Source organism: Pteronotus mesoamericanus, unplaced genomic scaffold (genome assembly GCF_021234165.1).
Source record: "Pteronotus mesoamericanus isolate MK-2021 breed Mesoamerican mustached bat unplaced genomic scaffold, CSHL_Meso_final contig_68, whole genome shotgun sequence".
NCBI classification, from domain to species: domain Eukaryota; kingdom Metazoa; phylum Chordata; class Mammalia; order Chiroptera; family Mormoopidae; genus Pteronotus; species Pteronotus mesoamericanus.
In genome coordinates, this window is record NW_026555234.1 from 302,792 (window position 1) to 439,522 (window position 136,731).

A 136,731-nucleotide genomic window follows, 5' to 3' on the forward strand; every position below is an offset into this window, starting at 1 on the left:
GCCGGGGCGGGGCGCGCGGCGGGCTCGGCGCTCGCTCCGGGAGAGTTGACAAAGCCCCGCAGGGAAGGACGCCTCGCGGCGCGCCGCCCCGGGCCCCTCGCCCCGCCGCCCCGGGACCCCGGCGCCGGCCCCCGACCCCTAGACGCGACCTCGCTGCCCACCCCGCCCCAGACTCCGGCCCCGGCCCGAGCCGCCCGCGCCCAGGTAGCGCCGCGCCGTCCCGAGGCCGGGCCCGGGGGCGCGGGGCGGCGGGGTGCGGCGCCCGGGGCGGCGATGACCGCCCAGCGCGCCCCGCGGGCCCGGCCCTGAGCCCCACCGCCCGCGAGCCCCGCCGAGGTGAGCCACTCCGCGCTCGCCCGCGGCCCCGGGGGACGACTGGGGCGCCGAGTGGGAGGGCTGGGGTCCGGGGTCCCGGGCGCAGGCCGGGAGGGTCAGGGTCCCTGATCCGCGGGGCCGCCGCCGGGCACTGGCACGCGCCGTCGCTGCTCCCGCCCGCTCCAGGGTCCTGCGCGCCCCGCCCCCCCGGCACCCCACGTGGGCCCCCCCCTAGCGCAAATTTGTCCGCTAATGGCGCAGGCGATTATCTGCGGGGCCGCCGGTGTTGTGTGTCCCGCGGGCAGGCCCGAGTTACAAGCGCCAGGAATCCAGACGGTGCTTAGAGAGGGGGCGGCGGGGAGGCGGTAATTAGTGTAAACCCTTTGTCTGCTTTGATACCCACGGTCTCCCCGCCGCCGCTTCCTCCGCCCGGAGCACCGGCCTGCACCCGACCCCCGCGGCCCAGGGCCCTAGGCCGGAGGGTGGCGCCCCCCACCCTGCGCGCCAGTGACCACCCCCCCTCCCCAAACTCCCAGGTCCGGACAGGCCGAGATGACGCCGAGCCCCGCGTTGCTGCTGCTGCTGCTGCTGCCGCCGCTGTTGCTGGGGGCCCTCCCGCCGGCCGCCGCCGCCCGAGGTGAGTCCTGGCGCCCAGCCCAGCGCCCCGGCCTCCGCCAGCACCGCCCCTTTCCCTCCGGCCCTCAACTCTGCCCCAGTGCCCGCCTGGCGCGTGCCTGCGCCCCGCCCCTGCCGGCTCGTGCTCGTGGCCCCTCACCTGCAGGCCCCAGCTCACCCCCGGGGCGCCCTTAGCTCACCTTTGGGGTTCCCCCATTTTATCCAAAGGGTACCCCCAGCTTACCCCCAGCTCAGACAGGGCCCCCATTGCCCATGGGGCACTCCTCACTCCCCCATTGAACCCTCAGCTCACCCACAGGGTCCTCTCTCACCCCTTGGGCACCCTGGCTCACCTGCAGGAAACTTCTTACTCTCAGGGCACCCCCAGCTCAGCCGTGAGGCCTCACAGCTGCTGGCAGGGTGGGCTTGGGCCCGTGTTCCCCAGAGGACATATGTGCACATGAGCACCCGCAGTTGAGCGTGGCCGGTCACCTTGGATTCTTGGGGGGTGGGCTGTTTGGCTTCCGGGCACCTAGTTAAGTCCCTGGGGACCTGCGGAGATTCCCCCCGCCCATGGTGGCCAGGGCGCAGTGTGGGGATGGTGGGGACGTCCTCGGTGCCTGGGATTCAAGACCCAGCCCGGTGCCTGGGCCTGCCCACACTCAGGCACAGAGCCCCCAGCTCCCGGGGGTGCCGTGCTATGTGGGGAACGGGGCCTGTTTCAAGGCAGACCCTGAGGGCTCCCTCCTTCAGGGCGGCACTGTGCTGCCGGCCTGCGCCCTCCCGGAGGCCGGGCACACGCTCACACACCCGGGGTCCCAGTGGGCGGCCCCTGAGGGGCACCTGCCCCGGCCCCTGCCCCAGCCAGCGAGGGCATCCTCCGCTGACGCGTAATGCGTGATGCCTACCCACTGACTTGCCCGCCATGGTCTGTGCTGGCCTCCCCTCGACTAGGCGGGACCTGTGGCCAGGCCGGCCCTTTGGGTGTGTTGGCCACTCAGGATCGTCCCTGCCCCGTCCGCCAGTCTTGTGAGGCTTTGAACCCCTCCCCTGCCGCCCAGCGGGCGCACCGAGCCCTACGCGGCCTTATATGGCCACGTTCGGGTGTTGGGTGGCGGGCGGCGGCCCAGGTGGGCCTCATGCCACGGTACCCCCCCTCCCCGCCCGCCCAGCCGGGCACTGGCCGGCTGGCTTGAGGGTGGGGGCCGCCCAGCCGTGGCTGGGCAGGGCAGCGTCCTGGGCACTGTGGGCACTCGGGTCGTGCTCAGCAAGGCCCCCTGGCAGCCGATGGGGACAGACCCGGATTCTTCTTTTATCTGCTTGGGTTCCCCCACCCCCACACCTGCCTGCGCCCAGCCACTCGGCCAGAGGGGCTCTGGAGGCTGCTGCCCTGGCCTGGTCGCTGGCTGGAGCCCGAGGCGGAGTGGGAGCGGCCGTGGGCCGCAGACGGCGGTGGGCAGCGGGCTTGCGTCGGCGCCAAGGGATCCCAGCGGGGCCGCGCCCTGCCCTGTGCCCCTCAGCCTCGGCCTCGGGGCTGCGCCTGGTCTGCAGCCCGCTCTCTGTGTGCAGCGGGGAGCTGGGGGCCGCTGTCCAAGGGCAGGGCCTCTGTGGTTTCGGGTGGGGGTGGGGGCGGGGGCGCTCCTCCTGAGCCGTGCTGGCGTCTCCCCTGGCCTGGACGTGAGGCTCTTCCCGATTCCCGGGTGAGCGGCCGGCGTGGACGCCTCTAGTTCTGCAAACCAGTGTGGAGCGCGTTGGGGGTTTTCTGCAGGCCGCCTTCCCGGGCGCCTCTACTTCTGGAGCGGGGGCATCTCTGGAGTCGGATCATGTTTTTAAAGTTCCCCTTTTCCCAAAGTTTCGCAATCGCGGTGGGTCTGTCTTCCACTGTTTTTCCAAAGCCGGGGGAAGGCAGAGAGTGGCTTTCTCTCTGTCCGTTTCATTTCTCGCCGTGGGAGCCTGCGAGGTTCAGAACGACACGCTTTCCGCAAGCAGCTTCGGGAGACGTCGTTCTGGGGGTTTCTGAGCAGGGCCGCACCTGAACCTCTCCTGGGATGGCGGCACAGGGGAGCGGTCCCCGAGCGGCCAGCCCTCCAGGCCGCGCTCGGTGGACGCAGCACTGACCCCCGGACGCCGGGTGCCGGCCGGCACGCGGTGCCCCCGCCCCAGGGGGAGGGCGGGCTTGGGGCCTTCCGGGCCTGCAGCGTGTGCAATTCAGCGGGGAGACGTGTGGCCGCCAGGACGCATGTGCGTCGGAGGGCCACGGCCACAGCCGCCAGCCAGGCTGCGGGGATCCCCCACCTGCCCCCCAGGCCCCACGGGGCGGCGGCAGCCAGAGGGTGGCGAGGCTGAGGTGGACGAGCAGGAGCCAGGCCCAGGCGCTGCCGGGTGGGGTGCGGGCCGGCCGCCTCGCATACTCGGGCCCACTCCTGGAAGGGGGAATAAATCACTGTCCCCTCCAGGGGGAGGAGGGAGCCGCGAACAAAGTCTCCTTTGGCTGGGCCTGGAAACACAGCCTCCTTCTCCATTGTGCGGGAATCAATGGGCCTCCGGCTCCCGCCAGGCGCTGCAGCCCCAACCAGGGAAACGCTGGTTTCCCCCGGCCGCGGCCCCCGTCAGTGGCCTGCCCCGGGCGGGCTCCGGCCCTGCTGACCATCCGGGGAAGGCGGGCCGGGACCCTGCACGCTCACCGCTGCCTGCCCGCCTGCCCCCCGGGGCGTCCTCGTTGGGCTCGCTCTGTGCCTCACCTGGTGTGTCCTGGTGGCAGCCCCGGAGGCCAGATCGGAGCGTGGAGGGCGGGGTGCCCCGGTCGCTGTCCCCCAACTCCACAGCCTCCCTCTCCAGGGCCATGACCCTGTGCCCATCACCCGCTCTTCCCAGTGGTGGCCGCGGGGCTCCCGGTCGAGCCCGGGGGTGTCCAGGGGGCTGCTGTCTGGGCCCTGCCCTCGGCCTATGGGCTGGGGGTGCTGCCGGCTGGGGGAGGGGAGCGGCATGGGCATCACGGGGCCGGGCCAGGGCTGGAAGGAGGGAAGGCCTTCCAGGTGGGCGCCTCCGGGCAGAGGGCCAGCGCCCCGTGGTCAGAGCGAACGTCTGGAGACACGGGTGCCTTGGGGTGGCTGGGCTGGGGACTGAGTGGGGACAGGCCAGGGCTGGGCTGAGAGGCTGGCTGGCTGCAGAGTTCAGGGGGGCTGCCGGCATGGCGTGGGGAGCTTTTCTACCTGTGCCCAGCCCTGTCCCCAGGAAGGAGCCCTCACTCTGCCCCTCCACCCCTGGTGGCTGAGGGCCGGCCTGAAGGCGGGCAGGTCTGGGCCCTGTGAACCCTCACCCTTGCCCTTGCAGGCCGCCCCTCTGGGAGAACCTGCGGGGCTGGGGCTTCCAGGAGCTGTCCCCTAAGCGTGGTGGCAGGGAGGGTGCTCCAGCGCCAGGGCTGCCGGAGCCCCAGGCTTCCCATCCTGGCAGGAAACAATTGCTTTTCTTCCGGCCTGGCAAGTGTAACCCGGGAGAGATCGAGTGGCTGAGGAGTGAACGTGGGGCCTGGGGCCGAGCCTGGCAGACATGCTCCTCGCCCAGGCCCGGGGCCTCGGCTGTCTCTGCCCTCCCGCTGTGCCTGCCCCATTCTGGGGGCGCCGTGATGGGGGCCTGACCTCCAGGTGAGCGGCGTTTGTGCGCGGCAGGGTGCAGGGGCAGCCTGGCGTCCGGCCGCCGCTCCTGGGCGGGCGCTGCCCTGGCCACTGTCAGCTGCCGGCAGTTCATGAGGGGCCCCCAGGGCAGGGCCGCCGTCAGGGTGATGGCACCCTGTGCCCCCGGGACTGCAAGGAGGAGGGTCCGAGCGGCCAGGGCCCCCGAGGACTCCAGGGAAGGGAGCAGCGATCCGCTTGCCCGGGGCCCTGCTGGGCAGTGTGGGGAGGCCGGACGCTTCAGCCAGCTTTCTCGTGCGGCAGGTCAGGCTGTCCCTTGGCCGCGCCCAGAATGGCCCTGTTTCTGGGGCAACCACCTGTCCTGCGGGTCCTACCAGTTCCACCACAGATCCTGTGGGCGCAGCCCCCGAGGGCCGCCCTGGGCTGCCCGGCGGCTGGGAGCCTGAGTGAGTGGGAGAGCGCGCGGGAGCGTGTGCCGCTCCGGCTCAGCACCCGGACAGCCCCGGGCCTCGCCAGCGCAGCCCTGAGCTGGCGCCCCCTCACAGCGGCGCAGGGGCCCAGGTCCCCTGCCCCCCACCTCAGCGCGGCTTCCCGGCCCCCATCAGGGACAGCCCCCGTGCTGTGTCCACGTGTCCACGCCTGCGGGCCCCCCGGGAGGGGCGGGACTGGGCGGGGCTCCTGGACGGTGCCTGCAGCCCACAGCCGGGCCCGGAGCGGCTGGGGAGTTCCTCCCACACCGACATTTTGGGGGCTTTGCAGGGCTGGCTGGGGGCAGAGGTGGCCCCGATGGGCTGGTGGCCCCTACACGCTCTCACTCCCACCTGTGTCTGCGCCACCGGGGGTGGGCGTCACCGGCTGGGGGCGGGCGCGGGGCGAGGCCGGACAGCGGTGCACCGGCCGCCCCTGCTGGGCTGGAGCAGGGCGGGGCCTGACCCCGCCGTCCTGAAGGGGGCTCAGGGCCGGCAGGTCAGAGCCCACAGACTGCCTCAGGCCGTGGGGAGAAGCCCGGCCGATACCCCAGGGCCAGGCCCCTGACAGACAGACGGACGGACGGACAGACAGACGGCGGGGGGGGGCGCGGTGGTCAGGAAGGTCACAGGCGGTTGGCAGAGCCGAGGCCCTGGGGTCCGTGCGTGGACGGTGCGGAGCCAGGGCCCGTGCAGGCGGCACAGGTCCCGTCCCCACCCCCTCGTGGGTCACCTCCCCGGGTGCCCACCACCCTGCTCTCCACCGCCGCCCTGCGCCCACTGGGTGAGGGGACAGCTGCCGGGGGACAGAGCGTTCTTGTGTCACCAAACCAGGAGGGTGACGTCAGGGAGTGGGCCTGGGGTCGCAGGCGCCCGGAGGTGGGTCGTGTCCCTCAGTGGGGGGTCTGCGTCCCCTGCTGGGGAGCAGCGTCTGGCGACGGAGCAGGGCAGCCTGTGTCTCTGAGGGGCCACCGTGTGTCTGGGGGACACCTTTGCGTCCAGGGGACAGCGCCAGGGGAATGGTCAGCAGGGCAGGGCCCATGGGACACCTGAGCTCCGGGGCAGCTGGGAGCCTGGCCGTGCAGGCTGGGTGTGGGGCCTCCAGTCGCTGCGCGCCGGCCCCCGCCCCCGATCCTGGCCTGCTGTCACCGCTGGGGAGGAGGAAGGAGAGAGGAGAGGGGGCGGACTCCCTCCCTGCCCCCGCCTGAGGGCTCCGCCCCGACCTGGGGGGAGACCCGGCCCCACTCACCCCCGTGTCCACCGCACCGTGTGGCCCTTGTGGCCGGCCTGTGCCCGAGCATCCCAGGGCCGAGGCTCCGGTGTGTGCAGGGCTGGGGCTTCCTGGAGGAGGTGCTCACAGGGAGGGGCTGGGGCTGGGGGGAAGAACCCCGGAGGAGGCCAAGGCCCCCCCCCCCCAGGCCCTGCCTGGGAGCTGTTGGGCTTGCCTCCCGGGCACGCCTCCGCATACCCTTGCCTCAGTTTCCCCACGGTGAGAAGGCTGGGCACCCTGTCTGGGTGGCACCATGCGAGCCTGTGTTTCCCAGGCTGAACACGGAGCTGCAGCAGTCATGCCGAGGGCCAGCATTCCCAGGAATCTGTGGGAAGGGGGGCTTCCCTCCCGTGAGCTTGCCGGGGTCTCTGCCGAGGCGGGTGTGGGGCTGCGGGGGGCCCAGCCCAGCCTTGGGTCCGGCGTGGGGCGGTCTGGCCTCTGGGCCGGGGGAAGGGGCTGTTTGCTTTAGGATAAGCCTGGCTCCAGCCTGCCCGTCCCCCAGCGCGTGCACCGGCTGCCCCGGGCCCCGCTTCCGGCCGTCTGGCAGGCCCTGGGCTCTGCCCCGCAGGACGCGGACGGAGGCACATCACAACCTCTCGGTCGGAACAAGTCCGCTGCTGTTGCCCGAGAGACACCCCCACTGCTCAAGCTCTGCTGCCGGGGGCGGGGGGGCGCGGCGGGGCTTGAGGTGACCCCTAGCCCGGGCAGGTCAGGCCTCTCTCTGCCACTGAGCAGCCTGTGGGGGACGGAGGCGGCGGGCGCTTGCTCCATCGGGCCCTCCGCCCGCCCAGGCCAGACCTCCCAGGCGGGCACTGTGACCTCTCCCTGCGCCCGCTGAGCAGTTGCCTGGCTCTGCCTGTGCCCAGGTGGCAGCAGAGGCCCAGGGCACTGGGCGGGGGCGGGGGGCTCTCTTTGTCCTGCAGCCGGAGGCCCTGTGAATGGTGGAATTTCAGACAGTGACAGGTGGCAGGCAGGGTCTGCCTGGGAACGGAGCTGGGACCTCGTCCGTGGACCCTGCAGCCCCTCCCACTCAAGCTGGGTGGGGGCCGGGGTGGGGGCCGCAGACCGTTCAGTAATGAGGGGGAGGCGGGTCTCAGGGCCCTGCCACCTCTGCGATCCCTGTCCCTTCCGGGGGCAGGGTGGGGCGGGAGCTGGTGAGCTGGGGGCTGGCGGGAGCACGTGGTGCCAGCCCGGGAGCACGTGGTGGGGGGGCCCAAGCAGAGGCCGGAGGCGAGTGCCCCTGGGCGGGCGAGTGCGCGGGCGGGGCCGGGAGGGGCCCCCAGCCTGGGAACCAGAGACCCTGAACCCTGGGCTGCCAGCTCCCTGCCTTTACGTGGGGACGGCGCCCAGCCCCCTTCGGCGCCCCCAGAGAGGAGTGGGGGGCTCGGTGCGCCGGCAGGGCCTCTGCGTCGGGGGTGGCGACGCGTGCAGAGCTGCTGCGGGAGTGTCTGTCGGGCCCACAGAAGCACGCGTGGCCCTGGTTGCGGAGGCCTCGGCGTAACCAGCTGGTAATTGCATGTTGAAGAAATACTAGCTGGTTATTAAAAACACATGCGGCCCGCAGGCCCCGTTCGACAGCATCTGGGAGCCGCCGCCGCCTCCGGGAACGTCGAGAGGCCGGACCGGCTCTGCCCTCCCAGCCGCTTGGGGCCGTGCGGGGTGGGGGCAGGCGGGGCCCCGCGGCCCGGACGGCCGCACCCCTGGGGAGGGGGCTGGGTGCCCGAGGCCGCCTCGCGGGGTCCGGGGTGCGGTGGGCAGGGTGGCTGTCAGGTTGTTGGCCAGGAGACAGCCTGTCCTTCCCGACACCTGCGTGTCCTTCCCAGCCAGGCGCCCAGTGTCCCCCGGCCTCGTCGCCCCGCTGTCCCTGCACGCGACCCCAGAGGCTCCAAGGCGGGGCCCGGGCCACGGGGCAGGAGCCGGTGCTCTCCCAGGGCGAGGGGCGCCGCGGCCTCGCCTGCAGCGCGTGTGTCTCCCTCAGTGGACGGGGCCCTGTCCCTGGGGCCATGGGCCAGCTGCCCCCCAACCCCCGGGCGAGGCTGTGTGTCGGGCGGTTGGCCGCAGGGCGGCGCTTGTCCAGGCAGATGGGGTCCCCGCACACAGACGTGGGCCCTGGGTACCCCGGACGCGGGTACCACGCGGGAGCCACCGGACGGTCATGTGCGCGTGCGCCCACAGACGCCCGGGTGTGTGCGTGGGGGCCCGTGAGGGGTGCCCTGCTCTCCGCGGACGTGCGTCCCGGCGAGCTCCTCCGGCCAAGTTTGATTCTGGCTCCTGCGCAATGGCACGTAGTGGGTGCTCAGCGGCCGCGGCTCGCCCGCAGTGGGCCCAGGCGGGTGCGGCCCGTGGCCGGGGAGAGGGCCCCAGTGCTTCCGGCCCCACTGCGTGTGCTGGGCAGGGGCACTGCGGTGGAGTCCTGAGTGGGGACCCTCAGGGACAGCCCCTTCCCAGGCCCCTGGGACTCCAGCGTCACCCTGAGCAGCTCTGACCTGCCTGCAGGCCCCCCGAGGATGGCGGACAAGGTGGTCCCTCGGCAGGTGGCCCGGCTGGGCCGCACCATTCGGCTGCAGTGCCCCGTGGAGGGGGACCCGCCGCCGCTGACCATGTGGACTAAGGACGGCCGCACGATCCACGGCGGCTGGAGCCGGTTCCGCGTGCTGCCCCAGGGGCTGCGGGTGAAGGAGGTGGAGCGGGAGGACGCGGGGGCCTACGTGTGCAAGGCCACCAACGGCTTCGGCAGCCTCAGCGTCAACTACACCCTCATCGTGACGGGTGAGTGCCGCCGGGCAGCGCACCTGCTGGGGCCGGCCTTGCCTGGGGTCCCACCGGCCTGGGCCGGGCCCCGGCAGCCTGTTGCCTCCAGGGTGGTGTCCAGCCACCTCTGTCCTCAGCCCCTCAGGGACCCTTTCCGCCCAGTCGCTGCTGCCCTGGAGGCCGGGGCGGCCGGGGCAGCAGGCACGGGCAGGGGGGCCAGAGTGGTCGTCCCACTGAAGGGCGTGCTGGGCAGGCTGGTGGCGCTGCTGCTGGCGGTGACTTTGAGGCTCAGGTTTCGGAGTTCAGAGGGGCCGCCGGGAAGCCAAGGACCTTCTGTCCTCTTCTGCCTCTGGGGCCTGGGCTTGGGGCCGGGGCGGCGTCCCTGGGGACACACCCTGCCCCGGCCGGGAGGGCCCTGGCACCCGGCCCACCCCACGTGCCCCTGCGTGGGTCCCTGGGGGAGGGGCGCTGGGGGCGGGTCTCTCCAGGGTGGGTCCCTCAGGGCTCCTCCACCTGGCCCCACCGCAAGGCAGGAGCCCGGGCTGCGCCCCCCACGGCGGGGTCCTGGGCGGCAGGGGGGGCCCTGAGGCAGCCTGGCCTGGTCCTGGGCTCGGGGAGGCGCGGCTGTCCCGGGGAGGGGGCATTCCTCAGCAGCCCCACCCCCGCGGGGGTTGTGGAATGGGACCGCGGCGGGTGCCCCGCACTGTCCCCTCGTGGGGGGGAGACGGGGCGGTATGCGGCCGTGTCACTTCACCCGGCCCTCGGCCCCTTGATCTGGGCTAGGGTTACCGCAGCTGCCGCAGGCCTGCCCCTCCCCCCCGCCTGCAGACCCCCCGGAGCCAGGGTGGGGGGCCCGCGCTCAGTCCTGCCCCCCCGGCCTGTCGGGGTCACCTGCACCCTGGGAGTGGGCCGGGCGGGCTGTGCCCAGCTGTCTCAGGGCCTCTGGGGTGGGGGGGGGTGCCCACGGCCCCCACTGGGCTTTCCAGGGCTTGCTTGGCCCGGCCAGATGCCAGGGCCTGGGAATCAGCCCAGACCTGGGGCGGGGGCTGCGGGGACCCAACTCAGGCCCTCCCCTCTGCAGAGGACACCAGCCCAGCCAGGGAGAGCCCGGGGCACGAGGGCCCCTCCGGGGGCCAGGAGGAGCCGGCCAGCAAGCAGTGGGGTGAGTGGGGCGACAGCGCTGTCCCCGGGGGCGGGCCCCCGCCTGCGCCCTGCTGACCTCTCTGCCGCCCGCCTGCAGCACGGCCCCGCTTCACGCAGCCCTCCAAGATGCGGCGCCGGGTGATCGCGCGGCCTGTGGGCAGCTCCGTGCGGCTCAAGTGCGTGGCCAGCGGGCACCCGCGGCCCGACATCATGTGGATGAAGGACGACCAGGCCTTGACGCGCCCGGAGGCCAGCGAGCACAGGAAGAGGTGGACGCTGAGCCTGAAGAACCTGCGCCCCGAGGACAGCGGCAAGTACACGTGCCGGGTGTCGAACCGCGCCGGCGCCATCAACGCGACCTACAAGGTGGACGTGATCCGTGAGTGCCGGGCCGGGGGCGGGGGCCGGGGGGGCCGGGGGGGCCCGAGGGGCCGGGGACACGCCCACACGCCGCTCCCCCCACAGAGCGGACGCGCTCCAAGCCCGTGCTCACGGGCACGCACCCCGTGAACACCACGGTGGACTTCGGGGGCACGACGTCCTTCCAGTGCAAAGTGCGCAGCGACGTGAAGCCCGTGATCCAGTGGCTGAAGCGCGTGGAGTACGGCTCCGAGGGCCGCTACAACTCCACCATCGACGTGGGCGGCCAGAAGTTCGTGGTGCTGCCCACGGGCGACGTGTGGTCGCGGCCCGACGGCTCCTACCTCAACAAGCTGCTCGTCACGCGCGCCCGGCAGGACGACGCCGGCATGTACATCTGCCTGGGTGCCAACACCATGGGCTACAGCTTCCGCAGCGCCTTCCTCACCGTGCTGCCAGGTGCCCGCCCGCCTCCCGCCGCCCGCGCGCCCGCGCGCCCGCGCGCCGGGCCCTCACACCCTGCCCCTTGTTCTCGCCCGCAGATCCCAAGCCGCCGGGGCCCCCTGTGCACCCCTCGTCTCCGGCCTCCAGCCTGCCCTGGCCCGTGGTCATCGGCATCCCGGCCGGCGCCGTCTTCCTCCTGGGCACCGTGCTCCTGTGGCTCTGCCAGGCCAAGAAGCAGCCGTGCGCGCCTGCCCCGGCGCCCCCGGGGCCTGCGCACCGCACGCCTGTGGCCGCTCGCGACCGAGGCGGGGACAAGGACCTGCCCGTGCCCCCCGGCCTCGGCACCGCCGCCAGCATGGGGCTGTGTGAGGAGCTCGGGGCCCCTGCAGCCCCCCAGCACCTGCTGGGCCCGGGCTCAGCCACTGGCCCCAAGCTTTACCCCAAGCTCTACACAGACGTGCACACACACACTCACACGCACTCACACACGCACTCACACGTGGAGGGCAAGGTCCACCAGCACCAGCACATCCACTACCAGTGCTAGGTGGTGCCGCTCTCGCGGCTCCGGGCGCCACGGGGTGCGCACCTGGTGGCCAGGCCGGGCGGGCAGGCCGGGCGGGCAGGCCGGGGGCAGAGGGCCGTGGCGGGGGCGCCCCCGGGGAAGGGCACGGCCAGCCTCCGGGGCACCCTGTGCGAGGCACACATGCTCCTGGACGCGCGCACGTGCGACACACCTCCCCACACGGACGTGCTCTGGACACATACACGCAGGCACGCCGATGCTCAGGCCGCCCGATGAGGGGAGCCCTCAGCCTGCGAGGAGGGTTTCCCGGGGGCACGGGCACCGCCCCCACCTGGCAGGAGATCTGAGAGGCACCCCGGCTTTGCAAACCAAAAACCCCCTGCCCCTGCCCTCCGCCCGCCCGCCCGCCCGCCCCTGCCCAGGCCTCGGCAGGTGGGCGGCTATTTTTGCCACCACCTGTCCTGGGTGTCCAGGAGTCCACCCGCCCCCTGGGCCGGGCGTTGGGCACAGCAGCCTCAGGCCCCGTCCCGAGAGGCGGGAGCCCGGCTGGGAGTGACTCTGGTCACACTGGCCTCCCGCTGCCAGAGACAAGGGGGCCTTGATATTTATATTTAAGAAATTAAGATAATATTAATGATGAAAGGGGGCTGGCCTTTCCGGGCCCAGGGCCCGCCTGGCCTCTTAGCCGTGCTGGGCGTCCACCTCGGGGCCGGGCGCCCACGGCCCCCGCCCCAGGCGGCCCAGACCTCTGTAATTTTATATAGAGTTTGAGCTGAAGCTTCGTATATTTAATTTATTTTGTTAAACAAGACAATGTGCATCCTTTTCCTCTAATCTAGTGTTGCTGCTTGTGTGTGCGCCTGTGCGTGCGGGCCTGTGTCTGCACGTCTGTGTGTGTGCTCGTGGGCCTGCGGCCTAGGCTTCAGACCAGCGACAGGAGGCCCTCAGAGCCCCACTGAGGGGCCTGGGGTCCCCAGGGCTCGGTGCCGATCCCCTGCCCAGGGGCACCGCCCTGGGCACCTGCATGCGCCTGGCTGCCGGGGGTCCGGGCGCCGGCCGATCGGTCCTGCGCACACCCTTCTGCACGGTGCGCCCGGGACGCTTGGTGCGCCTGCCCCACGCAGCTGGGCGGCCTTGGAGGGCCGGGGCTGCTCGGGCCCTGCTGCCTGGCACCGGCCCCCGGCCAGCAGGGCGCCCCTGAAGGGCCTAGGCACGGCCCCGGCGGGGCACCAGCGGTCTCGCCCTCCAGGTGGGGAGAGGGAGGCTCCAGCTCGCTTGGCCAGCCCTCGAGGCCGGGCCTTCCTCGGGCCCGGGGTGCGGGGCCTCTTCGGAAAAGGCACTAGGACAACCCGTGCGGTGTCAGCAGAGCCACCTGTGTGAGGCGCGCGGCACCCCCCGAGCCCGAGTCTGGCGGGAGGGGGCGGGCCTGGGCTTCCCCAGACAAGGACAGGCTCTGCCAGGCCTCACAAGGTCAGGGCCTCGGCCGCCCCCCGCACCCTCACGCTGGACCGGCCCCTGTCCTGCCTCCGAGGGCCGGGTCTCCGGTCCCCCACCCCCGGGGCCGCCCGGCCGTGCAGGATGGGCTCCCTTGTCCTTTTCAACATCGTCCCGCCCCCTGGAGGCCCTGCTTGAGTGCTCCTGGCTGCGGGGAGCGGCCGCCTGTGGCAGGTGCAGCGGGAGACCTGGGCACTGGCTGCCTGGCGGCGGGGGGGGGGCCGGGGGGGCCGTGGCTGCTCACAGCTGGCGACACCAATGGGCTCCCCGGACGGCAGGCTGGGGGGTCCTGGTTGGGTTTCCGTCTCAGGGGGGCCTTGGGCTGTGGAGAGGCCTCTGTCCAGTGGCGGGGAGGCCTGGGCGGTGGCCACCTGCCACCTTCGGGTCAGGGAGCAAAGCAGGGCAGGCGCCCCGGAGGGCACAGCCCCGGAACCTCCTGATGGGGACCGAGACCCCAGGCTTTGTGTCTGTGCCTTTCTTGACCCCTGGAGCTCGTGGGGGTTGGGGGCTGCATCATCCTCAACCCCGGGGAAGCCTTCCGTGGGCAAGACAGGCCCCTCCGGCCCTCACTAGGCTGTTCTGCCATCAGGGTGGCCAGGCCCCGGCCCGCAGGCCACACCCCGGGGCTCAGAGCCCCGCCGTCCTGCTCTCCGCACAGCCTCCTCGGCCCCTACCTGGAGGGGTCAGCCCTCCTTGCTCCCTGCAGTCCCGGTCCCCAGCTGTAACCCCGCCCCCCGTCCTGGGCTGCCTGCCCCTCGATGCAGCCATGACCCCTGTGGACCCCAAGGCCCACGTGGACGCCCCCGACCTCGGCTCCTGTCCCCTCCACGTTGCAGAGGTGCCTGCGAGCCGTCCTGCACCCGCACCCCCAGGGCAGACTCTCCCTTCTTTGCACCCCCATATGCGGGGTGAGGGGAGCAGCCCACCGGGTGACGCGGGTCCTTTCCCTGGGGGGAGGCGGGGAGACGGTGTCCCTGAGCGGGTGCAAAGTCCGCCCTGACAGGTGATTGTTGACTGGTTCGCCAGCTGACCCCGACCGGCGGGTGGCTCCCTGCCAACCGCCACCCTGTCCCGCCCCACCCCTTTAGGCACCCCGTCCCCCTCGGGACTCCCGGGCTGAGCACAGAGGGACTGGCCAGGTTCAGGAACGCAGGCGGGGGGCCCGGGGTGGCGGCGGGGCCACAGGGAGCGGGGCGGGCAGGCGGGAGGCGCTGTGGCCAGGCCACGCCCCCCGCAGGCTCCGTGGGGCCGGGCCTGGGCTGCCCGGCCCCGGGGTAGACTAACACTGAGGCCAGGCCCCCGAGCGCCCTCGGCCACGGGCAGAAAGGCCCGCGACCGCCACCAGCCCAACGGGGTTCCCCGGCAGGAACACAGACGCCAGGATCCCCAGCTCTGTGGCGTGTCCTGGGGGCTGGCCCTGCCCCAGGGGCCCCCCGCCTGCAAGTGAATGGGGGGGTCAGCTGTGTCCTCAGGGTGACCCTCAGGCCCGGCCAGTCTGGGCCATTTCGGGAGACTCCGGATGTCCTTGGTGGGTGCAGGGTGCCCGGTGGGTGGCGTGCCGGGAGGGCGCGGCCCCAGGTGCCGAGCCAGCCAGCCTCTTCCCTCTGATCTGTCCTGCGCACGATAAGCCGGTCCCCTTGAAGTCCGGCAAACTTGAAAGGCCGCCCAGGCTCTGACACCCGAGGGTGTGACTGCCCCCTGCTGCTGCCCAGCCTTCCTGGCTTCAAAGGGGTGTCGGCCGGCCGGCCAGCAGCTGTCCTGGACGGGGGGGCCCGAGGCTGATGCCAGGGACAGGGCAGTGCGACCAGAGGCCAAGGATGAGGGGCACGTGGGGCAACCCCACCCCGACGGACCTTGTGTTGGGGGGCTTGGCAGGAGATCAGAGCCTTGTCCTGGGGCCGGGCCAGGGGCCTGAACCGGGCCTTTGGTGGACACCGACTTGGCCGGGACCCAGGGCACGAGGTCAAGGACTCCTGGGTGCTGCTGGGCGGGGGGCCCGCAAGGACCTGGGCCTGCGGCCGGGGCTGGATGGAGGGCGCCGCCAGGCAACACGCCCCGAGCCAGGGCGCCAGGGCACGGGACTGCGGGCTGGGTGCTGCGAGGCGGGGACCCCCTGCGTGGCCCCGGGGCTGGGGCGCGGGGAAGCAGCCCTGCCCCGTGCCGGGCCGCAGCAGGGTCCGTGTGAGAAGTTTCTGGCGGCTGGGAATGCAGGGCACCCCACGAGCCATCTCTGCTGGGCAGGGGCCACGCGGCTGCTCACCCCACAGAGGCGCTGGGGCCCAGGGCGAGGGCGGGCTCCCTCGGGGCCCCGTGCCGACCTGGCCCTGCGTCTGGCCCGCGTGGTCAGCCCCCAGGCCTGGCCGGGCTCAGGGCCTTCACAGGACAGGCTGGGTGGGCACTGGGATGGGGTGGGGGGAGCTGGGGGCTCGGGGCTCTCCCGGGAGGAGGAAGGTTCGCTGAGGGGGCGGCTCCTGCCCGGGGCTGAGCTGAGCCCTGACAGACGCCGAGCCCAGGGCCCCTGTGACGCGGCAGCAGCCGGGCAGGACCCGGGAGGCTGGCGGAGGGCCCATGCGTGCCCAGGCCCCGCGGCCCCACTGTGCGCAGAGCCCGTTCGAAGCACGCGTGGTCACGGCCTGGCGCGGCTTGGTCCTGAAGTCAGGCTTCCAGCCTGGGCCGCAGCCCGTCTGCCAGCCCTTCCCTGGCCGCACAGCCAGCCCACCGCCCAGCCTGGGACTGACCCCATCAGCAGCTCTGCCCGCCAGCACTGACCGCCCAACCCTGCCTGAGCCCTGGCCCGTCCTCACCTTGAGTCCGGCCCCGAAGGCTGGCGCCTCCCCGGCCCCCGTGGCCCTGATGTGGGACTGCTGCTGTCGGTGCCGGGGGTCGGCCCCCCTTGGGCCGCACGCCTCTGTGTCCAGAGGCGGGAGCTCAGCCAGGGCCCCACCTGGGGGCAGCCGGGGGTGGCTCTGCCTGACACTCAGGGGCTTCTCCTGTGGACGCCAGCGGGGGGCCCGCGAGGACTTTCTCTGGCCTCACAGACCTGGTCAGCCTGGGGTCCCTCCCGGGGGCTCAGGAGCCCACCCCGCGTGTGCCCCGCTGGGCAGCACTCTGACGCTGCCGTCGTCACCGGCGTGCCCTGGGGAAGCGGCCGGCGCCGGCCCCGGCCCCAGCCGGGTGCTGCGTCGACCGCTCGGCCCTGGGCACCTCAGGCGGTCGGGGCGCGGGGCGGGCGGGGCTGTGCCAGCACAGATCCCGTGTCCGCTCGGGGCTGGGTGACGCCCTGGGTCAGGGGGCCCTCGGCACCCGTCTGCTCCCCCCGGCACAGGCTGCTTTCTTTTGGGGACCTTGACTTTGGCGTCTGTCTGGGGTGAGGAGGCAGCGTGGGAGTGTCAGGCCAGTGGCCAGCACAGGGGCCCGGGTCCTCCTGGGCTGTGGCCCCACGGCAGGGGTCATAGGTCGCAGGCTGAGCGCACACACCACCCTCCCTCCCGGTCCCCCGGGGCCCCGTCACCTGTCCCAAGGCCTCTCTTCTGGGCCCAGCGGCCTGAGGCCGCCCCAGGGGCTGCGGGGAACCACACCCGAGGGACCCACCCGCCGCCCCGCAGCCATGCTCTGGGGAGGGGTGCGGCTGGCTCACGGGGCGGGTGGGGGACCCAGGGGACGGCACCTCAGGCTGGGGCCGGGGGCCCTCGCCCGGTTGGTGCCTGAGCCCAGGGCCGGCCGGGGACGGATGGACGGCCTGCAGCAGCCCCAGGTGAGGGCGCTGCGGGGGCCCGAGGACCCCCAGGCGGCTGCCAATCCCGCCCCTGCCCTGCCGCAGCCGTGGGCATCTGGTCCAGGGCCGGCGGGGGGTGACAGCTGCCAACAGCTGGCTGGGGCGGCGGGCGCCAGCCTTACCCTGTGCTGGGGGGCCTGGCTGGGCCCAGGGTCCTGGGCGTGCCCGCGGGCAGGACAGCCCCGGGGAGTGGGCAAGAGGCAGGGCTGCCCCGGCCCCGGGCTCGGGCTGAGGACTCCAGGAGGCTCCATCTGCCCCTGGGGTTCCCACGGAGAGGGCGAGGGCGGTGGAGACCGGACAAGCGGGGGCAGGAGGCCGGGTATTGGCTGGAACGCAGCGTCTGCCCTGCTGGGGGGCAGCACAGCTGGGCTTCGGCAGGAGGGCCCTGTGAGGGGAACGGGGTGCACGGTGAGGGGTGGGGGCAGCGGGTCCCCCCAGACCCCGACCTTCCTGGAAAGCCGCCCGTCCCCAGGGAGAGCGCTTTCCCCGGGAACGCTGACCCCAGTATCACCTCCGCGGCCGTTTCAGGAAGGCCCCCGGGCTGGGCGGCCCGGCCGGACGCCTCCCCTCAGCCACGCCCTGGGACAGTCTGGGTGGGTTCATACGCCCAGGACCTCAGGGCCACCTCGCTGTAGGCAGGACCGAGTGAGCGAGGGGCAGCCCGCGCGGGGGAGCCACGGACCCCTGCCCCGGTGGCAGCCGGCCTGCGAGGCGGGCGTGGGCGCCAGCTCCCACGAGGACTGCCCGTGTGGCCAGCGTCTACCGCACAGAAAGCGCCGCGGCCAAGGCCTACGGCGCCCCCTGATGGGTGGGCGGGAAGGTGGCCGTCCTGGGCCACCAGCCCAGCCCGCTGGCCCTGGGTGGCAGGGAGCAGGAGCCGCTCTCTGCAGCGGGGGCCACTCCTCCCGCCCTTGGGGCTCCCCGCCGAGCCCTCCCTCGGGGGCCTGCAGCCACCGGGCCACGCTGACCCCGCTCTCCTCATCGGTGGCCTGGAAGGCAGGCCGGTGGGGACCGCATGACGGGCAGCGAGCCCAGGGGCCGCCAGCCACCACATCCTGGACCTCGACCCGGGGGCGGGCGGCAGGGGCTCCGCGGAGGCAAATTCCTTCTTTCTTCACAGCTTTTTCCTCTATTTTTTCCCACTTTCTTCCCCAAAGCAGCCCTTCACAGTTCGTTCCTGGAGCCCCTCCAAGACAATCGCACTGGCTCGCTCAGCGGCCACAAAGCCCCTTTTGACGGTGTCGGCAGAGCTGAGCTAACAGTGGGGGCGGGGCGGGCGGGTGGGGGTGCGCCGGGCCGCTCTGGGGCCCCCGCCCAGGGCCCTGCCAGCCTGCGTCCGCGTCTGGCTCTGAGGACAGCACCCCGGCCCGGTCTGCCCAGAGCCCAGCACCCGGGCTCCCTGGTCGGAGGGCCGGCAAACCGGGGGCCTGCTCCGAGCTGCCCGCTGCCGTGGCTGCCCTGCGGAGGCCTCGGGGAGGCCCCCGCGTCCCTCGGTGTGTGTGCCCGGGGACGCTGCCTGCTGAGGTGGGGTCTGCAGCCACAGGACCCCGGCCGCTGAGCAATGGCACGGCGCGTGCCTTGGGGTGCCCGTCCTCTGTCGAACGTTTCCCACCTGGGGGCTCAGGAGGGCTGGTCCCTGGTGGCCACACCCGTGCACAGTGGCACCCCTCACTGCCCGGTGGAGGGCGTTGCCGGACGCAGGGCGTTGGAGTCGAGGCGCCAGGCGGTGCGGGGGGCTGTGGGCCCTCCGCCTCCACCTTGCCCTCTCGGGAGCCTGGAGGCCTGTCCCTCTTTGGCTCCCTGCAAAAGCGCCCCGAGCCTGGGGCACCCCAGATGCTTGGTGCCCGGGGGGCCTGCACAGACAGCAGGGGGTGTCTGCTTGTGGTCCAGAAGGGCGTCTGGCCCGGGACATGGGGGGCTGGCGGGCAGCCCGGCCGGCGACAGGAAGCGTCTGCACACGGGAAGGTGCCGGGCGGGCCCTGCCTCTGGGTGCGCAGGGACCGCGGGGAGGGCAGCGGCGCCGCTCGGCCAGGACGGGCTCCGGGCTCCCGGGGGGCGGCGGGTGCCCAGTGCCGCTGCTCACAGGGCCCCGCAGGTTGGCCGGAGGAGCCTTGCTTGGCTGCAAACACAAACATCGCCCACGGGCCGGCAGGGGCAGCGCTGGGCGGGGAGTGGGCCCGGAGCGGGGCACAATCCACCCTTTGTTCCCGAGGCTGCTGGGAGCCTGCAGGCCAAGAGGAAACGGGGGGGGGGGGGGGGGAGCACCCGCCCGCGGGCCTCGCCCGCCGCAGACCTCGCCGCCAGGGCCTGGAGGACGCCAGGCTCTGCCGGCAGAGCAGCAGGAGGCTGCTGGCTCCCCGGACGGGCGGGCTGCCCGCCCGTGTCCCAGCCAAGCACCTTCGGGCATCCGAGGGGGTGGGCGGCAGGTCCCAGCCGCGGGACCTGGACACCCGTGGTTACCCCCCAGGTCTCCACCCTCCTCTACCCCCACTGGCCCGCCCCCCTGTGAGGCTGTTTGGGCCACTGGTGGGGGCAGGTCCAGGGCAGACCTGCTCCCTCAGAGGCGGCCCCTGCCCCCTCACGGCCCCAGACCACAGGCAGGCGGGCAGTGGGGTTGGCCACGCCCCTCGCTGCTCCCTGCCCCTCCCCCTCCCCAGAGCCCTGCAGACGAAGGGGTTAGCTCCCCACCCTTGGGGCAGCCAAGCCTGTTCCCCACCCGTGAAGGGGACTCTGGGCCTGGAGGGCCCCGTGTCAGGGCGCCCCTTCCTGCCCAGGGCCACCTGCGGTCACGGGTGGAAGTGTGTGCCCGTGAGCACGGGCACCCACCCGTGTGTGCACGCACGCGTGCGCCTGCGTGTGTGTGGGTGGCTCTGGGAGGGTGGGGCTGGAGGCCCCTTCTGTCCCCTCGCACCTCCCTTCCCGCTCCCCGGGCCTGAGGACCGCTGCAGCCTCGTTCCCCGGGGGTCTCCGGGGTCCCCGGGCCGGCCCACCGCGGTGCCGTCCACCTCGGCCCGTGCCTCCTGAGGCCCCTCTGTCAGGCCTCAAGCCTTGGCTCGCCTAAAAGGGCCAGCTCCGCCCAGGTCCACTCGGGCCCTGGCAGGCGGAAGTCCCCACGGCCACGGCCACGGCCTCGGCAGGGGCACCGGGGCCAGGGCACAGCGGCTCTCCAGGCGCCAGGCAGGGCCGTGGGGGCGGCGCTGCCCTCTGACCCCAGGTCTGCCTACAGCACCCCCAGAAGAGGGAAGGGCCTGTCCCAGGGCAGGGCTGGGGCCAGGGCCGTCCCTGGGCCCTGGGCTGTGGTGCCAACCGCTGCTGAGCAGACCAGGCTCAAACAACGTGCCCCCCATGCCCATGAGGGGGCCCCACCTCTGGTTTTGGGGTACCCCTGGGCCACCTGGCTTTGCCCTGGCTCCCCCAAGTGCTGGGTCTGCTGGACTCCCCACCAGCCTCTGCTGGTTGTGGGGAGCTGGCCCGGGTGGGGGGCCCCGGTGCCCTGCCCCGTCCCGCAGCGCGGCCGCACAACCATAGCAAAGCTCTGGGCGGCTTCTTCATGGTGCTGGGGCCCCACCTGCCACCACCTCCCGCCCCTATGTCCCGCGGGAGCCGGGAGGACGCCCAGCCCCGCTCTGCCACCAGCAGCTGGGGCTGCGGCAACGGGCTGACTCCCCGCAGCCTCGAGCCCCCAGTCTGCCGCTCTCCCTCTGCCCCCCGAGCCTGACCTGCCTGGAGGCGTCCAAGCCAGGCCCAGGGCCCGCCCCCATGCCGGACGAGGCCTCCCCTGCCTGTGTCCCTCCGGGTGTCTGGCCGGAGGGCTGGGGATAAAGGGCCACATGCCCCGTTTCAGGGGAGCCGCCATCCGCCTCGCAGGGCGGTCCAGTCCACGCACAGGACAGAGAACCTCGCCTGGAAGGCTCGGGCTGGAGCCGCGAGGCCGGCGGGCGGCGGCAGCCCTGCTCCATGAGGGGCTGCAGGCCTCTGGGTGCCAGCGCGAGGCCCAGGCCCCTCGGGCGAGGCGGCCAGACGGGCACTCGCCCCCACCAATGAGTCTGGCGCCCCTCTGGGCCCAGGGCAGTGTTTCTGGGTCGGACGGGCCCCTCAACTCAGCTGGGGTGCCAGAGGGTGGGGCACCCCCTCACTGCAAGGGCGGATCGCTCCCGTCCTTCAGGGACGTGGGGCTGGCAGGGCTGGAGGGGCCCGGGGCAGCGGCCGCTGTGGCTGGGACCCGCCCCTGCCTGCTGGCTGCCCTGGCACCAGGCGCCCAAGGGACCAGCCTGAGGTGCTCGAGTGAGCCCAGCCCACAGGGGTCTGTCCTCCAGCACAGGTTTGCGTCAGGGGCGCAGGCTCAGCACGGCAGGGGCAGTGAGGGCGGACGCCGCAGCGGGGCGGCGGGGTCCCCGGCTGAGGCCTGCCATCTCCCTCAGGGCCCAGGCTCCCAACACGAGTGCTGGTGGCGGTGGCCCCGCAGGGACCAGGGAGGGGCTCGGGCCCCGGGGGCACCCTGGGGACCCTCTCTGAGTCTGCCCGGCCAGCCGTGAGGTCGCAAGGGGCCACTGTCCATGTGCTTCCCCCCAAACACCTGCAGGGCCTGTGGGCTCCACCTCCCGGCAGCTCTGAGCTGCAGGGTCCCAGCTGCTCTCTTGCGCCGTTTGTTGCTTGAGCGGAGCTGCGTGGGGTGGCGGCTCTTCCCGGGGGACGAGGAGGCACAGGCCAGCCCGGCCGCGGTCCTCCCCGCGTGTGGCCGCAGGGAAGCGGAGTGACAACCGCCACGCTGGCTGTCTCGGCTCAGATGCCTGGTGCCCCACGGTCCTGGGCATACGGCCTTGAGGCCCCCCGTGGAGAACAAGTTGTCTGCCCAGCCACCGGGCTCCGCAAGGGGCCTGGCCGGCGGGCCTGGCCGGCTGAAGCTGAAGTGCCCATGGCCCGGCCTCTCATGCCCCCAGCTGGCCAGCAGGGGCCTTGAGTGACAGGCCTGGTCTGGCTGAGGGCTGGAACCAGGCGCCACTCGGGTTGCGACGAAGCTGCCGGCGGGCGACGGCGCCCCCCCAGCCCTGCGCCCCAGCCGGTCCCCACGGCGCCCGGCCTCGCCCTCCCGCGCCTGCGCCGCAGCCGGCCCTGACCCCGGGCCGGGCCGGGCCCAGCCCGTTCGGGGGCTGGGGGATTCCAGGCCTGAGCAGGGGGAGGGAAGGCACCGTGGCCGGGACCGCGCTGGCGCAGTGTGGAGCTGGCCTGGCGTGGCCGCCGAGCCAGGCGCCGGCCTCACGGTGGAGGGGGCGTCGGGGTGTCTGTGAGGCGAGCGAGACGCTTCTGGGCTCACGTTACAGTTTCCACTGGAAAAACAGCCCCGTTCTGAATGTTGGCTGAGCTTTTAAAAATTGCAAATAGACCCAGTTTCCTGAGGAGCGTTTGCTAAGTGAAGTGGTCGCTTCTGCTGAGCATGGGCACCCGCCCAGCTGGAGCGGCAGGCCGGGCCGTGGGAGGCGGGGAAACTGAGGCCGCTGCGGCCTGGGGCACAACAGCTGTCCCAGCGGGTCCTCTGTCCTGGGCGGCCACCCTCCCGACCTGTAGCGGGCAGGCCTCCCAGCCCCCAACGTTGCCCACGGCCACGGTGGCTGCCCCCCACCCCAGGGCCCGGGAGCTGCTCCTGCCAGAGCCCTGCCTCCAGCGGCCGCTGAGTCCCAGGCGCACACGGCACACACGTCACGGCCGACGTCCCCGCACGGGCGAGGCCTCGCCAGCAGGCAGGGGGGCCCAGGAGCAAACCCGGGTCGTCTAGGACTCGGGGTGGCAGGTGCTGCTGTTGTGTGTGGTGGGGCTGGGTGTGCACGTGTGTGAGTGTGCATGTGAGCTGAGTGCACACCCGTGTCCATGACTGTGTGACCGTGTATGTGGTGTGAGTGTGGGTGTGTTCCCTGCCTTCCCCACACTCAGGGTCCGGTCTCTGGGAAGGATCTGTGGTCTGGGGCCCCCCTGGCCTGCGGGCCCGGGGGGGGGCCCTGGTGTCCCGGGGGAGGGGCGGGGGCAGAAGTCTGCTGCGCTGACCCGCTGGGCCCACGTCAGGCGCCCGTGGCCTGTTTTCCTTGGAAGGCAGCGGACATTCCTGGTGCCGCGCGGCTGACACCCCAGATGACAGAAGTGCCCGCTGGGTAAACGGGACCCCCGCCCGCCCGGCTGTGTTCCCAGGTTCACGGGAGGCTCTCGCTGACGCCAGAAACATCTGGAAACGCTTCCAAGAACCGGATTCGAGCTCCTCGCACTTGGAAGGCGGCCGCCTCGCGTAGGATGGGGAGGCCGGCGGGTCCGCACCCCTGCCCCGCCCGCCAGGGGTGCCCCGGCCCAGGGGCAGCTCTAGGACCTTGGCTCCCAGTGGAGGCTTCTCCGGGCAGGAGCTGGAGGTGGTTCCGGAAGGCCCGGCACCAGCCCGTTCTGTTTCGTTCTTCAGCCCTGGGTGGGGGAGGGGCTCTTCCTTTTCCACCTGGTCTTGTCAAATGTCCCCATGAAGGGTGATCCTGTGGAGGGTTCTAGATGCTGTGGCAACCCCCACTGCCTTCCCTCCTCGGGGTGGAGACCACCAGAGGGCCTCGTGGTGACCTGTCTGCGGCTCCTGCAGGGCGCGGGACCCGCGTGGGTCATGCTCGGGGCCTCGGAGCGCTGGAAGGCGAGCCTCTGTCTGCGCCGCCCACCGCCTGCCGGGCTCCAGGCTGGGCCCACGGGGGAAACAGACCTGAGCTCACACGCCCTGCCCAGTGCTCGCTGGCGCCCCGCGACCCACCGGGAGCCTTGGCTCAGGGAAGCCCCAAGGCAAGTCCCTTTCCTGCCAAACTTAGGTCTAAGGTTTAAAAACGCGGAAACCAGCAGCAGTGAGTGCGACGGAGCGGAGGCGGTGGACGGTGCGGGAAGGCCTCAAAGGGGACAGATGCTCTGCCCGCCCCGGAGCCAGGGCCACCCACAGGCTTCACGGGCTCAGAAGCGCCCTCGTGCGCCAGGCCTCCCCCTCCCCGGCCCGAGGCCCCAGGGGAGGGCCAGAAGCAGCACCCGGGTGCAGGGTGCGGGTCTGGAGGCCCCGCAGGTGCCGGGCAGGGCTGGGCTGGGCTGTCGTGCAGGCCCACAGTGTCCGTGGCCAAGTGTGTCTGGAGGGGCTGGGACCAGCCTCTGCGTCGAGGGCCACGGTCGCCTGCCAAGGGCAACGGGGAGGCTGTCCTGGGGGATGGGCCATGCGGGGAGCGGGGGCTTGGCATGGCTTGGGGCCCCAGTTCCCTGGCTATGGCCACCAGGCGGCCTGAGGCCATGTCACAGAGCTTCCACAATGGGGGGTTTATAGGGTCTCCAGAGGCCCCCACACTGGCCCCTGGAATCCCCACCTCGGGCGTCTGCAGACAAAATGCTTCTCTCCGCAGGCAGACACCCCTTCCAGGGACCTGGACTCCCAGGGTCCCCTCACCCAGACCCGTGAGACCACAGCCGCTGCCCCGGGACACGGCCGGGCCCCACAGCCAGGGCGATGGGCGCGGGCCTCGAGGAGACGTGCCGTGAGGCCAGAATGAGAGCCAGGGCACCAGAAACACAGGCAGATGCCCGGGATCACGGTTCAGGGAAAAACGTGAGCAAGCCCACGTGTGAGCGTGTGTGTGTGGGCAAGGGCCGCCCCGTGGCAGAGCCAGCCATGCCGTGTGCACGGCCCCTTCCCGCTGATCATGAGGACGGGGGTGGACGGGGGCCGACGGGGGACTCGAGTGGATCCTGGGCGTCCGGGAGCTCGGGCCGGTCCACAGAGCACACTGTCCGGCTGTGGCGGCGTCGCCTGCGTTTCGGGTGTGACTTGCAGAGCCGGTGGCAGGACCTCAAGGACAGAGCCTGGGGGGACACCTCGGACAACCAGGCTGTGGATGTCCCTGAGCCTCAGGCCACAGGACCCCGCTGCTGGCGGGTCTGAGGGGCGCACTGCCCCCTGCCTCCCCTCCGTGGTCAGTGCTGGTGGCGCCGCACATGCGATGAGGAACTGCTGTGCAGGGACCCGGCACTGCCGACGGGGAATCGGAGGGATCTCCTCGGGTCTGAAGGCGCCCTCATTCACAGCCTCCCTCCAGTCACGGCCCAGCGTGCGTCAGCCTCGCCGGCGCGGGCTGCGCCCCTCCGCGAGGCTCAGGGGGGCGGGGGCTGGGGCCGGGGGCCGTTCCGGGGAGGCCGAGCACCCGGCGTCCTGCGGGGTCAGCGGTGGTGGCTGCAGAACCCTGGCCCGCCCATGCCAGCCCTGGAACTCCTTGTCCTGGGACCCTCCGGAACCCCAATCCCCTCGCCCTCCAGGCCGAGCCCCGCTCCCAGGGCTGTCTACCTGGGCCCTGCCCCCCCCAGCTCCCTCAGGTGGAGGGACCCTCGCCCTGCTCTCCTGGGTCAGCGGCTGGGCCTCCCTGGTGTCCCTCCGGAGCCCAGTCTGCTGCTGCAGCTGAGGGGGTGCGGCGAGGGGCGCACTGAGGAGTGGGGCACGGCATATGACCTTGCTCACTCCCCTCTCGGCCCACAGGAGCCTTGGGCCGAGCTCGCAGCCACCGAGCTGGTAGCTCTAGAACCTGCTCGCTGTCCTGTTCTTATTAAAACCCAAGTGACCCCGCCCACCCAGCAGGGCTTGAAAGGTGGGACCTGGCCTGGGGCTGCCAAAGGAGATCGCACCGGCCGAGGGGTGGGGTCCTGGGTGGGGGTGGGCTGGATGTGGGGGGAGCCGGAAGATGGGGGGCCCTGGGTGGGGGTGGGGACAGGCCCCCTAGGCTGGGCCGTCCCTGGGGGCCTGTGGTGTCAGTATAGTGGACTGCCTCACACGTGCTCCATCTCGGGCTTGAATGAACAAGTATCATCTTGTGATGGAAACAAGGTGAGAAACAAAATTAAAGCCATGGCAGGAGCCACACTGCCGAGCGTGACGTGGCGGCTGCGGGCGCCCCGGCCCGGCCCGGCCCAGGTGGAAGCCACGCTCAGCGGCGGGCGCGTCTGAACAGCGCTCACGGTGGAGCTGTAGCACGTCTGCCCGTGGCCAGCGCCAGTGCTGTCTCTGACGCCCACACCGAGAGCTTCGCCCTCCTGGGCAGGCCAGGGCAGCCTCGAGGCTGACCGCGCGGCTCCAGGGGGTGACGCAGCGTCTCGCAGGCCGACCCCGGGTGCTGACCCCCGAGTGGGGCCGGGTGCCCCCCGACCCCACCCCCAGAGAAGGGCGGGCAGGCACTCCGGCGGGGCTGCTGCTGCCCTGCCCCCCGACCGGGGAGTGGGCTCAGGGCGGTGCGGAGGGTCGCCGAGTGCGTTTTGCAGGGGGCGTGGGCGGCCCCACAGCACGCAGAGCAGGCACCGGGAAGGACACGCCCCAGGCAGGCATTCACAGCATTTGAACGTTTTTGGGACCGGAACCCACGGAGAACACGCACACCTGGCGTGACGCTTCCGAACAAGGGGCTTTGCCGCATGTGTCCACCCACCCACAGGACGGCCGTCCCCAGGCAGTGCCTGTCTGGGGCAGAACAGGGGCTCCCTCCCTGATGGGAGCTTCGCCTGAGTCCAGCGCAGCCTCCTGCCTCCCTGGGACCAGCCTGACCCAGCTGAGGCAACACACGTTTTTTGACACGTTTTAGGTAGTTGTGACATAAAAGATAATTCACCCCATAAGCCTCTTTTTCAACCCACTGTGGTCCTGGCGAGGGAGCCGTGGGGAGCGCGTGGCCTTCTCAGCCGGGGTATCTCACCTGCCTGGCAAGAAGCCAGGATAAAACCCAGTGTCGCCTGTGAGCCACAAGCACCACGTGACTGTCAGAGGACAGGCCACCAGGACGCAAGGTGACCCGAGCTGCCGGCCTGTCCTGCGTGAGGTCTGGGTGCAGGACCCCATCACGGGCCCCGCGGGCTGCAGACCCGAGCGCTGCGGGCGCCGGGTCACAGAAGGTTCGGCTGACAGCGCTCACTGAGCGGAAACCCCCGTGAGAGGGGCTCTCAGGTGCCAGGCAGCAGCGTCCCAAGCACCTCACACGCACGCTGCCCAGACAACCAGGAAACGCTTTATTTATCGCGCCGCTGAGTGTTGCTGCCCTCTGGGCGCGCTGCTGGGCCGGCTGGAGCACACGGCAGGCAGGCAGGAGCAGGTCACCTCCCAAGCGCGAGTCCCCCGGGGCCGGCAGACCCTGCGGAAGCAGCCACAAGCACCGTGACACTGTGGGAACACCACCAACGGCTGCGTCCTGCGGCAGCGGGAATCCCGCGCCGGCCCGGCACTTGCCTGCCTGCCGCCTCTGCAGCAGCCCCGAGATGCTGATGGGCGGCCTGGGCGCTGGGGCCGGGGGGCTGCCGCGGTGGGACAAGCTCCCACCCCCCGCTCTGCCTGTGGCCTGCGGGCCGAGGCTCTGGGCCGACCCCCAGCAGGGGATCTGCAGAGGCGAAATCCTAGGAGTAAATTAAACAAACAAAATCACCAAAGCTCCACACGACCCGACGTGACTGTTCACAAACAGACTGTGTCTCAGCTTTAAAGGCCACGTTCCCACTGCCCAGGGGGCAGAGGCCAGGTGCTGAGCTCGGGCCGAGCTGCCTCTGATAGCCACGCCCCGGGCCCAGTGCCTGTTCTCGGCGGACGCCCCGCTGGGGACCCCTACCAGTGCCGCTGCCGACCAAAGTCAAGGGTTACTGCCCGCGGGCACCAGCGTGGAGGGCCAGGTCCCCCGGGCCGTGAGGTGGGGGCAGGAGGCTGTCAGTCTTGTCACAGCGGCAGGCATGGTCCGGCAGCGGGTGGGGATGGCCTCACGCGTCAAGGGGCAGTGGGCACAGGTGTGGCTCCGGCTGAGCTGGGGGAGGACGCTGGAGGCCACCGGCTGGCCGGCGGCCGGTGGCCAGGTGTGGGGCGGCCCTCAGCACTGGAAGCGACACGGGGGCTTCTGGTGGGGGAGGGGCATGACCGCCTGGCCTCTGCGCTCGGAGAGCCCTGAGGACGCGCCAGTCACACGTCCGGGGCGGCAGACGTTAGGCCTGTGTCTGAGACGGTGGACACAGGCCAGTGGGTGGCCATCTGCCTGGAGTTAGCAGACAGCAGCCCGTGGGCCAAGCCAGCCCCAGCCCCTGCCCCTGCCGGCAGCCTCGGGGGGTCACAGAGGTGCCCCTCAGCACCCTGGCCGCACGCGCTGGTGCAGAGCGGCCTGTGGCCCCTGGACTGGACCCGTGGTGAAACGCCGCAGCCAGGACAGGGCCCGACACGCTTCACCAGCAGGAGGGCAAGGGCCTGAGTTCCATGTTAGCTCCAGAAAAGTGAAATGTCAAGGGGTCTGTGCAGCGCACCCTCGGAGCGCGCAACGTGGGGGAACGGCAGCACACAGGGCGCCAGGGCTGTGTGCAGGGAGCTGGGCTGGAGGAGTCTGCACCCCACCCCTCGCCGGGACCGGCCGAGCCGGGTGTACCTGAGAGCAGGCGACATGCTGGGGCGCCCGGGCGTCAGGCTGAGCTGTGGAGGGCCGCGGCAGGAGACGCTGCCTGGGGGGAGGAGCGCGGGGGGGCAGCTGCCTGAGCTCTGCTGTCCCCGCCCACGTCCCCTCCCTGCACCCCAGTCTCCCAGACTGGAGTGCGCACGCCTCACCCCTTGGCCTTCACCCCGCGGGCTCCACGAATATCCAAACCCAACCGCCCCGCCAATGGGCAGCCTGCCGTGGGGACCGGGGACAGGGCTGCGTGGTCAGCTGAGTTACCGGCTGCCACCCCCAATGCCCAGGGTGGGCTGGGGGGCACACCCCGTATACGAAAGCACTCAGTACATGTCAAGACCTGCACTGAGCCCAGAAGCTCCCCACTCTGAGGAAGATGGGGACAGTGGGGTCCACGTGGGAGCTGAGGGGTCATCTCCACTCAAGCTCTGCATTCCTGGGTTTGTAAGACACTCCTGGAGGCACGTGGTCCGCGGCCGGCTCCAGGGATGTGGCCGGCTCTTCTCTAATCCCTCGATTCCTTTGCGCCCACATTTTGGAGAGTTTAACAGGAGAAAGGCAGCATGAGGAGGGAAGACGGCAGCCGGGGGAGCTCCCCCGGGGCCCTTTCACAGCACCGAGCCTGGGGGGCGTTGTGCCCTCCCGAGCGGCTCCGCACTAAGTGGCCCTGGGCTGCAGGGGCCGCTGTGACCCGCAGACCCCGCAGCCCGGCGGAGAAGCAGCGGGGAAGCAGCCCTCCCCGCGCCTGTGCTAGTGCCACCCTTATTTTCCGTGCTCTCAGGTGGCTGGACACCGCGGGGCCTCGCTCACCCGGAGACACCACGGCTCACGGGCGGGCTGCTGCGTGAGTCCCCGGTTTGGCCACGCCCACCACCTGGGCTCTGGGTCACCTCCCCTGCCTGGCGTCACTCTCGGCCCTAGGCCCTGGGGCCGGGCCGACCCCATGGGGCAGTCCCTGCACCCCGACACCACCAGCACCATGCAAACCCGCCAGGGCCAAACCTGGCTGGCCCGTCCCCACCACCCCACCCTGGCCTTCCCGCGAGAACCTGCCTCCTCATGGGGCCGGCGCCCCCCGCTGGCCCTGCGTGGGCACCGCCTGTTTCTAGAGGTCTGTGAGCACAACCGTCTCCCTCGTGGTGGCCGCTCCTGACCCGCTGGCCTCCCCAGGCTGACTGGACGAATCCCGGGCGTTTCCCACTCAGGCAGGGCCGCACGTGCTCGGCCCCAGGGGGCCCGGGAAGCAGTGTGTCCCTCATGCCTCACAGTCACGTGTGGGGCGACACTGGTCAACAGAGACGAGGGAGGCGAGGCCTCACCAGGTCAGCTGTCGGGGCTGCGTGGGCAGTGCTCCGAGGGCCAGGTGGCCCCGGGAATGTCGGCTCTCGGGTGGGGACACCAAGGGTTCGGGATGAACTGCGGGGCACGCAGGGCCTGCTCGGGAGCAGGACCTCAGCCCGACGGAGTGGGCGTCGGCCCCACAGAGGCAGGAGGCGGCAGCGAGGCCTGGGGCTCCGCCCAGGAAGACAGTGCTGCCTGGCGCACTTCAGAAAGACTTCCCCCCGAAGCTCTTACACTAAAAACATCCAGCACCTGAGAAGGCAGCTCCATGTCCGGAGGGCGGAGCTTGGACTCCCCGTGACCCAGGCACACGGGCTCTGGGGCTCTGGGCGTGAGAGCTGACGGCTGCTGTGCGTCACCCACCCACAGGCAGGACGCCCAGAACCGCTGCTCAGTGGGGAAAGTGACGGCTGAAAGACGACCCTCGGGTAGTCGTGACAGAGGTGACGGGACCTTTCTCCAGGGGCCCGGCTGCAGGGACCGACTTACCCATGCGCCCGTCCTGAGGGGGACTGATGAGGGAGATCCTGGGCGGGCCGGCCGCCAGCTCGGGCTGCGGAGGCAGAGAGGAGACCGTGCGTGACGGGGGAGAGTGTGGGCTGACCTCCGCACCCAGAGCACAGCCCTGGCCGGCCCTGCAGGGCCGTCTGGCCTGGAACACGGCCCAGGAGACGGGGTCCCCGCTGGGCCCGCACTGTCCCCTGGTGCCCACAGCAGGGCACGGACAAAGGACTCACTAGGTGCTTCTCAGAATTTCAGAACAGCGAAAAAGCAAACAGAGCTCTTGGCTGTTAGACGTTTTAAAATAGAGTTCGGTGGAAAACCCCCTCCTGGAGACGAGTTGGCGACGGCCAGGCGTCCCCGGCCCCCCTGCGTGGACCTGGTGGTACTGTGGACACACAGCTGCACTCCTGGCCGCCCCCCCCTTTCCACGGCCTGTCCTGGCCTCCTTCCCGTGGCTCTGCACACGCCCAGCCGCGTCACCTGCCCAGACTCGGCCACCACCGCCTCAGTGGCTGTCCTCCCAGCTCCGCGGCTCCAGGGCACGCTCTGCTGACACCTCCCCCAGCCCTGCCTCGGGCTCCCGCCCACTGGCAAAGCCCCCTCCCCTAGGCGCCCCCGCTGTGGCTGCACGTGCCCCTGAGCTGCCCCCACACCCACCTGCAGCCTGTTCTACACACCCCGCCCCGTGCGCTCAGTGCCGGCCAACTGAGCACCTGCTGCAGTGTGTGAAATGCCAGAAGAGAAAAGTGTTTCCACGTGGTGAAGACAGCAGTTACTCTGTCAGATTAGAATCTGGTGAATCGTCCGCTCTCTCCCTGGCCTCCAACAGAAAGGATTTGTGTTTAGAGGGTCGGTTCCGGAGGCCTCTGCTTGGGGAGAACCCAGTGGCAGGTGAAGCAAAATGCACATAAAGACCAAATGCACAGGACGATGGCCGTGGCCCAGAGGCAGTGATAGACCAGCTGGCCGTGTGCAGACAGGGCTGAGGAGGGGCCGCCAGGAGTGCTCGGGACAAGGTGCACCCAGGCTGGGCCACGCGAGGACCCCACTCTTGGAGCACGTTTGGGAGCTTCTGTCCAGGCTGCACTTGGGAGTTCAAACGAGGAAGGCACAGGGCCGGCCCACCACGGTCTGCACCCCGTTGTTGCTAACGGAGTTTTACCGGAACGCAGCGGCGCCCACTGAGCTCCGCACCATCAGAGGCGAGGTGCTGGGACAGAGGCCTTGATCCACAAGGTCTCAACTGCTTGCTGTCCAGCCTGTGACAGACACTTGCCGACACCTGGTCAGCACCTCACTCGGGGACTTAGAACAAAGGCCTGAGGCAGTGGGAAGCGGGGGTGGAGGTGGGGGCGGGGGGGGCGTCCATCAAGACCTGCTGGTAAGGCCGGGAGGCAGGTGCCGAGGCAGAAAGGAGTGCGTCGCGGCCACTCCCGGCTGACAGGAGCGGTGCCGAGCGGCAGACCTGGGGGGCACGGGGGCGGGACGCGGCGCTGGCCAGCTGCCGAGGCCTGAGCTGTCTCCTGACCGACTGCTGAGTGAGTGTCCCCGCCTTCCCCCTGGGGACCCAGGTCCTCCAGAGTCCGGCTCCCGACGGCCGCTCGGAAGGAGCGCTGTCTCCCACGAAGCAGCCCCTCACTGGCTCCTGCAGGACTGCATCCGTGTTTGCGAGGTGTCCGCGTGCAGCAAGCCCCGCGCCACCCCAGTCCCGTGCGAGGGCGTGCGCAGCTGGTGAGAGTGCGCTTCGTCCCGGCGTGGCCCTGCACCTGGTTCTGCGCTGCCTGCGTCTGGGACCATGCTTGGCCTGGGCGGGAGGTGGGCTGGGCGTGGCCACCCCGCGTTTCAGGCCGCATGTCCTCTGGCCTTGCTCTCACCCGCGGAAGCCGTCCCCTCCGAGTGCTGACCCCAACCCCCACAGGTTCTCTGGGCGTGTCCCGGATTCGCTGAGCACCTAGCCCCCCGCCCCGTGCGTTCAGGCCGCAGCGCAGCAGGCCTGCCCCTCCTCCCACTGCCCCGCGCGGCCAGGACAGCTCCGCCTCCTGTGGTGGCCACGCCGGGAGGGATGGCCATGGCTGTTGGCCCAGAGGAGCATGGGGCCCTGAACACCAGCAGGCAGGGGGCATGGAGAACAGGCCACTCACCCTTCTCAGGGGGGTGGGCGTGAGGTCGACCTCCATGGGCTCCACTCTGTGAACAGACGGCAGGACACGCTCGCTGGGCCTGGGACATGTGGCGACCAAAGCACGCACGCGCGCCAGGGCGCTTGTCCACGGCGTCCCCGCGGCCCACACGCCTTCTTGCTGGGGTGGCCCTCAGGCCCTGCCTGGCCCCCAGGGTGGCACCTCCTCGGCTGATCTCGGCGGCACCTGCACACACTCAGTGCGCAGTCAACGTCAGCCCCTTAACGCGCCCGCCCAAAGGTCGGTAAGGAGTCTCACTTGGGCTTCCCTACAGGACGCGGGGAGGGCGGGCATCACCTGCTTCACTGCTTCCTGGCCGCACACGCAGCGCCGGAGCCCAGTGCCGGCAGGACTCGGGGTGTGCGGGGTAGGGGATGGCAGCAGAAACACAGGAGGTCGCAGGACGCGTACGGCGTGTGACTCGTCTAGCGACTGTCGCGGACGCCCCGCCCAGCCCGGTGGCACACGCACCTTTCAGCGGCAGAGCCATCGGAGGGCAGGAGCGGCGGTCCGCGGGGCGCTGGAGCAGGAGCTGCGACAGAGCACCATGCGTTAGAGCCTGGGCACGTGCCCGCCCGCCGCCCGCCGCCCGCCCGCCCGCCGGCCCATCCTCGCGCAGCTGCATTGCCACTCACTCGGAATTGGATTTCTTATCGTGCTGAAAGCTGTGTGTTGAGACGATCTCATGCTAAACCGACGGAAAGATGTTTCAATGAACCCACAGAAACTTACTTCCAATCCATCCACTCCAGCCCGAAGGGCTGGACCAAGAAAGCCAAAGGCCCCACCCAGCACTGCGCCCTTGGTCCCTCCCCAGCCGCGTTTGCCCACTGGGGTGCACCCTCAGAGAGCAGCCCAGGATGACGGCGGCCGGCGTCCCCAGCCCCGTCGGCAGCCTGGCCCCCGACGCACGCGTAGGCCGCCCACACACAGCCAGAGGGACAGCAGCCCCGCAGGGCCCTCGCCCTGTGACCTCTACGTGGACGAGCACTCACCTTCCACAAGGCTCCTTTCCAGCGAGCGCCGCCTCTGCACCCAGCCCTCCCCCCGCCCTGGGGATCCCCTTCTCTCCTTTGTCGCTGCTCCCCCCGCCCCCCCGACTCCCCACCACCCTTCTCTCTCTGACAGATGTGCCTTCTCTGCCTAGAGGTGGTGAGTGGGTGCCCGGCGGGGCCCCGGGGGACCTACCTTTGCAGCTGCTGCCCCCGCAGCATACACTTCCGGAGCGACTCCTCCAGCCTGGCAGCCTGGGAGGGCAGGACTTCCAGTCACCAGGCTGGCTGTGCCAAGGGACAGCACAGAGAGGACACGCAGACCCTCTAAATTCTTCCTTCTCAAGTTGGAACGTGAGCCCCCGGGGAGCTGCCTGGGCACCGCTGGGCAGGCCCCAGGGCAGATGGGGCTGTGGCCAGGCGCAGCGGCCGGCCAGCTCTGCGGCACTGCCCACAGGGCGGGGGCCGGGCAGGGCCTCGGCTCCTCCGGCCAATCTCAGTGTGGGCCCGCGGCAGAGCTGGCCGGGAGTGCGTGGGGAGGGAGACGGGAGAAGCACCAAGCACGTGCCGGCCAGGCCTAAGGGGCAGTGGCACCCACACAGAGAGGTGGCGGGGGCCGCAGACAGCAGGCGGCTTCCACATTCGAGGAGGTGGCCGCAGGGCCTGTGGCTTTGGAGGCAGGCCCCTTACCCTAATTACTCCTCAACCTTCAAAGGTTTCCTTTTTTAAAGAGAGACGTTCACTAACCACAAACATGGCGGATGGACAGAGAAGGGTCTGAGCTGCCCTGCAGGCCCCGGCACCGCCCCCCGCCCCTGGGGTGGGTCCCGTGAGCGTGGCCCCAGGCACACGAAGCTGACCTTGCCCCTTGCCCTCCCCTGCAGCGGGCCGCTCCGGGCTCTCCCCACCCCTCTCTGAGTCGACTGGCGTCTGTCCTCGCAGGAGGCCTTAATCCGAGTCAGCTGAAGCACCCGGAACGACTGTTTTCCCTGAAGCGTTACTTTCCTTCACTTAGCTTAGGAGCCAAGGAAGGAGGATGTTTGCTGGGCAAACAAGCAGGCGCCTCCAGCTTCCTGCGGGCAGGTCGGCCAGAGCCCTTTAGAGCTGCCGTTCACGGAAAGCTGCCCCGTGAGTCGGAGGAGACGCCGCACATGGGCCGGGAGGGCCCGCGAGACAAGACCGGAGATGGCCCCGGCTGGCCCTGGGCGGCGACGTGGCGCGCAGGCACCGTGCGGCGGGCCAAGGGTCACAGGCAGATGTCCCCTCCCCCCACTCCTGGCCCTCCGCCTTGAGACCTGGCGCCAGGTCACGAGTGCGACAGGAAGTTGGAAGGCCGCCGTGTGAGGCCGCAAGGCGAGGGGACTTACCTTCTCTCTGTAGAAGGCCAGCAGTCTCCTCCTGTGTCTGTCTTGAAATTCTGAAATCTGAGGAGACAGCGCACATCAGCTGCTGACAGTGGCACACACCCCTCCCGGCTGGCCCAGGCGCCGCCTGCACCCACACACGCCACGGGGCCGCCAGGCAGCGCTTGCACGGATGCGGCAGGTGCGCTCGCACGCGGGGAGCATGTCCCACCGAGGGCGGTGGGACCCGAGGGCACCGCCTTTCCCGCCGGGTGACACAGCCCACGGGGACAGCCACTGAGTGCTGTCCCCCTGGCAACGGCGACCCGGTCACTGTGGCCTCCCAAGCAAATGGCGCCCACCAGGAGCACCGCAAAACTGCCACACAGACCAGGGCCAGCGGGCAGGGCCAGCCCAGAGACGCTGAGAGCTTCTGTGCGCCAGTGGCCGTGCCCGGGTGCCTGGCCGCGTCTCCCATTCTTTGTGCGAGTCGCCTCGCAGGAGAGTCACCGAACGGCGATGCCCTGCTTGGGGCGGGGGCTGCGCTAGTTCTGCACAGGGGTGTTTCCAGACAGGAACTGAGAAGGCCCCTCCGCGACACGGAGAAGGGCCAGCCCCCGTGACGACCAGCGCCACCACCACTGCGGCCCCTCCGAAGACACGCCTGTGTCAGGGTGGCCGACAGCCCCTCAGTCCCGAGCCCTGGGCTCCGCCTCTTCCGAGGGATCCGGGGGGCCAACAGACGCAGGGCAGGGCCCAGGCTCACCGCCCTGGCCCCCGGCTGGCTCTACACCTTTGAAGTCACTGAGGACCCCAAAGAGCTCGGCCAGTGTGGGTTCCAGCCGTCAATGTTTGCCCCCTAAAAGCGAACGCTGAGAGACACTTAAGATATTTTAAAAGAACAGTAAGCCCGGCATGTTGACACCAACAAGGAGCGTTAATCCCTTCTGTCCTGAGGCCTCTGGAAATGCCCCTGGCACCTGGGACCGAGGCAATGGTGCAACCCAGAGGCACGGGGTGGGGCTCATTTGGCAGGTAGTGCCTCCACCTCCTCCTCCGGTGCCTGGGACAGTGGACAGCCGCCCTGCCGCCTCCCAAGGCCGCAGGAGGCTCTGCGGGGCGGTCTGAAACGCCTGTCCACGGCAAGACTGTGCCAGGCCAGGGTTGCCTGTGGTTCTGAGTGTTGTGGGGAGGACCTGCCCCAGTTCAGAAACACGGGCAGCGTCTGAGCCCCTGGGGACCTGGCCCGAAAGAGGGTCCCACTGTGAATGGGGTGAGGAGGTCAGTCCATGTCCCCGCCTGGCTCTCGTCTTGTGCTGACGCTATGTCCTGGGGTACCCACGTGTCCCCGTGGGAGCCCACAGGATGATGGGGGCAGCTGTGACCGTGGGCACAAAGCCAGAGAACAGCAGCCAGAGCAGGGGTCAGTCTTGGTGGGCAGTCTGACCAGGGCCTCCGGGAGGACAAGCCAGGCCGAGAAGGGCCGGGTCAGCCCGGGCTGGCAGAGCGGCCGCTCCGCTGCTGCTGGGCCTCTGAAGGGGAGGGGCGGGTGGGAGGCGCCGACCGCCAGGGGGCACTGCTGGTGGCAGGGGAAGGCAGGGACTGGCCCCTCTCCCAGGCAGCATGCCGGGCGCCTGGGGGCCACAGGCTCCACTGACGGCAGGAGGTCAGATGCGCAGCAGAGCCGGGGAGGGTGCGGATCCGCAGCCCCAGAGGCTGGGGCCAGGGGCCGAGCCAGCACAGAGGGGGCTCCAGGACAAGCAGTGCAGCCTGGTGCCCCAGGGCCCTGACCAGACCCGAGAGTCAGGTCCATGCTGGGCGCATGAGGATCGGCCGGTTTCCCTGACCAGAGGACCCCTTGCCCCAGCAGCAGCCGGGCGGGGACGGAAGGACAGAGCGAACAGCCCAATGCACGAAGGCGGCGCAGGGCCAGGAAGCGCCCGCTGAGCACGCCCTGCGTGCCGGTGTCTGCTGTCCAAGGCGTGAGAGCAGGGCCCCGGGCCATCGCGGCGCCGGCGCACACTCACCTGGGCGGTCTCCCTGGAGTACTTCTCGCACAGGCTGTCTATGCCCAGGAAGAGCGCCTGGAGGCCCGGGTCCGTCTGGAAGAGAGAGCGCGGCTGTCGCGGGGGCTGCCCCGGGCTCGAGGCCACAAACGCTAAGCAAACGGGGCCCAGGACGGTCCGCAGGGGTGCGTGGGACGGCTCTTCCCCCTCCCCCAGCCCGCCCCCGGCTTCCGGTGCTGTGGGACCAGGGCAGTGCCCCTGCCTCCCAGGACAGAAGGCAGCGTGACAGCAGCTGGCGGAGCCCTCGGGGCCACGCATGCTCATCTGTCAGGCAAGGCCCACGCCCGCGGGAAGGGCTCCTGTGAAGGTAGGAGAACCGGAGTGGACGCCCAGCTCCAACATGAGGCAAGTGAGGAAAAGCAGGGCTTACCAAGGGGTGTCTGCCCACTCATGAACTCTGCACAGACGTGTCCTGCACGCCCCCTGCCCCTTCCCTGGGCCTCCCCAGCACCTGTGCCAGGCCCACGGCAACAGCCGTCCCAGGGCAGACACAGGTGGAGCTGCCCCGAGCCAGGCACAGAATGGTGATGACCACGCCGGGCCCTGGGTAGGGACCACCAGACTCAGGAGACGCAGGAGAGCCCCGTGTCCCCTCCCCAGCCTGGTCTCTGCGCCACAACCGCCAGCAAGACACAGGCATGAAACTGGGACCCTGAGGCCTTCCATTTAAACTTCTCGTGCTCCCCAAATTCCCCTGAAATGACAGTGAACGCAGGCCTAGGGAGGAGACTGGGTCAGTGGTAGGAACTGGAGAACGTCCCTTGGAGGCAGTGCCTCAGGGGGGCCCCTGGGGGCAGGCAGGGGGCTGCTGCTGGCCGGCCCTCCGAGCAGCCAGCCTGGCGGCGCGGCTCCCGGGCCCACCCGGGCCTTGGAGGGAGAGCACACGCAGGGCGTCTGGACAGTGGGGTCCCTGGGCCCGGCCGCTGCAAGTCTCAGGCAGCGTGGGTTGCGGCCGGGGGCCGGGCTGCCGGGTCCCTGTGAGCCCTGCTCTGCACCAGCAATCCCGCCACCTGGCCCGTCGACACACAGCTCGGGGCCCACTCCCCGCGGACAGAGGCAGGGACCGCGCCCCCCCGAGGGCCCGGGAGCCCATCACAGAAAACGGGAGTGCACCCCCAACAGAGAGGGGCTGGCCGGCCGGAGAGCAAACGTTCCGCACGGGTTACGCCACCAGACACACCCAGACTCAGCCAGACAAGCGGCTCTGCCCCAGAACGGAAGCAACTGGAGATGCCATCACTGATGAACTGAGAGCCACAGCCTCTGTGAGGGTTAGGGATTCTGCATGTGACAGACCCCAGGTGGACAGAGACCCCCGCGGGGCTGGGAGTATATGAACCAGAATGGCCAAGAGCCTGCACTCGGTAACTGAGCCCCTGGAAGGCTGCGGGGTCTCCCTGCAGCGCAGCAGGGCTCATGAGACACAGGCAGCGAAACTGTGAAGAGCCAGAGACAGACAGGGAGCGGTGGTATTCAAGCCACAGAAAGCTCGTGTTCCAACAGGGAACTCGAACCCCAGTGAAAACGGGCCTCACAATGAGGCAGACAGAGGCCCTTTGGGTGAGGGCTGTCACCAACAGACCTCACCCAAGGACGAGACAAAGGGAACTCCCCTGGGGCGGAACATGACGCTCGGGCGGCAGGGAGGCTGAGGCCAGGCGAAAAGCGGAGGACGGGGGCTGTGGGAACAGGGGCCCATTCCTGCTCCGCAGGGAAGCCACAGGCACAGCACTGGGAGTCACGCGGGGCGGGGCCGGTGGAGCCGCGGCGCCTGAGGCCCTGGCGCTGCGGGAGGGCCTGGGCCCCAACGGCAGCCGCTGGGGCCGCCTCGCACCTGCGCTTCCGCGAGCTGAGTGCTGCTCGAGGTCCGAACGCAAGGAATTCGTTGAGTTATGTACTTTTTATTTGTGTGTTTTCTGCATCATACTTCAATGAAAGTTAGCAAAAATGATAACTCAAATCCCCAAATATTTCCAAGTCAATCATATACACATGGGTTGCAGGAGCAGTTGAATAGAAATCTGAAATTATTTTGAAGTGAAGACCATGAAAACACGCCGCAGGCAGGATGAGCACAGAGGGAGCGTTACGGCCTGGGATGTCAACATTAGGGAAAAAAGGTTGGAAACTGATGCTGAGCTCTCATCTTAAAGAACAAACTAAACCACAGAAAAAAGACGAGGCAAAGTGATAAGAACTCACAAATAGAAAAGAGATGTAAAATACACAGAGCCAAAAATTAGCTTTTTGAAAATACTAAGAGAAGCCTGCAAACACTTGTTCTGACCGGTGGGGCTCAGTGGGCTGGCGTTGTCCCACGAGCGGACAGGTCGCTGGTTTGACCCCTGGTCAGGGCGCAGGCCTGGCTGCGGGCCAGGCCCCTGGCTGGGAGCATGTGGGAGGCAACCGACTGATGTATCTCTCCCTCCCTGGCCCTCTCTCTAAAAACAAATGAAGAAAGTCTTTTTAAAAAGTCAATAAACACTTGACAAGACTGTTCAAGAAAAAAGAGAAGGCACAACAACTACCATTAAAATGAAAAACAAACGTCATTACAGATGTGACCCAAACTAAAAGGAAGGAGGGCCACAGACTGTTAGCGACAGGGTGTTTGACAACTTAGATGGAGTGCACAAAGCCCTAGAGCAGTACAGCTTGCTGAAGTTGACCTGAGAATGAGGAACGCTGCGTAGTCACGTATCTAGTACAGAAGTTAAATCCCTAGTTAAAAACCTTCCCACCCAAACCCTTCCAGGTTCAGGTGGCGTCACCTGTGAATCCTGCCCCACATTTTACGAATAACCCGTCTGCCAGGGGAGGGGAGGAGACGTGCCTGCACCTGCCAGGAGCCCACGCAGCCCCCGGAGGCAGCGGGCCACAGGCAGGTCCCACGTGGACTCAGGCATGAAACAGTTAGCTTATCTGAACACACACTGGGCTGCCTCACACCGGGTCGGACTTATTCCTGGAAACGAATGTGGGTTTAAAATTCTAAAACTAAACGCAATTCACCACATTAACAAAATGAAGTAGAAAACCAAATGATAATCTCAACAGGGACAGAAAACCCACTTGATAAAGTTCAACATCATTCATGACAAAAAGCCTTTAGCAAAAAACCCACAGTGCATATAAAACTTCACGGAACCGCGGCCCTCATCCCTGAGATCAGGAGAGACAAAGGCGGCCCGCTGTGGCCACCGTCCCTGTTCCACTCTGTTCCAGAGCCCAGGCCGTGCCGGCGAGGGAGACATGGAAGGATAGAGACAAACACTCAGAGATGACATTGCTGCGCAGAGCCTGGAGAAACCTACAGAATTACCACGTGAGCTTAGTGAAATCTTTACTTGTACGTCACAGACAAAAATCGATGGCATCTCTCACTTAGGAGAGGAAGTGACAACTGCCTGCAGCAGCACCCCAAATTGTCACCCGAGAATAACCTCAGGGGACCCAGAACCAGTTGTTCCCGAGGCCAGGGCACGCCCTAGGAAGTGCAGGCTGAGCCACGTTCACAGACAGGAAGAGCCAAATTATACAGACATCGGTTTTACCTCTGTTATTGATTAAACGCAAAGCAACCAAAAATACCAACAGGATTTTGTGTGTGAGAACTGACAACTTGATTTCAAAACTTGCACAGAACGCACAGGCTAATGCGAGCTCGTTGCTGTGACAGCTCCCCAACCTCAGGGGCCGCTGGCGGCACTTGTCTGCCGGTGCTCGGGGGTGGCCTTCCATGGGGACCAGCCTTGGGTCAGCCGCTCTACTGCGCTGGTCCTCAGCATCCAGCTGGCGGAGGCGTGGGGGTGAAGGCTGTTCGGGAGGTCGTCTGAGGGCCAGGCCTGCACTGGCATTTCTCGTGGGAGGCCAGTGGGGAGACTGCCTGGCAGGGCGCCCAGGGAGAAGGGGAGCAGGGCTGAAGACAGCCCCCCACCTCGGCCTGTCTGCCATTTCTAGTTGCTGGTGTCCACCTGTCTCTTTCCATCCACAGAAAAGCACCCCCCCACACCGACCTGGGGAACCTCCCAAATGGCCCTGTCGCTGGGCCCATGCCACAGCCCAAGGCTTCAGGTGGTCTTCACTCTCAGGTCCCAATTTGGTCCAAAACCTATGAACTCAGTCCATCCCCACCATGACCAAAGTGTACCGGAGGGGGCGGAGTCGGGACAGAACACCTGAATCAACCCCTGGCCACGCAAGAACAGATGGGAGGACACAGCCCTCGGAAGGTCCCTGCGAGCTGGTGTCCTGGGCCTCCCACCCTGGGCCACCTTGATCAGGCTGGCCTTTGCTGTTCAGGGGAACCTTCTGCCCCGCCCCCTCCAGCCCCTGGTTCTCCCAGAGCGGGATTCTTCCTTGCCTGTGGCTCCCTACGACCCAAGGTGAGTGGGTGTGAGGATGTGGGTCCTGGCCACTCCAGGCCTTCTCAGGGGTCATCTCTGTCCAGGAGCAACTGGCTCCTCCCTCCCTCTGGGGGCACTCCCCCCTCACTGCAGCCAGCTCTTCCGTCTGCGTCTGCGGAGCCGGCCCGGCCTGGCCTGGGCGCATCCCTTCGCCTGCACAGCACCTGCGCGAGAGCCCATCCCAGCCCCCCGGGCTCCCGTCACAGCTGCCCTGTTTCCGTGCCACCCACCACCTGACAGGTAAGGTGGTGTGATACTTGGTAATGACACGCAGATCAACAGATACCTGTGTGCCACACGGTGGCCACGCCGTGGAGCAGGAGGAGCGGGCACGGGAAGAGGAAGCAGGGCACGGGCGCTTCCCACGCAGGACCTGGGAGGCTGGCTTGGCCTGTCACAGGCGCTTCGTGTCAGTGAAGGAAAACCACTCAGACCAGAAGCTGCCAGGGGTGCTGTGTTCAGCGAGGGTAAGCATTGTTTTGTGCAACTCTCCTCGCATATGTGCACCCACACAGATGCGCACATTTGCAAATGCACACACTGTGCCCAGCGGTCGAGCAGCCACTGCCACCCAGAACCAGGGCAGGGATCAGGGCCAGGCTCCAGGTGAAGCAGCAGGTCAGTGCTGCTGGTCTGCGACCAGGCATCCACCAGAAGCCAGGCCACAGGGCTGTGGGCAGGACAAGCCTGAGGTTTACTCCTCGAAGGCTGGGACTCAAGACCCGCGTTTAAGCAGATTCCTCCGGATGCAGGTTGTCCTTGCTTTCCCACTCTAGAAATTTATGCTACAAAAGTATTCTTACAAGTATGCAGTGATATTGTTTAAAAATGTTCACTGTAAGGTTGTTAGAAATAGTGTAAAAAAAAAAAAACCCAAAAGTTTACCAGTTGGAAATATCGAAAGGCTATGCAGTCATCTTTAAAGAGTGTGGCTGTGCCTGAAACATGTCAGCCGAGAAAACACCGCTTTTGTGAGAAGATAAAGCACAGTGGCCACACAGAGCAGGGGCCCACTCCCGGCTGCTGTCTTTGGGGAGCAGAATGGGGGCCCTTCTGCATCTCCACTGTGACCTTCTGTATCGTTTGCATAGTGTGTCAGTGTTTTATACTTGTAATCAGAAAAGGCAATTGTTATAGATTAAAACGTCAGATCAAATACACATCTTGGAGCCTAAGGGTAACAAGAACAATTATTTGTACCCAAATTTAGATCAAACAAGTTAAACTGATGTACTTTATAGAAAGAACAAAAGGCATTCTTTTCAGCTACTGCAATAATAATCAATTTTAAACCTACTTTCCTCCAACCCTCTTAACTGGAGAGGACCCCATGCAAAACCGAACTCTGTCACCTTCTTAAGGAGCTTGTACTGTACTGAAGAAACGTATTCAACACAGTTTCATTTTCAGGAACATGGACAGCAAATGAACAGGTAGGCCAATCTACAGTTAAGAAAGTTGTATGAGGTATTTGAAACCAAATTCTAATTGTACTTTGAATTTACTCAGAAATCCTTTGAGCTCTTCCAGTTAACCTAACAAAATGAATGAAACTTTTAGACACCACAAATGACCAAAATTTGCGTCTCACATTTAAAGGAAACACTGAGATCAATATTCAGATAGTACAGATTTCAACTTACATGTTTTGAAAGTAAAACTGTACGACAAGGAACTTTACAAATCAAGCATTCATCCTTTTTACCTGTAAAAGGAAAGCAAATGTTACATTATTGTGAAAAGTGCTTTTAAATATGTGTAAATACACACTTTAAATTATAACACTTCAAAAATATACAGGATCATAGCATTTTCAAACAGTGGCAGAGACTGTGGGTATGGATATCGTTGAAAAGATTCATATAACATTCTTTTTTTTTTCTGTTTTGCAAATAGGCCCCCAACAAGTGAGCATAAATCTGTAGGAGTTAAACTTGCCTATCCCAGGTATTTCTTACAATTAAATTTTATACCAATATCTTAATTTGCAAATAGCTCCTCTTACCCACCCAACAGACAAAGTAAGTGTTGCCCTATGCCCTCAGCCTCACTTCTGCAACACGAGGGGCAGCTGATGCATCGCCTCCCTGGATCCGTATTTTCTAGGCGTGCACTGAGCTCCTGCTACGTGCACGGCAGCGCTAGCGCCTAAAGGATGAAAGGTTCAGGCGTCCCACCTGCTGGCAGCGAGCTAACGCTCTGCTCTCCTCCTGTCTTCGCCCCAAATCCAGTGACCCCAGCATTTACTGCACCACGTTCCCCTCTGAGATTCCAGCGCCCTCCCCCCACGCATGGCCGGCGCGAACATCAGCCTGCACCTCCCAGCCTGCAGGTGGAGCAGGAGCGTGGGTGTCATCAGGCCCCAGCGCCGATGGCCTGCGGTCCTGGCTCCGCACCTGCTCTCCCGCCAGCTTGGCTTCTTCACCAACGGGTGGCAGCCCCGCGTCCCCCGTCCTGGTCCCCACGCAGGGAGACCCAGATCAGCCATGGCCCAGCTGAGAAGTGGGTGCCAACACCGCTGGCTTTGCAGCCCCTGCAGGTGCACCCCACTCTTCCTGGGTGTCCCCCATTCCTTCCACAGGGTCAGTACAGGCTTGGAGGGGGGTGCCCAATCGCGGCCAGCCGCTGCATTCCCGCCCGTCCCCTTCCTCTCTGTCGGGGGCACGGCCCGCTCCCCACCTGCGACATCCCCGCCGCCCCGCCCACCTCTGCTCAGGCAGCCGTCGCAGTACACGTGGCCGCAGCTGGTCAGGCTAAAGCGCGCTGTCCGCGAGGGAGGCTGGAAACAGCGATTACACAACACCCAGCTGGCCATGCCGCGCGTCCGTTGCCGTCCCGCGTGCCCGCGTGCCCCCCCCTGCGACGCCCCTGTGGCGCCCACGTGACGTTCACACGCAGCCTCCACGGGGCCTCCAGGCGTCGGCTCTGGGAGGGGAGTCTACGCCTGCGCGCCCCGGCGGACGATGCTGCGCCTGCGCACATTGGCGCGCAGCCCCGCGCCTGCGCACCAGAGCGCAGGCCGCTCCCGCCAAAACCTGTCCAGGACAGTGCTCGCGGGCGAACGCGGGGCGGGCGGGCGCGGTGGTCCCACGGGCGGCTTCGGCTGCTCGCCTGAGGGGAGGAACACGCACGGAGGACCTGGCACCCTCGTTCCATCGCTGCCAGTCCGGTGACCCCGCTGTGGGGCAGCGTGTCGCAGTCCAGGCCCCAGAGAAGGTGCCCCGTCAGCGACCCGGGCGCCGAGAGGCGGCAGCCGAGTCAGGTGAGGCTGCGGCCGCCAGGACGCGGGATGCGCTTGCCCTGGGGGAACAGGTGGCCCTGCCTCTGCCTGTCCATGCGCAACTGTGGGTGCCGGGGGAGGGACACTCTGGGCCCGGCGCACCGGGCGGGGGCCCGGAGGGGGCGTGGGGAGCTGGGATTGGGGGCCGGACTGAGGGCTGGGAGGGCCGGGGCCGCCTCTTCTGACGCGCTCGTGGAACGGCTTGATCTGGGGCTGGGCTCGGGAGTCTGCACTCTGTCTGTCGGCCTCGGAACACAGACACGGCGGGTGGGGACCCCTTCCTGCGCGGCCCGTGTCAGGAGGCCCCGGGTGAGGATGCCCCGGGTGTCGGACGGGGCCCCGGGGGAGACCCCCCCCGTGTGTCGGACGGGGCCCCGGGGGAGACCCCCCGCCCCGTGGCGGAGGAGGTTTCCGGAGGAGGGTACGGGTGCTGTGCGGAAAAGAGGTGTCTTCCGAAGGTTGGGAGCAGCAGAGGTTCCGGTGGCTGTCGGCGACCTGCGTGGGGCCGGTCCCACGGGGGCCGCGAGCTTGCGCCGTGGCAGGTCCAGGCGTGCGCTCAGCGTGACACGGGACCCGCGTTCCCAAGACCGCACGTTGAAAAGGGAGCGCGTTCGCTATTTTGTGCTGATGATGTGTTAGAGCGGTAATACTTTTGATGTAATGGGTTAAATGCGTCGCTAGGATTGATTTTACCGCTTTTTAAAATCCTATTGATGTGGCAACCAGAAAACAAATTTCTCCTCCGTGGCCGGTACTTTGTTTCTGCTGGGCGGTGCTGGCCTGCACCGCGCCCGAAACGAGAAGCGACGACACGCTTACTCTCTCAGCGTCGGGAGCTGCGTTGTCAAAGCGGCTTTCCGTCGGCGTCGCCGGTCACGCAAGCGCGGGAGCCCTCGCGGCTGTGGACGGGTTCCCAGAGACCAGGACGGCAGCCCCCCGAGGCTGATGAATATAAACCGGAGTTCCGTGCCTGTGGCATACTTCGGGTCGCGAAAGCATTGCCAAATTTCCAGATAAAGACTTCTAATGCTAAACATTGAGACAAATGTGAGCTGTTAGTGTACGTATATTTAAGAAGGATTAATGAAAACAATATCATTATTTTTCAACCTGCTGATTCCAGTTCAGGGTCCTGGGGGGCCAGTCCCTCCCGGAAGTTCAGGGCGCCGGGCGGACCCGCCGCAGGCAGGACGCCGTGCGCTCTCCCGCAGTGCCTCCCACACTCCCGCTGGGACAATGTGAACAGCTTCACCTCATGGGCCCACGGTGCCCGCTGTTGGGACGTGGGAGGGGAGAACGTGCAAATCCCACAGTCAGTGGTCCCCGTGGGAAAACGATTTTTTTCCATCAAACTTAGGACAGAATGACATTGAACAAAACAATGGTATTCAATGACTTGCTGTAATACACATTTATGAATGTACTTTTATTTATTAACTCAAACATGCAAATTAGCAGGTAGTTATTTGTCCTTATTAACATTTTAAACAAGCTTCTTAGCTATAAAGAAGTCTTTAAGGTACTTCATTTGTAAAATTCCAACTGAGATAAAGATTAATGTTTGTGCAAAAGCCCACCATAAAACATTGCTGTTTGTGTCTTCACTAGTCATTCGAAAATTTTCTTCACGGTCCTATACAGGAGAGAAATAGGCAGGTTTAGATTCTTAAAGCATTTAATGCATGAGTTTGAGGAGAAGGTGCTGTATCCATGCAAGGTATTTAATATTTCCCAATGAGCCTCTTATACCAAAGTATCTCTGGTTTTCTAAGCCAGGTGTCTTGTCAGCAAAGGGGTAAGAATCAATCTTGTAAGACATTTTTGTATTTTGGTGTAAATGTATCTGGTATTTGACTTACTACTTTATACATTTTTCACCTTTAAGCAAAGTGAACATTACCCAGTAATGGTAGATTTTCATGGTTTGAATTCTTCCTTTACTTTACGTTAAGCCCTGTGTCATGCACCTGCCCTCATCTTATTACTCAGATGAAGAAACTGCAGCCCAGAGATGACACAAGGTTAGTGAGTGATGGAGCACATTTGAGCTCACCTATGACTGGAGTCCACTGAGTGCCGTGACCCAGAAAACACATAATGTCACAGGAACAAAACAGTGATTTGGAAAGTAAGCATACTGAGCCTCTTCAAATGCGTGGATTATGTTTGGAAGCCCTTATTCATTCATTCCACAAGCTCACACCCCAAAGGTGAATGGGCCACGGCCTTCTGTCCTAGAGGAGCTTGTGGTCCAACGGGCAGGGTGCAGGACTGCCCTTTTCCCACAACCGCCATGTCCACACACAGCCTGCGTGTCTGGCTCAGAACGAGGGACTAAGGAACAGGCAGTGCATTCTTTTTCTTGGTTCAGGAACTTTATCTGCAGAATTAGATTCCTGGCAGGAAGAGATAAAATGAGCTGAACAGGCAAACTGACCCTTTGATAGTTTTGTTCTTTGACTATTTGCTCAATTTGCTCAATTAGATGTTCAAGCTTGAAGCTAACTTCATTAACTTTGTCCTTGGCTTGAGCAATGGCAGCATCGAGGTCATGTTCTCCAACACGAATGTCTAAGTGGATCCGCTGTGCAAACAGTGAAAAGGAAGAAACGTGTTTTTAAAACAGCTCCCCTTTCCCCTTCATTTTCCCTCTTTGTGTCCTTAGTGCCTCTCTCCTTCCTTTCCCCCCTTTACAAGAGCAGGCAGTCCCTGGTTTTCCATCCCCCTTTTCCCCTCACTGCCACTCTATTCTTTGTCTTACTCAGCAGCCTTATTTGTAATAATAATGTCCTAAACGGTAACCTCCTGACCTGAGGGTACTTCACACTTTCCTGAACATCAGATTTACTATCAGGCAAATGTGTTTGGTGTTGAGAATCTGATTACTCTCAGGAAAGTTTCTTTATACACAGCTGAGTTTCTGATGCTAAAGTACAAATTCTCCTCGTTCATCCTCAGCACATTTAGAAAATAGCCAATCACCATCTACCGTGAAGAGTTCTACTTATTGGAATTCCATTATTAATTCACCCTCAGTCCTCACTTGTTTTCAAGCCTGAATAATCACAGCTCTTTTAACCTTCCCTCACAGTTCTTATTTTTCAAGCCCTTTAATCAACTTTGTGGCGCTCCTTTGAACCTCTTCCAAGCTCTCCAGCTCCCTCCTTGGTTGTTGTGCTGAGATCTGGGTGCAGGGCTTTAATAACTTTCTAACCAGTCTGGGTGTCATGGCTCTGCATACCAATGTCACGCCTGAATAGTGCTGACGCTGTGTTCATTAACAGGGACATGGGGGCGGGTACTTACCAGCTTACTCCCTCCAAATGACACAAGCCTCGTAGAATTAGATTCTAAGCAAATGATGTGTTCTCCAGGTGAATGTGAAGTAAAATAGAATGTTCCTTGTGAGCCATATAACTTTGACAGCAATACCTAGGATTGAGGATTTCCATACTTTTAGTTTGTTATTCTTTAGTTTCTGTTCTTAAAAATAAATCTCTCCTATATATCTAGTAAACATTGTGCAATTCCTAAAGAAGATATCAAATCACCAATAAACGTGAAAAATATTCAGACTTGTTAGTAATAAAAAAAATGCAAACCACAATCGGATATCTCTTGTTGTTACCAGGTCAGCAAAGATTTAAAAGTACCCAAGGGTAGTAGTGAGGAATACTACCTCCAAACACTGCTTTGGGAATGCAAATGGAACAACCATTCTGGAGAGCAATTTGGCAATATATATAGACAATTAAAATGTACATAACCATTGACCAGCAGTTCTACCTATAGATATTTATCCTACAGAAATGCACAAGTAAAGTTATACATAAAAAGATATCAAGTGTGATATTATTCATAATAGCAAAATTGCACTTTTGAAATAACATTAATACCGTTCAGTTGGGAGTAATTAAATTTAGGCAAAGCCAAATAAAGAAACATTGCATAGCAATAAAAGAGAATATTATATTCATATCTGTACTGAAGGTGTTCATCATATCCTCTGGTAGAACAGTCTGTATAGGATCCTCTTTTTGAAGTAAGCATCATTTGTAAAAGTGTGCATGCACATAATGTTTCTGTATGTGTGTTAGATTCTAAGGAATACACGTCAAGCTGTTAGGTGGTTATATTTCTTGGGATTTTGAAAACAGATATAGGACTTCAAGTCTGGCATATAAAGAGCTTAGAAATTGTCACTGTGTCCAAACAATAAATAAAAAACTGAACAGAAATAAATTACTTTTTCTTAAGATCTGTCAGAGAATTGAGGTTACAGGGCAAACTGCTACCTCCAAAATTGGAGAGACAAACAAGAAAATACAAAGAGCACAACTTACCAGAGAAGAAGCTCTGTGGGAATCAGTACTGGGTTCTTGTTACCCAGTACATCACGTCTAGCTTTTGAGAACCACAATGATTACAAGGCACAATATAAAGCAAAATGACACAGTTTGAGGAAACAGAGCTAGCATCAGAATCAGATTCAGATATGCTGGGATATTGGAATTATCAGAGCAGGAATTTAGAAAAACTGTGATTAATATGCTAAGGTCTGTCATGAAAAAAGTAGACAGTGTCCTGGAACAGATGGGCCATGTAAGCAGAGAGATGGAGTTCCTAAGAAAGACTCAAAAAGAAATGCTAGAGCCCTGGCTGGTGGGGCTCAGTGGATTGAGAGCTGGCCTACGAAGCAAAGGATCACTGGTTCGATTCCCAGTCAGGGCACATGCCTGGTTGCCAGACAAGTCAGGTCCCCAGTAGGGGGCGCACAAGAGGCAATCACACATTGATATTTCTCTCCTTTTCTTCCTCCCTTTCTCTAAAAATAAATAACGTCTTTTAAAAATGCTAGAGATAAAAATGCTGCAGCAGAAATGAAGAATGCCTTTCATGGGCTCATTGGTAGACTGGATATGGCTGAGGCAAGATTCTCTGAGCTTGAGAACAGAAACTTCCAAAATGGAAAAACAAAGAGAAAAAAGACTGAAAAAAAGATCCTGAAAGAATATACAAGAATCATGGGATAACCAGAGAAGATGTAATACACATGTAATTGGAATACCAGAAGGAGAAGAAAGACAGAGGAACAGAAGAAAAATATTTAAAGCAACAATGAGAACTTCCTCCAAATTCATATCAGATGCCAATACCAGAGCCAGGAACCTCAGAGAAAACCAAGCAAGATAAATGCCAAAAGCTACACCTAAGCATTTCATATTGAAACTGTGGATATCAAAAATAAAATCATGAAAGAAGCCAGAGGGGAAAAAACCTTAGCAGTAGAGGAGCAAAAGTAAGAATTACGTTTGACTTCTCCTCAGCAACCATCAATCAGGAAGACAGTGGAGTGAAATGCTTTTGATGGAGAGAGAGAGGGAAAAAAAAAACCCTTGCCAACATAGAATTCTGTATCTTGCAAAATTCTCCAAATGTGAAGGAGAAATGGAGATTTTCTCAGACAAACTAAAATTGAGGGAATTTGTCACTGATACACCTGCCATGCAACAAATGTTAGAAGAAGCTCTCCAGAGAGAAAACAGTATAGGTCAGAAACTCGAATCTACATAAAGAACAGAAGAGCATTAGAGAAGGAATAAAAAGTTAGGGTAAAGAAGGAATAAAACGGAGGTATGGTTAAAAATTTTATTTGTCTTTACTGATTTCACGTGTAACAGTCTGTTCAAAATAACAGCAACAATGTATTTGATTATGCAATAGTTTATAAGTGAAATGAATGGCAGCAATGATGTAAGGGATGGGAAGGAAGAATTGTGAGTACTTTGTTATCATAAGGCACTTGCTGTACCTGTGAAGTGGTAGGATGTTGTTTGAAAGTGGACTTGGATTAATTGCAAATATATATGGCAAACACTAGGTCAACCACTACAAAAAAGTTTAAAAAATGAAGTATAACTGATATGCTAAGAAAGGAGACAGAATTATAAAATATTCAATCCAAACCACAAAAGACAGAGAAAGAGTAGAATACAAAAACAGGGACAAAGAACAAGCACAATGAATAGAAAACAGTAACAGATATGGTAGATGTTAACCCAACTGTATCAATATTTGCTTTGAATATCAATGGACTAAATGCACCAATTAAAAGACAGACTATCAGCCTTGAGCAGTGTGGCTCAGTTGGTTGGGCATTGTCCCACAAAGCAAAGGGTCGCTGTTTCAATTCCTGGTCAGGATATGTGTGAGAGGTAACTGATTAATGTTTCTTTCTCATATTGATGTTTCTCTCCCTCTCTTTCTCCCTCCCTTCCCATCTCTCTAAAAAATAAGTAAACAAAAAATATTTTAAAAAAAGACTGTCAGAGCAGATTAAAAAGGCAACACAACTATATATTGTCTACAAGATATTTACTTTAAATATAAAGACACATACAGATTAAAAGTTAAGGGATAGACAAGGATGTGTGCACTAAGTTTAAGCTTATCTCACACAGAAGGAAGCTGGAGTAGCTTTACTGACTTCCAAACAAGGGAAGCCACCAGGGAAAATGGAGTCATGGAATATTTCACAGTGATGAAGGGGTCCATTTTCCAAGGACATAAAACAATCTTCAGCATATATGCACCTAACAAGAGAGCATCAAACCATGTGGGGCAGAAACTGATAGAACTACAAGGAGAAACAGAAGATTCCACTATTATGGTCGGAAATGTCAACACTCCTCTGTCAGAATGGACAGATCCAGCAGGCAGAAGATCAGTGAGGACATGGTTGAACTTAACAGCACCATCAACCAACTGCATGCAATTGGCATCTACAGATCACTTCATCCAACAACAGCAAATTATGCATTCTTCCCAAGCTCCCATGAAACATTCACCAAGACAGACTACACTCTGGGCCATAAAGCAACCTTAACACATGGAAAATAATAGAAACACACAGTTCTCAGAACATAATGGAATTAAAGTAGGACTCAATAACAGAAAGGTAGCTGGGAAATCCCAAAATATTTGGATATTGAAAGCACACTTCTAAATAGCACATGAATCAAGAAATAAGAGATTTTTAAAATATTTTGAACTAGGAGAGGGTTCTGAGAAGATGGAGTAGAAAGCATCAGAAATATGTCTCTCCATCTAGACACAATTACAAAGACAGTCTTTTCTACAAATGGTGCTGGAACAACTGGACATCCACATGCAAAGAAATGAATGTAGACACAGACCTTGCACCTTTTACAGAAATTAACTCAAACTATGTTATAGATGTAAATGTAAAACACAAAACTATAAAACCCCTAGAAGTTAACATAGGAGAAAATCTTGATGACCTTGAGTTTGGGTATGACTTCTTACATACAACACCAAAGGCATGACCCAGGAAAGAAATAGTTGAGAAACTAGACTTCATTAAAATTAAAACTTCTGCTCTGCAAAATACGTGGTCAGGAGAATAACAAGATAGGCCACAGACAAGAGGAAATATTTGTAAAAGACATCCAATAAAGGACTGTTACCCAAAGTATACAAAGAACTATGAAAATCACAATAAGGAAATGAACAAATCAATTTAAAAAATGGGCAAAAGACACCTCATTAAAGAAGACATACACAGGGCAAATAAGCATATGAAAAGATGCTCCCCATCATATGTTATTAGAGAATTGCAAATTTAAAGTGAGATATCTTTGAGAATGGCAGAAATCTGAAACATTAACACCAGATGTTATCAAGGATGTGGAACAACAGGAGCTCTCATCCATTGCTGGTGGTAATGCAAAATGCTGCAGTGACTTTGGAAGACAATTTGGCCGTTTCTTACAAAACTAAACATATTATCATATGATCCCACAAATATGCTATTTATTTACCCAAATAAGATGGAATCTTAGGTACACACAAAATATATGCACATGAACATTTATAGAAGCTTTATTCAAAATTGCCAAAAATTTAGAAGCAACTAAAACGTTCCTCATTGGATGAATGAACAAATACACAGTGGTCCAGCCAGACAACTGAATATTACTCAGCTCTAAATTAACTATCAAGCCACGAAAAGACATGACAGACACTTAAGGCCATATTGCTAAATGAAAGAAGCCAATACGAAAAGGCTCCACATTGTATGATCCCAGCTATGTGTCATCCTGGAAAAGGCAAAGTTATGGAGACAGTGAAAAGATCAGTGGTCGTCAAATGTTAGAAGGAGAGAGGGATGAATAGATGGAACACAGGATTTTTAAGGGAATGAAACTACTCTGTATGACACTATATTGGAAACCCATAGAATTTACAAAACCATAAGTGACAGACTGTTGACTGGGAAATCTTATTAAATAAGACTGCATTCAAGGGTCAGATTTTACAATTGGTTTTTAATTTTAAATGTGTAACAAAGACCTCTTCTCTGAAAAAAATATTTAGTGACTGCTTGTTATCTGTTAAATTGAATTTCTGAGCTGTAGTTTCATATCAAGACTCTGCATGGTCTATTTCCAGTGGATATTTTAGTCAGCACACATGTTTTGAATGTGTACTAGTTTAGTGTATTGGAAAAAAACATGTAAGTTTAAATCTGTGTTGTCACTTGCTGACAGTGAAGTCTTGTATGTAATTTAACCTCTCAGAACCATCATTTCTGAGGACATGGAATATTGGAAAACAGGGCACAGAATTCATGTTTGTGCGGTACATGTGTGTCATTGATATGGTCTACCTTGACTCTCCTACCAGCTTGTTCTCTTGTGCTGTCAATCACATGAATAGGAATGGACACATGATCAGGGGACAACTTAGAGTACCCCATGCCTCCAGACACACTGGCCCAAGTAGGAATAGAGACCTTGTAGGGGTGCTGATAGGGATCTTAAAAGGGGATCTTAACTTGTAAGAAATGTTGAAACTAGAGCTGTTTCTTGTCAGCATCCAAATGGAGAGGGCCTTCCTGAAAATAAGGCCTGTGGGTAAGACTTTTGTCTTTTCTAGGCCAAGGAGAGGGTTGGGCATATATTAGGCCCATGATAAAAATTTGTTGGATGCTTGCAGAGTGACTGAAAATATTTCTCCTGTCTTCTAGAAGGGGGTGTTGTTTCAGGCAGTTGTGTTTTTGAAGAACGGACACCTGTTATATCCATTGTACAGATGGGAAAACGGAAGATCAAAGCAGGCAAATAACCTGCGCAAGATTCAGCTTGTAGATGACAGTCTGCATTTTAACTTGGCTCTGACTCCAAAATCCAAATTCTTTTCACTTGTTTCTTTCCTACTCCTTTGCTAACTCCCACAGATACCAGACAGACGCAGAGGCTGCCGAGTACTAGAGAAAGCCCTCACCAGCACCGGAAGGGAAGGTGGCCTCTCTGGTCCTCATGCTGTGGGGTGGGGAGCTGCAGCACCAGCAGAGCAGATGAAGCCTGGTCCCTGCAGAATCTTTGGGATGCCTTGGCACTGTGGCTCCCCTCTGCCCAGCACGACCAGCAAACCTCAGTTTGTATTGTTTTCAAACTTTCCCTGTCCAGCTGATGCTGGACGAGGTTCTTGGGAGGTTGGTACCTTCTTTGTCTTTGTGCACTGCTTATGTTCAGGGGCCTACACATTAAAAATTCAAAGGCTGGTTAATGAGTGGTTACACAGATTTTAAAAGTTTGTGGGGATACATGACATGTGAGTTTTAGCAAATGAAAAATTTTAGTAACAAAACATAAAAGAATGTTTTACCTCCTCATTATAAGTTGTAACAGTCACAAAGAGCCCCAAACCAGGAGCAGATTCAAGGAAATCATGTCTGACCATGTCCCATTGCTGTATCTTGAAAGTCCCTGTTCCAAAAGTATAAGATAAGACACACTATAAAATAAGTATAAGAAATAGTTATACATGATTACTGATAATAAACTTGTATTTTTCAGTGTACCCAAATCACAAAATTTTGCTTTTGAATGGTTGACACTTTAGGGGTTAGGTCACGTAGCAGAATTGGAAAGCTAGAAAGTGTAGGAAGATTTGAGCCCTTGGTCCTGTCTCACTCCTATCTATATGTTACTTCACTGCTCTGAACCTCAGTTTCCTACGCAGAAAAGGGGACAGTTCTTATCCCTCTGAAGTCTCAGAGCTGTGAGCACTGAGGAGGAAGATAAGCTAGGACTATGAAAGCTTTGTTACTCCACAAGGGTTGGGCCTAGACCTCCAGCACCTCCTCAGTAGTCCTGCCTCCTCCAGTTTCTCACTCCCATGACTTATCCTGAACACTTCCTACATAATTCCTTCCTAAAGTTTAGGTGTGTTCATGTTTAACCCTTCTGTCGTCTCCAGAGGCTCCTGCTAAAGTTTGGATTGCTGAAGGGGACCCCTGCCGTCTCCCTTTATGACCTGATAAGCATCATAGGGCTCAACTTTCTCCTTGTTGCCTCGAAAAGTACAGTCAGAACGAAAAAATAGCTAACGTTTATTGAAAAATATGTAACATTACCTTATGTAGGCCAGGTACTGTGTTAAGCATTTAACATTCATTATCCCATTTATTCTCAAAACGTGCTCTTAGGAAAGCCTTTTTATCCATTCATTCATTCACCCAGTCATTTGACATGCACATAATGAGCACCTTCCTTGCAGGGGCACTGTTCTAGAAACTGAGGACAGAAGTGAACAAAATAGACAATGTCTTTTGGGGTTGAAAGCAAGGAGAGAATGGTTGATGGGGTCCCATGGAGCTTTCCTACAGTCAGAAGCAGACAACAAGCAAACATATATGTAATGTCAGAGGTGTTAATCCTAAAAGAAGCAGGTAATGGATAGACTGTGCTAGGGTACTCAAGTACCATGTGGGTAATCTGGGAGGGCTCTCTGACACTTGAGCAAAGACCTGAAAGAATAAGGGAGAAAAAAAAATACACAGTTTTAAACTACTTATACTTACCAATGTCATATATAAAAGTTAACTCTCACATTCAGTGCCAATTATGTGCTGAGTACCATTCTAAGAAATTTACACATGCAATCTGAATTTTAATGACAACATTATGTAGGTAGATACTGTCTTAACGATGATCTTACACATGATGAAACTGATACACAGAAAAAGTATTGAATAATTTGCTGAAGGTCACATTCCTAGCACGTGGCAGAGTCAGGGTTCAGACCCAGACAGTGTGTGCCTTTTCCCTCAGCACCATGTGATGCTGCCTCCACTGGGGAAAGATCTTTCTACATAGGAGCGTGTACAGATGTCCTGGGGCAGGAACATGCTCAGGTGTTTTAGGAACAGCAGAGTGGCTGGAGTGAGGTTAGCAAGGAGAGAATGGTTGATGGGGTTGAAGGCATAGCAGAGGCCAGACCAGGGAGGGCCTACAGGTCTGTTATAAGGATTTGGGGAAGCAATTGGTTAGAGGAGTGAAATGATGTGTTTTTCATTTTGCAATTTTTATTGTGTGGAGAAAAGAATGAAGAAGGATCAAGAGTGGAAGCTGGGAGGCTATAGTCATAATCTAGGTGGTCATGTGCTAGTAGTGGAGACTGTAAAAAGTGTTAGATTCTGTATTATCCCTATATTACAAGTTGTGAGCCGAGTATCAGAGAGAGAAAGTCACAGCTGATAGTCACCTAGTAATAAGTCGTAGAGGCAGAATTACCACTGAAGTTATCCGCTTCCAAAGCCCAAAACTATATCCAGTGCATACTGCCTCCCTGGGAGGCACGAGGACAGCCCCTGACAGGGACCTGAGATGGGAGCTTCACCCACACGTGGACTGTAGGGGCCGTCTTGGAAAGTGAGAGACTCTTTGGAGGACACCGAGAGAATATTTCCTGGGACAGAAGGCTGCAGCAAACTCTGAAACCTGCCTGTGCCTGAGTGACTGCAGCTATACAAGCATCTTTTGAATGGATCTGGCCTCTTCCCATCAGAAATTTGCTAACTATATATAATGTATAGTCTATACTTTTTAGAATGGTCTACCTCAAGAAGGTCTTTTAAAAATATCATTGATGATTCTGGAAAAGATGGAGCAAGTCCATTCCACCTTATTCCTGCTGCTAATTACAACTAAAAGCCCTGGGGGAGCTGTCAAAAGATTCTGAAAGGTGGAGACACAGACTCACTGGCTAAGGACCTCGTGACTCACAGCACGATTCAGCAATGCTTCTGTTTGTTTTCTGTATACCTGTATGTCCTTGCCTGGGAGCTAGAGCAATCTACAACTGCAGACCAAATTGAGATAGAGAAGAAAGTAAGAAAACTGTCTCAAGAAACATCTCTAGCCAAAGGATCTGGAATAGGATGATCCTACAGGATGGAACCCCTCCAAGTATACCTGCCCTGCTCCAGATGAAAGAAATTACACTCGTGCCCACTGGGCACTTCAGATGTGGAGATAGGTGGAGCCTGTCAAGATGTCTACCCTGCACTAAGAGGGCAGTAAAGAGACAGAATTCCTCATAAACCCTAGAGACCTTAGGGAGGATCCCAGAGAAGAGGGAGCTGATGAAAGGGATCTTTTTTTCTTTAAAGATTTTATTTATTTATTTTTAGAGAGAGGGGCAAGGAGGGCCAAGAGGGAGGGCAACCTCAGTGTGCAAGAGATATATCGATCAGTTGCTTCTCACACTCCCCCAGGTGGGGACCTGGCCTGCAACCCAGGCATGTGCCCTGACTGGAAATCAAACCTACAATTTTCTGGTTCTGAGGCTGGCACCCAATCCACTGAGCCACACCAGCCAGAGCTGAAAAGGATCTTTAAGACCGTGTCTGAAGTCCTGCACACACTTCTGAACAGCTTGTGCATGTAGCCAACCAGAATCAACATGGCAGAAGCTTTGAGACTCCACCTGTGGTGCAGAATACTGCCCAGGTTTCAGGATGACTTTGTGACACACAAGCAGAGTAGACCAGAACAGTAGCACAAAGTCACAGAACACTAAATTAATATTAGAGTATGTTATGAATCTATGTGGGTCGACTGCCTGCTGAAACAGAGTAATTAAATAGGATTCAGAGTCATACAGAACACTCAGAATGTCCAGGATACAGTATAGAATTACCATACTAAGAACAAGGAAAATCTCATCTTGAATGAGAAAAGACAGTTAACAGACACCAACATCAAAATGACATAGAAGATGGAATTATCTGATAAGAAATTTGAACAGCCATAGTGAAAGTACATCAAGTAGAAGTTGAAACACCCTTAAAATAATGAAAAAATAGGATAGAAAGTCTTAGCAAAAAAGTAGAAAATAAAAAAAATATGGACACATTAGGACAGGAAAAATTCAGTATTTGACATTGAAAACATACGGAGTAGACTCAATAAGAAAATGGAGACAAAAGAGAAAAGAGTCAATGAACTTGAAATTACATCAATAGAAATAATCAAATATATTCTACAGAAAGAAAATAGATGGAGGAAAAAAGGACCTCAAATAGTCTCCTGAACCTGTGGGACAATAATCAAAGGTCTACAGTTTGCAAGTCGCAGAGAACAGGAGGAGGACAGCCATGCCTCACGGATTCTACAGGATCAGTCCACACCACTGCAATAAAGCACATACCTCAATAAATCAAGTCACATGAATTTTTCTGTGTCCTAGTGCATGTGAAAGTTATGTGTACACCATACTGTATTCTAAGTGTATAATAGCATATCTAAAAAAAATGTGCATACCTTAATTCAAAATACTTTATTGCTAACAAACGCTGACATCATCTGAGACTTCAGCAAGTTGTAATTTTTTTACTGGTGGAAAGTTTTACCTTCAATTTGTAAAATATGCAGCATGTGTGAAGAAGCAAAGCTCAATAAAGTGAGGTATGCCTGTTAGGGCTGAATAAACATTGGAAGAATCGATGGCTGAAAACTTCCCAAAATTTTTTTTAAAAAGCCTACAGACTCAAGAAGCTGAGTGAACAGGATAAACTTCCCCAAATCCATCACCAGACACATCATAATTGAATTTCTCAGAATTAAAGACAAAAAAATATGTGTGGAAAATAGAGCAGAACAATGCAGTATTAGCAGAACAACAATTTGAGTGACAGCAGATTCTCATCAGAACACATAGAGGCTAGAAAGAAGTTGCAAATATTTTCAAATGTTGAAAGAAAAGAATTGCCAACAGAATTTTACATCCACCAAACATATCCTTCAGAATAAAAGCAAAATATTCTTAGATTAAGGGAAACTAAGAATTTTTTTTTTTACTAGAACATCTGCTTTAAAATAATGGCTAAAGGAAGTCCTTCACACAGATAAAATGATAAGTAAAGTTGGAATATCAGAATGGAGAGAGAACAATGGAAAGGGTGAATATCTTGGGAAATTGCAATAAAGTATTCTCTTTTTAAAAAAGTTGTTTGACAGTTTTCAAATGTTTGATAATTAAAAGCAAAAAATATATAACATCCAATGTGGTTCTCAAAGTGTATGGACATAATATTTATGACAATTATTATTGTAAAGGGGAGGAGGGCAAAGAGATTTACATGGTGGTAAGGTTCTACATTCTACTAGAAATGGTAAAATATTGATCCTCCTAGACTGTGATAAGTCAGGTATGTGTATTGTAATCCCAAGAGCAACCACCGATAACAACTATACAAAGCGATGAAGAGAAAAATACTACAGATGATACAAAACGTAATATTACAAAATGTTCAAGTTGACCTACAGGAAGGTAGGGAATGGAAAATGGGAACAGAAACCAGACCTAAATATTGGCATATCGATTACATTCTATGTAACTGGTCTAAAGAGAGGTTAGACAAAGATGGTAGAATGGATGTTTTCAACGACCCAATATTATGCAGTCTGTAAGAAAGTCACTTTGGATATAATGCTACAGACAGGTTAAAAGTGTAAAATAAAAAGGTTCACCATTCTGACATGGGTCAAAAGAAAGCTTGAGTGGCTTTACAGTAATCAGATGAATGAGACTTCAGAGCAAAGAAAATTACCAATGACAAAAATAATCATAATTACATAATGATACAGGGGTTAGTCCACTGGGAAGATATCACCATCCTAAATGCATCAAATAACAGAGTTGCAAAGCACATGAAGTAAAACAATGGAAAGGAAAAATGGACAATGATAGCTGGGATTTCAGCACTCCCCGTAATTGACAGAAATGCTAGACAAAGTTGGTAGGAAAACTGAAGAACAAGCAGCATGACCAGCAGGACGAACACCACCAGAACATGTGGAGTGCTCACCAACTCTCCCTGATCAGCACCTTTGCTGAAGCAGCTGAATGTTCTGGGGAAAAGCGCACGGCCACCTGGACTGATGTCTTCCCAGAGATGTGACCACCTGGATGCCAACAGCTGGTTCATGCTAAGCCCCTCCCGCCTCTTACCTCCACCTCTGCAGCCCATCCCCACCTCTGACATGGTTCCTACAGAGACAGCATCTTTCCACCACCCAGTGTGCTCACCCATGCAACTCACTTCCCTGCTGCCTGCCTCTGGTTGGAGGGGTTAGGGTGTCCTTGCTCTGCCAGTGGCCACCCTCCCACTTCTTGGGGACTTGGCTCTTGTCACTCTTCCACACCCACACCGGGTGCTTTTTATGGTGTCTGCCACCTGTTGTGGTCGTCATTTTGTGTCTGCGCTCTGAAGGTTCTGGAGCGCAAGGGACATTCTATATCCTCTCTCCTAGGCCCTAGGCCCAGCAGTAAGCTGAGGGCCTTGTTTGGCTCCACGGCAGAGTCTCCGTAAGGATGTGTGGGATGAATGGAAGTGCCCTTCAATACATGTTCAGGAAGGGTTTGAATGAGTGTCAGCGGTCCTATTGTTAAACTGCCAGTGTCCTTGACACACTGCCTGAGGTATCAGACCATCATCCCTAGCCCTGAGCCCCCAAACCTGATCTGGGCCCCTCGGTGGGAGGGCAGCATGGACGGAGGTGTCATGCCCCATGGCTACCACCAGATGGCAGAAGAGAAGCGCTGCTCAGGCAGAGCCTGAGAGCCCACTTCAGGGTGTAGATGGAGCAGCACCAGTACAGAGCAGGGATAGGCTGCCTCCTCCCGCTTCCCACCGCGTGGTGAGACACCAGCAAGGTTTCTGGCCAGAAACAGACACTTGGGCAAGTCACTGAACGGCATGCTTCAGTATCCCCATAGGTAAAAAACGAGGATAGTAAAGTTATATCTCTTAGGGTACGAAGAGTGAGTTAATATTTGTAAGCTGTGTACCATAGAACTTGGCACATTGTAAGCACTATGCAAGCACTTGATAAATAATTCTTGACATTGTGGGCTTTCACTGCAGTGTTTTCTGTCAGTTCCCATTGACTCCTACGACCCTGTAAAGCTGGTACAGCAACCCCCACTGTCACACAGGAGGAGCCTGAGATCCCTGGGGCTAAGTGACTTCTCTGGAACCATCCAGACAATAAAAGGCTGAGCAGGATGAAAACTTAGCTTGGTTACCTAATTGAGGGCCTTACACCTGCACCACAAAGTATGCTTACCCCACAGCCAGGGACTGCGCGTGTGCTTCAAAGCAAGTGTGGTTCTTACACAACTTGTGGGCCAGCCTTGCTATGCAGGGGACCTTCCTCTGGGGTGTCCATTCAGTGAGAGCCGGGTTCATGAAGGCCAGTTGCCCCAGGCATGCAGAAGCCCTCTCCCAGCTGCTTGAATGTGCCTCCCCTCGTCTACCAGTGCCTGCTGTATGCACTGTTCAGGCACTCAGCCCTGCCCTGTGACCTTGATGTGTTTGTCCCTTCCGCTCCCAACCTTGGGTCCTTGAGGCTGGAATCATGGGCCATTTGAGTTGGTATTTGAAAAATAATATGCATTCACTGAAGGAATTTTAGAAGGTAAAAATCCCCTGTAGGAGTTTTCTGTATTCAGTATGATCCTTCCAGACTTTTTGCCCCTATAAGTGCATATTATATATATTATAAAAAATGAGATCATACATCATGTACGATCTGTACATTTTCCACTCAGTTTTTTGTGACTATCTTTCTCTGTCCTCAAATGTTTGTCTATAGCCTAAATTGAAGTCTGTTCAGAGCTGAAGAAAGATCCAGAGCTGAGTGCAGAACAACCTAGACATGAATTGGGTGCCTGGTATTTGATGAATGAGTGAAGGAAAGAAGTGGGTGGCCCTGCAGTGTGGGGGGTCACAGGCCCAGTCATCTGGTTGACCCCTGCAGTGACCTGGGCATGGAAAACAATTGCTGTGAACACAGAGCGATCCCTTCTAGAATGCTCCGAGTTCCTCCAGGGACCCCTGGTTTCCTTACAACCTGTGAATCTTTCTGAGATTCCATATAGGGAGAGGACAATAAGGTATTGTATGGCAGAAAGGCGGTGCATATGTGCATGGCACGTAATACAAGCCCCATCAGTGTACAGCTCAATCAGTTATGCAACCACTATCACCCTGGTCAAAACATGACCCTCATCCCAAATGCCCTGCCACTCGCTAACACCCCGCCCCCCGCAGTTCTCCAAGGCAACTACCACTTGGACTTCTAAAGACAAGTTCTTTCTGCCTGTCTTTGAACCTCTGAACCTTGTCTAAGTATGTGAATGTTTGTGTCAGCAGCTAATCAACCCGTGTTTGTGAGGCCCATCTGCTGTAGACCTCTGCACAGGTGACAGGGTGATTTTTATATTATGTTTGACTGTTGATGGGCATTGGGCAGGGTCCAGTTTTTTGGCCATTGCAAGTAGTGCTGCCAGGAAGGTCCTCATGCCTTTGAGCACATGTATGCATTTCTGTTGGGAATTGGCTGTTTCCCTGGGTCCCAGGCGTGTCTGTGTTCAGCCCCCTGGTTGGGAATCCCGGTCATGATCATGAGAGGACTGCATGCGCTCGCTCGCTCGCTGCTTTCTTTCCCATTTTGCATTTGCTGGTGTGTGTATCTCACTGGGCTTTGCTCATGCTCCCTTGATGACTCACAAAGCTGAGAAAGCTCAGACTCACCTTTCTGTCTGATTCCTGGCTACTTGGGTCTCCTCTCTAGTGAAGCGTCTGTTCATTTTTGCTCAATTTTCTGTCCCAGCCACACAGGATGGTCCTCCAGGCTCATGTGTTACATTACATTCATTCTTAGGTTCTTGTCACGTTTTCACTAGGGAGAGATGATTGGAAGTGCAGACACTTCTTCCAAAGCAGCGTCGTTAGAAACCATGGGCATTTGCAGGTGCGGGGTTAGGGGACTGAGCAACTGCCCAGGCACAGAAGCACTTTCTGGCCAGGGAGGAACAACAGCCAGAATGCATGTTCACATGGCCATGGTGGACACTGTGTATACCCCACATCACATGCTTTGCTGGGACCTGCGACCTGCCCTGGCTAGAAGCCAGTGAAATGTGAGGGGACAGATGCCCAGCTCCTTTGCCTGGAGGTAGGACAAACTCTGAGTGTCTCATCCAACTATTTATTAAATGTTTTAAAAAGTCATGGTAAAATAGATATAACAAAATTGAACTTAACCATTTTAAGTGTGGAATTCAGGTGCATTAAGTACTATCACATTGTTGTGCAACTGCCACCATCATCTGTAGAAACAGAACTTGTCCCCTTTGAAGTATTATCTCCCCACCCCCCAGCTCCTGGCAAGGTCTATTCTACTTTTTTCTTTTCTTTTTTAACCATCTTCACTCAAGGATATTTTTTCATTGCTTTTAGAGAGAGAGGAAGGGAGAGAGAAACATTGATGAGAGAGAGAAGCATCGATTGGTTGCCTCCCACACACACCTGGACCAGGGATTGTACACATCTGGACTGGGGATCAAACTGCATCTTAGGCATGTGCCCTGGCTAGGAATCAAACCCACAACCTTTCAGCTATGGGATACCACTCTAATCAACTGAGACACACCAGCCAGGGCTACTTTTTGCTTTTTGAATTTTCCTATTCTAGGGATTTCACGTAAGTGGAATCACAGTATTTTTCTTTAGCGACTGGCTTAGTTCACTGAGAATAACGTCCTCAGTGTTCATCCATGTAGAATCAAGTGTCAGAATTCCTTCCTTTTAAGGCTGAATAATGTTTCATACCATTGTGTTTATACAATCATCTGCCTATGGATACTTGGGGGCTCCCCCTTTTGGCCACTGTGAGTAATGCTGCTGTGACATGGGTGTGCCAGTATCCAAGTCTTTGCTTTCACTCCTTTTGGGCATCCACTCAGAGCAGATGTACTGGGTCATATGTCTGCACTATTATCTTATGTTCCTGAGGGCTCTGAGCTCAGTCTGAGTCTGGGTTTCACCAGAAATCTCACCTCCCCTGGCTTCTTTCCCTCTGGTTCCTGGGAGCACCTTCTTAATTACTTGTCTCAGAGCTGCTCCAGAGAGCATCAAGCCTCAGACACCCTGAGGTGTGGTGTGGTGTTCGGTGAAGACATGAATGAGCGTGATGAAGGATGACACTCATTTAACTTTGTCTCCTAGACGCTAATAAGTTTCACTCTAAAGGAAAAAAAAGGCAGCAGCCCTGGTACCAGGCAGACTGTAAGAGCCATATCTAGGACCTTTGAAAGGGAGCAACCGGGAGCAAACTCATTGGTTCAGAATTCTAATTATTTTCTTTTTAATGATCATTGTGCTCCATGGCACCTCTCCATTTCTCTCAATGCCTGCTGTTTACAAGAGACTAACAGCCTTGTTTAAAAAAAAAATGTCTACAAGGACCAGCAAGTAGTTTTAAAACTCACCAGGCCAGCTCTAGAACTTACACCGTGGCCCCTCTAGAGTTCCATCTCTGCTCCTCCTCTCTCCCTGAAAGACCTCTCTCCCTTTCTTTTATTCAAGACAATCTTGAATTTATTATTAAAGAACTTTATTAAAAGATCTAAGATAAACACTATATTTGACTTTGCAGCTTCTAAGCAAGGTTTGGCCATTGCGCCCAGACTGATGCAGTGTTCAGGTGCGCAAGTCCTATTTTGTTGTCTCCCTCTCAGCCCCTAGCAGGGGAATGCCAGCCTCTTCTCTGCTTCTCAGGGGATTTCCTTTGTCTTTTGGTGGGGGTATAGCTTAGGGCAGACACTGGGAGGCCAAGCGACAAAGTTGGAGACAGAGTCCAAGAGGGTGGGAACTGATATTGACGAACACCTGTAGCTAGTCACCTCTGTGCCAGGTGTTGCTTCAATTTACAGATAAGGAAACAGCTCACAGTCACCAGGTACTGGGCAACAGAGGCAGGTGCAAAGCACGCCTTGTTAACTCCAAAAGTAGATTTCTGTGCCCTGTGGTGCCCTGAGCTGCCTCCAAGGGGGAGTGGCAGAAGGCAGAAGGCCAAGCCCTTGAGTTCCTTGCAGCCTGTTTTTAGCCCCAATGAGCAGAATCACACTGTCAGGTAGATTTGGATGGCTGGCTCAGAGGTCTTTCTCTGGAACTTTTTAGATGGGTGTATTTCATTGGATGCCATTGCACTTCAGATCTGCGAAGAGGGAAATGAATAGCTGATGTGTGCTCTTCCTGGATGAGGGGTATCAGACAAGGTCTCAGGTCCCCACAGATGCCCAGAAACACTTAAAGTCTGTTTTTCATTTTAGTGGTGATCTAAAAATTAGATATAAGCATATTCTGGATGAGCACTTCTTAACCAAGTGTGTTTGACACACGTGTTCATGATCAAATGTGCACTGAGAGAAAGTCAGGGATTTCATCGGTGGCGAAGTTTCTGCGATGGTTCAGTGAGGCAGGGGGGGAACGCTGAGCCCGGTCCTGGCGGAGGCCGCACAGGTGGCCGAGCCCCGGCCCGCAGCGGTCTGGGGCTTGTCCGCCCTGCCAGCGGGGGGGCTGGGCCCAGGTCCTGGTGAAGGCCGCACAGGTGGCCGAGCCCTGGCCCGCAGCAGTTGGGCTTGTCTGCCCTGCCAGCGCCAGGGCTGGGCCCAGGTCCTGGCCTCAGCTACAGGGGCTTGCAACCCACAGTGAACCCAGCATACAGTAAATGTGAAGTGAAATTTTTTTCAAAAAGGTCTTTTAAAAGAAATGTTTAAGAATTCTATCTTGGTGTATGCTATTATGTTACTTGGGCTAATGATTAAAGACGTGATTATAGTTAAAGGAAAATAATGACGAGAGTAGAGACTTAATTGATGGTCTGTGTGCTCAAATTCCTGTAAAAGAAATCCATTAGGATCCAGTAGGAAACACATCCAGACATCTTTCTCTGACTAAACCCAGCTTTGGTGACTTGTGTGTCCTTTTAACTCTAGTGATTTTCGTAAAGTGTACTTTACTCTCACTTGTCCTCAGTTCATATTTACATGTATATCTTTCCATTCTTTTACTTTCAACCTTTCCTTATATTAAAAGTGTTTCATATGAAAACAGCATATAGTTATTTTGTTTTTAAATCCAGTCAATCTTTGTCTTTTCATTGGATCTTTGTCCATTTACATTTAGTGTGATATAAAATGTTGTTGGGTTTATGCCTACAACATTTATCTTGCTATTTTTTTTTCTGTTTATCCTGTTTATCCCTTATTTCTTGCTTTTTTTTTCTATTTTTCTCTATTAGCATATTATACATTCTCAGACTTTAGGACCACATTCTCTTTTAAAGAAAAATTTAAAAATTTGACCTGACATGTTTCCAAATTGTCCCTGTAGTTACAGTAGGCTTTAGAAGCTGAGCTCTGAACCTAAATAATTGCATGGGGTGGCCTGACTGATGTGGATCAGTTGGCTGGGCATCATCCCACAAAGCAAAAGGTTGCTGGTTCAGGGCACATGTCTGGGTCATGGGTTTGATCTCTGGTTGGGATGCACATGAGAGGCAACCAATGTTTCTCTCACATATTGCTATTTCTTTCCTTCTCTTTCTCCCTCCTTTCCCCCTCTCTAAAAATAAATAAAATCTCTAAAAAAAAAATAATTGCATGGGGGTGATGACTACAGAACTGCAGAGAGGAGAGAACAGAGATGGAGGCTTAGGAAGACAGTGGGGAGGGAGCAGGTGGAGGTAGGGAGGGACCAGAGCAGGACAGGGAAGGGGGGAGACTCAATGTCCATGGGGGCGAGGCAGACTGAGACCTGTCTTTCTCACAGCTGCTAAGCACCCTCTAGCCGCATTTGCCTCCTGCCTCAGACCCTCTAGTTGGGCGGGTGATTCTTGGGCTCACAGCCAATGAGTGTGTCCCAGGCCAAGTCCATCCAACTGGTGAGCCTCAAGGCAGCAGGTGGGAGGTGCGGGGGGAGGGGGGGAACAGGCTACTCCTATTTCTCTTAGTTCCTCTGCTACCCTTTCAAATGCAGGCAGAAAAGTTCACAGGTTACTGGAAAAACGACCACCTGACACAGATCTATACACCCAGGAACTGGAACATCTCTGAGATGAACAATTGGGGGTCAGGGAACACAAGCAAACACTTAAAGTACATTCAGTGTGTCTGGCTGGTTCTTACAAGCTTAATGAATATTAATTTAGTGATTATCACAACCAAAAGAAACAGGTGTCTATTATTTGATCCTGTTTCACAAACAAAGCAGAATGGTTAAGTCACTTGCCCAAGGGCATGCAGTTATCAGGTCGCTTAGCTGGGACCTGAACTGGCTGGTCTTGTTCACACTCTACAGCCTCAAACAGCCTCTTGCCACAGTGACCGCGCCAGCAGTGGGGAGCTGCTGACACCACCCAGCGCTTCTCCGTGTGTTGTCTTTGCAATCTACTGGACCCCAAAGTCCGCCTCACGTTGCAGTCTCTTCCTTTGCCTCCTTGCGTGATGCGTTATTTGACTTTTTGCAGGGTGGGTGTTAGTCTTTTCAGTAGAACTCTCCAGTGTGATGGCCAAGATGCACAGAGGGGAGTTGGACGCAATTCACTGTGAGATTGAACTTGACATACGAATCCACGCTTGGCACTGATAGACAACACCTGGATTTACATCCTGCCCCTTCTTTCCTTTTTTGTATGAAAACCAGGGCGTTTGATGTTGATTCTGACTTGGACGTTGAACATACTGGATTTTCTATGCAATTCTGAGACACTGCACTTGCTGCTTTCTCGGCAGGCCAGTGAAGCTTGCCATGGGGGGGCACCTGGGTGGGGAGTGGGAGCGAGTAGAAGTCGCCGTGATGGTGGCGGGTTTTATGTGCAGCTGGCTCAGGCAGCAATGTCGGGCTTATACACAGGGCCCCTCAGCACCCCTGCCTGGGGGACACGGACGCTCAGGACGCGTTAATGTCTGCTGTTTTGTCTGTTTTACTGGACCCATCTAGAACCCTCCCATATCTTTGGAGAATTCAACCACGCTTAGCAGAATTAATGGCATCAGAATCTTTTACTGAAGGAAACCTGACAGTCGGAAAAACAAATCAAGCTTGGATTCTGTGGTATTGCATCTCGGTTTCCTGTTTATGAATTATGCAATTCACTCTAAAGGCTATTTTCACGTTGCGTTCGCATGACTTGATAAACTGTCTCCAGAGGAAACCACACAGCCTGATACTCACTGACAAACAATATATACCTCAGAGGGTGGCAGGAGACCACAATGTGGCTTCCACAGTTCAACATTCAGAAGAGCACAATGGACATACCTGTGATCAGTGTGTCACTTGGAATGTCTTCTATGATGCATTTCTCCTCTCGTTCTCCCACGTGGAAATAAAAAGCAGTTGTAAGTGAAAAACAGAAACTTAAGAGAAATGTTAGCGTTTGCATTTCTGTTGCTTGAGCCATTCCTGGGTATTCGCTTTGAAATGTATCAATTGCAAATGATGCTGCTTATTGAGTGTTTGTATTTCATTGACTAAGTTTGTAAATTGATTTCTGTGAGAAGTGACATGTGGTGGTTGCCCTTGGGCAGGTGTTGCAGCAAGTCCCAGGGAACAAGACATGTGGACCTCAGGGCCTTTCGAAGCACGATGACATCAGAATGCCCTCCCATCTGTTGTTTTTAAGGATTTTGAAGTGTTTTAACGGGATGAAAGACAATGCGGGCCTGGAGCAAACCACAAAGTGCGAAGCCCAGCAGATACCCCTTGACCCAACCCACATGGCCATTTTCTGGTGGTCTGCCTGGCTTGGCAGGAGGCGGGGGGAGGAAGTAAGGGCTGGCCCTGGGAGTGAGGAAGGAGAGGAGGGAGACAGGCTGGAGGAGCAGGCCGGTTGCTGGGACGCGATGCGCCGGCCTATGAGGCACTGACAGCCTGGGTTTAACTGAGGACTCGCCCTGAACAGGAGCATCCAATGTATTTTTTTAAAGCTTTTATTTTTAAATATTTATAGACTCACAGAAAGCTGCAGGAGCAGTATGGGGGGGCCCCACGTGGCCCTCTCCTGGCTGCCCCGGCGGTGACACCGCACAGAACCAGGAGGCCGCAGAACTGCATCATGGGAGCAGAACTGGGCATTTGACTCTTTGTTTGGGCATCTTTAATAAAGGTCTCTGTCTAGCAGACCTGCCATTAGATCTTTACAGGGACAGCTTTCTTAATTAATTTATTTATTTTTTGAATAGTCCATATTTTCCTATTTCTTTGTAGCCTTGTGTTGAAACTGGACGTTTGGACCTAATAATGTGGTAACTCTGGAAATCACATTCCCCCTCTTTCTCAGGGTTTGCTGTTTTGTGTTGCTGTTGCTTGATTGTTGTAGGTTGTCTCTGTGGAACAGCTCTGAGGGGTAAACCTGAGGTCTTCTTGGGCCTTTTCTGAGATGGTCCTGGGCATGGTCTCACTTTCTAGTGTTCCCGGTACATGCAGTTGTTTTTAAATACCTTCCCATAAATATTTGGCTCTGAAAGGGGGAAAAGTGAAAAATTAAGGGAGAAGGGAGAGTAGGGTGCCAGCTTTTTAAATCTTCTGCAAGTCACCTCAGCTGGAGGGGGCAGGGCTTGCAACTGGGGGCTGGAGTTGCAACAACAATGGCTGCTCCCCCCCTCTCTGCCTCTCTGTGATTAGGAGCAGCAACCACCGATCGGCGCCCAGGCCCCCGATGCTTGGAACACAAGGCCCTGCTTGCTCATCTTGGTTCCTGCGAGCGGGGTGTGGGCTGCTGCAGGGGCGCGTGCCCAGCTGCCTGCCCCCGGCTGGATGGGGGATGGGAGCTGCTGCTGTGCTAGGAGCTACGTTGACCAGAATGAACCACAATTTACCCTCCCCTGGAAGGGTCCTCCCCTGGAAGGTGCGACCCTTCCACAGACTCCAGAGTCCCCACTTAGCCCCGTCGGATAGAGCCTGGTAGTCGGTCAGGTGGACACAGGTGCTTCCTGCTCCACCTTCTGCCCCTTGTCTTGGCTCCGTTGATAAAAGAACATAAAGAGTGTGTTTCCACTGGGCTACTTTTGCCTTCAAGCTTTTCTGGAGGACAGAGAGGAGATATTCTTGTGCTATGGCATGTCCTCAGATGTGTCTTCAGGGTAGTAGTCATCTTGGTATTAAACCCAGTTTTTGTTCATCTGTCAATGTATAAAAGCCTTCATCCTTGAAAGATAGTGTTGAGTTCACAACTGTGGGTCAGTAGTTTCTGTCAACACATTCAAAGTTTTGGCCTTCTGACTCCCTCGGCTGTTGCTGAGAAATGACTGTTGTTCCAATAGCTGCTCCTTTGGGGGTGATCTGTCCCTCCTTGGGGCCCTTCAAAGGTCTCCTCTTGGGTTGGTGCTCAGCAGTCTCATGTCATGTGCTCGGGCGTGGGGCCTTTATCTGGCCCGTGTGGGATATAGTATGCATTCTGGTCCTGAATGGTCCTTTTTCTTTTAGCTAGTTCTGTAACTTTGGCACTGTAGTCTGAATATTTCCTTCTCTCTCTATTATTCCTACTAAATCCTCAGAGTGTCAGATTTAAAACGTCTTAACACTGCTCATTTTATCTTCCACATCTTCTTGAAGTGTCCTGCCCCTTTGTCTCTCTCTGGGCTGCGTTCTGGGTGATGTCCTCAGTAACTCTTCCTGCAGCAGTGAGTGAGGACAAAAGTCAAACTACACAGTCTTTTCTTTCCAAATGTACCTGTTGTTTCTAATCATCCCTTGTTGATTGGTCATCTTTGTTGTACCTGTTTTACTTCTGATAATTTCATTATCTTAGGCCTCTGAATCTATTGGGTTTTTTTTCCCCTGCTGACTTTCCATCAATTGTAGTGGCTTGTTTTCTCGTTTAACTAGTGACTTTTGGGTTGCACTCATTGCTTGATTTTGATGGGTGGGAGGCCTGAGACCCACACTGGGAGTTGGGAAAACTTCCTCCAGAGAGAACTACATCTGCTCTTCCCCAATATCAAGGGACACTACTGTCACTGAGGGCCCTCTCAGCAAGTGGGCACCAGCCTGTCTTCTGGACTCTGCTGCTGGCCTGTACTCAGCAGCAGCCTCCGGGGAGCCCTGTCTTTCCCAGCTGCTCACATAGCTGGGCATAACCCCAGCTCTACTTTGCTCCAGTCCCAGTTCAGTTTTTTTTGTTTGCTTATTTTTGGAAGTCAGAGGAGGAAGTGAGAGTTTGCTTCTATCTCTTATGGAAAGGGCAGTGTCTCAGATGGTGTTTCCACCCAGAGTTTAGGGTCTGGCTGGGTGCGAGGCAGAGGACATCTGGGTGGCCCTAATGCCCAAGGCAGTCATTTGGGTGTGCCCTCCAACAGCCTTTCCTATAGTTTCAGTGGAGTTTGGGCAGAAGTGGGTTCAATGGGAGTGTTTGGTCCACCGTCTCTTCCAGGAGGCCCCTCCCATTACTGCTCCATGTCCTACCCCCTGCCTTCTCCCCTTACCAGTGCCACCAGATGCTCAGCCCTGCCCAGCCATGTGCGTGGTGTTGCTGAGCTCAGTGGACCATTCCTGTGGCCCTCCCCTCCTCCAGCACTGGCCCTGCAGACCACTGCCCCTTCCTCTTCAACATGCTGGCTCTGGGTCCTGTCAACCGCTGGGCCCAGCCGCAGACCCTTGAAACCCCTTGTGCACATTTCTAGCCTGTGTGAGAGGCCTGCAGGTGGACGCTGGAACAACCTCGTTTGGCCCAGTGCCCTCACCTGTTCCGTGCATGACAGCACACAGACCCACAGGAGCCTCAGGAGTGAACCTGTCCTCACCCGTTCCCTCATGCTCCCTGGGCTGACCCAGGCGACCAAGGCCTTCTTGAGCTGCATGTTGTGAACAGGGTTGACTCCGACTGCTCTGGAATTATGTCAGACACCAGTCTGTGAGCGTCTGTATTGCCTTTACAGCAACGTAAACCCAGAACTAATTCACTTCTACCACTTTTCTCGTACCTCTGGCCAGCCTCCCTCTTCTATGTGTCAGTGCACTGGCCTCTAACTTGCTCCCTCTTCCTGCCTCTGCCCCCTACACTCAGCTCTCAAAATGAGGAGATGACGCTTTATATCCTACACTCAGGAGTTATTTCTTACTCAAAGCCCTGCCGCGACACCCCACCCCACTGCTCCTCTCTCTAGGAGCAGAAGCTCCCAGCTCCTCTGGCTGGGTTTCCTGCCAGGCTGCCCCCGCTCTCTGTGACAGTCACGCTCACCTCCTCGCTGTCCCCACAACGCAGTGGGGCCTTTGCTTCTGTCCGTTTCCCCTCCTGGAATGCTCATCACCAAAGAGAGACTTCCCCTCTCCCCCTTCAGAGCTCTGCTCAGAGGTGGGCTCATCAGTGAGGGTATCCCAGCCACCTTCCTGAGAGAGTGTCCTGCACCACCGCCTTCATCACCACCGCCTTCACCACCGCCTTCACCACCACCGCCTTCACCACCGCCTTCACCACCACCGCCTTCACCACCACCGCCTTCATCACCGCCTTCATCACCACCGTCTTCATCACCACCTTCATCACCACCGCCTTCATCACCGCCTTCATCACCACCGCCTTCACCACCGCCTTCATCACCACCGTCTTCACCACCACCGCCTTCATCACCACCGCCTTCACCACCGCCTTCATCACCACCTTCACCACCACCGCCTTCACCACCGCCTTCACCACCGCCTTCATCACCACCGCCTTCACCACCACCTTCATCACCACCGCCTTCATCACCACCTTCATCACCACCGCCTTCACCACCGCCTTCACCACCACCGCCTTCATCACCACCGCCTTCACCACCGCCTTCACCACCACCGCCTTCATCACCACCGCCTTCATCACCGCCTTCATCACCACCGTCTTCATCACCGCCTTCATCACCACCGCCTTCATCACCGCCTTCATCACCACCGCCTTCACCACCGCCTTCATCACCACCGCCTTCACCACCACCGCCTTCATCACCACCGCCTTCATCACCGCCTTCATCACCACCGCCTTCATCACCACCGCCTTCATCACCACCGCCTTCATCACCACCGCCTTCACCACCACCGCTTCACCACCACCGCCTTCACCACCACCGCCTTCACCACCACCGCCTTCATCACCACCACCTTCATCACCACCGCCTTCATCACCGCCTTCATCACCACTGCCATCACCACCGCCTTCATCACCACCGCCTTCACCACCACCGCCTTCATCACCACCGCCTTCATCACCGCCTTCATCACCACCGCCTTCATCACCACCTTCATCACCACCGCCTTCATCACCACCGTCTTCATCACCACCTTCATCACCACCGCCTTCATCACCGCCTTCATCACCACCTTCATCACCACCGCCTTCACCACCGCCTTCACCACCACCACCTTCATCACCACCACCTTCATCACCACCGCCTTCATCACCGCCTTCATCACCACCACCTTCACCACCTTCATCACCACCGCCTTCATCACCGCCTTCATCACCACCGCCTTCATCACCGCCTTCATCACCGCCTTCATCACCACCGCCTTCACCACCGCCTTCACCACCACCGCCTTCACCACCACCGCCTTCACCACCACCGCCTTCATCACCACCGCCTTCATCACCACCGCCTTCATCACCACCGCCTTCATCACCACCGCCTTCATCACCGCCTTCATCACCGCCGCCTTCATCACCGCCTTCATCACCGCCTTCATCACCACCGCCTTCATCACCGCCTTCATCACCGCCTTCATCATCACCTTCATCACCACCGCCTTCATCACCGCCTTCATCACCACCATCTTCATCACCACCGCCTTCATCACCGCCTTCACCACCACCGCCACCACTGCTGTCAACACGACCTCATCGTTGTCACCTCTGCAACAGCTCCTCTCCCCTCTTCTCTAGAGCCTGAGTACTAATGTCTAACACAATATTTTTTTACTGGTTGACTTCCATCATCTGTCTCCTTCAAGTCTCAGTGCCTTAACACAACAAAGGTTGTTTTTACGTTGGCTACAGGTCCTAGGTACTCTCCAAGGTGGCTGTCTCAGTGTGTTGGCCCCAGGTGGCTTCTGCAAAGGCACCTCCTGGTTGACATGTGGTTTGGAGCCTGGAGCATCTCACACAAGCAGTAAGTGTTCTGGCCCCAAATAATACTTGTCACTTCAGCCCCCTGCCCATAGCCCATCCCCGCCCCTCGCTCCAGGAAGGAGGAAAAAGTGGACGCAGGTATCCACTGGGATCTCCACCTCAGTGTCTGTGGTCTTACGTCCTTTGACAGGAGTGTGTTGTCTGCCTGGTCTGGTTTGAACCTGTGGCCTGGCACTCTGCTTGGTTCTGGGACGCGCTCTCGAGTTTGTGCTCAGACTGGGTAATACAGCCACATGCTCTGTCACGCCCTGCACGCGATGATCCCAGCACCTGTGGCTGTGTGGGTCTGACTTTGTAGTTTTCCGTCTCCTCTGATTTAGGGGTGTCCTGCTGATTTCCTTGTGTGCTGGCGGGTTTTGATTGTTAGTTTGTGTCACAGCGGGACATCTTTGAGTCCTACATCTACGTGGGGTCTCCAGGGAGGACTTAACGATCATTTCTTCCAGGGGCCTCAGGGTGTCACCAGCCCAGAAATTTTCAAGCAAAACTCTTAACTAGGGGTTTGCAGATCTCATGCTCGTGTGAGCGCAGGCTTACATTCACGAATTTTCAAGGACAACTTTTTTTCTCTGCAGAGCCAAGTGTGAGAGAGGCTGTGCCCTTGGAGGGCCAGCTGTGTGCGCTCTCTCGCACTGGGGGTGGTGCCTGTGAGGGGAGGGCGCCCAGGGTGGAGTCTGGCTCCTGCGTGTGCGACTTACCCAGGGGCCGCCTGTTGTTTTGGCCTTGTAGGGTTCCCCGCCCTCTACTACTTCATCGGTGCCTTATTTATTTTTAAAAAGGGGGTGTGTGTCTCATGTTGTGTAGCATCTTAGGCGCTCATTGTCAGGACTCCTGCAAACAGATGAAGAGTGTTGAGTTCCTTGCTCATTCAGCAAATATTTGCTGTGTTTGCCATGTGCCGGGGCCCTGCTGTGCGGCTGTCACCATGTGTGTGCCCTGCACCTCAAAGCCAGTCGCTGGGGGCCTGCAAGGCTCACCCCCGGGGCAGGGGTGTCTGTGAGCAGACAGACCCAGCGTGGTGCCCTGCTGGAGAACAGGGGCCGTGCACATGGAGCTCAGGCTGTCCCTGGGCTCTCCCAGCGCTCTGCCCCAAGGTTACATGCCCAGAACATTCTGCAGAAAAGTCCCCTCCTCTGGGCAAACACGCCCACCAGCCAGTTTAGCAGCAGGTCCAGGCAGCAGCATGTTCAAGGCACTCATCGGGCCTCCACCGTCCCCCTCCCCCATTGGGTGAAATGGCCACAGCTGCTTTCACTCCTTTCCCAAGGTCAAGGGTCAAAGTAGCTGTTGGGGATCTGAATCTGTTGGGCAGGGAGGAATGGGGCTAAAGAGGGAAATCAGTAGCAGATGGAGGGGTTTGAGGAGTTTGCAGGGAGGTGTGTCAGGGAGAGGAAGGACATTACCTGGCCAGTAGGGGGATGGCCGGGGGCCTGGGAGCCAAAGGAACTCGATGCCACAGGTAGGGGAGCTGGAACTGCTGTCCCGGAGAGGGCTAGGGAGGTGGGCAAGGCGCGTGGCCCTGGTGCTGCGATGCGGGGGGCGGGGGGGCGCGGCACGGAGTCCTCAGCAGCACAGAGGAGGGAGGAGCCTGCGTGGAGGGCGGGGGCAGGATGTGGGGACCCTTTCCAGGCATGTCGCTGCAGGATGGACAAGGGGGCAGGGCCTGCCGGGGAGGGCAGGGGAGGACAGGGGATCTGATTCTGTAGGGGTCCAAGCAGGAGGAGAATGGCCTGAAAGTGTCCCATCTCTCACTGTCCTCTGAGGACCCAGCTCAGCCTCTGCTCCCTCCGCTCACACAGGAGCCCCTGGAGGGTCCATACTGGTAGCAAGAGGTGAACCCCGACCTCAGACAAAGGCCAGGGCAGGTAAGCAGTGAGCCCTCAGGGCTGTCCGTGAGGTCGGTGCCTTGGTGCTCCGCAGCACTCCCTGACCCTGTCCTGTCAGCAGCCGTTGGGTGTGCGGGGTGTGTGCAGCGGGTCTGAACGCCATTTTTACACGACTGATGCTTGCCATATGCTCTTCTGTGGAGTCTGGGGGGAGACCCTACTCAGGGGCTGGGGGACAGCCCTGTGCCTGCTCGCTCTGCCCTTGCCCGGTGCCCATCCGGGAAATGCGAGATGATGGCCACCGACGTCAAGAAAGAGATAGTCTTTATTCAAGTGCACAGATCAGTTGCGTGACAACGCCAGGTGAGGGGTCCCAGCCTGCCCCCTTTATTTGTCTCCCATGGTGTCACCTGCTTGGATGCTAGGAGCAGCAAGCGCCCGGTGGCAGCCTCACTTCGAGCAGCAGGCGTGGGTGCAGGGCTCCTGTGCCAGTGGCCACCTGGGCACCAGGACCGAGGTATTTCACAGCCAGCGCAAGGGGCCCGGAGCTCCTGGGCCTGGGCCCGGAGCACCTGCAGGGCACCTGACCGGGCGCTGTGCGCGCGTCCTCTGCATGGAGGACAGCAGCCCACATGGTAGTAAACACCCCGGACCTGGCGTAGAGCAGACTTGTGAGTCTCCACGAGGGTGGACCTTAGGATGCGGGGCCGTGAGGAAGAACTTGCAGGAAGGAGGAGCCTGCTCATGACGTCCCCTCTGGCTCGTGGGCACATCTGTACATAGGGGTCAGTCAGCAGCGGAGCTCAGAGATGATGAAGCTGCCGGCTTGGCCCGCTCACTGTGTGGCCCCAGCCCCATGACTAGGCCTGCTGGGCCTGGGCTCACACACAGTTATCAGGAATGCACTCCACCTCCTCTTCAAGCTCGGGGCAGGGCGCCCCATGGTTGGCAGGCTGTACACGGACATAGCGAGTCCTGGTCTTGGCTCCCAGCTTCCCACATGGACCTCCGCACAGCCCCCAGGACGACCAAAGGGAGACCTCGCAATCCAGTGGTGTTTCTGGAACTGGACCAAGCACAGAAGGGACCTGTGAGCCACATGGAGGAGGAGCTGGCAGCAGAAAGAGACCCCTGGATTGTGTTCGTCCCATGACACCAACCCCAGACTTTGGTGTGGAGAGGGAACACTTGCTTTTCTCAGCATGGTTCAGAGTTGGCTACAAGAAGATGCCACCAAACCTACATCCCAAGAAACCACTAAAATGACTTGAGTTAATGTTTCTACACCAAGATCCTGATGCTGTGCTCGAGTCTCCACTCTGTAGGGCTTTGGGGACAAACTCTGGCATCGTGGCGGCAGGGGCCCTGGGGGACTCTTAGCCATATGGCCATTTCCAGGGGAGTGAGGGGAGCACCCCTGTTGTGAAATGTGCTTCAGTGAGGCCCACACTGAGGGCCTCGTCTTCCTGCCAGACTCGGAGCTGAGCACGAGGGGGCGGGGCCCCCACGCTCACCTAGCACCTGGCGCAAGGTTCCCGTTCTGGTGGGTGGTGCTCCCTCAGTGAACACCTCCACCATCCCCGTTGCCATGGAAGGCACAGAGGGGTCCGCTTAGTGACGCCCTTCCCGTCAGCTGTGGCACAGGCCGGTGGGCATACTTCTGATGGGGACTGGGGCCTCCTTCCCACCTCACTACTGGGCTGTAGACGTGGGAAAACCTTTCACTTACCAGTGTTGGGCAAGAGTTTAATCTTTAGTTTACAGTTTGAACCAATCAGTTCCCAAATCTCCCAGGACTCTAGTCGCCCTCAGAGAACGCCGTGAACCCCTGGAGCCCATGCCGTCTCATACGGCATGCTGTGCATCCCCAGGACCTCGGAGGGCGTGCACCAAGCCCGTTTTCGAAGTTGCTCAGAGACAGGTTCATGTGGCCCCAAGAACACGGTGCCCTAGGCTCTCTGAGCACCAGTAGCCTCTCCTTGGTGTGACTCCCTTCCTGACACCCTGATGTCCCTGGTGGCCTGGCCCAGTCTGGTCGTGGACATGTCACACCCAAGAGCCTGGCTTAGAATTGGGTGACCTCAGTTACAAGTTGGGGCTGCAGCAGGGGAGCACCATGGGGGCGGATGACTGGTCTTGGTCCCTGGGCCATCGCCCCTTATGGGGTCACATGTGGGCCATGGACTTGGCCTCCAGGAGACTTGGTGCATGTCAGGTGTCATTACTGCTGCTTCACAAATGGTCCTTCTTGGGACTCTCCCTTTCAGGGTTATTCTAAGGGTGCAAGGTAAGATCAGCAGGAGGCTGAGAATCAGCAGCTGCCCATGGCAGTGGAGGCTGAGCATGGCCTGTGGCACACACCCACCAGTGGCGGATATGGCGACTCCCGCAAGCCTTACTGCTGGGCCCAGGGACTGTTGAGGGCAGGGAACGCAGCATGCAGGTGGAACCCCGGCTTACCTGAGAGGCCATCCATGATCTCGTTGCTCCTGCCTGCCAGGTCTATGGAGGGCGGAACAAAGACCCTGGGGCTCTGCCGGAGCCGTACCAGGGTCACCCTGGCGATCGGGGGCAGGGCCTTCAGCCGTGGGTAATAGAAGGAGTTTGCCGGGTGGCTGGGAGAGGAGGATGTTATCTGGGGGAGGAGGCGGGAAGGGGTGTCAGCACAGGCTGGGAGCCCGGGAGCCCACCTGCACCTGCTATGTGCTTGGCCCAGGCAGGAGCTAGCAGAGTCCAGCAGGGCAGGGTGGAAACACCTCAGCTGGGGCCTCCACGCCCATCAGGGTGCCTGGTCCACAGCCTTGGAAAGGGGCCAGCCTTGTCCAGGCCCCCACTACGCCCCTCCATCCTGTGGCGCAGTCAGCTCGCTCCTGGGGAGGGCCACATCCCCGCTCACTGGGACCTTGTGGCCAGGGGTGCCATCCAAACAAGGGAGAAAGCTGGGCAACGGGAGCTGCCCTGATGGCCCTCTCCATTGTCCCTCACCTTGGTCACCGTGTCCTGCGGAATGGTTGCGAAGTTGGGGGAGGAGAAGGTGAAGCCGCTGTCTGTCCCAGCGTCGTGTGGGTAAAGGTCCATGGTGACCTGCTCCCTCCAGCGGTTCCCGTCACATAGCTCCAGACTGTCGACGCCCACAAACCAGTCAGGGCTGGGCACGATCCGCACCACAAAGGACACCTGAGGGGCCGGGTACTCAGCAAGGTGGCCAGCATGGCCCACGCCTCTGTCCACCCTCCCACCGTTTGCCACTCACGAGTGAGTGCCTGGCGTGGGCTTCAAACTCCGTGGAGGTCTGCCCTGTGCCGCTGGGCACAGCGGGCGCTGAGAACACCTCGTGCACGCTCTGCAGCTTCTCTCCAGCCGCCTCGATCTCCTTCATCAGGGCCCAGGCCTCACCCCGCTCTGCGAAGTCCCTCAGCCCGTTGCTGGCATACTGGTTCTCTCGCCACATGCTGTAGTCAGAGCTGTGCGCTGCCCCTGTGGGCCTCTCGCCGTGTGAGCCACTGCCCCGAGTGGACACACCCCTCCTTCCCACCCGTGACATGCGGACATCCTGTGGCCTCATGCTGCCCAGACATCTTGCTGGTGTGACCGGTGTCCCGTGGCCCCCCCCCATGACTCTCGCCATGCTGAACCCCACATCCCCAGAGCCCAGGTCATGAATGACCAGCATGCGCTAGGCACCCAGCAAATATTTCTTGCACTGGAGTGAGTTGGATAAGAGTACCCTCCAAACGGTGAAGTGTGGTGCAGCTGTCAGGTGACTGTCCCCTCCCAGGTGCATGCCAAGAGCAGATGGCAGGGGCCGTGCTTACCCAGCAGGGAAGACCACTGTGCGGGTGGCCGGAATAGCGGGTACTGCTTGGGAAAGGCAGTCTGGCTCCACTTGCCCGTGAAGGTGATGCTGTACTTGGCCAGCGGCCGGGCTGTACAAATGGAGTCTCCCCTCAGCGGCTGGCCAGCCACAGAGCCAAGTGTGGCCAGGAGGAGAGCCCAGAGGGCCCCGCCGTGCACGGCGGCCGGGGTCAGAGTTTCCATCACCTAGGAGAGGAGGGAGGGGGCCACGTTCTAGCACTGCTGGTCCTCAGACATCCTACAGTGTGCCTGCTGGACAGGGACCTAGGGGACAGCCCCTGAATATCCCTTCCCTGTTCCACCTCTGGGCTCAGGCTTGGCCTGGTCCCCTTTCCAGAAAGTTGAGCCGGTCGGTTACAGCTGGATTTGCAGGCGTGTCTCTAGGAACCCAGGGTGCCTGGCAGGTTTAGGGCCCTGGCGCGCGGGCACGGCTTCCCTGATGACACACCTCTGGCACTGCCATCCGAGGGAGCCCAGACCCTGGAGGGTAAACTTATGGACTCCCTACACCCAGGACTACATGGTTTCTTAGGGGAGGGGGCAAAGCACCAGAAGGCCCAGGTGACTTGGGGGTTGGGGACAGAGGTGCACACACGGTACTCACCCAGTGGGAGCAGCAGGAAGGCAGGCAGTTGGGCTGTGGCCTGGGACGGTCCCAGCAGGAGCCCAGAGCTCTAGTTTATGCTGAGGATGGCACCCGGCTGGTCAAGGAGGCCCCAGGTCCTCCACTGTGGCCTGCAGAGAGCGGGCGGTAAGATGTGGGGAAGAGAGAGGGACTGCAGTGCCCTGGAGCGGCCCGGCCGCCCTGCCTCGGAGGCTGAGCAGAGGCTTCTCCAGCGCTGAGGTCACTCTCCTCCCTGGTCGGGTGGCTGCCAGCCGCCGCACCCCTCTCTTTGTCCTCCCTCCCGCCCACGCCTCCCTCTCCTCTCCCTCCTGCTCTCTGCTTTCCCATCAGGCCTTCCTAGTGTCTCCCTGGAGGTGGTGCCAAAGCCAGCGGGTTGCAGCCACAGTCACAGCCTCACGGTAGAGCGAGTGTTGGAGCCCAGCTGGGAAGTGGGAAGTGCGGCCTTGAGCCTCTGGTTGCTTCAAACACAGCTGCCTCCTTCACAGGACAGAGCTGCACAGAGACGTGCTGGCCACACTGCTGGCCAGGGCCTCCGCCTCCACTCTGAGAGGGTCCAAACCCTGGGGCCAGTGCTCAGGGATCAGCCACAGAATTGCCGCCCCCATCCCCGTACCCTCCTGAAAGGCAGCCAGGCTCCTTCAGAGCAGAGGCAACAGTCCCCGACCCACTTCCCTCTGAAGGGCACAGTGTCAAGGGTGCTTGGCACGCAGGGCGCCGCTGACAGGTCCTGCAGTCTGTCACTGCTCGCTGTCAGGAACATGTTCCTAGAACCCGAGTCACGAGGTCTGGGAACCGGGAGAGTGGACAGAGGATGGTCTTGCTCTTCAGAACCTGCCCCTGCCCCCACCCCCGGGGAAGGTTTTATGCTTGAACAGAAGCATTCTGATTTTTGGAGCCATGTTAATATTTCATATATTCAAAAATGGAGAGAAAAATAAATAGAATCAACCAGAATAGAATGCAAACAAAATGAGTGATGTCACCTGTATTTCAGATCAACACCACAAGCTCAAGGAAGTAACTGAGCATCTGTTGACACTACAGGCCCTCAGGCCAAACACAGTCTGACTCAGTGGCTCTCAGACGTGGACTCAGGACCCTCACACCCAGAACATCTGTTTGTGTGGGTTACACAGCATCGTCCAGAATACTTAACTCACTCAAAAATAACGAAAGCAAACCTACTACATGGGAACAGAAATAGCATGTTTTATAAAAACAGCTTTATTTTTCAAAAAGACGACCTTTGTGAGAAGAGTGGCCTGGCTCTGCCTGCAAGCCCGTCTCTCCCTTCTGCTCCTGCACCCGTTGGACAGGTGTGTCGTGCTGGCCGCCGTCCTTGTGGCCCTCGCTGGAGGAGGGCTGTGCTCTCGGCCTCGGTGGGTCATGTGGAGGCGCCGCCAGCTCTGGGAAACCCTGCACACTGGTGGGAGTGGGAACAAGTGGCCGATGACGCCTTCCAGCTTCTCTGGAGAAGCGGTGACCCTAGTTCTGAGGACAGAAGCAGGGGTGTGGGCACACCTCGTCCCCTCGCCACCCCCCACCAGTTCTCCCAGGCTCGGTCCAGGTCTCATCTGCGGCTCAGCCGTACAGGAGGCTCAGGGCGGCTGGTAGGCGGCCCCTCACCGTCAGGAGGCTGCTCCCCCAGCCTCCCACGCCCACGCAGAGGGGCTCCGCAGCCGGACCGAAGGGCGAGCGGCACGGCCGGGCCTGGGCGGAGGGCGGCCAAGGAGGTACTTCCTTTCCTGGTGGAATGCCCCTCCTCAAGATCATGCTGGAGGGGCGTCTTGGGACACGATGGAATGGGGAGGGAGCCCGATTATTTGAGGGGCACAGTGAGAGACGCTGGGCCAGGTGACCTGTGGCCCGTCGGTCTGGGCTGGGCCTGGTGTGGAGCCCGGCTGGAAGGGATAGGCCCACCCTGTGAGTCTTGGACTCTGCTCTGAACCTCGACCGTCAGGCCCTCTTTGCAAACCCAGGTGCTGCATCCTGCCCCTGCTGGGGGTTAAGTGTAGAGCGCGTTTTGGGTCTCAGTGGTGGGGACACAGAAGTGACCTCAACAGACGAGAGCCCTGCTCCCCGTCACTTCCAGATAAGGGGTGCGGGTGGACAGCACGCATACTGTAAACTGGGTTCTGTGATCCCATCATCAGTGCATCGTGGACTGGTTGACACTGATACCAGGGCCCTTGCCTGCAGGTCACTCTGGTCAGTCGCCCCTGCGGTGGTTTTAGGGGGATGAGGCTCGGGTGTGGCTGCACGCCAGGACTCGCGCCCCCACTCTCCCTGTCTGCACCCTTCCCCGGTGACTCAACGGCTGCAGTGGGCGTCCCTTTGTCCCTGGAACCCTGGACCTCAGTGCCTACTGCAGCTCAAATTAGTGTCAGGACAGGATGAGCACGGCGGGCCCCGCCTCAGAGGACATGTGCCATCTTAACCGGTGTCTAACCTAGTTGCCGCAGCGGGCTTCGGGCAGCTGTGGCGTCCTCCCGGCGGGGAGGCAGGGAAGCGGGGCTGTGCGGCTTCCAGGAACCCCAGTTCCTGAGTTGCTGAGGAAGGGCCTGACATGCCGGGAGCTCGGGGTGAGCTCTGTGTCGTCCTTCTCTGTCCCTCTTGTGGCCTTGCCCTGGGGCCCAGGACCCGGGATGCCCCAGGGGAGCTCCGCTTCCAGCTGGCCCAGGGAAGCCTTGCTCACCTCTCCATCTGGGTTCTGGCCGAGGGGCCCTCTGGGCCTGGCTCACAAGGGCTCTTTTCAGACATTCCCCAGGCCTGACTCGGGCAGTGGGACAGGCTGGCCCCTCCCGAGCCCACAGACCCAGGCCTGGCGTCTGGGTCCCTAGAGGGACCTGCCAGCCACACAGGCACCCATCTGTCTGCTCTCTCATCCACTCAGCAGACGTTTACCGGGGGCGTTCCTGCCCGCCGCCAGACCGCACACAGCATTCCTGGGGCTGCTGCAGTCCTGCAGGCTGAGCTTCCCAGCCTGGGCCCCGGCCCACCCCTCCGTCTCAGCACCTCTTCCTCTGCCCGTCCCTGTTTCCTCGCCCGAAGGCATCCCCGCTGTGCCCTCCCTCACAGGTCTCAGGAAGCCCTCCTGAGCTCCGGGCCAGAGGAGCACCTGGTCACGGCCAGGAGCTCTCCTTGTGTGGGCAGAGGTGTTTGCCGCAAGTGTAAGCCGCTCACAGAGGTGTCAGGACTGGGCAGGCTGGGCCTGACTTTCAAAGCCGCCAGGTGCCCCGGAACCTGCCCACCTCCCTTCAGTTCAGCTCCACTGGACTCAGGTTCTTGCGAGCACTTCGGACCCCTCGGGAGTCCTGGGTCCTGGGCTCAGCTTGGCAGCCTGTACAGTCCAGGATCGGGGAGGTGCTGAGCAAGGGAGCCCCACATCCATGGCGCCCACACCCCCTGTCCTCTCACTCCAGAGTTCATGCCCAGTGGGGGGACAGGGGGTGTCCCCCTGTGACCATGCAGGGGGTCAGAGGACCCTGGACTCTGGCCAAGCATGGCCCTGACCTCTAGCTCCACTTTTCCAAGAGGCCAGGCCACACTGCGGAGCTGTAGACTTGGGCCGTGTGCCTCTCTGGCTCTGCACACAGACCCGCCTGCCTCTGTGCAAGTCAGCCTCCCAGGAACATGGGTCTGCCTGTGCCTGGGCACTTTTACCATGGTGTCTTCACCCACATTGAGAAACCAGGATTTCTGAAAATGCCGTCCTTCGTAAAAGAGAAAACAGGCAAAAATGATGAAGACAGACTTTTTAGGTACAGTGAGTCCTCAATGTCGCCATAGTTTCTGCGGGTTTAAGCAAAAACAAAACTAGTTGTACCCCAGGCTAATTGACGTAAACAAGGGTGAAGTTCCCGAGACATCTCATCAACATTGTAACAAAACAACTTTAACAAACAACCTTGACTCAGGACCAGCTGTACATGATTAATCAAAGGCTTGCTGTGTTTTTAGAGAGGATTTTTGGTTTTTACCAAGAAAATTTTCTGAATCTTGCTCAGAACAGAACAGCAAGTTATGAGGTGTTTGTGTGTGTTTGTCTTCACCTCGTCCAAGTGCGTAGCACAGTGGTGGTCAACGCATTCACACTGTTGTGCTGCATCCGCGCCATCCACCCCTGATCTCCACTTTGCAAAACTGGAACCGTCTCCCCCAAACACTCACCCCTCTCCGCTTCCCCCAGCCCCTGGCTCCCACCATCCTACTTTCTTTATGAAGTTGACAACCCAGGAAACCTCACATAAGAGGATCCGCAAGAGTATTTGTCCTTCGTGACTGGAAGACTTGGAGTAATGTCCTCGAGGTTTCCCCCCGTTGTAGCATGTGCCGGAATTTCCTTCCTTTCTGAGGCTGAATAGTATTTCATTGTATGGACGGACCACATCGTGTTTATCTGTTCATTCATTCACTGACACTTGGGTGGATTCCACATTTTGTCTGTTGTGAATAATGCTGCTGGGAACATGGGTGTGCAGATACCTGTTTGAGTCCCTGCTCTCAGTCCTTTCGGTGAATGCCCAGAAGTGGAGTTGCTGGGTCACACCGTAGCTGTATTTGAGTTTTCCGAGGACGCCCCGTACTGGCTTCCACGGCGACGGCGTCGTTTCCCATCCCCCCCGCAGTGCCCAGGGTTCAGTTTCTCCGCATCCTTGCCAGCTTTGAGGTGTTTTGAGTTTATCCCACGCTCACCCACACCATCCTGCGCTATAGTAGCCTTGAAAATTAACACATTCATGGTGAAAACCAACAGCCGATCAGTCCCCGGACGGAGCAGAATTGGGCTGGAACTCTCAAAAAAGCATTCCCGGAAAGTTGTCACTCTGACCTGCCTGGTGGTTTCTGGGAAGACCCCAATTGCCCACCTGCCCGTATGTTGACTTGGCTCAGAGCTCACCCAGTATGAAAGCCTTGTCCCGAGAGACGACAACCAGGGTGGCGTGGGCCAGTTCCAAGACGCCTTGGAGAAGAAGGCAGCCACTTCCCCCGCGCTCTGCCTCTTCACCCTCCAGCAGGCCGGACGGGGTGTTTCCGAGCCCCTGGAGGCGGAGGGGAGGCGCGCGGAGGGCCCTGCCCCTGGGCTGTGGGAGCAGAGTGGCCGCTGGGTGCAGGAGCGGGGGGTGCCTTTGGCCTTGGCGTCTCCATGCTGTCGGGGCTGCTGGTCGCAGCACCTTCGCCCTCACTGCACAGTCACCGCTGTGAACAGATGTCTTTGCGCTTTTACTTTTCTGAGTGCCCGTTGCGGGGGGGGGCGTGAAGAGGTGCTCATGCTTGTGTGTTCATCTTGAACCAAATATTCCTGATTGACTTTTAATTTTTTAAATTAGGGTAAAGGGAAGTCTCTAGGTTTGCATCACAAACTATTTTATCTATTATTTCTTGATGTTTATGCCATTCATTTGGAGTTTGGGAACAGCTTTGAGTTTCTGTGTAGAAGGACCGTGGCCCCATTGTGTGCAGTCTTTTGCTGCTTTTTCCATTTCAGTTAACGTTACTAACCGCGATTGCTGAGTCCTGTCACGTTTCTTGCGAGTGCTGACTGATCTGGTTCTCGGAGCTGTCTGCGCTAGCTGTCGGTGAGGCCGCACCGGCACACCCCTGAGCCGCCCTGGGGCCTGCGCAGACCCACCGGCCCTGACGGGCGCGCCCGCGCGTTTCTCCCCAGGCTCTCGCTGCTCATCTCATTCAGCTTCTTTCTCAACTTCCTTTGTAAGGGAAATTCGTCTATGGCTTTTTTTTCCATAGTGCATCAGCTTTTGTGTTAAATTATACTGATTTCCTGAGACGAATTACGGAGTATTTTGTCTTTTTAAATTTGCCTTGGAAAAGTTAAAATAACAGTGGAATAACTTCTCTTCCAACTTAAGGTTAGATCATCACCTTAAGTTGTAAACATCTGTTCCTGGAGCTTCCCTTTATTTGTCTCCCGTTAATCACCTTTCCAGTTTCTTGTGTTTGCCTGTTCATGTTTACCCCTATTTTGTTATTTTGCTAATTTACACTCACTAGAAAATGAGCTGTTTGCTCCCGATGTTGCGGCGGCTGCCCCGGGGCTGCGCACCACGGGGGCACCGCCCAGTCCCCCCTCCTCGGGTCCTCGCCCCTCCCGACCGTGGCTGGGCCTCGGAGCCCCAGCACATGCAGGTCCCAAACGCAGACCGCCCCTCTTAACTGGCCTTCAGCATGGCAAGGGGCGTCCCTTTATTTGCTTTTAGAAAGAACACTATCATTTCTCCTTTTATTTATTTGTTTTCTGCTTAATTTCTGGCTTTATCTTCATTATTCCCTCTTTTTACTTTTTTAAAACATTTTTTTACTGTCCTCATTCTGACTTCCTACAATGGGCACACAGTCCCTTCTTGCTGCTCCTTCCCTGGAGCTTCGGAGTCCGGGACGTCAAGCCCCTGGCTCAGCTGAGACGTGTTTACATTTTTGTGGCTTTTTGGAAAGCTCGCGTGTCCAGATTTGATTTCCTGTTTTATTGAAGCATTACTGAGGAATGTGTTTCTTAGTTACCGACTGTTAATATTGGCAGGGAGAGGGGGGTGTGTGACTTTTTTTAAAATTTATTTTAAGTTTCATTGGATTAGAATAAGACCATTTTCATTAATATACTTTTTAGATTAAGTACACAACATCATGGCCTAATAGGAAATACTACGTTTTCTCCCCGAGGAATGTGAAGATCAATATCTGCATCCATATCCATATTTGTGTTTTTTAGTTGCCAGGAGCCTGGCTGTGAGGAGATCCAGGGAGAGTTCCCGGGCCTGCACTGGTTGGTTCTGGTCTGACTCTCACCTTGGCTGTATGTGTGTGTCGTCTGTGTTGTCTGGCACACAGATGTCTGTGACCCACAGCTCAGTCGTTAACTATTTGGTGCACAGGTTAGTGCAGGCTCCTCATCTGCCTACTTCCTCGGTGCTCAGCCTCACTGTGACATCGGTTGTGCAGCCTCTGTCTGAGTCACGGTCAGCTTGCTGGTCTCTTCCTTGCCTGGGGTGGGTGACGTGTGCGCTAATTCCCCTGTGCCCACAGGGACTGCTGCTGGGCTGGGCTGGGCTGGGCTGCCTGGCATCAAGTCCCTGCTGACCCGTGGATGACACTGCACGGCCTCTCTGTCCAGGGTTGAGGATGAGAACTCCAGGCCTTGTTAACGTTTTCTCTCGAAGTAACACGCTCTTCCTGTCAGCAGGCGCGTAGCTTTTCCCTGGCCTGGCTGCACCCCCAGGCACCTGGCGGGCTGGTGGCTTGGTGAGGGCGAGGAGAGGGGAGCGGAGGAGAGGGCAGGCGGAGGCCCACGGGGAGGGCGCGGGCCATGGCGGCTGGGATCGCAGCGGCAGCAGCGCCTGCGAGCCCTCTGCCAGCACTCGCAGCTTCGCCTCCCGCAGCCCACCTGGGGCTCTCACGGGCGCGGGAGGTCGGCGACATGGTGCCACGCAGCCTTGCGCACCCATGTAGGTTCGCCCATGGCTGCTTTCACGGTATGACAGCAGATGTGAGAAGTTGAGGCAGAGGCCACATGGCCCTTTAGAGACTTGTCATCAGACCCTGCACCGTCAGACGAGGAGAAGCCGAGGCCCAGAGAGGCCAAGTAACCCCAAGGCCACACAGCCTGTGAGTCAGGAGCTGGGATCTCCTGACCTCTCTGACCCCTCTGACCTCCTGTGGGTGTGCACCCAGCAGGAGAAAGCTACTCTTGCTCTGGACGTCCCCAGCCAAGGCCTTGTTGGGCACCAGGCTCCTGTCTACGTGTTTCACGACCTAGAGTTGAGAAGGAGGAGGGTGGGTTGGGGAGGAGCATGATGGGTAAGTGGGGGTGGGGGTGGGCAGCCTCAACCTCCGCCAGCCTCCTAAGCAGAGCCAGGGAAAGGGAGCTGGGGCAGCGCCACCCTGTGGAGGACCCGGGGCAGCTGGGCTTTGCTCATTCTGCATGGCAGCCAGAGCGATCCATCCACCCTGAGTCGCGACAGGGAACACACCCTCCAAAGGACACGTGGCAGCCGGGAGGGCCAGCTTCGGGGAGGGTGAGCAGAGGGGCGCACGGAAGAGGGCGGGCCAGGCCCCCAGACCGGGCCAGAGCGACCCGACGCCAACCCCCACCCCGGCCCAGGCGACGGACTTCGCCGGCTTGTCCCCAGGCCTTCATACAGCGATTACCAAGCCGGCACAGGGCGCACAGCCCCTGACCTGCGCCCTGAGAAGGACGGGCCTCCCTTCCTCCCGTGGGATTCCTGCCCAGACCCACCTCAGACCAGCCTCAGACCAAACCATGAGGGTCGGCAGACAGGCCCACACGCAGGAACTGACCAGCACCCTTCAGCCCTCCTGGGACCACGGGTCTCAGGGGCGCGGTCGCGGTGCAGCGTGGGGTCCTGAAGGGGATCCCACGATGGGGGGCCCGTGTGGGGGCCAGTGAAGTTTGGACACGGTCTGCACCTGGCAGCAGCTGTGCTGGTGTTAATGTCCCGGTCCTGACGGCTGGGCGGGGAGGAGGGGTTGGCTAAGCAGTAACATTAGAGGAAGCTGGGTGCTGGGTGCAGGAAAGTGCTACCATCTTTGCAACTTTTCTCTAAGTGTAAAATTATTTCAGAAACAGTGTTTTGTGTGTGTGTGTCTTGGCAGTAGAACTGGTGGGGTGGGGGCAAGATGTGTGTGATCTGCCTGAGGGTGCCCTCTCCCCCCTCCCCCTCAGGCCAGCCCGGGCCCTGCCGAGAGAACACTGAGCTCAGCTGGTCAGGGGTGGACGCCCCCATCCCGCCCCCCGACTCCCAACCCAGGCCCCCAGGACCCTGAGGTGGGCTCCGTGGCCCTGCTCCAGTGCTTCGCTGGCCGGACGAGATGGTGCTGGGGGCTCCTCACATTTCCCTCTCACTTTTAGGGGGTTGGGGGAGCTGGTCTTTTATTTAAATCATTCAGAAGACGACCTGCTTCCTTTGCTTTAAGACAACCTCTGGGAAGTCCTAGAAGGAAGGGAAGCGCGCGCTGCACAAAGGGCCGCCAGGCAGTGCTGGCCCCTGCGGGTGCCTCGGCCCCACGCCCCCAGGCTCCGCTTCCCGCAGGCGGCAGGGGCTGTCGCAGGTGCGACTGCAGGGCGCCCCCCCGAAGCCAGGGCCCTCTTGGCCCTTGTGCAGCAGAGCCCCTGGAGCCCAGGAGCACGGGGGAGCCTGGGCAGCTCGGAGCGAAGGCGCCAGCCTCGGGCGCTGTGGGCAAGGAGCCTCCAGGTCGGCCCAGCTAGGTGCGGCTTATGGGGGTGAAGTGGGCCAGGGAGAATGGGGGACTTGCCTTTGGCAACACGCCAGCCAGATAAGCATCCGATGGAGTCACAGCAGGAAGGGGTGAGTGAAGGCCCTGGGCGGGTGCCCGGGGGGTCACAAGAGGCTCCTATGCCAGAGCCCCGCCCTCTAGCTGAACAGCGAGGAAGCGGGACGGGGCAGGGGCGCCACGGGGCTGGGGCGGCTCCGTGGGCCCGGGGCCGTGCAGCACTGCTCTGCGTGCTCCCTTCCCCTGGCTCTGGCCGCGGGCCAGGTGAGCTCATGCTGACCTACATTTCCACGGCGCCCGGAGGGAAGTAGGCCATGGCGCGGCTTGGAGCCCGGCCTCGCGGCCACAAAGCTCAAGGGCTGCCAGCATCCGCTCAGACTTTCCAGGCTCAGAAGTGGGTCCCGAAGGGGGAGGAAAGCCCTGCCTTGGTCCTCCTGGGGGCGCGGGCCTTGCAAGGCCCAGGGCGGGGCGGGGCCCTGCCGGGAGGTAGCTGGGCCGGGGTGGGGGTTGGCCTCGGTCGCTCTGGCTCGGTCTGGGGGCCTGGCCCGCCCTCTTCCGTGCGCCCCTCTGCTCACCCTCCCCGAAGCTGGCCCCCCAGCTGCCACGTGTCCTTTGGAGGGCGTGTCCCCTGTGGAGACTCAGCCCCTGCCCTTGTGCTCATCAGAGCACAGCACTGTGAGAGCAAGAGGGGAACGAACCACTGGGAAGAAGAAGATGAAAATTAAAGCGTGAATCCCCCAATTTCAGGTCCCCTTTCCAGGATCCACCATCAGCCCTGCCGGCCCCAGGAAGGCTGCCAGGACTGCTGGTCTGACTCAGAGCTTGAACTCGCTCACAGCAGAGCCGCCGGGCTGCCTGTGGTCACGTGGGAAGGGGTCATCTCCACTGCCGCATGCAGGGATGGAGGAGCCAGGGCCAGGGCTGTCGGGGAGCCTGTCCCATCCCACGCTCTGCAGAGGGGAACAGAAGCCCCAGGAGGGCGTGGACACACCGGGCCAGGCCCCAGGAGCCATGGAAGGGCCTGTGGGGAGCCCTCGGCCCGATTCCAGCTCAGGGCTCCCTCTGCCCGGCCTTGCCGAGGGGGAGGTGAGGGGGCCTCAGAGCCCCGGAGCATCTGTTGCCCCCTCAGAGCCCAGGAAGCACCTGGAAAGGGGACCTGTGAGCTGTGGGCCCCGAAGGAAGGGAACCGGCTGTGCCAGGAGCCCGTGCGCCCCCCACCCGCCCTGACCCAGTACCTCTGGGGACAGATGCAGGCGAGGCCAGGCACACGGCGGGTTTGGTGTGCACTCTGGGCAGTCTGCGCACCGCCGCCCCGCGCTGTCCCCTGGGGGGGGCACCCGCGCCCCCCAGGCCGTCCCTGTGGCGCGAGCTCCGTGGAGGTCCCAGATGGGGCAGGTGTGCCATACGGATCGCCTCTGGCCGCACCTTCGTGCTCCCACAGGTGTCTGCTGGTGAGCAAAAGCCTTCGTGGAATCATCCCAGGCTGTTGCTCTCCCCTCGCGGCAGCGTTTCCGCTGCGGGGGGCAACCTCAGAGCCCGCTGGGCAAGCCCCTGGCCCCAAGCTGCCTGAGACACAGGTGCTGCTGGGCCCACGCGTGTTACCTGCCACACGTGACCTACCTGAGAGCCCCGCCCTGCCGTTCGCTGGCTGCCCGCACAGGAAGGTCGCTGTTGTCACAGAAGGCACCGAGCATGGTGAGCAGCTGTCTTCTCAGCAACAAAAGCTGTAGAATCTTTGACAAGAATGGGTGCACTGGACATGAGAAGAGGCAAACAGGAAGCCCTGGCCCACGTTAAGGCTCTGCAGCCGCCGGGGCCATGGGCGCCTGCGCTTCCTGTTGAATCCCAACTTTTCAGATTGGATGCAGCAACCTCCAGTTTGTTGCTGAGGAAGAGCAGTGCCGGGCGTGAGGAGGGAAAGAGGAGGGGCCTGTCCAAATCCCGACTGCCGGGGGCCAGGTGCATGACCCTGGCTCTGACTCAGCTTCCCTGTGCCTCAGTTTCCACATCTGTCAAACGGGGCAGCGGCGCAGGTGAGCACGGGAGACGCGTCCGCAGCAGCGGCGGGCGCCGGGCGAGCTCTGAGTAAACGTCCGCCCGCGTTAGCGGTCCTGCTTGCAAGTCCAGCCTGCACGCTCTTCACACCGTCAACTCCCAGGTCGCCCGGTGCCCCGGGGGAGAGTCCAGGACCGGATTCGGGACATGTGAGGGGCCCCTGAGTGAGAAACGGGGGGAAACGGTGGCTTTGACTCAGACATAAAGGTACCGTTTAGAGGGACGGAGCCAGGAGGTCCTTCGGGAGCGGGTTGGGGCCTGGGTCAGTAGCAGGGGTGCTGGATGGCCGGGCGAGGAGCTGGGACCCTGCCCGGGAGGAGGGCTGTGGGCACCGTGGGCCGGGGGTGGGGCCTGAAGAGGGGCTTCTGGGCACCCGTCCGCGTGACGTACTCAGTCTGCTGAGAATGTGTCCACCATGAGCTCACTGCCTGGGGACTGTGGTTTCCGCTGGCTGCCCTGGCTGACAGCTGTTCCCCATCAGGGCCACGCTGACCAGTCTGGCTCTGGCTGTCCCTTGTTTTCCAGCAGGAAGTGGAGGCTGCGCCACTGCAGGCCAGGTGCGGACACCCCTCCCATCAGCACCCTGCCGAGACCCCCGGCTGAGGGCTGGCCTGTGTGTGGGCAGACAGCCGGGGAGCAGGCAGAGGCTGGGTGTGCCACACTCTTCTGCCTGGACGTCACCAGGCTGTGGTAGGGGGTGGGGGAGGGATGGTCGCTGTATTGAGGTCCTCTGGCTCCCCGGGGAACAGGGCAGCCTGTGCCCCTGCCAACTGCTCTTGGGCAAATCCAGGTGAGGGGCAACCCTCCAGGCCGCTGGCCGGAAGCATTCCAGGTCCCTGCTGGGTGCCACCGGTCACGGTCTATAGGCCAGAATGTTCTGGATGGATCAGACCCTCCTGTGTGGCCTGACCCAGCCTGCAGGGGATTTCCCATCCAGCCCAGGGCCTGGTCCCTGCCCAGCTCCGTTGCCTGGTCTGCACAAGCCCGGGGCTGAGCCCTTTGTGCCTGAGTCCAGTGCCCTGCCCAGCTCCCAGCCCTGTGGGGTCTGCCCGGGGGGCCCTGCGGGTGCACCTCCCCTGGGCGCCCCCACCCTCCCACATCTGGCTGGGCCGAGTCCCCTGCTCGTTCAGTCCCGTGCCACTCGGGCTGTGGCCAGTGGGCAAATGGTGGGGCTCCCCCCAGGGCAAGGGGCAGCACCAACTCAGGCTGGGATGAGTGGGTGTCCCTTGCTCCCCCACTGGACGTTCTGGGCCAGGACATGTTCTGTGGGGTGGGAGCTCGCTCGCTGCCCCGCTGGCCTCTCCTCAGCCGGCAGTGTGGGGCCAGACCTCTGCCCAGAGTGTCCCCTGCATGGGCCCTACCAGGCCCCCGAGCTCACCCCTCTGGACAGTGTGGGACCCTCCCCTGGGCTGGTTGTGCGTGGCCAGGATGCCCTCGGGGAGGACAGAGGAGGTGCCCGTCCTGGGGAAGGGCAGAGGGACGTTGTGCACAGCAGAACCGCGTGCTGCGTGGGCCCTTCTGTCCGGCCTCGTACACGCATGTTTCCGAGGTGTGTCCGTGTGCACGCGTGTGTTGGCACTTCAGTCCTTCTGTGGCTGCATAGCGCCCTCCTGCATGGGTCCGCCTCTCAGACACTGTGGCACTGCTGTGAGCCCGCATGTACTTGTGTTCGTGTGGACACAGGTTCTCAATGCTTGGATGTGTGCACGGGCGCGGAGCTGCTGAGCGGCATGGGAACGCCGTGTGTGACGTCCTGACATCTGCCCGCACACCCTGCAGCAGCCGAGCAGGAGGGGTCCGTCTGTCCACACCCCGCCAGCACCTGCCGCCTGGTTCCTGACCCTGGCCTCCCGGTGGGTGTGGCGTGCTGGCTCATTTGACTGGCAGCTCCCTGGTGACTTGTGATGCTAGGCGCCGTTTCACGTGCCTGTGGTCCAGGGGGTCCTCTCTGGAGCAGTGTGTGCTCAGGCCCCTGGCCTGTTCTTCAGTTCTGCTGCTCACCCTCTCGTCGGTGGGTTCTAAGGGTTCTCCAGCGCGCTGGTTTCTAACCGCCGCCCCCTGAACAGGGCTCTGCTGCTGTTTGTCAGACGCGCTTGAAGCCAGGCGCTGTGCGTGGGCCCCTGCGAGCGGGCCCGGCAGGACGAGGCGCCAAACTCCGCGGCAAGTGGGGCAAGGGAACCAGACGAAGTAGTTGGAGCAGGTCGGACGATCTGAGCGATTTGGTTTACAGCCGGCTAATGAACCGCGAGGCTTTGTCTTCCCTAAGCAAGGACTCTTAGGAGCCAATGGCTTCCACACTCCAGATCGCCTCTTCCGTGACTTTCCGGGTGACATTCTTTAAAAATAAAACTGACCAGAAAGTAACCCTGACTCCTCTACGTGCGCGTTTGGACGAGCCAGCACATCAAAGGAGACGCCTGGAAAGCTCCTGCACGTTCTGTCCGGACCCCGCCCCAGGCCTCCCCGAGGCCCCCCCGCTGCCCGCCAGGGAAAGCTACAAGGCAGAGGGCCCGCCGCGCACCCCCCGGGAGCGCCCCGCGCCCTGTGTCCGCGCGTTGTTTCTCCTGAACCCCCAGGGTCCTCACGGGACCTGTGACCAGGGCAGCAGCGGTTCGTCCCGGGCTAAGCCCCCCACTCTGACTCCAAGGCCCCCTCCTCTCTTTCTGCCTCTTGCTGCTGCTTCTACCGTAAGCCCTTGTCTCACTGTCCCAGCTTTAACAGTCGCACTCTCGCATCCCCTGGACTCGGGTTGGACTCGTGTCTTTCCTGCATGGAGTCGAGAACCCGCATGCTACTGGCGGCCGGAGGCAGACCTGCTCTGGGCCTGGGCCCCACCCAGTAACAAGGGAGTGGCCTGACAAACTGGACTAGTCACCTGTCGCCCACGGGTTGGTCCCCTCCCCCGAAGGCTGGCGCCTGGTGTATTTGGTTCTACTTCACTGTCTGGTGACGGAGACCTGTCCTTTCACACACCAGCACCACGCAGTGCTGCTGGCTGTGGCCAAGAGTGCACGGTCCCCATGGCTCCCTTGCTGGTCTCCTCCTCCAGAGATTTCTTAGCTGTTCTTGCTTGTTTTTCGGTGGTAACCTTCTAATTGACTTACCTAGTGATGGAGAAATGCGATGAGCTGAGGGTTAGGTAGCACCTCCGCAAGGCTGGGCCTGCCGTCCCGGACGGAGGTGTCCCTGCTTGGAGGGACTGCATCCTCAGCGGCTTCCTGGGCTTTACCACACCCACCTGGCACACACGTGTGTGTTCAGCTGCTGTGAGCAGTGCCTTCTCTTTCTCATCTCCTCCACATGAAATTCATTGGTGCTCAGCGGCCTCCTGAATCCACCTGTGGCTTCCAGCCGTGTGTCTGGTCCTTCCTGGGCCTACATGAAGTTTGGGGTGCAGGAGGGGCTGTCCTGGGGTTTCTCTGGCTCCTGGCCAGCTGAGGCAGCAGCCCTGGCCAGCCCTGCCCTGGGGCCCTGCGCTGCCTGCCTGGCTGGGGGCACGTCGGCAAGGCACGTGGAGGCCTGGGGTGCCTGAGTCCAGAGTGAGGCTGGTGTCGCCCAGGGGGGTCCTGCCAGCCGGGGCCCCTTCTCAGCAGCTGTGCAGGGGCCAGTGCCCGGGACCTCGCTCCTCTCTTCCCTGTCCTCACGAGAACTGGGTTGTGCCTGCGTAGCCGTGGGCTTTGTCGAGGGCGCAGTGTCTGGCACAGGGTGGAGGCTCCATGGGCATTAGAATTTAGGGCCACAAACCCCTCTTCTGTGCGTCCCTTGGTGGGGCCCAGCCTCCGCCTGGCGCCCACCGTCCCCAGGGCCCCCGGGAGCCTGTGTGCTGCTCTCGCCTGGCCGAGCGTCCGCGGTGTTCACCGGCAGTCCCCCGGGGACGGCGACTTCAGAGACTGGGGGTGGCTGCAGGGGGCCAGACACCCTCCAGTGCGGATCCGGCGGGGGCAGCAGGCCCCGTCCTAGCACGCCTGCCCTCGCTCCCCCGGAAACCCCACCCCCAGACGTCTGGGCTGCCTGCCACCGCCCAGAACCTCCCTCGATGTCCCCCCTCGCCGGGGCCTGCTGGGCAGCTCCCCTCTGAAGCTGGACAGGCTTTAGCTGGGCGGGGAGGCTCAGGGCTCAACAGCCAGCAGGGATTGGGGTCTCTGAGGCCCCAGGCTCTGGGGGGTGGGGGCAGCAGAAAGCAACCTCTTCGCTGACCCCCGACCTGGAGCTCTTTTGGAGACACCAGGTGGATGTGGGGACCTGCCCTGGCCTCTGCCTCCCTCCAATCCCCCATCCCCACGGGCAAGGAGCTGGGAGTGAGTGGGGAGTGGGAGCCCCGAGCCGGGCCCCATCCTACTGACCAGCTTGGTCCTGGGGAACAGCCAGCCCAGCTTGTGGTTCTCATGCAAGTGGGGCTGCTCCTCCCGCGGGGTAATCCCTCCCCATCTCCTGGGCTGCGCCTGCCATGCACGCACCCACTCCAGGCCCCGGCTCCCCTGGGCTTGGGGCGCGGGAGCAGAGACCAGCGGACGGGAGCTGGAGGGCGATGGCCACGGGGGAAGGAGGCGGATGACAGAGCTGCCGGGGCACCGGGTCCTGCCCAGGCCTGGGCCCAGCCCTGTGGGAGGGCGGGTCTGCTCGGTGGAGGGCGGTGGGCTCAGCAGGCATGGGCACCGGCCGCCTCCTGGAGCACAGGCCCTGGCGCCCGGCCACAGCAATGGGCCCGGCAGGTGTCCGGGCCCCCTCAGAGCAGAAGGGGCCTCCCCCAGGCCCAGTGTGGGGGCTTCCCAAGGGGGAGCGGGCCTTGCTCCGGGGGGTGTCAGTCAGGGCTCAGAAGGGTGAGGAACCCCTCGAGGGGCTGTGGCTTGAGCCCCCCACCAGGAACCCAAACAGCACACAACCCAAGCCGAGCGCTGGGTGTGTATGGCGGGGGAGAGCAGGTGAGGAGACCGGGGTGGGGGCGCCCGGAGGGGAGCAGGGGTGCAGTCCCCAACGGAGGGCCCGGCCGAGGCCCCTCCCCCGCCCGCCCCGCTCCCTCCTCCCCATGGCCCAGGGGGCCAAGGGCTGCAGCTCCCCCGGCGCCTCACCGTCCTGGCCGCGCCCGGCTGTGCCCCAGGGCAGGTTTTCCCCAGCAATTTCCAGGACCTTCCATTTGCTGAACACTCACCACTTTCATGGGAAAGCTGGCCCCCGGCCCTGAGTCTGGGCTGCCCATCCCAGCTCCCAGGCCCCAGGGTGACTGCCGGGGACTGTGCACTGGGCAAACCACAGGGCCGTGGAGGCAGAGACCACCCACCGCTCTGATGGGGACACTGGACTGGGAGTCCCCAGACCGCCACCAACAAAATGGAGGGGGCCTCTCTCCCTAGCCTCCCCGCAGCCTGCCCAGGCCTTTATTCCACACGCTCAGCCTGGTCCCCACCCTGAGGTCCTCCTCTGCCTGCGCTGCCCTCCCAGCCCCCGTCCTCCCTGTGCCTGGGCAGAAGGGGCAGGGCCAGCCCTGTCCTGGCCCCCACCGAGCTGCAGCACCCAGGGCACGAAGGCCCAGCTCACACCGGAGGTAGAGGTCAAGAGCAGGCAAAGGGGAGGGGCTCGGAAGGGCCATTTCCTGGAGCGGGCCTCCCCGGAGACTCACAGCTAGGGAGGGGGGCCTTCCCCTTCCGGGGGCCGGGGGGCAGGGGCCTGTGTGTGCGCGTTGGGGGATCCCTGAACAACCAGGAAGTGTAAGGCAGACGGGGTGGGGGGGCCTGGCTGCGGTGGGGGGCGCCGTCAGTGCCTGCTGACCTGCGAGTAGCCGAGAACAATGCATTTGACCCTCGAAGACAGAAAGGGACCACCTACCCTCTCCCGGCCTCCAGGGTGGGGCAGCTGCATCTCCAGGCCCTGAGCCCCACGCACAGGCCCAGCCAGCCTCCGGCCCGTGGTCGACGTGGGATGGTTTTCCTCCGTGGGGAGTTTCAGCTCCTGGGCCCAGGCAGGACCATCAGACACGCGCTGCCTTGGACTAAGACCCTTGGCCTCTAACAGCACGGAGAGAGCCTGTCTCCCACCTGCGGGACTCCTGGAGGGCGCTCTTCCCTCTTGACCACCCAAGGGGCACCCCAGCCGCTGCGTCTGGGCACGGTCCGGCCTCCAGCCCCGCGGACCCTGGGCTGCTCAGAGGTGTGGGGCACGGCAGGGTCCCCGCTGGGCCTGGGCCTGCGCCTGGGTGGGACGGGCTGCAGGAGGCAGGGCGCGCGAGGGGGTCCCGCGCGGGCCATCGGCCATGCTGGGTCCCCCTGGGCTGGCTGTCTAGGGACAGAGAAGGGTGATACATGTGCATGTAAACAATTGCGTAAACAGCAAACGAAGAAACTGTATTTATAATTCACATCATAGATGAAATGTCTTTAATATACAGAGCTTTTAAAAGCCAACAGGAAAAAGACCAGCCATGATTTCCCAGACAGAAAAGACAGCATTTGGGTGGCGGCGTGTGGGGCGTGGGGGCACGGGCCCTGGCACGGGGAGGGGCCGGCTGGCCGAGGGCTGCCCCCGCCCCAGCCACACCTGGCGACGTCACGGCTGCATCAGTCGCTGGGTGCTGTGGCGCCTGAGTACTCGCACAAGCTGCTGGAAATGTGTCGCCAGGTTGACCCAGGGACAAGCCACAGGCTGACCCACTGTTTGCATTGGGTTGGCCCAAAAGTCCGCTACGTTTTTTCCGTAGTATGGCTCTAGTAGTGCTTAATTCTCTTTTAACTTCGTTAGCAACGGTTGTGTTAGACTGCATTGTGACAGCTCTCCTATCAGTGTGCACTAAAAAGAAATTTACCAAAGTGGGTGAATTTTTCGCAACCATTTTACTATTGCAGATGGAAAAAAATACGAGACATTTTCAGCATACTCTTTGTTATTTCAAGGTAAAAACTCAACTGAAATGCAAGAAAAAAAAAAAAAAAGGACTTGTGCGGAGTGTGGGGAAGGCGCTGTGATGCCCGAAGTGCTCTGCAGAGTTTCTGGGCAGCACTGACACTTTGGCCGAGTAACCCTTTGCCGTGGGGCCGCCTTAGGCATCGGAAGACGCTTAGCAGCGCCCCTGGCCTCTTCCCACTAGAAGCGAATAGTGGGAGTCGGCCGACATACTCAAAATACCCAGATCACTAACGTTATTGGTGAAAATGAAAAATGTGTATTTCATGGGAAAAACTAACAGACTTTCTGGCCAACCCAATAGAGCAAGGATGGGAAGGCCCGAAGAGGGACGCGTAGGGAAGCAGGGATTCCTGGCCACAGCATGTCCCACGGACGCCCAGCCCCCACAACCACGAGCGGTGAGTTAAACGAAAGAACCGAGCCTGCCGCCCTGTGGGAGAGAAGTGGGTGGTCTGTGCACCGTGTGCAGGAATGCAGGGCAGGCACCACCCTGGGTGCCTGGGGGGGTGGCTGCTGTGGGGGTCTGAGGGTTGGGGACACTGACTGGCCAATGCCTTCCTGCCGGGGCCCCTGGGGGAGGCGGCCAGGCTCGGTGCCTGTGACCCAGGCTCGCCTGAACGCCAAGTGCCAAGGGGAGAGGCTGCAGGGCAGCCAGGGAGCAGGGCTGGTCACAAGGCCCAAGGCCCTTCTCTGGGCGCCGGCCCAGCGCACCAGACGGTTCTCTTCGCGCAGGAGGGCTGGCCACCAGGGCGGGAAGCCCAGCAGGGCCATGCAGCTGGCCCTCGTCTCAGTTCTTCTCTCCGACGTCGTTTTTCCTGGAAGACCGATTCTGCAAACCCGCCGGCCCCGGCCGAGAGCGGCGGGGGCGCAGCACTGGGCGCAGTGGCAGACTTGGACTCGGCGCCCCTTCCTGGCCCCTCTGAGCCTCTTCGGGGCAAAGGCAGGGAATCGGGGGATCGAAGGGATCCCAGTCTGGGTGGAGGCCAAGGTCACGGGAGAAAGCCTGCCCCCGTGAGGGACTGTCCCCCAGCTTCCTGCTCAGGGCCTACCTGGTACCCACTAAGGGTCCCTGAGGCCCTGAACCCCTAGAGCAACCCCCAGACCAAGGGGAGAGGGGTGAGGACAGTGACTGCTGGGTTCCTCAAATAACCAAACGGGGCAGCCTGGGGCCCGGGGCTAGGCCTGTGGTCTAACGCCTCCCTGCCGGCACCTCTAGCCCTGCCCACCCACTTCCCGCGGCTCTGCACCAGGTTCAGGCAGCTGCCTCTTCACTCCGCACCAGGGCTCCCATTTTGTTCTAGAGGACGTGGGACCACCAGTCGGGGGCGCCCAGACCCTCGGCAGCCTCGGCTCACCGTCTGCCCACAAAGAGCTGCCTTCTGCCCGGTGAGTGCCACCATGTCACCTGCCAACAGCGTGTCCTTCTCCACTGACTTGTGCCCCGGGATCATGTCTTGAGTCTGTGCACATGCACACACAAGCACACGTGCAACCTCAAACACCAGAGCAGGGCTCTCTGGGTCTGTTATCCTTGGTGCTCCCAGCTGTCTTCAGTCCTGTTGCTATGCCTGCTTTTTAACGCGCCCTTAAGTCTCATTATTCCACGTTCACAAACCTTTGTTAGTCCATATAAATTTGGGGGTAAGATTCTTGAATTGGCTAAAGGTAAACAGCTGGCATTTTGCCTGGGATTGCAGTGGACCTCCATGTTAATTTGGAGAGAACGTGTGTTTTACCACATGTGCACGAATTTGAGGTTCTGATGGTTCAGTGTGCCTTGCAGGCCGGTGCCCGCTGCTGATGCCCAGACCGCTGGCCTGTCTTGCTGCTGGGTGGCTAGTGCCAGGTGCCTCCATTCTGGACCCAGCCCAGGGGTCACTGTGTGTGTCCACACAGCAAAGAACACAGTGGACAGAGGCCCCTCTCCGATCAGCAAACGCTGCACAGGGGCAGTTGGCAGAGATGCAGTGTCACCACCTGGAGCCCGCATGCCTGTGGTAGAGTTAGACCAGAAAGGTAAAACACCAAGCGCAGTTTCAGCTCTGGCATATAAAGAGCTTAGATGTTGTCGCTCATGTCCTTAAGACAAACGAAAAGCTGAAAAACTGAAAAATCAACCACTTTTCTTGGGCCCATCGCAGAACCAAGGTCACAGGCCAAACCAGGACCCTGAAATCTGGAGGGACAGGTAACAGGGTCTCTGCTGGAGCCGCTCAACCTAGCAGGGGCCACTGGAGCCAAAACGGGAGGTGACTTGAAGGGGACTCGGCTGGAGGCTGCGTGGACTCCAGGGGCAGCGAGAAGCTCCAGGGAAGAGAGCCCCCGGTCAGCATATCTTCCATCCTGATCGGGGAGCTTTGTCCAGAGGAAGCCTGTCTCTCCATCACATGTGAGGCCCATGCTGTGTGTGGACCTGCATGTTGTTCGTTGTCATGGCTGCAGAGCTTTTACTGTAAAACCCACAGCTGACATCCATTCTAACGTGGGACAGGACACTTCCGGTTTTTGATCCTTATGCTAAAAGCAGCTATAATCACGCCTGTACACGTCTTTTCATCACTGTATGTCTGCGTATGTGTTGGGAATAAACCAGGAGTGGAAACGCTGGGTTTCAGGTGTCTCAGGTGGGCTCCCTGGGAAACAGACTCCAAGACAGGTACACACACCGCCAGTTCATGAAGGAGTGACCTAGGCAACACCCTCCAAGGCACCGAGCGGTTATCACTGGTCAGAGGAAACTCAGCTGTGACAGACCTTCTGAACTGTCCTCCGTGAACCAGAGGGGCCAGATCTTTGTACCACAATGAACTCGGTGCTGCGCGTCAGCCTCCCCAGGAGTCAACTCCCAGAGAGGACCCACGTCAGCCATCGGCACCCAGCACCTCTGGTGGCCAAGAATGGATGCTGTCGTCCTCAGAGAGGCAGAGGGCACGTGGTCCCACTGCAGGCCGCCCTTCGCTCCTCTCGGATCCAGTTTGCAGAGGCCTTTTTTCTTGAAGGGATTTGGAATCAGTTGACATAATCTCACAACAGGAGCTGGGAGGCACACCCTCCTTTTGTGTTCTCTGGAAGTTTGTGTGAAATTATTTCTTCTTCAAGTATGCGTTAAGACCAACCACTGAAGCTGTCTGGATTTGTGATTTTCTGTGAGGAATTGTTTTTTAGGTTCAATTCCTTCAAAGCTATAGAGCCATCTGATCTTTCAGGCCTAGGTCAGTGTTGGTATGTGGTTTACTTCTTCTAAATCATTCGCATATCTCGCCCCTCTGGTGACCTCAGGAACTGCAGTGACACTTGCTTTCAGTTCTCAAGAGCGGATGTACTTGTCTTACTTTCTTCATTTATCTGTCAAGCTTTTCAAGTTTACTAACTTGGTCAAAGCATCAGCTATGGACTTGGCTGATCCTCTCTCCTGTTTTCCATCTAATTCCAATCTTACAGATACTGTTTCTGTCCATCTACTATTTTCAATTCATTTTGCCATTTTCTGGTTGCTTCAGGCATAAATGTATCTCAGTTTCAGCCTTTATTCTTTTCTAATATTTGCACCTCAGTCTTTCCTTTTTCTTCTAAGCGCTCTAGCTGTTCTCATTGTCACTCAGTATTCCTAACGGGGAAAACGAGGGAAACAAGAGGAGACAGGGTGGCGGAGGACTGTCCAGCACCGAGTGAAGACACATGTTCGCCAGCTCACAGAGTCCGATGGGTCCTGGCAATGATCAGAAATGGAGGCACCTGTGGCACGGGCTGTGGTGACAGGAGGGACGCAGGACAGAGGGTTCTGAGCGCAGCCTAGAGGACGCGACCGGGACCGAGGCCGAGAGCTGACAGGAGGCACGTCTGGGGCGGAGACAAAACAGCTCCTATCCTGGAATTCTGGGCCCAGCCCACACCTAGTCAAGGGCATGGGTGAACCTGAGACACCTCCATAAATTTCCCACAAATAGGAATCTGTGAAGAGCTTTCCCCAGGCAGAACACGCTGGAAAGACCACTAAAGGAGGCACACCAGGAGGCACGGACAGAAGGGAGCAGTCAGGGAACCCAAGGTGACGCCAGGTGCCGGGAGTGGGAGTCGGGGGCTGGAAGGAAGACGCAGGGTGGGGAGGGTGCCACCGGCCACAGCCTCATCTAGTCGATGGGTGAGTGGGCACAGCTTCCAGTTAAGGCCACGCCCGTGCCCAGGAGGGCGGGGGGTGGTCCATGGCTCCCCATGGGAGCTTGGTGGCGTCCTGAAGCCGTGGGGCACAGGGAGGGCTCAGAAGGCCGTCAGGGAGCCCCTGGATACAGGGGCTCTGCTCTTGGCGCCCACGTGGCTTCCAGGGCGACCGTGAAAACCGCTGGCCATGGTCTGTGAAAACCAACTGGTCTCGCCTTGAGCTTCACGAGCACTGGCCCGTTGCGGGGTGCACATCTCTAAGTTGTAGAACTGGGGTCTCTGCTCTCCCAGCTCGCAGGCACGCTTGAGGAGGCAGTGCTGAGAGCCAGTGGGCCGGCATGCTGGCCAGGGCGGGCGCTCGGACCACTCCGCTCCCTGGCAGCTCCCTCTGCAGCAGCACACGGCCTCCCCCACAACGTGAGGGCGCAGCACCACTGCCCCCCAGTGTCCCCAGGGCTGCCTGCTCAGCCCCAAGGCCATGAAAGCCAGGACTGAAACCTGCCAGTGCCCCACGAATCAAAGCCACTAAAACAGACACTGGGCATGCCGGCTCTTTCTGGGATTTTATTTCTTTAAAATAATTCATACAAATGGTTACAGTCACAAACATGATTTTAACCAAAATATTGCTAGCCTACCACATCAGCAGGACGGCACCCGCGCAGGCCGGAGGCCGCGCCTCGCATCCCCTGGGACAGCGCCGACGGCAGAGCATGCTGTGTGCTCCCGCCTCTCCAGCCGCTTTGCGGTGCCGTCTTCATTTGGAACAGGGGGGTTCATGCCAAAATTAGGAAAAACAGCCTTTGTTTTGTTTTTCTAAATTATTCTAAAAATAAGACAAGCAGGTAGAAAAAACAATGCACTGTGTGGCATAGAAAGAAAAACAGGAAGGATTCATTGTCCTGAGAAGTTTGCCAACTGCCTCGCTCCGGCACGTTCCCGTAGAAAAGGGAACCGATCTGAACTGACTGCTGAGCTCCCTTGGGGTTCTGGTTGTTGACAGCTAAGCAAACAAATCCTTTGTGATGTTCTAAAGGCTGCACACAGACAAGAACATTCATGATAGAATTAACTACTAACTTGTTTTGCTTAACGAGGACGCAAAGAACACAGGGCAGCGCGGGCCCCTGGGACGGGACTGGTCAACGTGGAGGAGCCGGCGCCGCCTCCCGCCGCCGGGCACCCGGACAGTCTCTGGAGTGCCGCTGCCGACCGAGGGCACCTCCTCCGCACACCCCTGCCCGAGGCCGCGACCTGCTGGCGCCAAGGCTGCAGAGCTCCGTCCGCGCTACAACTGGTCGCTCGAATGGTCTCTATCCGCCTCGGGCTTCACGGTTTGGCCGGGAGACGGGGCGTGGGGCGGGTGGGACACTGGGGGCAGGCCATGGGACAGGGACATGGCGCTGGGCACAATGCCTTCCACTGCGGCCGGGATACCACTGGGAGCCACACTCACCACGCCTGGGGGGTACCTGCTGGGAGAGGCGGAGGGCACCGTGAGGCCGGCCGGAGGTCAGGGAGCTACACCCCAAGGCCTTCTGCTGGGCAGACCTGGCCCTGGCCCGCTGCCCCCTCCATTGCCCTGGTCCCTATCCCAGTGTGGGCTCCACCCAGGTGATCTTGTGGCTACCAGGCCCGAAGGCCACCCCTGCTGAGGCTCTACCACCTCGACCTTCTGTGTCCACTGGGGCTCACGTGAGCACATACGTCCGGGCCCAAGAGCCCCCTGCTGGGCCCCTGCCCCACCCAGAGTCACCACCGAGACCTCCTGGGCCCACCGACTCACCTGTAGGCGGCCCCATTGAGCTCAGGGTGCACAACAGCAGGGTCCATGCTGGCCCAGTGGGTGGCAGCTGTCAGATGATCCTTGTTGACGCAGTTCTTCAGGCTGTCGGGGATCCGGCCTGGGCAGTGCAGGGGACACAGGAAGGACAGTGTGTTAAACAACCACCACTGACGGGACCCCAGGTAAGTGGCAGCTGGGTTGAGAACATGGGGTTACACATGGGAAGTCGGGGTGCAGGGGCCCCGCAACCAGGCCTCCCTCCCACCCAGCTCCCCTCAGGCACGGGGGTGCTGTTGGTGGCACAGTTGCCCTCGCAGCTCCGGGACCCCCGTGCCTGTGGGGCGCCGGCCATCTTCAGAGAGCAGTTGGCAGGGCCCGGGCCCAGTCTGCAAGTGCAGTTGGACTCTTTGTAAGTCTGGTGACAAATGACACACAAGCTGAAACCCTCCAGTGGGTGAGAATGAGGGTTGTAAGAGACGTGTGAGAGATGAGGGCCTGGGATGCACATGCTCAACCAACGGGGAGACCAGAGCCACCCTCTGCTGCCTCTGCTGCGGCATCCACCTTCCTGCCCGGCCCCAGCCTGGGGTGGGCTTCACCGCGTGGGTGAGAGGGGGAGGGGCCCTCTCCGGCCGCCCGGCGGGTGCTCACCTCTGAGAGCGCCTCTGGGGACCCCCGGCCCTGCCGGCGCCCCGCCCAGCCCACCTGTGATGGCTCTCCGGATCTCCCGGGCTGCCTCCTCGCGCATCTCGATGGACGCCTGCTCGCTGTACCAGGCCGCGTGGGGGGTGCAGATCAGGTTGGGGGCGTCCTTCAGGGGGCCCTGGCTGAAGCTGGGACGGCACACCCCAGGTCAGCACCACGGCTTAGCGCCGTCCCTTCCCTCGGACCCAGTGGGCCCCGAGACAGTCATGCCTGCCTGGGGGCTTTGGGGAGCAGTGGGGAGGGGCCTCTTCTGGGCAGAAGGCTGCCCTGGCCGCCCATGCCGGGGGCAGTGGTCCTGGGAGCTTCTGGTACCACCTGTCCAGGGCGGAAGACCACCCGTAGGCCTGCCCACCTTGAACACCTGGGCACCCCACCAACATGGCAGCCATGGGCGCTTGGCAGGAAGTGCAGACCTGAGCCCCTCTCCCTGCCCAGCAGGCCGAGGGCGCGGTCCACACGCTGACACCTCGCTTCACAGGCACCATGCTGGCTGGTGTGAGGCGCGAGCCCGGGCGAGTGCCTGGCCAGGAAGGGATGCCACCTTGGGACCACCCAAGCCCCGCCAGCGGTCACCTGAAGGGCTCCGACTCGTGCACGTCCAGGGCCGCCCCGCGTATCCGCCCCTCTTTCAGGGCCTGGGCCAGGGCCTTCTCGTCCACCAGGCCACCCCGCGCCGTGTTCACCAGGAAGGCCCCTTGCCTCATCTGGAAGACGCCAGAACAACGCCGGCGGTAACTCGAGAAGCTGCCTCGCTGCCCCGCTGCTGGGGGGGGCTGGGCAGGGGCATTGCGCTTGGGCCTTTCCCAGCTGGGCCACCCAGGCATGCAGACTCTGAAGGTCCCCAGGGCTGCACCTTTCGGTCCTGTCTCCCGGGCTCACCCCACCACTGGGGGGTCGGGGGCAGCCCTGCTTCCAGCTCCTGCCAGATGCAGGGCAGCTCAGGAAAGCTGGAAGCTGCCCCGGGGCCAGCACCTCAGCTGTGACGGAAACCCCACCCTCGGTGAGCCCCAAGACCCCGGTCCCCGTGTCTGCCCTGTTTGCTGGGAACTTGGCCAAGGGGCTCCCCCTCCGCCGCAGGCCCATGGCCCTCGGCCCACGCGGAGCCTGGGCCGCTGACTCCCAAGCAGGACCGGGCGGCCTGGCAGCAGGGGTGGGAAAGGGGCTGGCCTGGGCCCCAGCCACAGCCCTGGGACCTGCGGGGGCCTAGGCCAACGCGGGTGGCGCTAGTGGGAGCGGCTGGCGGGAGCACCCTGCGCAGGCCACAGCGGGCAGCCCAGCTGCCTGGGCCGTGACCTTCGTGCCGCGACCTTCGTGCCGCGGGCCCCACCTGCTTGACAGTGAAGTCGTTGATGAGATGGTGGTTGTGCTCGTTGAGGCCGCAGTGCAGGGTCACGCAGTCGCTGTGGAACAGCAGGTCCTGCAGGGTGCTGACCCGCTGCAGCCCCAGCGCCCGCTCTGTGCCGTCCGACAGGTACGGGTCGTAGAAGAGCACGTTGAAGCCGAAGGCCTTGGCCCGCAGCGCCACCGCCTGCCCCACGCGACCTGGTGGGAGACCGGCGTCACCTCGGCCAGGGCCCTCCCTGCCTCGGCACACACATTGCTCAGGGAGCTGCTGCCTCCAGACACTGAGCACGGGGCCACCGGGTCAGTTAGCCACAGGACCCCCGGCTGGCCAAGTGGGGGCCAGGGGCTTTCGAGAAGGGGTGGGAGCTGGAGGCCACCCCGGGGAGCACACATGAAGGGCTGGTGCGTGGGGTGGGGCTGGGGGTCAGGCTGCTCCGTGTGTGTGCCAGACGCAGAACGCCACCCGGCCCGGGACAGCCGCCTGCTGCGTGAGCAAGTAGGAGAGTGTACGGAGGGCTGCATGGCAGGGGTGGCCGCCTCCCTCTACCCACAGCAGCTGCTGGTGACAGCTCTGAAGGGCAGAGCTGGGTAGAGACCCCAGGGTCACCTGGCCCTCACTTGAAGGCCACATCTACTCAGCTGTTGCCACAGGTCAGGGAAGGCAGCAGGGTGAGCGTGTGCACGACCCTGTGGACGCCCGTCTGGTATCTGTGCCTGTGGCCCAAGCCTGGTGTTCCTGGGCAGAGGGGCCCGCGCAGCCTCTGTGGCAGAGCTTCCTCCACCCCGCGCTGTCCCTGGGTGGGGGGCCTCCTCATCCGCTGAGCCCCTCCAGAGTGAGAGTGAGGGCAGAGGCTAACACACCTAGTCCAATGATGCCCAAGGTCTCCCCACGGATCCTGGCAGCTCCGGAAGCCACTTCCCGGATCTGCTCGACGCTCTGGACCCGCGTGCCTTCCCGCAGCGCCTGGTGCAGCCAGGTGGTCCTGCGGTACAGGTTGAGGATGTGGCACATGGTGGAGTCAGCAGTCTCCTCCACAGACGCCGCCGGCACATTGCAGACAGCAATGCCTGGGGACACAAGACACGCCCGGATGGTCACCAAGCTCATCCTGGTCTTCACCCGTGAAAGGCCAGAGAACATGTCCCCAGGCCAGCCCAGGAGGCTACAAGACAGACACATGCAGGCATGTGCTCCACACCACGTGGAAAAGCTACCCACTGGGCAGACAGGGAGGGGACAGTATGGCCACAGTGTCACACCTGGTTCTCCCCCAGCTGGACCACCTGCCCCTCGACCTTCCAGGAAGGGGTCATGTTCAGGACAGACTCAGAGCCGGCCTCACAGCCACCACCTACAGGTACTGCCCCTTCTGTCTTCCTGGGCTCCCAGCAAGTAGGGGTATTGCTCTAGGTGGGGCGGCCCCCACCCTGCCATCCCCCGCCCCCGCAGGCCCCACCACCCCGCCCTCCCGCAGAGGCCACAGCAGCCGCGCAGTGACCCTGGGACGCGGGCCGGCTCAGGCTTCTCCATGTCGAGCCTCGGTCCCCAGTTCCCCCCCACAGGGCCCCTGCACACGCTGGCCAGCTCCACTGGGAGCTGACGCCGCTCCTGGGCGGCCCTGCCCCGCTTCCATTTCCCCTCTCCCCTGAGCGAGCCCCTCCCACCCGCGTCCCACAGCCTCGCCCGCACTCCTGTGCGCCCCTGTCTGTCTCCCCAAGGGGGGGACACCTGGTGGCCGGGTTGGTGCCCAGCTCCCAGGCAGGGCCACACCCCAGCTGCCTACGGAGCACGAGAGGAGGGGCTCACGGAGACCGGACGAGACCTAAGCTGCTGCCCACCTGGGCGAGCACCAAAGGTCCCGGGGGCTTCCGCGTCCTCACCGGCCGGGCCTTGCAGGAGTGGCAGCACGGCACAGCCCCGCCCCGGACTGCCTGGCCAAAGGACCCAGGGCCGGCTCTGCGCAGGGACAGGCCCTGAGGGAAGTGTCCAGGCTGCAGCTCAACACTGCAGCTGCCTCCCTGGAGACACTGCCCAGGGACAGGTGTTAGCAGCAGCCTGAGGGGCTCACAAAGGACCCACGAGATCAAACCCGCAGCCACTTCGGTTCTGGTTTCCCAAGCTGCACCTGGGGGTGGGGGACTAGGCCAGACACCAGAGGCGCCAGCTGCAACCGCGGGCCTGCTTGGACCTGGCCTGGCCTTGCCGGGCCGCGGCCAGCAGAGCGGGAGGGAGCCGAAAAGGGCATCAAGGACACCAAGCGGCCCAGCGTGGCACAGTCAGCGCTGTGTGTGAAGTACGCTTCTGTCACACGTGGGTGCACGGACATGTATGTGTGGCCACATGCATGTGCGCACACTCCTGTGTCTTAAAACACAAACTACCGTTCCCACTGTCTTGTGGATGGGGACGTGTGACACCTGACGACGCGCTGGCGCTGGCTGAAGTGCGGGAAGCTGAGAGCAGAGCGGCAGCCACGCGCAAGGCAGAGGACACGTGCCCGGCAGGCTGGGCAGAGCTGCCGACCGCGCACTCGCCCGGGAAAGCCATGCGGGCCCAGACGCCGTAGGCCCGCGACGCTGGCTCCCAAGTCACCTGCAGCCAACCCAGAGGCGGCAGTCAGGTCCTCGCCGTAAGTGCAATACAAAGTGCGGCGAGGCCACGCGAAGGGTGCGCGGCAGGGCTGCAGGGAGCACCGGGACCCTCCTACCTAAGTCCCCAGCTGACTTGATGTCGATGTTGTCAAAGCCACTGCCGATCCGGACGATTATCCGGAGCGCCTTGAACTTCTCCAGGTCCTCCCGGGTCAGCGTGATGGTGTGGTACATGAGCGCGCCCACGGCCTCGTTCAGCACCTGCGGGGAGGACGGCTGCGGTGAGCGCCCGCCAGCCTGGCCGGCGTGGAGGCGCCGCCGGCCCGACGCGGGGGCCTCTCCTCCAGGCGCAGCCCTGGTGGGGGCGGCCGAGGGCGCCGCGGCCACCGCGGCATCCCGTGGCACCAGGCGATTTCTGGAATCAGAAGCCACTTGATCCCGCCCAGCCGCGACTCGGCTCATCCAGGAAACCTGCGGCCCCGCCCAGGAAGGGCAGGAGCAAGTGCGACGCAGGCAGAGCGTCGGGAGGACGCAGCGTCCAGAACCGCGGCCCCGCCCATCCGGTGGCGTGGAGCCCCTGACAAACTGCCACGGGGCTGGGGCGGCCACGCGACCCGCACTGCCAGGCAGAGCAGCGACTCCGTGGCGGCAGAAACACACAGCGAGCTGCGGACGGCGCACACACTCCCGTAAAGGGCCTCACTGCCTCCGACGCGCGGAGGAACACAGGCCCTGTCGTTGGACACACCGTGCGGTGGCGGAAGGCCCGGCACCAGGTCAGTCCGTGCGGCCGCGCCGGGCCGGAACTCACTCCTCCTGGGGGCGGGGAGCTCGCCAGCCCCGCACGCGGCAGCCGGACGCGGGGAGGGCGTGTCAGGGCAGGGCGGGCTGGGCTTGCGGCGGGTCACCGGGGTCCCATACCGCATCCGGGTGCGCGCAGGCCTCGAGGGTCCCGCCAGGTGTCAGGGGTCTGTCTGCGCCACTCGTGGCCTCCAGCGTGCAGGGCAGCGTGGGGAGTACAGCCCTGCACCTGCCTGGGTGGCAACCGCGGGAAGCCCACGGGGCCAGGTGGGTGCCAGTGTCTCCCAAGAGTGTGGATGACACAAAGGGACGCCCTACTTTTTCAAAACCGCCAACTGGAGCACAGATCTGCCCCCCAGTGGGGCCCATGCATGGCTGCCCCCACCCTGAGCCAGAGCCATGCCGTGGGGGGCTCTTAGCGCCCCGACTTATGCGAGTCAGCCGACCTGTTCCCTGGGGGCACCCGTGGCTCCGTCGGGGGTAGCTCTGCGTTGACTCCTCAGGGGTCGAGGAGAGCGGCAGGCCCACCTTCCAGAGTCGGGCTCTGGGGGGACGCGCTCTCCAGATGCAGGTGGCGGACGTGGGACCACCCCTGAGATGAGGTGGAGGCACAGATGACCCAAGGCTGTCCCTTATTAATAAGCTATAGGCTCACTCTTCTCTAACGGGTCTAGCGGTGGCCCTTGGTCTGCAAGGGCGTCTCAGTCTTGAGAACGGCAGCGGCCAATGGAAACCCGTGGCTGCCGTCTGTCCCTCCTCCTCCAGGCCGGGTTTCCTGTGCGGCCCCCAGGTCTCCCGGACGTGGAGGCAGGCCAATCTGGGGCCACGCTGGCCCGGGGAGCCGAGGACGGGGAGGCTGCCCAGCCTGTCACACCCAGGAAAGCCCGGCTGTGGGCCCGTTACGTGCCACAGTCCAGCGGGTTTCCCCGCGCGGGACGCCAGGCTGCTAACTGCCGCTCCTCCTCCCGGGCCGCAGGCTCCATTCTAGCTGGAGGCGTGGCCATCCAGAATATAGACGGTTTCCTGTGGGGCGGCCTGGAGGGCGCAGCCTCGGGGACCACACTGACAGGGCCAGGCCGGCTGGGGCTTCTCAGGTGAAGCGGGTGGCTCTGATTTGGCGCCCGCACTCCGGACGTGGGACCAGCTCCTGGATGCAGCGGCCGAGTGGATGTGCAGCGGTCCAGGCCACAGGGAGCGCGCCAGGCTGCCCGGGCACACACCCTGGTCCCTGGACAGCCTGGCATGGGCAGGCGAGGACCGTCGTGTGACAGCAGAGCCACAGCCAGCGCGATGGGCAGAGGGGATATGGACAGAGGTGGCCGCTGTGAGGGCCACAGCAGAGGGGAGGCGGCTTGGCCAGTGGGACCTCAGCAAGGCTCCTCGGGACTCCTTTTGCTGCGAGGAACGGTGGGGCGGCCGCAAGAGCCGACGGGGGGGCTCCCGCAGCAGGCGAGGCAGGGCTATAGTGGCCGGTCAAGTGCAGGCTGACCTGCGGGAGTCCCCCGTGGGCAGGAACAGCTGTGCACCAGGAAGGGCGTGGCGGACGCGCCGAGTGCGCCTGGGGAGGAGCGGCCTCAGACACGGAGCGTGGAGGGGGCAGCCCCAGACGTGGCCCCTGCTGCGAAGAGGGCGTGGAGGCGGCCCGGCCAGGCAGCAGGCCCTGGGGGGGCAGGCTCGTGCGCACGCAGGCCGCCCCTTGCTCTCCTCCTGAGTGTCCAGCCCCCACAGTGAAGTCCGCAGGCTGTGACCCGGTGCTTCTCGGGCTCTGTCCCAGCCAGGACGTCCCAGCCGGTCTTCAGGCTCAGCTGCTTCCACTGTGCGTGTTCCTTTCCTTGAGATCCACTCTTAGAAATGCAAACGAGCAGCTGGGGACTCGCCCCAGCTCTGACCACACAGGGTGGGCACTAGAGTTTAAAATGGCAAATGTGAGGGATGCAAATTAGTGTCTATGGTTTTAGCTTTAATTTGCATGTTAGCGTGACCTGCTCACATGTAGTTCTTGGCAAACTATTTCTTCACGTCCCAGTCCTTTTTCCACTGAACAAATTTTTAATCACCTGGTACTAGAATTAAACACTCAGAATTAAGGATTTGGACGCTCGCCACAGCCAGGCCACTCCCCCACAACCCGCACTTGGGAGGCCGCGCTCAGGTGCCAGATGAAGCCCATGCGGCGGCCCCCCATCTGAGGATCCACGGGCTGGGGCCGCTGAGGCCGTCCTGTCTGGTCTCCAGCCCACTCCCCCTGCAGGACCCCTTATTCCCTTTCATGGCTGCAAGTGGCTGGGTATCCCCCAGCCTCCCCCGGGGTATCCTGCCGACCTCCCCATTAGTCCGCAGGAAGCCCCAGGCCCAAGACTGTCCCCTCAGGCTGGGAAGCACCAGCCCCTCCGAGACAGCCCGGCAGATGTCCTTCAGCCACCCTCCCCTGCAGCTGTGTGGCCAGGTCAGTGAGGTAGCTCTGTGCCCGCAGCTCCCGAGTGGGAGCGGCGTGGGTCCCACGTGCAGGACGCCCAGAGCACAGCCCCCGGCGCTCCCAGGCACCACGGCCAAGGGAAGCCAAGGCCCGGGGGGCGCCAGCCCGGCTGACCCGTCTCCCCTCGCAGGGCAGGCGCCGCCTCTTCGCATGGTCCCGCGGTGCCGGCTCCGTGCTCTCAGGGGCTTCCTTCCAGCCTTCCCGGGTCCCCACGTTCGGGGGGGCTACTCCCAAACTGCTGCTGAGAGGCACCCACGCCTCCCAGATGGCTCCAGGCGGTTCCAACGACGAGCAACCACAGGCAGGCCTGCAGCGGGTGCTTCAGATTTTCAGAGCCGCCCAAGCGCCATCCAGCACAGCACGCGTCCGTCTCGCAAGTGCCCAGCTGCCTCGGGCCGCAGCCCTCGCGTCCCTGCGGCCCGGGGTCCTCCGGCCCGCGGGGGTGGGGACGGCCACCTGCCCGAACGCCGCCGCCCGTGTCCCGCCGGTTCGTCTCCGCTGTGGGCTGGGCATCGATGGACGAGCTCCGCGGTGGCCTCCGGCTGCTGCAGGACTTGCAGACACCCCTCCATCTCCCACCTGCTTGACGGCGTTTCTTCTGCATGTAAGTGTCTGTGTTTCGCCACATGACCTTCTCCACCCACCGTTTCCTGCAGAACTCACACCAGCCTTGTCCTGACCTCAGGGTGGTAAGCACATCCCTATGGACAGGGTGCATCTTGGACATGACCCCAAGCTCACCCAACGGGCCTTTGCCCAGACTGAAAGCCACTCCCTATGGCCCTGGGTCCCCCCGGAGGGGGCTGTTTCAGGGGCCTCGGTCCCGTCTGGTCAGCACAAAAGCCGCCTGCCCCGCAGCAGCTCCGCACTCTGCCCCGTCTGCCTCCTGACCGCTCACCAGAAGACCCGTTCCTGCATTTCCCCCCCGTTTTCATCTCATTTCTCACAGGACCCCAGCACCTTCCTCCAGGACTGGGCACTTCACTTCTGAAATGCCCCTTGGGGACCTGTTGGGCCAGTTCGGGCCAGCTGGCTTCCGCGGGGCAGAGGGACGGCAGCCCCAGCAGCGCGCGGGGAGCTCAGGGCCCGGTTCCCAGGCCTCTCTCTGCAGGGTCGCACCTCGCCTCACAGGCGCCGTTTGAGGAGCTTCCCACAAGCGGCAGTAAGCCTGCCTCTGCCGCGGACGAGCAGGTTGGTCCAACATGCAGGCCGGGCTGGAAGTCACGTCTCCAGAAGCTTTAACGAGCCCACTGCAGGCTGCTCTGGTTCTTGACTCTGTGTAGGTGGGATCTGGAACTTCAATGGAGTGTCCCATGGCCCCCGCCCACGTCCGGTGTTGGTGGCAGGGGAGCTGGAGCCCCATGTAGCTCTGGAAGGGTTCCATGCCATACGGTGGCAGTGATGCCAGGGGCTCCTTCTGTAACAGGCACTGCCAACATCCCCCTGGTTGTGCGGGGGCGAGACCCTGAGCAACAGGGACACAGGGAGGCCACTCCTTCCCACGCAGGCCGAAGGCTGCTGCCGGGGGCCCCACGGGCGCCCCGCCTCGTTCCTCTGCTGCGCCCCCACGTGGCCCCCCTTATGCCACTGGGCTGCCCTGGCTCCAGCTGGCAGCCCAGGGAGAGGGGCTGCACACAGAGCCACCTCCTCTGCGGACAGACTTGGCCGCCGGCCGCCTGGCCACACACCTGGGGAAGGAGGTGCTCATCTGGGACGGTGTCCCCTGGGAAGGCGGTGTGCCACAGGCACATGGGGAACAGCTCCCAGGGGTCTGTGGGCAGGCGTCTCCTTCCTCCTGGTTTCCGTCTTTCTTCTGAGCCTCTCTGGATCGTGTCTTCCAACTTTCCCAGGAAAATGACACCTCCACTCGTTTTCCGCTTCCAAGCTCTCCCTAGGGCGGCGGAGGTGCATGCCTCGCTGAGCGGTGCTCTCTGCGGTCAGGAGGAGCCTCAGGTGGGAGGACAGAGCTCAGCGGCCGCCCCCCAGGCCCGCGGCCGTGCTCCCAGGGAGGCGTGGTGGCGGCACCGGGCAGAGCCGCTCTCTGTCAGGCTAAGGGCCCAGCCCCGGGGCAGCTGCTCACTCGCTGAGCTGGGCTTTGCATCGGCTTCCTAAGTTTTTGATAAGTTATAATTTTAGGAGAAACCATCTGTTTTTGTCTTAGTATTCAAATTTATTGGCAAAACTTGTTTTAACATTGCTTAAGGTTTTTAAAAATTTCTATCTGCGTGTCACTTTCCTCCCATATACTGTTATTTTAGGGTGTGCTGTCCGTTGGAAACAGTCTAAGATTCACAAGAAGCTGCCAAATCAGAGGCTCCCATGCCCCCGAGACAGCGCCCTTGGGAACAGCCCTGCCTGCCGCCCCCATTCCCCTGCCCACGTGCCCAGCTCTACGTGGTTTATCGCCTGCCACTCATGTAGCCACCTTGGGACACAGGACAGGGCCGCCAGCACCACAGACCCGCCACGCGTCAGCGCCGCCGTTGAGCGCGCCCCCACGCAGGCCCCCGCCACGCCCGTCACCATCATCTTGCCCCGGGCCAGGGACCAGTGTCACCCACACCGCCCTTAGAGGTCAGCCTCGCACCCAGCACTGGGGCCCAGCGCCACCCAGCAGGTTAGCGGGTCAGTTGGCAGCCCGTGCCCTCTACTGCGTTCCCAGCACAGGGAACGGCCGCCTGCGTCTTCTGGGTCCAGTCGCGAGGAGTGAAGCTGCTGCGCCCTTCCGTGCCAGCTCTCCTGAGGACGGGAGCTGCGCTTGTCCGGGACGAACACCAGAGTGCGACCGTGTGGGCATGCGACAGGCGTGTGCCCAGCTCTGAAGGGGATCCCATGTGTCTTCCCGGGGCCGCAGGCTCACCTCCTCCGTTGTCCCCATCGGCAGTGCGAGCGGTCAGCCAGCAGCTCGGCCGCCACTGCTCCGGGCCCGCCCGCCGCCGTCCCGAGGCCCCGTCAGAAGCGAGGAGACCACACCGTGGCCGCTCACCCCACCCTTCCTGCCTAGGTCCCAGCCCCTTCCTGCCCACCGAGGTCTTGCTTTCAGTTTTGCTTGTTCAGCTCTAGACCCTCTAACACGTTTGCCCACGCCTGCTCCGTCACTTTCTACAGCTGCCAGCTCCTCGTCAGCTTCCCGCCCGGCTCTCTTCCGGCTGTGGCTGTCCCTGTGCCCGCGCCCAGGGTTTCCGCTCGGCCCTCCCCGCCTCCGCTGCCCCGTCACCCTCGGCTGTGGGGCAGACACAGCACTAGGAACGACGCACGGAAGTCAGCGGAGCCCAAGGCCGGCGGCAGCCCCTCGTAAGGGGCTGGCACCGTTTGCTGGAGCCGGCGGGGGGGGGGCTCACCCGCAACCCGAGTTCAGGGCTCGGCGCAGGCGGCGTGAGGGCACGCTGGCTCCCACTCTGTCCTTGCTCCAGGGCCGCGGCAAGGCTGCCGAAAGCTGCCTCGGCCCCCCAGCTGCCTCCTCCAGACCAGCAGACACCAGGCCCCGCTGGCAGGCCTGCCCGTCCCTGCAGGCGCCGGCCTCTCCAGGCCTGCTGGCTCTCGAAAGCTGTTGGGGTTTTTAAACTGTGTCCACCTTCCTCCCCTGTCTCAGCAGAAAGCTTGCTCTGAAGGGCTTAGTCGGCCATGACTACAAACAGAAAACCAGGTTAACGTCCTTCACACCCTGGGGACCGCATGACCTTCGGAGCAGATGCCAGCGGTGAGGGCCCAGCTAGCGGGGACTGGGAAGACACTGCATGCACGTCCCCAGGCTCCGCTTTCTGGGAAATGGTTACGATGGAGACGACCAAGAGCCCCCCCAGGATGGGCCGGGACGGCGAGCGCCACCGAACCCCCCAGGTCCCGCCGGCCACCCCCGGCGCCCGAGCACCTCCGCCCTCTTACCTTCTCGTGGATCTCCTGCGTGGACTGCGCGTCACAGAAGGCCACTGTGGCCACGTCCTTGAGGATGGGCATCTCCACCGTGCAGTCCCGGCCGTCCAGCAGCGCCACCAGGGGCCGGGGGTGCAGGGGCCCGTTCATGATCGGGGGTCGGACGCCTGCAACGACAGACGCGGCCACTCAGCCTCCCCTTGGGGGCCCCAAGGGACCTGCTGCCCCCACCAGCCCAACACCACCACCCCTGGGGACAAACGCTCACTGTCCTGCCACCGGGGTCCTTGTCAGCATACGTGGAAACCCAGTGGGGAAAACGAGAAACAGACCGGTGTTCACAACAGCTCGCGGGCGCCCGCGCGGACAGACGAGCAGTGACCGTCACCGTGCCCCGCGGACGCAGAGCCCAGAGACAGCCTGAGTGGGCGGGGGGGCCCTGCGACCTCGCAGGCCCGCCACAGCGGCTGGAACACGCAGGGCCTGACATCATGCGGAACGTGCCTCGGGCTGCAGCCTGGCTGCCCCCAAACCCCACCAGGGCCGTCTCCTAGGGCATCGCTGGACCGGAAAGGGCGGGTGCCTGGGAGGCAGTGGGGGCCCCGCCTTCCACGTGAGGGGCGGAGTGGCTGCAGCCAGCGCCTCCGAGCGGGAGGCGGCTCTGCCTCACCCTGGGCTGAGGAGGGTGCGAGGGCCTCGCGGAGGGCGCCGTGCAGGCCGGGCCGCACCCGCCCTGTCCCCCCGCCTACCCCCACCCCCAGCCTCGCGGAGACTCGCCCGGGGACCAGCATGCAGGCCGGCGCGCAGGGCAGCTGCCAGGCACAGGACGGAAGCCAGACGTGGGGTGACCGTGCCAGCCCCCCACTGCCCATCTCGGCCACGCCTCCCACCCACCGCCTTCATGAACAGCAAAGATGCAGAGGTGCTGAGACCTGCCGGCCAGTGGCCCCCGACGTGGGCCTGCCCTGTCCCCAGGCCCGCCCGCCCGCCCGCCCGGACAGCAGAGCTGTGCACACGCGACCACGCCACCGTCTCTCCAGCTCTGCTTGCAGAGTAACTCTCCTTTTCCTTTCCATGCATTTCCCCCTATTACTGTTTAGTCCCCTTCTACCCCTCCCCCATCCCCGCACTGCTGTCCACGTCCAAGAGTCCGTTTTCTTTTCTGCTTCATCCCCCCGCCCCCGCCCCCGCCCCCTGCGAGAGCTGTCAGCCTGCTCTCCCTCTGAGTCCGCCTCCGCTTTGTTAGTTCAGCTTGTTCATTGGATCCCACACACAAGGGAGACCCTAGGCACTCGTCTTTCTCTGACTGGCTTCTCTCACTGAGCAGGACGGCCTCCAGGTCCATCCACGCTGCCGCGGAACCTTCTCGTTTTAAAGTGCTCCTTGTATCAGGGTGCAACGGTTCATCGCTGCTATTTTTTAGTGACTTGATACGTGCCTATTTTCAGCATTTCTCCACTTTAATCTCTAACAAATCAACGCCGATCAACACAACCCACGTGAACCGAATGCAGGGTCCTCAGTGGCCTCAGCATAAAGCAGGTGGCAACGCAGAGTCTGAAACCGCTGCCCAGGGGAACCTCTGCTGGAGACCAGAGCAGCGTGACTCGGGAGAAGCAGATGAAATGCCACCACAGGGCTGCCGAGCGCAGCAGCGGGGCCCCGGGCCAACAGCCCTGCCCGGGGACGGCCAGGCGTACAACCGCGCGCTTCACACAGGAACACCCAGCACCGAGTTCGCAGAGCGACCGGAACAACGGCAACGCCCACCTGCCTGCCGGCGGGGGCAGCGGCAGCAACTGCGGGCCCCCACCCTCACTGCCGCTCGTGGGTCCTGACTGAACGCCCGCTTCCCTCAGCACCTCTAGGCAGAAACCACGTGCAGCAGCAAACGTGGGCAACCAGGCGTCTGTTCCAGAAACGCAGAAAACGCTCCCTTGGGCAGCATCGCCGTCCTGACCCGCTGAAGGGCCGGCACCCGGGACCCAAGGACACTGACCACAGTCCCGGGCGCAGCGCCTCCTGGTGGGGTGGAGGGTCGGGTTCCAAGTGCTCGCACTCAGCGCCCCTACCAACCTGACATTGCCTAATATGGGCTTGGCTTCCACGACCATGAATTCCACTTTTCAACGCGTTTTATCTTCAGAATCCCCAGGCAGAACCGCGTCCTGTCACTGGATCCTCATCCCACGTCTTTAATTGTCTCGAACCAAAGCTCTTAGACTCCTGATCCACGGCGACCACTGAAGCCTGCGCCGGGGTCAAAGTCTGACTAAAAATTAAACACAAGAGAGACGTTAAAATACCATCGAGGGTCACGCGGAACGCACACTGCGCAGCTTCCACTACGGTGGGGCTGCTCGCCGCACTGTCGGCCCCGCGCCCGCGGATGCTGGGCGGGGACCTACCTGGAACCAGGGCCCGGCCCGGCACGGCAGCGGCTGCAGGGACGCGGCCGGGAGGGTGCGGACAAAGAGGCCTGCTCCGAAGGTCCAGCCCCCGCGCCCCTCCATGCGCTTGGGGACCACCTTGGGGCTCTGCCCCACCCGGACGCCACCGCTGTCTGTGACCCGGGAGTGCAGGGCGCGGGGAGCAGGTCTGCAGCCTGCAGCCGGGAAGCTTCCATCTCAGGTCCCGATAGCGTCCTGGGCCGCTGTGGCTTCCAGAGAGGCCACCGTGGAGGGGCCGCGGGCGCAGACCTGACGGGGGCAGCAGTTTCCTGCATCCCACACGTGAGCCCAGGTGGGGCTCCCCCAGGCCGGCTCGCACACCACCGTCCCGCCCCGACAGCGCCCCCGGGGCCAGCACTCGACTGAGGCACGGCTGTCCCCAAAGCGCCGCACAGCTCTTCCCCGGCATAACGAGGGGACGGTGGCCAGGGCCCAGCAGCACGGACGGCTCACGCACAGGGCGAGCGTGTGCAGGGTCGTGCACCTGCCAGGGACCAGGCGGAGGCTGTGGGGGCTGGGAAGGAGCACAGGGGCCGACCCGACAGACGCCGGACACCACAGGTGTGCGCCCTGACGTCAGGCAGCCCGGGGCGGCTGCCCGGGGCAGGCTCCGCAGCAGGGGAGCGTCCCCGCCCACGGCCAGCCCCAGGGCGACTGGGCGGCCTGACCCCGCCACAGCCGAGGACAGCCCTGACGAGGCCCAGGGCTGCGGGGCCACCAGCCCACGGCAGCCGCACCGGGGGCTGAGTGTGCTGCGGGGGCCGTCCGCCTTCCAAGGCCGCCTCTGAGGCTGGGCTTGTCTCCCATCTAGTCCCTCTGCAGGGTCAGGCACCCACACTGACCCCTCCTTGGCTGCCCCCACGGGACACAGTACATGGCTTCCCACCAATGACTGAGGGGCCCAAGGGCCCTTCTCCCCACGGCAGGCTCTGTGCTGCGCCGCCTGGGCCCACAGCAAGCTCAGCTCCTCCTCCATCCCACAGGGCACGCGCACTAAGGCCCCCGCCCCCACCAGGCCTGACCCCCACCTGCACCCGCGCCCGGCCGCGGCCTGGCCGGGCCGCCCTCCACTGCGGGCAGCAGAGCCTCTCCCTCCCAGCCCCTCTGCAGCCACAGCCACCAGCTCTTCCCGGGCGTGGAGGGCGGGAGGTGGGCCCAGGATGGGGCTCCACCCAGGCCACACGTCCCTGCCCCCACCACGCCCACCCTGCAGTGTGTGCAGAGGTCAAGCCACAGGGACGCCGGCTCCAGCGTGACGGACTCGATGCCAGGAGGCCCTGCTAGCCGCACTCGGCTCTCAGCTCTGCAACGGGCTTGTCTCGGGAAGACACACAACACGGGGAACCGAGTGTCGTCACGTTGCAGAAAGCGCTCAGTGAGTCACAGCTCAACGGCCATCACCCCACAGACCAAAACACAAACTTCTGGGGGCTGCTCCAGGACAGGGCGGCAGCCCAAAGACCCTGAGGGTCCTCGGTGATGGTCCCTCCTCGGGCCCCTCACCACTGGCAGCAGGTGGGGGTGGGCGGGGCCCGGTGGGTCACGAGCCAGCCCCCCCCCCCCCCCCCCCCCCCGTCTCCACAGAGGAGCACAGGGACAGCAAGGCCTGTGACGGGCCTGGAGCAGCACCAGCCCGAGGACACAGGCCGCCCAAGGGCAGCAACCTCAGGCCACGTGGTGGCCAACAGCCAGGTCTCGGCTGGCGCGGCAGGGCTTCCTCAGGCCCCCAGGCCCGCATGTCACAACAGTGGGGGACTGGCACGGGCAGGAGGCGCTCGCAGAGACCCCCAAAGATCGCAGCCCAACCGGAACGAACCCTCACCCTTCACACTCCCATGGTCCCCAGAGTGTCAAGCCGATTCCCCACAGGAAGTACCGCCTTCCGGCGGCCGGGCCCGCGGCCTCCGTGGCCGTCCCGAGTCAGCCACGTCCTGCACGGCCGCTGCACGCCTGGTGCCTGGGCCAGGGCCCTGCCCGCACGGGACGCAATGGCACGGCTCAGGCGCTCCCACCCGCATCAGGCGCCACAGACCGTCTGCTCGGCCGCCCCGCTCGCCGGCCACGGCTCTCCACGGCGCGGTCACTCTCGGCGGGCGGGGTTGGCTGAGCCCCCAGACCTGTCACCCCTCGCAGCTCACACTTCTCACACCCAAAATACAAGACATGGCCCCAGAGCCCTGCTTCCTCTTGGGCCTCGGCGACCGGCCCGACCGCCCCAGCCCCACGGCCAGACCCTGCAGCGGGAACTCCGTGCTCACAGAAGGGACGCTGGGGCAGCAACAGACGCCCCTGTGTGCGACAGGTCACGACTGCAGCAGGGGGACCCCACGTGGGGACCCCAGGACGCGCAGGTCCAACTCAGACACACCTTGTGGTGAGCGGTCAGCCAACTGGAGTCACAGCCCCTGCCCCGGGGGCCCCAACGAGCCGCGGTGGGCACCGGGCCCACCCAGCGCAGCCCACAGCCGCGGGGCCACCAAGGGCCGCCTTCGGGCTGCAGTGCTGCCCGCGCCCCTCCCCCCAGCCAGACCTCCTGACCTCTTTGGAACCACCCCGGGTTCCAGCCCCACCACGTCCTCACCCTTCCCTGCGGCCGGGTGTAGAGCCCCACCCTGTCACCATCTGTAGCCAGGCTCCAGGGCGGAGGGTGACACAAGGGACCGCCTCCCCAAGACGACCGAGGCAGAAGCTCCGGCAGGACGAGCCTCGCCCGGGCGTCAGCGTCACAGCAGGCCTGCCCGAGCGGCCTGGCCGCGGGCAAGGATGCGCATGGCCTCCCGGAGGCCTCCAGGACCCCAGGGTCCCAGGCCAGCGCACAGCCCAAGGCTGGTCTGAGGCTGACCTCCTGGGGTCGGCGAGCCCTGACATGGGGTGTGAGGTCCTGTCCGCAGGGGCAGGGGAAGCCCGGCATGTCGCCCTCACTCGTGTAGACGGCAGTGCCAGGGCCGCCGGGGCTTTGGGCCAGGTGCCCCACACAGCGAGGGCCGGGACACGCCCGGCACGGCCTCCTTCATGCCACTGGCGGAGGGAAACTTTGGGTCTTCTAGGACAGTTGTCACAGGATGAAAGGCTCCCACCGCGCCTTTGACCACGGGTGGCACCGGGACCTGGCAGGAGGGGGTCTCGGCTACAGCACAGGTTGCTGTTGAGAGGCATCACCGCACCCACCCCTGAACCCCACAACAAGGTGAGCCCCGATGGCATTGCCCTGGGGCTGCTCACACAGGAAACTCCAAGGGCAGGTGACAAACCATCAGCAGAAAAGCCCCTTCAACGGCCCAGTGCTCTGCCTGCAGCCACGGGCCCAGAGGAAGCTGAGGCCTGACGCACCTCTGAACCCCAAGCGCCCTGCTCCTGCAGAGAGGTGCTCGTCTGTGCCTGAAGTTGCTGGGGGCGGGGGGTGCATGTGAGGGCACCTAAACGCAGCAGGACCTGGGATGCCCCCTGCAGAGCAGATGGGCTGCAGTGCCCCACAGAGGCCCCGGGGCCCCGGGGTCTGCTGAGTGTAGTTCTACACACATGAAGTTGCTACTTCGAGAAGACAGGTCCCAAGTAGGGGAGAAAAGGCAGGTTGTCCAGGCCCCGAGCCCCACTGTGCATGCAGCCTGACCCTCCAGCCGCTGCGGGGAGTAGGAGCTGGGTGCAGGGTGGTTCCGCGCACCCGGAAGAAAGCCATCCTGTTCACCTCTCCAAGGTGGCGGCTCCCTTCCCCCAACAGGAAGGCCAGTCTGCCCTATCCCTAACCAATCGCAGAGGTCACTGCTGTGAAGGGGCCTGGCTCCTGGCCAGGTTCCGGCTGCTCCAGGAACCGCCAGCATAAAGGCCGGTTCGCGGGCACCTCAGAGGCGGCACCCTGGTTTCTCCGCAGGCAGGCAGAGACGGGGCTGGGCGCCCAGCCAGAGACGGCTCCAGTCTCCAACCCCCGGGCTCAGGTGTGGTGGCAGCCCCGCCCCCCCCGCAGGCCAGACTCCCAGCCCAGGGCTCGGGGGAGGGGCGGCGAAGAGGAAGCCATGGACCCTCCAGGCCCAGGAGCCCGGGGCGGACCTGCAGGCCCCTCCCGGCCGCGCCCGCAGCGGCCCCTCCCAACGAGGAGGCCCCAGCCCGCGGCTGGAAGTTGACAAGGACTGTAAACTGGGCAAGATGGCCACCAGCAGTCGGACAAGACAGGAACGCAGGCTATCATCAGGCCAACTGCCACCCGAGGGGCGTCCCCAGCCCAGCCCGCCCCCGCAACAGGCCCAGCGCCCCCGCCTCGTGTGGCTTAGAGTACCCGCGAGGGCCCTCGTGTCTGAGGTCTCCCGGACAGGAGGGGGAAAGGGTGCCCTGTGACAACCATAATTGGGTCCAAAGCTGTTGAATTATTAAGGTGGAAACAGACCGGCTCAGGAAGGGGCTGTGGCGTGCAGTTTGCTAAGTTCCGGCAGCGCTGCGCAGATGCGGCTGCAGCGCTTGGGGGCCTCCTGCTCCCCCCACCTGTGCACCCACGACGGGGCTGCAAGGCTCTGCCAGCCGAAGGCCACAGAGGGGTCGCCTACCCCACCAACTAGACTATAATTTTATACATTTTTAGAAATGGACGAAACCCCAATGACAATACAGAGCCACCTATAAAACTAAGCGCCGCTGAAACCCCCCCAAATGAATAACGGAGCTGGAGGACACGCTGCTCCCCGACCCCTGCTCCTCAGAGAAGACCCTCCAGTGCGAGGGCCGCAATCCCTCCATCAGCCCAGCGTCCACAGCAGGACAGGCCCGCGAGCCCCAGGGCCGGCCAGTCCCACGGGGCCAAAATGCAGTTCACGTCCTCAGGACGCACGGTCTTTCCCTGCCTTCTAAAACAAGCCATTTGCAGTTGATCGTGTGCTGTGCCACTCGTGTGTGTCAGTCCCTCGCCTACTCAAGCCCTGGGGCAGTATTTACAACAGGAAGTGATAAATGAGGCAGAGGCTTCGCCTCGTGGAGACGAAGCCCGTGGCTCCAGCACAGACCCGCCTGAAGGCTAAGGACCGAGGCCCTACGGTCAGGCACCAGGGCCTGGAAGGCCGGGAACCAGGGTCCGGGGGGCGCCGAGCACCGGCAGTCTGGGATCTGAGCTCCGGAGGGGCCGGGCACCGGGGGTCTGGGAGAACCTGACTCAGGGGTTCTGACAGGCCTGGGACTGGGAGTCAAGGGGTCAGAATGCGAGGGGCGGATGGAGCGGGGACTGAAGGGTCGGGGCCCGGCGCCCCTTTGTGTCACCTGCGCGGGCGGCGGACGTGAGGGCGGCACCGGCGCAAGCGCACTCGCACGCAGCAGCCCGCGCACGCGCTCGGCGTTCCCTGGACCAGCCCCTCCCCAGGCCCGGCGGCGCGCGGACGCCGGCACGCACGCGCACTCGCACACAAAGCGGCGGCCCCGCCCGCCGCCCCGCCCCCGCGGCCGGAAATGCGCGCGCGCGGCCTTACCCAGCGGCAGGCCCTTGTTGAGCAAGTGCGAGCTGCCCATTGAAAGGCGCGGGTGGCCGTGGGCTCCGACGAGTCCGGCGATCTCCGCCGCGAGCCCGGCGACTGGGGCGGCCTGGGCGCCGTCCGCTGCTCCGCCGGCTTGCCTGCGCCCGGGCGCCGCCGTGCCGAGCCGCGCCGCGCCGCGCCAGCAGCCGCTCCACCGGGCGGGCGGGGACAGGCGCGCGCGCGCGCGCGCGGGCGGGGCTTCCGGCCCGGCGGCCTCCTGTTTCCCGGCGCGGGCGCCGCGCAGCTCCACGCGGGCGGCTGCAGACGGCGCCCGCCCGCCCCGCCCGTGGCCAGGCAGTGCACGCCGGCTCCAGCCCCGCACCAGCATCTGCCAGGCTTGTGCCTCCATGCCCCCTCCCTCCGGTTGCGCCAAACACGCACCTGCCCCAAACGCGCAACCACCGGACTGCGCCTGCCCCGCACCCGCAGAGGTACCTGCACACGCCTGCCCTGCACACGCAAGCACAGAGCCGCACCTGCACACCTCCTCCCCCGCACACGTACGTGCTGGGCTGCGCCTACCCAAGCAGGGCAGCCTGGACAGGAGCCTGAACGCACTTCCCTAGACTACTGCTAGCACAGCGCTAGAAACCAGCACCAAGATCAAGAAGGCAGAGCAGGGGCTTCCTGGATTTGGGCTGGGAGGGTCCTTGGGAGGTGGCCAGGTGTGGCTGAACCAGAGTCCACGCCCCAGTCTGTCTGGCCACCACCCCCAGCCCGAGAGAGTGGCCTGTATTTAGAAGTGCAGAAGGGGCCCTGGCGGGGTAGCACAGTTGGCTAGACCGTGTAGTCCCCATCCTAGACAGGATACGTGCAAGGGTCGATCAATAGATGCAGAGGTGAGTGGAACAACAAATCGATGTCTGTTTCTTTCTCCCCGCCCCCACCCCCTAACATCAACGTAAAAAAAAAAAAAGTCCAGAAGGGACCTTGGCCCTTGAGGGAGTTAGCCTCGCCCCAAGGCAAGGTTATCCAGTGATGGGAAGAGCCGCAGGCCAGCCCTGGGAGACCCTTGTGTCCAGAAGAGGTGAGCGCTGAATCGTTGGGGCAGGTAGAGCCATCTGGAAATCATCCCTGATGTCCATCTGTTTAATTATTAATAAGTCAGTGAGAAAGTGTAGAAGGATTCATAAAGGATGATGGGGAACTGGGTATCTTTGTCAAAAAAAACACGCCTTTTTTAAAAAAAGATTTTATTTATATTTAGAGAGGGGGAAGGAGAGTGAGAGAGGGAGAGAAACATCCGGATGTCGATCAGCTGCCTCTTGTGCACCCCCTATTGGGGGCCTGGCCCGCAACCGAGGCCTGTGCCCTGACAGGGAATCGAACCAGTGACATTTCGGTTCCCAGGCCGGCACTCCACCTTCTGAGCTGCACCAGCCAGCACCAAACAAATGCTTTTAAACCCTTGCTTGGTGCCTCCCAAAGGCAATTACTCAAGACATACGGTGGGGGAGGGGGGGAGACAGAATATGCATGAACATGTAGCAAACCTCTTAAAGAACTTTCTCAGACAACATAGAGGCAGAAGGAGCCAGAAGGAAGAGCCTGAAACCCCAGACCGGGGTGCCTGTGTCACCCACCCACGGTTTCTCAGGCCGGGGGTCCTGCACCGAGCACCGCCCTGGCCCAGGGCCACTCCCGAGACCGGGGCCGGCCCCTCCCCTCTTCCTGTCCTGCCTCAGCACCTGCCTTGCTGAGATCCAGGGAGCCCCTCGGTAGCTGCTTTTGCCACCTCGCAGCTGCCCAGAGCAGGACCAGCCATGTCATTTTGTTCCTGTGACCGGCCCTGGAACATAAATCAGTTTCTATCATCTTCTACTCAAAACCCTTTAAGGCTTCCCACCCCAGCAGCCCTGGGCTGGGCACCCTCTCGCCCCAGCCTCCTGGTGACCCTTCAGCCACACGGCTCCTCTTCCCGCCTGTCACACGCGTGGCCTCTGCTGCCTCCCCGCTCTCCCCGCGGCTACCTCCTGCTCGGCACCCTAAGCCCGGGGCAGGCGCTTCCGCTCCGTGTGGGCTCTCCTGCAGCAGCGCAGTGACCCGAGGACGGGGCCTCTGCTGCGCCTGCCCCACGTCTCTGAGGCGGAACCCTGTTCTGTGGAGATGCGCCTGCCCCTGCGTGCCTCCTCCATGCTCAGGAGGGGCCGGTGAGAGGGCCGGGAGGGGCTTACCCCCGCCCTGCTGTCTCCGCCACAGCCCACAGAGGGGCCCGCCGCCCAGAACTGGGCCTGGCCTGCCGAGCGGTCACCTCCTCCTGATAAGCTGTCCCCTCCCAGGAGAACTCCTCCCTTTGGTCTTTAGCTGGACCCAAAGAATGTCCTGGTCCCTGAGCCCCGCCTTCCGTGGGAGCAAACCAAACTCTGCCGACGACGGCAGAAGACCACCCGAGCCCGCGCGCCAGACCGGGAGGGCCTCTCGGGAGGGGCCGGGCCCTCCCCACCAGGTCCCTGGAGGCAGGGGCGGCACCCCTGCCACCCGCTCCCTTCCTCAAGGAGCGCAAGAGTGCTTCGACTGCCAGGAGTTAACATTTTCCTTTTCTCTGCGTGGGTAGCTAACGAGCTCTCACAGTTGTTCCGAGCGCCCCGCGCCGTGTTCAGGTGCCTGCGCAATGTGTAAATGGGGGTCCATGGGGACACTGGGCAGCCCTGCGACCACCGTCAGTAGCTGCAGGACACTCCTCCCGTACGCACGGTTCCTGGGGGAGCATCGTGGCCACCCCAGGACCACTCCCCGACTCTCCTGTGGGCACGGAGAGGTGGCCTTACGGTGCAGCTTCTGGTCCAGCGAAAGCGGCACCGACGGCCCGGACACCAGGCCTCCCTGCGGGCCTCCTCCCTCTCTCACCATGAGGCCCAGGGTGCCCTGAGGGTCCGCTGGCCCCTCTGTGTGCATGTGGGGGAGTCCCTGGAGGCATCAAAGGAGCCTTGGAGCTGACAGCCCCGTGGTGGGGCCTGGAGGGGTCGTGGAGGAGAGGACAGACCTGGAGTCCTAATGGGGGGAGGGGGCAGCCCTGCAGAGGTCGGAGGAAAGAACATTCCAGAAAAAGGGGCTGCAAACTCAGAGGTCTGACGTGAGTGCAGGGGCAGAGGGCTGCAATGGGGGAAGCGGAGGGACACTGGACGTGCAGGCTGGGGGCTCAGGTCCTGCTCCCGGCTGCGGGCGGGGCGGCGTGGATGGCAGCGTGCGCAGGGCGGGGCCCCACTCGGAAGCCTGGGGAAGGCCGGCAGCAGCGGGAGAGGCCAGCCTCCGCCACAGGCAGCAGGTTCTGGAGGACAGGCTGGCCGCTCGGCCAAAGAAATGCTAGGACGCAGGGGTGCGGCCGCTCCATCCTCTGCGGCTGGCGTGGGGCTGCTTCTACCCGGGCGGGGGGTGAGGAAATCCGCAGCTCTGGCTGGGGCTTGCTGAGCGGGACTGGGAGGTCACACAGCCATGCATCTAACAGACTTGGAGTCAGTTGTGAAACCTGCAAATAGAAGCTGTGGGCCGTGGTCTTGTGCTGCGGACCAGGGCCCACAGAGGGCCAGTGTCACGGGAGCCAGAAGAGGCAGACAGGGAAGGGCGGCCCAGGGCCGTGCGCCCCAACACCAGAGGGAGAGGACAGGCCGCCCACAGGCGACACCCTTGGGAGGGGCGGGGACGGTGACGTGGGGCCCATGGCATCCGGACAGAGTGACAAAATTCTGCATCGATCAGTTTTTCTGACCAAATTCAGTGACAGTAAAACTAAGACGTGAACACCGAGCGTTTGGAGTTGTATCCCTGCCTGCGTGGATACACTTCCACTGAGAGTTTGTAACCACGGCTCAGGGGTTTTCAGGTTTCCCAGTCCAGGCCCATCACCTGGTGGCAGGTGAACTCATCAGAAACCTGGGCCCAAGACAGAAGCAAACATAGCACTGCGGGGTGAAGCTCGATGCAGTCCTGCCTGGTCAGCCAGCAACAGTGGGCTCGCCCTCGGAAAGAGCAGAGCGCACGGAAGGGGCCACCACAAGCTGGGGGCGGCCGGCAGGCGGCCGTAGGCGCCTTCGTTCCCCAGGGAATGTCGGAGAGGGGGCCCGTCACAGTGGAGACGGCGACCCACACGGGGAAGAACGGACGGAACGAGAGGAGCGGCGTGAAGAGAGACAAGGTTCCGGGGGAAGGACGGGCCGGCCTGAACCAGAACCCGGTGGGTCGTGCGGGAAACGCCAGTTGCTGCGTGAGCTCGGCAGTGGGGCAAGCGCAGTGCAGACCCCAGGGCAGGCCAGGCGCGCAGCTGTGCCTGGGCGCTGGCGCGCAGGTGGGCGGGGCGTGTGCGGCCGCGCTGAGTGCGCCGGGGACCCTGGCTGTGCGGGGCAGGTGTGCCGAGTGTGTCCCGTGCACAGGGGCGCGGAGTGTGTCAGGGACCTCATGGCAAGGGCACGGTGAGAGCAGGTCAGGACTGATGCTGGGCAGCTGCTCGTCAGAAAGCTGTTCTCATTCCATTGCCCCAGCTGACATAGGCTGCAAGACCGTGTGGCTAGGAACAGAGTGGCCGCGATATGACCACAGAGCAGCTTCCCAGGAAGGTTTGTTGACTCTGAACTGTGTGTACCAGAAACACAGCTTGGAGGTCCAGGAAGCAAACATTGGCAGAACGACAAGAACCAGTGATCAAATCCACAGCCCCGGAAGGAAACCGGACCGTGCGGCTCTTGCAACGGGCAAGGCAGGCCTGAAATCAGCGAAGCTCGCAAGGAAGGGAAGAGCACAGTTAAGGAGCATGCTTCAGCGGACACGCGGACCCTGCACCGCAAGCCGAAGAGTTCATTTTGTCCAGAACACGTGGACTATTTACCAACAGCGGGCACATAACAAGGTTACAAAACCAAATCCGGACAGAGTGACAAAATTCTGCATCGATCAGTTTTTCTGACCAAATTCAGTGACAGTAAAACTAAGACGTGAACACCGAACGTTTGGAGTTGTAAAACCATGAAGTGATGCTTGATGCTTCGGAGGATGAGTCCGGATGGGAGAGTAAAACGCTTAGAGCCTGGATCTGGCCCGTGCGGCTCCGTGGACTGAGCCCCGGCCTGCGAACCACAGGGTCGCTGGTTCGATGCCCAGTCAGGGCACAGGCCTGGGTTGCGGGCCAGGCCCCCAGGAGGGGGGTGCGCCAGAGGCAACTGATCAGTGTTTCTCTGGCACATGGATATTTTCCTCCCTCTTTTCCCCTCAAAAAGCAACAACAACAAAAAAACAAACCAAAACAACAACAAAAACACCCAAGTATTTAGAGCTCAGTGGTGAAGAAACCCTCCGTGTAAATGGGGTGCAGCCGGGCTGGCCGTCACCCCCCTGCAACTCAGGACGTCAGGGAAGGGCTGGCAGAGGAAACCCGAAGGGACGGTGGATTACAAACTAGGAAGAAGAGCCCAAAGCGGGCTTCTGGAGAGACGTGTGGTCAGGTGGCCTCCGAGCTGCCCCCACCGCCCGGGACTCGCCCGTCACCAGGGCAACAGGGGCGGCCGCCGCCTGCAGGAAGCGCTCCCAGGGATATTTTAGGCGTCCGTGGAAGGAGCAATGGCGTCCAGCCTGCAAGTCGTGTTGGCAGGAAACTGGACGCCAGCAGCCTGAGCTGGAGGCCCCGTGAGCCTGGCAGCCGCGAGGCGCAAAAGCGCGGGGCTCATCCAGCCTCGCCCCGAGAACCCCAGACACTGCTGAAACCAGACAGCCGCTCCACTCGCCCCCCACTCTTATTCATGACACCTGTTTGGCTCGGACACAGAGGGGCCGAGATGCGTCTGACCCACCGCGGCCTGTGTCTCATCAGGAGAAACACACGCTCCGACCGTTGGAGGGTGGGATCGGCACCACGAGTGTTTAGATTGTCCAGGGAGTGAACGGATCATTGACGGCGCCTTCAGCTTCACGCACCAGAGCTTCCGGCCCCAAGTGGCTTCCGTGCAGGCCGTTACCCCCTTCCCCCGGGGCTCTGGGGCGGGTGGAGCCACCTTGTCCGCAGGGGCCACCTTGGCATCAGCACCCCCGGGGGCCTGGTGACCTCTCCTCAGGGTCTCACTTCTGCTCCAGCTCCCAACGTCACATATGCACTCTCCTGGGTCAAGGTCAGGAGCGCCGGCTGATTCCTGCCACGCGCCCTCCTCTGTGATAAACTGCCCCAGGCCCGCCTGCCTCCGCAGCAGGCGCCTCTCGGACCCGTGGGTCGGAGTCGGGCGGGCCCGCGACGAGGAAGGGACGGCCTGCCGGGGCCCCGCAGGACCTTCGCCCAAGCCCACTGCGCAGGGGACCAGGCCGAGGCGCAAGCGCCAGCCCCAGCGTCAGCGGGTGTACCAGACGCAGCCGCTGGGAAGCACCACGGGGTTGGCAACGGGCGGTTCGGGCCCGAGGTCCGAGTGCAGAACGGCTCATCCCTGCGGATGAAGACGTCGTCGGAAACGGCGGCTGGACGTGGTGGCCCGGCTGCAAGCGGGACTCACGTCCCGCCGGGCGGGTCCGAGAGGAGCGGGTGGCGGGCGCTGTCGCGGGGCAGGCTTCCCGCGCTGCTGCGGCGGCTGCCCGGGCCGCCCAGGCCTCCAGAGGACGACGCCTCCGCTTCCCGCAGCGTCCCCAGCTCAGCCCCCGGCCGCCCGCAGCCGGCCTAGCCCGCCATCCCGGTCCCGAGGTCCCGCCCTCGGACGTGCCGCTGCGTCGGACCCGCCCCGTGACCTCCACGGAAACCCCGGGGGAGGCGCCCCCCGCGCTGCGGTCCCCACCCCGCTGTGCACCTGGGATCCCAGGGCTCGGAGCGTCGCTGGCGGGAACCCAGCACGGGCCCGGCGTTGAGGGCGGGGCCCTGAGGGCCGCCCGGCGATTGGCGGGGCGCGGGTGACGTCACGGGGAGGTGTCGGGGCGGGTATAAAAGCCGGAGCCGCTTGAAGACGCCCGCAGCGCGAGAGGGTTTGCTCCCGGGCACCGCCGCCCGGCCCTTCGCCCTCGCCCTCGCCCTGCGCTCCGCCTCCGTGCTGTCCCCGCCCTCGTGCCCTCTGCGGGCCCTCGGTCCGCGTGCGCACTGCCGACGGGCGCGGCAAGGCCCGCGCACCGGTCCCTCAGCTGGCCCCGGACGGCAGGCCTCGGGCATCGCACCTGGCTCCGCGCGGGTGGGCAGAGCCCCCGAGGCCAAGCCCGAGGCCTGACCCTTGGACCTCCTGCCCCTCCCGAGCGAGAGGAGGGCCACGCGGAGCACCGCTCCCAGCATCGTGGGCCCTGGCTCCTCGGGAGCCTGAAAACCAAGCTCTGCCGCTTGCATCTCCCTCTCGCTCCCCTCCGGGCAGCCACCCGTCCCGGCCCCGGCCTCCAGGACCCCACCCACGTACGCAGCGGGTATCCAGTCCCGAGGTGTCCCTCTGTGTTCGCCTAGTCACCCGCCTGTGCCCGTCGGGTGAGGTGGCAGGAAGAGGCTGCTACGCCGTAGAGGACAAATACCTCATACCAGTTCTCTGTCGCCCCATTGCCAAGGTGTCCTCCAAAAATCGGAGCCCAGAAGGCGCAGGGCGTGAGGCGAGCCCTCTGGCTGCTTTGGTCATGGCCCCGTCCCTGGCTTCCAGGTGGTGCCCCATCGGCCAGGGAGGGAAGAGCCGGTCCCAGCGGCCCCTCCTGCGCCCCGCCCCGCCCCCCGCTGACTTTCTCCAGCAAACAGGTGAAACAGGACAGAAGGAACAGCCTGAACCGCCAGGCCCCCAGGCCAGGAGGACACCGTCCTCCGGGTCCGGGGCGGCTGTGACGGCCGAGGCTGCTGCTTCCGTCCGCGGTGGGCCCTGGCACGCCCACCGCTGGTGGCAAAGCGTCAAGGCCCCGCCACTGCCGAGCTGCTGGGGGGCCTTTGGCTGAGAACCAGCTTCAGCCTGACGTCCCGGCGGCATGTCCCACGGGGAGCGTTTTGCTTCTGGGGCGTTCTCTGGGTCACAGGGAACAAAACATGCCGTTCTCCAGAGCAGGACCAGGACTCGGGGCGCGATCCGAGATGGGGGGCAGCGGCAAGTTTCGGAGGCGGCCACGGCGGGAGCGCAGAGGCTGAGCAGGAGCAGGCCCAGCGGCCTTGTGGGGGGGACCAGGCGCTCAGGACCCGCCGCCGCCGGCAGAGGACAACGCTCCCTTGTAGGCGCCACAGCCCAGGGGCCTCGGCCCGGGTCCGGACTCTGGGCTCCTCCAGTGCACGGCAGCCAGAGGGCCGGGCAAAGACCCTGGACCTGCAGCAAAGCAGCTTGTCACCTTCTGTGGTGGACAGGGAGCTATTTAACTACTCCAGTGTCCTCTGCTCACATAGGCTACCTCTCCCTGATTTGTCACCACTTTTGCACGTTCTTGCAAACACAGGATCACGCTGGGAACCTCTCGCGTGCCTGGTGACTTCCAGCCCAGCCCAGCCCTCCGCTGGCTTCCGTCCGGTCTCTGAGCCAGCTGCCCGAGGAGCCTCAGCGGCAGGCGGCCCCCACCCGGGGGCCCCGTGTGCCAGCCTCCGGCGGGGACCCTGCAGGAGCTCCAGTGCCCACGTACCCCGTCCTCCCGGCCTCCCGGGAGCCCCCGCGGGCTCTGTTGGGGTCAGAAGATTCCCTCATAAACGGCCTCTGCCAGTAGCACATTCACTTCCCAGCCGCTCCCCAGGGTTAGAGTGCGTTTACAAGCACGTCACCTTGTGTTTACATACCTGTCGATACGGCGTTGCCGATGCTGGCAGTTCCTGTGTCCTCGGTAGAGTTGTCGGGACACATGTTGCTATGATGCCCAAGAGCTACTCCGCTGCACGGTGAGCGAACACCGCCAGCCAGCCAACAACTGTGACAAATGACATTCCTGGCACCCATGGCGAGGGAGGAAATGACACACTAAATTAATAAAATGGAGACCACAAAGCGTACATTTTTATTAAAGAATAACACTGTGATAACCGAGTCAGGCGGAAGCCTCCACGAGAAGTCGGCGTCGCGCGCTGAGCAAACCTGGCGCTTTGTGGCGGCCTGCCAAGGCGGGCTCCCGCGCCGGCTGGGAAGGACAGGGCCGGTGCGGGCGGGCGGGCCGGAGGCTGTGCCCCAGTGCTGCCTGCTTGGCAGGGCCGCGCGTGCAAGACGTGGTCTTCAGTCACAGGCCCGCTGCTTACGCCTCCCAGAGACCTGTTACACAACAAAGTAACCCTCATTTTGTTTCTGTTGTATCTACAAAATTGGGACTATTTTAATGTAGAATGTCAGTATTTGTGCACCAAACATGATATTTATTTTTTTAAACAATGCCAAATGTCAGCCATGGACCCCAGGCCCCACCTGCTTCCAGCTGAGGGCCTGGCGGGAGAAGCCTAGGTCCCCTCTCAAGGTATCCGAACACCTCCAGGGCCACCCTGCCTTCGGAGGGGCCCAGGCTGCCCACAGCCCGCACTTCAGTCCTGCCTCTGTGGACTCCCTGGAAGCAATCTGTCAACGTGTTCCAGTCCCTCCCTTGGTCCCACCCCCTTCAGCTGCCACTGCTGTTAGTCTCCTCTGCTCTATGCCCAAACTTCGTGGAAGCTGTGTCACTTCCCATCGTCAGCTGTGGGACACGTTTCCCTGGCGCTGAGTTCTTGCAGCCCAGCCCCGCTCAGCCTCCTGGGCTCCGGCTGGGCGCCCACTGCCCATTGTCAGGGGTGTTACTAGGATGGTGATTGTGCCTTGATACAATGTATCAAAGCAAGACTTTGTACACCTTAATCTCACACAGTATTCTATGTCAAATATTTTACAATTAAAAAAACAAAACCGTCCCGTTCAGTGAACCTGGAGGGAAGACTTGACGTCTGAGTGATCAAATGTCAGGTTCCTGTTGGCACAAGTGTGTTGAGATAACTTCAGGGTTTATTTCAGTGGCCACTTAGAAGGCTGTTTTATTTGTAAACTTCTGAAATTTGAAATTAGGCTTAAAAAATATAGTTTCCCAAAGCTGCATGTGCTCATTTCAAGTTCAGTTTTTGCGCTCGAAATAAAAAACTTCCTAGAACTCCCAGGCAGGAACGCTCCTGTTCCGATGGTCTGTGTGCATCGATGAGCTGATCTGTCTCCGCTGGTGACACCCCGTTTCCCTGGTGAGGGTTTAAAACGTTGTAGACTAGCGGCCTCTTCCTAGTCATGCCAGCACTTCGTTCGGAATGTCCCCTGACAGGGGGCTCTGTCTTCACCCTTCTCACTTTCCCACTTTTCCGCCGTCGACGGGTACGCGCCCTGCGGCCTGCTCACCAGCTGGAAGGAGGCTGTAAGCGCGTCTGGTGGTCTTGAGGAGTTCGCACCTGTGGCCACGATCGGGCCTAAGGAAGCTGGTGTGTCCAGGGCGGCGGCTGCCTGGCATGGGGACTGCACAGAGTCCCCGCGCTTCCCACGCCAGGGACGGCAGCTTCCCTTGTGTTGCCTTAAAGGTTTTTTTTTTTTCCCAACACTAAATAATTTTTTTAAAAATCGTTTCAGAAATGAGCATGAAATGTGGAACGTAAGAGATGGTCATTAAACCCATTAAGGAAAATCTAACAATGACACCTAATTTCATTTCTGCTTTAAGAAAAGAAGGACCAGTTCTGTTTGAAAGTACAAAAATGTGAAATCGTTGCCTTGACGGCTCCGGGATCGGTTGGGCGTCGTCCTGCAAAGCGAAGGTCCCAGTTCGATTCCCGGCCATCCCGTGAGGGCGCACACCTGGATTTCAGGTCTGGTGACCCGCACCCCCGCGCCGCCCCATCCGTGGACGCACAGGAGAGGCAACGGATAGATGTTTCCTCTCCCTTTTGCTCCCTCCCCTTTAAAAATAAATAAAACCTTTTTTAAAAAAAAAGTAAAATGGCTGAACCGGGACTTCAGTTCCGCGGGGCGTGCCAGTGCCATGACCCCCACCCCGCCCCCGCTCGGCTTTGGTAGTTGCTTGTCTTGTAAATTAGCTTTAAATCCTCTCCCAGCAGGAAAACCGGGGTTCCGTATGGGGACTCCACCAGCTTTTAACCTGGAGACGCGGCCCAGCGGCTGACAGGCGGCCCTGGCCCGCAGACGTTTTGGCCACGTAGCCAGAAGAAACACTCGAACAGTGTCACGGGAGGTCCCTGTCACTAGACGTCCCTGCCAGGAGGGGTTACAGCCTAAAAGGGCGGCTCTGCAGAGGCCCAGCGGCCCCCAAAGCCGCACCCCTCCCGGGCCCCATGCCAGCCGTCCGCAGCGGGCCGACTCCGTCCCCCATCCACCCCACCCCGAGGTACTCTGGGCAGCCCGCGAAGCGACCACGGCGCCGAGACAGCCTGGAGCAATATCGCGCCACGAGGCCACCCTGCCCCGCCCCGAGTTCAAGGAGGGGACCGCCCAGCTGGTCTTATCGCTGATTGGCTCCGTGAGAGGAAGGCCGGCGGTGATTGGTCGGGTCGGATGCCTCTCGCGGTGCACGCCGCGGCCGCGCCTTCTTCCGCCTCCAGGCCGGTGGGCGGACACGATTGGTGCAGACTCGTCGCCCCACCCACCCAGCCGGCCGCCCGCCCCGTGACGTCACTACCCGGCGTGCCGCGCGGCGCTTCTCCTCCGCCCGCTAATGTTTTGGCCGACTCAAGATGGCGGTGCAGGAGTCGGCTGCTCAGCTCTCCATGACCCTGAAGGTGCAGGAGTACCCCACCCTCAAGGTGGGTCTGCGGGCGGGGCGGCCGCGCCGGGCTGGTGCCGGCGGGCCGCGGGGGGCGGGCCGCGGCCTGGGGGGCTGGGCGGGGTCTGGGGGCTCCGGGGGTTCTGGGGTCTGCGGGTGTGGGGCGGAGGAGTGCGGGTCGGTGAGGTCCGGGGGGGCCGGGCTCCCGGGGGTGGCGGGGTTTGCGGCCTGCGGGACTGCGGGGTGCGCGGGGTCTGGCTTCCCGGGGGCTGCGGGGTTTGTGGGCGTGGGGGTCTGCGGGGCGGGGTCTGCGGGTGTTGGGTCGCGGGGTCCGGGACTGCGAGGTCCGGGGGGCAGGGCTTCTCGGGGCGGCAGGGTCTGCGGCTTGCTGGTCTGCGGGGCCGGCCCGGCGGGTGTGGTGAGTGGCCGTGGCTGCCCTGCGCGTCCTGCGAAGGCTTCGTGGCAGGGCGGGGAGCGCGTCAGCCCGGCGCCGGCCTCGCCCTCCGGGGCCGGCTTGGGCCCCTGCGTCTCCAGCAGCCTGCGCTGCCCCTCCGGCAGCCCCGCGGGGGCAGGCTGGTGACGGGGCCCGGTGGGGTCGCGGGCGCCCAGCCGGGGGCCCGGCGGTGGGTGGCCCACTGCCCTCCTGAAGCTCCGCGTCAGGCGTGTGCGTTGGCTCAGTCCTGATGAGGGAGGTCGTAAGTAAACGAGAGCCCGGACGGTCTGATGGGAGCCCATTTTGCGGGGTGTCACCAAACCTGAAATACAGCTCTTGCCACTTGGTTACCGGTTGGGTGACCTTGGATGGTCATCTAGCCAAGTCGCATTCCATTGGGGTGAAATTGGCGTGCCCAGTGGAAGGGCCTGTACTTGCTGCTTCCTGAATTGGTAGAGGCCTTGGCGGTGATTGAAGGAATTTATCCCCAAGTGCTTCGTGCTGGTCAGAGGTCAAGGTCACCATATTCCAAGGAGGGCTGTAGCTGGCCATTGGCGGCCTGGATTCCTTCCCTGGGGGCCGCCCCGCCCCGCGGTGGCCAGCGGCGCCGGGTGCAGTGTGGCCGGGCTGCCGGGAGTCCTGCCCCGTGTTCCCCACTTGCTGGGAGAGCGCAGGCCCTGAGATGTTACCTTCTGCCAGTGTAGGTGCTGTGAGCTCCATGCCACCTGAGTTTCAAGGGGGCCGCCTGTTGGAAGACGCAGGGCCCGAGCCAGGCTGCGGGGCCCGAGCCAGGCTGCGGGGCCCCGGCGTTGGCACAGGAGCCGGCGCCCTGCTCTCT

General features: G+C 61.2%; 6 protein-coding genes across 11 annotated transcripts in view; 2 read left to right on the forward strand and 4 right to left on the reverse strand.

Moving 5' to 3' along the window:
• Positions 1 to 303: 303 nt before the first annotated feature.
• FGFRL1 (fibroblast growth factor receptor like 1) lies at positions 304 to 11,610 on the forward strand. 2 transcript variants are annotated; one of them, XM_054581841.1, is made up of 7 exons: positions 304 to 336; positions 852 to 952; positions 8,796 to 9,068; positions 10,132 to 10,212; positions 10,291 to 10,572; positions 10,659 to 11,012; positions 11,096 to 11,610. In XM_054581841.1, the coding sequence occupies exons 2-7, from the start codon at positions 868 to 870 to the stop codon at positions 11,542 to 11,544; spliced, it is 1,524 nt and encodes a 507-aa protein (XP_054437816.1). In that variant the 5' UTR covers positions 304 to 336; positions 852 to 867; the 3' UTR covers positions 11,545 to 11,610. The 2 variants fall into 2 exon arrangements, with proteins under 2 accessions (XP_054437816.1, XP_054437817.1); XM_054581842.1 differs by lacking the exon at positions 304 to 336 and adding an exon at positions 653 to 680.
• An 18,352-nt stretch (positions 11,611 to 29,962) lies between these two features.
• On the reverse strand, positions 29,963 to 43,877 carry RNF212 (ring finger protein 212). Its single transcript, XM_054581823.1, has 9 exons — positions 43,769 to 43,877; positions 42,706 to 42,767; positions 36,618 to 36,692; positions 34,615 to 34,671; positions 33,444 to 33,502; positions 32,891 to 32,943; positions 32,727 to 32,787; positions 32,217 to 32,262; positions 29,963 to 30,124 (listed from the first exon to the last, which is right to left on the reverse strand). Exons 1-9 carry the CDS (start codon positions 43,875 to 43,877, stop codon positions 29,963 to 29,965), a joined length of 684 nt encoding a protein of 227 aa, XP_054437798.1.
• A 1,948-nt stretch (positions 43,878 to 45,825) lies between these two features.
• On the reverse strand, positions 45,826 to 67,948 carry LOC129077470 (transmembrane emp24 domain-containing protein 11). Its single transcript, XM_054581847.1, has 5 exons — positions 67,825 to 67,948; positions 54,033 to 54,133; positions 47,649 to 47,774; positions 46,780 to 46,926; positions 45,826 to 45,975 (listed from the first exon to the last, which is right to left on the reverse strand). Exons 1-5 carry the CDS (start codon positions 67,946 to 67,948, stop codon positions 45,826 to 45,828), a joined length of 648 nt encoding a protein of 215 aa, XP_054437822.1.
• An 8,151-nt stretch (positions 67,949 to 76,099) lies between these two features.
• Positions 76,100 to 79,527, reverse strand: SPON2 (spondin 2). Its single transcript, XM_054582202.1, has 5 exons — positions 79,305 to 79,527; positions 78,743 to 78,966; positions 78,475 to 78,666; positions 77,950 to 78,124; positions 76,100 to 76,555 (listed from the first exon to the last, which is right to left on the reverse strand). Exons 1-5 carry the CDS (start codon positions 79,525 to 79,527, stop codon positions 76,371 to 76,373), a joined length of 999 nt encoding a protein of 332 aa, XP_054438177.1. The 3' UTR covers positions 76,100 to 76,370.
• A 23,369-nt stretch (positions 79,528 to 102,896) lies between these two features.
• Positions 102,897 to 124,431, reverse strand: CTBP1 (C-terminal binding protein 1). Of its 4 annotated transcripts, none has more exons than XM_054581854.1 (10): positions 124,367 to 124,431; positions 118,000 to 118,195; positions 115,936 to 116,090; positions 108,890 to 109,034; positions 107,043 to 107,249; positions 106,165 to 106,379; positions 105,411 to 105,541; positions 104,838 to 104,965; positions 104,133 to 104,250; positions 102,897 to 103,821 (listed from the first exon to the last, which is right to left on the reverse strand). In XM_054581854.1, exons 2-10 carry the CDS (start codon positions 118,004 to 118,006, stop codon positions 103,635 to 103,637), a joined length of 1,293 nt encoding a protein of 430 aa, XP_054437829.1. In that variant the 5' UTR covers positions 118,007 to 118,195; positions 124,367 to 124,431; the 3' UTR covers positions 102,897 to 103,634. The 4 variants fall into 4 exon arrangements, with proteins under 4 accessions (XP_054437829.1, XP_054437828.1, XP_054437827.1 ...); XM_054581853.1 differs by lacking the exon at positions 124,367 to 124,431 and adding an exon at positions 123,818 to 124,032; XM_054581852.1 differs by lacking the exons at positions 118,000 to 118,195; positions 124,367 to 124,431 and adding an exon at positions 123,818 to 124,032 and having other exon boundaries at positions 102,897 to 103,818.
• A 10,971-nt stretch (positions 124,432 to 135,402) lies between these two features.
• MAEA (macrophage erythroblast attacher, E3 ubiquitin ligase) overlaps positions 135,403 to 136,731 on the forward strand; it is a 19,873-nt gene continuing 18,544 nt past the window's right edge. For both annotated transcript variants that reach the window (XM_054582203.1, XM_054582204.1), the window contains exon 1: positions 135,403 to 135,500. In XM_054582203.1, coding sequence (XP_054438178.1) covers positions 135,432 to 135,500 — 69 coding nt within the window. In that variant the 5' untranslated portion in view covers positions 135,403 to 135,431. The remainder of the gene's footprint in view (positions 135,501 to 136,731) is intronic.

Coding starts and splice junctions, on each gene's coding strand:
- SPON2 (XM_054582202.1), bottom strand. CDS start 79,527: ATGGAAACTCTGACCCCGGCCGCCGTGCACGGCGGGGCCCTCTGGGCT. Junction 78,667..78,742: donor CCCACGCCAGGCACTCACTC/GTGAGTGGCAAA, acceptor CCGGCCCCTCAG/GTGTCCTTTGTGGTGCGGAT. Junction 78,125..78,474: donor CGCAGGACACGGTGACCAAG/GTGAGGGACAAT, acceptor CTCCTCCCCCAG/ATAACATCCTCCTCTCCCAG.
- FGFRL1 (XM_054581841.1), top strand. CDS start 868: ATGACGCCGAGCCCCGCGTTGCTGCTGCTGCTGCTGCTGCCGCCGCTG. Junction 10,213..10,290: donor GCCGGCCAGCAAGCAGTGGG/GTGAGTGGGGCG, acceptor GCCCGCCTGCAG/CACGGCCCCGCTTCACGCAG. Junction 10,573..10,658: donor CTACAAGGTGGACGTGATCC/GTGAGTGCCGGG, acceptor CTCCCCCCACAG/AGCGGACGCGCTCCAAGCCC.
- LOC129077470 (XM_054581847.1), bottom strand. CDS start 67,948: ATGCAAACGCTAACATTTCTCTTAAGTTTCTGTTTTTCACTTACAACT. Junction 54,134..67,824: donor AAGTGACACACTGATCACAG/GTATGTCCATTG, acceptor CTTTTGGAACAG/GGACTTTCAAGATACAGCAA. Junction 46,927..47,648: donor CATTTGGAGGGAGTAAGCTG/GTAAGTACCCGC, acceptor CTGTTTGCACAG/CGGATCCACTTAGACATTCG.
- RNF212 (XM_054581823.1), bottom strand. CDS start 43,877: ATGGCCAGCTGGGTGTTGTGTAATCGCTGTTTCCAGCCTCCCTCGCGG. Junction 36,693..42,705: donor CAGTTTTACTTTCAAAACAT/GTAAGTTGAAAT, acceptor TCTCTCTTCCAG/ACGGACCCGGGCCTCCAGGC. Junction 32,944..33,443: donor CGGGGGCAGCAGCTGCAAAG/GTAGGTCCCCCG, acceptor CCGTCGGTTTAG/CATGAGATCGTCTCAACACA.
- CTBP1 (XM_054581851.1), bottom strand. CDS start 123,857: ATGGGCAGCTCGCACTTGCTCAACAAGGGCCTGCCGCTGG. Junction 109,035..115,935: donor CGCAGGAGATCCACGAGAAG/GTAAGAGGGCGG, acceptor TCCTCCCCGCAG/GTGCTGAACGAGGCCGTGGG. Junction 103,822..104,132: donor CTCAATGGGGCCGCCTACAG/GTGAGTCGGTGG, acceptor CGCCTCTCCCAG/CAGGTACCCCCCAGGCGTGG.